Source organism: Schistocerca gregaria, chromosome 1, assembly GCF_023897955.1.
Source record: "Schistocerca gregaria isolate iqSchGreg1 chromosome 1, iqSchGreg1.2, whole genome shotgun sequence".
NCBI lineage: Eukaryota > Metazoa > Arthropoda > Insecta > Orthoptera > Acrididae > Schistocerca > Schistocerca gregaria.
In genome coordinates this window covers 1,093,899,276-1,094,043,454 of record NC_064920.1, presented here as the reverse complement: position 1 = coordinate 1,094,043,454, position 144,179 = coordinate 1,093,899,276, and the positions used below count along the sequence as shown (strand labels likewise).

The 144,179-nt window shown below is 43.4% G+C and overlaps 2 protein-coding genes and 1 pseudogene across 2 annotated transcripts; all 3 read left to right on the top strand.

The window, feature by feature from the left end:
• Positions 1-39,736: 39,736 nt before the first annotated feature.
• LOC126291419 (prostaglandin reductase 1-like) lies at positions 39,737-57,243 on the top strand (annotated as a pseudogene).
• Positions 57,244-68,415: 11,172 nt separating this feature from the next.
• On the top strand, positions 68,416-100,437 carry LOC126282154 (prostaglandin reductase 1-like). Its single transcript, XM_049981673.1, has 3 exons — positions 68,416-68,746; positions 91,267-91,614; positions 99,742-100,437. The coding sequence occupies exons 1-3, from the start codon at positions 68,546-68,548 to the stop codon at positions 100,192-100,194; spliced, it is 1,002 nt and encodes a 333-aa protein (XP_049837630.1). The 5' UTR covers positions 68,416-68,545; the 3' UTR covers positions 100,195-100,437.
• A 27,995-nt stretch (positions 100,438-128,432) lies between these two features.
• Positions 128,433-143,553, top strand: LOC126282141 (prostaglandin reductase 1-like). Its single transcript, XM_049981647.1, has 3 exons — positions 128,433-128,718; positions 129,136-129,483; positions 142,941-143,553. Exons 1-3 carry the CDS (start codon positions 128,518-128,520, stop codon positions 143,391-143,393), a joined length of 1,002 nt encoding a protein of 333 aa, XP_049837604.1. The 5' UTR covers positions 128,433-128,517; the 3' UTR covers positions 143,394-143,553.
• Positions 143,554-144,179: the final 626 nt, after the last annotated feature.

The window sequence follows — 144,179 nt, the reverse complement described above, 5'->3', positions numbered from 1 at the left end:
ACCACAACACAACCTCGACTGTTTCAGTTTCGGTACCAATGTGGCAGTAGACGCCAACTGCTTTAAATTGCTCTCCAATCGTCTGTAAGACGAAATGTGGAATTAAGGGAAAGGTTTTGCTTCAATTAATCAGAGGTTCACAAAAATTCTTTCTTTTCCAAATTTGTCCAGAGAAAAAGCGCTGTAAGGCAACAGACTCAAGAGGTAGTGTAGGCTGCAGAAGCAGATTGAGCCTACTCATCATCAATTGATAGCATGGGTTCGAATCCCACTCAAAAACAAGGGAGTGGGGGAGACAGCGTGTTGAATTACTAATCAAAATGTCCCGTGCTCGAACCCAACTACTACTTAATTTCTGAAGCAGATCGGGGGACAAGGAATGGCTCAGGACTCTATCTTGCCATTACAAAGGGTTCAAATGGTTCTGAGCACTATGGGACTTAACATCTGTGGTCATCAGTCCCCTAGAACTTAGAACTAGTTAAACCTAACTAACCTAAGGACATCACATACATCCATGCCTGAGGCAGGACTCGAACCTCCGACCATAGCAGTCACGCGGTTCCGGACTGAGCGCCTTAACCACGAGACCACCGCGGCCGGCATTACAAAGGGAAACCGTCCCTAAAGGCGCAAGAATCAGCAATTATCAACGGCATTAGGATACACAAGGTAATAGAAGGCACTGAATTCAAGACACATACCGTGTACCTACAGGACATGTGGTCTGTAAGTGCAAAAAGTTCGTAATGACCTCGGCATGGGAAAAAGATTATGGACTAGTTCTCCAATCGGACATCCTGGAGGGGACTACCAAGGAGGATGTGACCAAGGAAAAATCGTTCACTAACGAACGAAGGGTAACGGTCTACACGTCGCCTTGGAACTTCAGAATTTTCGACGTAGTGGGGAATCTAGAAAATGAGAAAAGTCAGATGCTGTGTCCTATTATAGATGTAGTAGTTGTCAGTGAAGTGAAATGAAAAGAAACGGATTTCTGGTCCAAAGAATGTAGGGCAGTGCCAACAGTAGGAGAAAATGGGATAACTGGAGTAGGGTACGTAGAGTAGAGAGAGAGTCACTGTGAACACTTCACTGGTAGAGTTGTCATCACATTCGACAGTAAACCAATACTGACAATGATAGTGCGGGTATACAGGTCAACGTCGCAAGCAGCAGATGAAGATACAGAGAAAGTACGTGAGGATCCTAAAATGGTAATTCAGTATGTAAGGGATCAGGGAAAACATTTATGTGGGATTACAAATGTGGGTGTAGGGGAAGGAATAGAAGAGTGTTTCATGAGAATATCGGTTTGCTAGTAGGAATGAGAGAGGACGAAGAGTTCTGCCACAATTTTCATATGGTATCAGAGAATATTTTGTTCAGGAATTACAAGACGAGGATGTATAATGGGGAAAGATCGGGAGAGACGAAAAGGTTCCATCTGGGTTACTTCACGGTCACACAGAGATTCCGCAAACAGATATTGAGCTGTAAGGCGTACCCAAGTGCACGTGGGACCTGTGGAAGGTAGGCTACATTAACTTATTTTTTTCTGTCATAAATATTTGTCATGTATTATTGTTTTCCTGACATGTTCTACATCCTGGAGGTCCTCCTCACTACGGAGCAATTGGAATGAAAGTAAATCTAATCTAATCTAATAGTTGCCTACAGTGATTGAATATGGCTGCATAGCAGTAGACACAGGTCTCAGCACCGCCATGGACCGTGTTACAGATAGTCATAGTATCCTGAGGCAGTACGAACACAACACTGGTTGAGCAATTGCTCTCTCAAGAAAACGAATTTGGTAGTCCTCTCTTCTTGGATATGCGGCGAAGGTCGTTATCAAACTAATTTTGTTCCCCAGTCGTGATCTCTATGTTTTTATCTCTCGATGATCGATTTTTGACAGCTCAGTAAATCATATACTTTTCGGGTCCCAGACGAGGAATGACAGTCTTCACTGAGTCGAATGTTAATGAATAGTGTTAGACCTGTTACATTATGCAATAACACAGCACTACGCTTGCGTAAACTGCCCGAGAGTGAGACGGCTACCGGGTGTGCTGCTGTTTCGAGGCGATTGCCTCCATTCTAGGCGGGACCGCATTTCATTGAAAGTACTTCATGATGATTATGAATAATAGCCAGATACACTGCTCCGTAAATTGTTTTTATTTTATTTTATATCACTCACCGGTCGGCATATTGCCATCATCGGGTGCTCTGTAAATACATAAGTAAGGGATGATCGTAATATATTGGTCTATAACTCTGATTAGAAAAGCTGTAATAGATCGTTAGGTATTTTTACCGTACATGTAACATCGTTGCTGTCAAGTCCTGTCTTTTTTACAATTATTACCTTCTCCTAGATGTACACCGGGGAAGTATATCCGATTTTAGTTGGTTTCCATGTATGCTACTTTTCTGACAGCTTGGATCACAGTCGGTCAGCGATACTACAAGTGTATACACTTATCGTCATAAATACGTGATGTGTGGAATTCAGTTGTTTTTTATTATTTTTATGGGTTTTGTTCTAATGAAGTTTTCGCCTGGAGCTTATTTTCGTTTTATTTCAAATTTTAATTTTTAATTTTTTTGTAATAGTTTCGTTATTGCCTATGATTTATGTTGCTCTTACGTTTCTGCTTTATATTCTTCGTGTTGTTATCGCTGTTACTTTGGGTATGTCTTCTTTAGCGTCTATGATTTATTACTTTGCCCGTTTTCCTGATTTATACTGTGAAGGTGTGCATTAGGTCGATTTGTTCGCTCATTATATTTGTGTGGTTGCTGTATGCATGCAATTATATCTCTGGCTTCTCAAGGATGTTCACGAATGTGCCCTTCTGCGTAATATGGAGGACTTCTAATTCTTCGTTTATAGGTTTTACGTCATGTTTTTCCGTTTGCAGATGTTGAAAAAATGTGGATGGGCTATCCTCACTTTCTTTGGTGTGCTCTTTATATCTACTTTTGAAGTTTTTCCTACGTAGAATTAGTCGCACTCGTTAAAGGAAATTTCAGTTTAATTAATTATTTAACTTTATACGATTAGGGGCATCGGACCCGGGTTTCAAACTTACAGTACCTCTCTTTAAATCGTAATTAACTAAGAAATATCCATTCTTATATGACAAATAGTATTAAAATGATTTGAGCATTTATAATGACAGTGTGAATACATAATACACCTGTGATCTACATCATTATGAACACCGCCTACTTAGACTGTTGAGGCCGCATGTTGCCTCAGGCATATTAACTGGGGACGTACGCGAAAGTGATCAAAATTGTGAAAAATTTTAAATTTTGACTTCGTTTACTACACAGTATTGAAATTTGCGTTCCGCAATATTAGGTTCCAATTCCATTCCTAAGTCTGATAAAAAATTATCATTAACAAAAGCTTGCACCGGGCCTGGTTGTTTTGTGTTTCCTCATATTCTTTTTTCTACGGTGTTTTCTTCCAGCTTTATGCAGCTTAAGGAGGGGAATAGTTGCGTATTTAGTTGGGTTTTGAAGTTCTTGCACGAAGAAACTGCAGGGTGGATCCCTGACTGAAAATAGAGGAAGAAACTTTCTGTAAACATGTGTCCAGAAATGGGTCATTGCCACTGTAGATGGCGGTGACGAGTGGCAGTACCTCTGACCACGCGCCGTGTCTTCCTTGTGCGTTGCTGGGTGTGATTGACGCAACGTACTGTAAGCAACTGGATGGTCCGGTATTGCTGTTCGGAACAAGCCGAGATATAATTCGTGTACGGCGAAGCACATGGATACAGTCGAAATGCAGTACGGCTCTACCAAAACAAGTACCCTCATAGACACCGACCACATCACACAAAATTTCAAGTCTCTTTTGGGTGTTTGTGTGATCATGCGTCCTTTCAGACAGACGAACGCGCAGGGAGGTGGCGCACTGGAGGACCCGTTTCTGTAGGATATACAAACAAATCCTACTACAATCCCCAGTGCAGGCCAAACTGCGATTGTGTCTATGACGACCGCTACTATCCCTATCACCTGCAATCGCGTGGGAGCCAATTTGATCATCATTTGTGAGATGAATGCGATGCAGCTCTGTACTAAATTCAAGGACAGTTTGTAGTCGTTGCACTCACACCGTCCAATTCTGGACACATATTCATAGGTCTTTTTTCTTCCATTTCCAGTCTGAAATCTGTCCCCACAGTTTTTCGGTTTCATTAATGTTGATCCTGTACAGTTTTTAGCTTTCCTAATCTTGGCAGACTACAGACCCTCCAGAGGCTAGGATTTAATCCAGGAGCTTTCACATGATCGATACTGAAGGAAATCGATAATAGAAGAATTGATGCAGCTGGCATTACTGTTCCTGAATTTGAAAATCAGGTTAACGTAAGAGGAATTCTAGGAAAAGACTGCTTGATTATGAAGGGGAGAACGCACATGATTAGCAGTAGTTCACCCACCTAATATAAGGCATAATATGAACACTGTCAAATCTTTCATTCACGCTTGCCGTAACTTACATTTTCACAACATTATGTACGTTTTTCTCATAAACCTCTGACTTTTTAGTACTAATGTTTCGCAGTACTACAGTGAAACATTCTGTGGAAGGAAGTTTCATTTACTACAATAGTAAGACATTTATATACCTGAAAATCCCTAAGATTTGGTACATTTTTTCACAGAAATTTGGAAGTCTGTAAAAACTCCAGCCATATGTTCCACAGATGTTTGTATTAATGGTATATCAAGAGTTTGTACAAAAATACATTAATTTCGTTCTGACAGATATTTCAAAAAACTGGCGTTAGTAATTACATTGAAAATATTTCAGTTGTTTATAATTAAAAACGTATGACTACAATAAGGTTGAAAACGTAAGTGTCGATCAACATAGCAGTCCTTAACAACTGTTCCAAATTTAGTTACATTACCTAGCAAACTTTAGACTTTATAAGGTTTATCTCAAAGTATTGGAACTTTGCATAAGCCTCTCCTTACTCTAAGCTAAGCTAAAGTGAATGGGGACTCATTTTAGCGATTTTTTAAGGGTGGTGTCCCTCTACGCCCGCAACGGCATGGTAACAATCTCAGAAGTTCTACAGTCATCTCTGCGTTTCTCAGTAATTCCATCGAGGAGTTCACAGGAAGAGGAACTGTGATGTCTGTACCTCTGGGTAGTATAGGCCTATCGGGCGGTAGGAGTGCCAGAAAGTTGTTTGAACAAGAAAAAGGGCCTTAGCGAGCGCCATGTGAGAGAGACGTCTGAGGCAGTGTGGGCACGAAGTAAGAACAGAAGCGGATTTCTTGCTGTCTGCGACGGATCATGCCACAGTATGCTTATGGTAGCAACGGGTATCGTACCATGCTTGGTGTGAATTTCATTCTCCACGTCCGTCATCATAAGATGCCAGTCTAGTCGATGAGAGGTACTGATGTCACGCCGATACCTCCGGCGTCAGCTTTAGCGTTTTGTACCTAAACAAGCCAAGTCGTTACCTGAGGGGTCAATCTTATTGCAAAATCAGTCTTTCTGTGTGAAAGTTTGACTTACGTGTTCGGCTCCCTGCTGTTGCCGGTTTATGGGCCGTATGTACTCAACTGGTAATGTCAGTTACATTTGATTATTGTAGGGGCGCGCCGATATTGCGTTGTTTGTGTGTGCTTAAACTGCCCTTACCATAGGTGATTAATTAACCCTAAGGAGGACTGACTGTCTTTGGACGATTAGGCTTCAACGTATCGCTGTAATGGTAGTTACACAGGTTAAGTGTCTTAAATTCCTGGATAGTCGTGTGGCAAGTTTTCTGAATACTGCCGAGAGGATTTCAAGGCGGTACTCAGTTCCTTGGAAATAAACAAAATGCAGTTGCGTCCAAAATGTAGATGGAATGGTATTGCATAAACAGAAAGGCATAGCAGGAAGGTGGGACCAATTCTTTGGAAAACGGTATGCGGGAAATGATGACGATCTGGAACTGGAGGACGCTGAAGAAATAGATCCGGTAGAAGAGGAATACTATATCTTGCATGGTGCGTTAGACCTGGCAGTCATGCAGCTAAAATTTGGGAAAACCAGTAGAACTCGCCAAGGGTGCTGGAGAACATCTACATGAAGAACTTTTCAATCTGATTCAAGTAATATATGAAACCAGGGAGCTCCAAACAGATTTTAGAAAAATGTAATACAGAGCCAGTAACAAGGAAATTATGTGCAAACACACGTGAACAATATGGGACCCTTAGTTTGATAAAACAATCCTCTATCATTCTAATCCCCAGAGAGGACTGGATGGATGCAATGATTACGAACGAGACGAGAAATTTGGCTTTAGAGAAGGTGTAGGCACACGAGAAGAAATGCTCTGCTTAAAGAAGGGCCAAAGAAGGGTCAAGATATAAATATTGCCTTCATACACTTCCAAAAAGCATTTGGGAGGGTAGACAGGTGACTGCTTCCAAAGATGCTGAGAGAAGAGAGACAGAGAGAGGCATGAAGAGTAATGCAGAGACTGTATAGAGAAGATGTGGCTGTGCTAAGGTGTGGAGATCATCAAGAAGTTACTATTCAGCAGGGTTTACGACGACGCTTTTCATTATCAACTATCTTGTTCAGTGGGTGCATTCAGAGGGCAATAGATGAATTTAGGGAGGAAGTAGGAGGTATAGGAGTAATGAACATTCCTGGTAAGAAAATCAATATGCTGAACTTAGCTGATGATGTCGAAATGATAAGTAAATGAGGGAAAAAATTAGAAACGATGGTAGCCTAGATATAAAGGACCCTCAGCTCTTCCTATAATGTGAAAATTTACAAAGGTAAATAAAAAATCTTAGTGGTGAGCAGACAAAATATTACCCAGTGCTCACTGAACAATGACCGAGTAGAGACTGTCGATTCCTTTAGCTACCGTAGGAGTAAATTACATTGTACGGAAGATCAGGAAATGGTATTGGAAACCGAATCCGCGAGACGAAAGCTGCTTTTAACAAGAGATGAAACCTTTTCACGTCCAGCGCCATAGGCGAGCGGCTCAGCAAAGAGCGAAACGTGGACACATGAAGAACACAAAAAATAAAATAACAGCCTTCGACATATGGTGCTACTACAGAATGCACAAGATACCAAATGAGTGAAAGAAAAGAAGCCTTGGGCCCTGAAGGTAATAGATTGCGGAGGAAAATATGAGTCGGCCGTCTGCTGAGACAGGATTGTATCGTCAAAGATGTCATTGGAGGGACAATAGAAGTGAAAAACAAAAGAGGCGGACCGAGAGTAGAATACATCAACCAGATCATGGAGGATATCAGCTGCGTCACCTAGGCAGCTCTCGAGAGGAAGGTAGAACACAGACAAGTTTGGCGAATCGCTGCGAACCACCCTGATGGTTGAAGACCGAAGAAGAACACACACTGTGCAAGATCGTGGTGCGTGTGTATCACTGGTCATTGTTTATCATATGTAGCACATTGTTCTGTATGACATGCGGGTTGCGCACATTTTAACGACGATACGTGTCACAAATGGGGAGATGTATTAACAGAAGATGCTTTGGCAAAGGGGCGGGGGGGGGGGGGGGGGGGGGGCTGGGGACTGGTATGGCTCGACGCCTGGGAACGAGCATCTCGGAAACACAGAAGCTGGCCGAATATTCGCGTGCGACTGCTTCGAGTGGCTGAAGGACAGTGATGTCACACCTAGCGATAAGGTTTAGAGGACCACATCTCACCATTGATCATGGATGTTCGAGCTTGCCTATGTTGTACAGCGCATGCTGGAGGTCCAGACCTCACCACTGATCGTGGAAGTTTGAGCCTGCCTGCTCTGTACAGTAGAATGTTCGAGGTCCATACCTCGGTCATGGAAGTTGGGGCTTGAATGGTATGTACAGTAGCTTGTTGGCGGTCATCACCTCACCGTTGATCGTGGAAGTCGGAGATTACCTGCCGTACACAGCAGCAATTTGAGGCAGATCTGACGACAGAGTACAATGCTGGTCCGGGCACAAGTATCTCGGAGCTCACTTAAGAGCACATTCCTGAGCGCGGGTCTCTACATCAGGCTACCTCTACCTCTAAGAGTACCTAGGTTCATCCTAAAACATCAATACCTATTTCAGCTGTGTTAGTGGATTACTGGATACGTGTTACTTGGTCGGATGAACCACATTTGTTGCTTCATCACTTCGATGGGCGTGTCAGGATACACCATCATTGGGGTGCGCGTCTGCTCTAAACGTGCACCGTGATAAGGTCGCAGGCCAGTAGGGCTGTGAAGCTATTGGGGACTTTCATTTATGCTTCTGTGGTTCTTCCGGTAGAAATCGAAGACAGTGTGAGAAATGCAAAAGACCTTAACGTTATTGCGGTCCATCTGCAAATAACGGTTGATGTCTTCCCAAATCAAGAGGGCATCTTCCAGCACGATAACTGCCTGTATCACAAGGCCAGAGTTGTGCCACAGTGATTCGAGGAGCATGATAGTAAACTCACATGGCGTGAACTGAAATATGAGACGATTGCTAGTATTGTCGAAATCGAAAAAAAAGCATGGAGAGCATGTAGTGGGTAGTCGGAGTGTTAAGTAAATATATCAACCGCTCCCTCACGCCTTCACGAAAATGCAGCTACAGGGACTCGAGCCCACTTCACATACACATTAATTCTCACCTACTGCCTATAAATGGAAAGTAGATTACTAACGTCTCCAAATCTATCAATTTACCCATGACTTTGGTGTGAGTCTAGTGTATACTATTCATATTTTTTTTCAAATATTCATGACATCCTGAATTTATTGTGAGGACAATTATAACTGTCACTTTATCCACTAGGAACAGGGAGACGTGTTACGAATACACCCTTTATTCAATTATACGTGTTACACACTGCCAATCCTCTTTCATAATAGTGTCTTAGTACTTTATAACAAATTTCTGTTAATCTTTCCACACTGTTTAATTTGCCAGCTGTACATAATTTTTTTCCAAATCTGATTCTTAGATAACTACGTGCATTTCTGGACACATGTGTATGTAACGATTCAGTATTTACTACCTACGTGGTGGACCGGGGAGAGCCAGGATTAGATAATAAACACATACATTTATTACAGATAAAATTTCCCACAGGATAAACAGGATCTTACAGGCTTCTTCGATTGATCACGTCTGGAATGGGTTTAAGGCAAAGAGTTCATAAAGTGACGAAATTTACTACCGACCAAAGTAAAATTGCGGGACAGTAATAAAATTAAAAACCACTTAAAATCTAACACAGCATTCTATTAAATGAATTATTTTTTGAGGCACTTAAGGAATTACATTTCAACATTAGTAGGGCTGCAAGGTTTAACAGTAACAGCAGACCTTGGCATCACGTTCAGACTCTGTTGGGTAGCTGCTGCCGTCAAATGACGGAATAATTATACGTGGCAGTAACGAGTAACCACCAAGCCATGATATGCATAATGCTCTCCAGCCATCAATACAAGCTCTAGAATTTCCAAGCACAATTATTAGTTCGTCGGAGTATGTTCCGCCTATGCAACTAATTCAAGGCAGTTTGTTTATTCCCATACGCGTTTCGTTTCCCTTGATTTTGAAGCATCTTCAGTGGCCTGTAACACACGTTTCTTTTCGTACATAATTAATTGTATTATATGGTAGTTAAAATATGTTACTGTGTTACATTTCGACATATTTTTATTTTGTTTCTTTTAAGTTAAAATCAACTTTTGTAGCACAAATTTCGTGATGTGAAATTATCGTTCGGTGTTACTTACAATTTCCAGTGCTGTTAGAACATGTGTGTGCTCTTGGAGAAGTCCATGCTGCAACTGACCGATTTCCGACGTTCTTTCAGCCACATTTGATTCAACACATCGTATGCATCACTTGCTCTTTACATTTTGTGTTCAACATGTTGTAACGTCTCCTGGCAAAACACATATTTTATGTGTTAAAAGAGGAGAAAAGAATAATTTAACTGGATGATTGTAATTGGGTGGACAATGATCGTGTGAACTTTATGTAATAAAACATTATGTGTCATGTTTTATACTTGTGTAGAATTATGTACTGATTGTTTTAAAGATAATATCTGTGTCGCCGAGTACTGAAACCGCCACATATTAAATATCAAACAAAGATGAGCATATGTCACAACGAGGATAAATTGAAGTGACTGAGCATTAATTTCTCTGTCGTCTTCTTGGAGTTAGGTGAGTAGTAATAGCCTGTGACGCTATATTGTTTGCTCGTGTAGCATTTTTTTGTCAAGATTGAGAGAAGGGCGCCATTAGGCACTGATTTGCAAAGGTGTGTAATAATTTAATCTGTCGAAATGTTTTGAATAGAGTTACTTAGTGAAAACTTGCATTATGATTTGTAATAAGCTTACCTGGTATTTTATCCCATCCCTTTAAGACATTTTCAGCTATTTAAACATTATTCGAGGTGCAGAGCTACGCTACGAACGAACGAGCCGCTGCCGCGCCGCATTCAAACTGCATTAAATGAAACCAATCATACCGCAAACAAGCGGACAGGTAATAGTGAACTAAAAATATTTCTTTCAGATTTTCGAAGTGCAGAACAGAGCAGCAGATTTTATGATGTGTTTTACTGGTGGACGCGTGCTGCGGATGATATATTATTAACAGTGCAAAAGGATAATTTACCTTCATAACATAAAAGAAATCTTGCTGTGCGTAGTTCTGATCTGGCAACATTATAGTAAAAACATCTTTTTCTCTGATAATAGTCTCATGTTCTCCCATTAGTCGTGAAACTTATTGGTGTTTTGCTGTTAACAAAAATCCACTGCAAAATCTTGATGTTGAACAAACATTTCGTACTGTAACATCAGTATTGATTACGAAATAATTTTCAGTAACCTTTTCAATAACTGTAAAGTAAGGAAGATATGTTGAACTTTGTAGCGAGTTACAGTAACGCAACAATGTTCCTGTAATAGAAAGCCAGATTCAGAATAATAAGAACATAATATATTTTGTTTTGTTGAAAATTAATTATCCAAAGGAAGTCACAGCACAGCATCCCTAAAAAGTATTTCAGTGCTGTATTCGATGCAACATGTTTTATCTCATATATTAATTGTTACACGAACAATAATAAACCAAAGAGAGCCAGCGAAAACGTGTTTTCCGTGTATAGTGTTGCCAACTGTTACTGTGTGTTATCACTAGTCTTTTGGTTGTGTTGTTTGATAATTTCATTTGTTCTGTGTGTGTGTGTGTGTGTGTGTGTGTGTGTGTGTGTGTGTGTGTGTGTGTGTGTGTGTGCGTGCGTGCTTGTGAATGTGAGACAGACAGGAAGAGAGAGAGAGAGAGAGACAGAGGGAATGGGGGCAGATGAAGATTCCTTAATTATTTATTCTGGTCATGTTTCAGATCTCTGTTTGTTATTGTTTTTGTGGCTAACATGATCAGAGAGTTATTGCTTATATGGATTTGGTCATTGAGTACCTTCACTTTCATTGCAGTGGGTCTTTGTTTGTGAAGGTTATCTTGCAATGTCAGGATCTTTTTGTCGTAATTATTGGTTCAAATAGCTCTGAGAACTTTGGGACTTACCATCTCAGGTCATCAGTCCCCTAGAACTTATAACTACTTAAACCTAACTAACCTAAGGGCATCACTTTGATTATGTTAGCCACAAAAGCAGTAGCCAACAGAGATATGAAACATAACCAGAATAAACATTTAATGAATCTGACAGATGGCAACACTACACACAGAAAACACACACATGTTGAACGTAAAATGTAAAATGCGAATGATGCATGCCATGTGTTGCATCAGATATGGCTGAAAGAGGCAACTGGACCATGGAGACTAATGATTACATCTCCAGAAGCACACACATGTTCTAATAGTGCTGGAAAGCGCAGATAACATGGAAACCGCATCATGAAATTTGTGCAACAAAAATGATTCTAACAAGAGAAAAACATGAGAAAATCTAACATACTAACGTATTATAACTACCACATAATATATTTATTATACGAATAGAAAGAAGCACGTACTTCAGGTCAGTGAAGATGCTTCACAAATAAAAGAAGCGAAACGCGTCTGGTAATAAAGTAACTGGCTTTATTTGGCTGCATAGACGGAACATACTTCCACGAATTTTGAAGCAACTAAACTAATGAACGACGGAATGACAATTATTAAGCTACCTCGAACACACGAAAGAAATAGAATCACAAGGGTCAGAACAAATGACCACAAACAGAGTAAAATGAAACCTTTCAGATTTTCAAAAACCAGCCAAATCTAACTACTTGGACTTCAGTAGCTATCTTGCTGATTAAGAAAACGACTCAAATAGCCGTTTAAATGTATAATTGGGTATGACCAGGGTCTTACACAATCAGGCAACCTGTGACAACCTCTGTCACCCAACTTACCTGCTCTCAGTACACTTTAATTACCTCACAAGTACCACGAAAACTTTTTTCACAGTCTGGATAACTGCGCACAAGTCGCTCCCGGACTATCTTCCTTTTTATAAAATAAATAAATACATATATAAAAAAGCCTCATTTTCGCAGACAACAAAAGTGTTATATGGCTGTGAGACTTCCCAACAAAAGTAATAATTTCGCTAGGAAATTGTAAGAGCCTCGCCATTACACAAAGGAAATCTTCGCAGCAAGTGGACAAATCAAGCCGGATCCATAGGCGGTTCACTGTCCGGGAGAGAGATCACCATCGCACTACCATATCACATCAGTCATGGCGCCTCCCAAACTGTGCAGCAGAAGTTTCCATCCGCTATGCCTCTGGCCAGGAAAACCTCTGTCCGCGACGCGCTTCAAAACACAACTGAGACACAGCCCCTCAAACCAGTAGCAAGAGAGCACCAGAGTTCACGCCATCTCAAGGAACGCCATGCGGTCTTGTTTTTGTCTGCTGGTCGCTGACGAAGCGAGCCGTCCTGAGTTTCCACTCTCCTCAAATGTACCCCTGATAGCAACCGAAGATATTGGCTGCTATTGATATATATGGTACGAACAGGATATTCGCGCGAAGGTAAATAGAACTGCCACGCCACAGTCCAATCCTCCTCCCCTTAAAGCAAACCAAAGCGCCTAAGAACTAACAGGAAATTGACCCTCCCATCACCCTGATTCCTGGACACGTTGAAATGGATCAAAGGGCTCGCATTTGCTTACTAGAAGTAGAGTCTTGGATCAAATAACTCACTGATGATAACTGTTTAATGACCAAATAGGGACCCAGGAACCGCTGTAAAGTTTTGTAATTTAGTTGCCCTTTATTTTAGCGCATTTTCGCTTTCTTAAAATGCACCTGATCACCTATTCTGAGCGTGAGCGGACACCAGGCTCCCTCTGGTGAGCCGTCAGAATGCTTTTCCCCTCATATTCCCAATTCCTTCGGATGTTAGCGATATTTTTATCCTCCAGTAGCAGGTAATTTATCGACCACAGCTTGGTTAGCAAAGAATTGACAGAATAGGTGAACGTCAATTTAGCAGTTGTGCTATGACGCACATGTACTGCCCCATTGAACGCTAAGTTAACCCAGTCAAGAGTCTCAATTCGTCTCATTTGCGAGTTACCATTATAAAGGGTGGAGAAAAATCGTGTCACGAAATTTTAACCCTGCTTAGCTGATGCCAGTAGGAACCAGAACTACTGATGTTGTGTAGGTCGACAACGCACCATTTTTAAACTACCGAGACTTAGCGCCACGCGCTCCGATTGGCCACGCGACTGCCCTGTTGCCAGATGCTCTCGACAACACATGACCGCGAATTCTTTGTCTGCCATAGATCGCGATGTATAAGGTGGCCCTCATGCTCGGTGGTAGAGTGGCAGCCATCCACTCTGGGGGCCTGGGGGTGAATCTGCTGTTTATCGCGATACACCCATTGTTGTTTCTTGATAAGACGTACCAGGAACAAACCCGTCAACAGCAGTTAGTTCGGGTACTGAATGTATGTCGGCCCATAAGAGGGTTTTTTTTCTTTGTAGCTAGGATATTGTTCACCTAAAGCAGGTGTTCCAACTGGCGACTCTCTGACGCGACACAAGCTTGGTAACGTGCTACGGTGTTTTTCCGAACTCTTTCTAAGACTCCTGGCATTGCCCTGACGTGATTGGCGGCATGTTGAATGGGATCCATTAATTCCTCTTCGTTTCTAGGTGGTTCGCATCCGGATGGGTGAACTAGAACCTAGAAGAAACCCCCCGGAAAAAGTCTGGTGGCGTGAGGTCTGGTGCTCGCGGGGTCCATGCCCTACGAGCACTTCTGCCAATTACCCAGCCGTCGGAGAGTTCATTTGAACCGACAACCATAGCACTGCCTGTCAGTCAACCAACGGCAACAGGGCAATCCCGCGGCCATTGGGAGCTCGTGGCGCCAAGTTTCCAATTTTAAAAATGGTGCATTGTCGACCTACGCCACATTCGTAATTTTGGTTCCTATGGATATCAGCTATCCATGATTGAAATTTCGTGACACAATTATTCTCCACCCTTACATAATCAAGGCTGACTTCAGGTTCCGATTCAGTTTTTAGCAAACGAAATCTTTTAAACTCCATGGATACAAAAGCTGACGGGTTATCACTAACAACAGTTAAGAGCAACGAAAGTAACAAATATCTTACTTAGATATACTCCTGGAAATTGAAATAAGAACACCGTGAATTCATTGTCCCAGGAAGGGGAAACTTTATTGACACATTCCTGGGGTCAGATACATCACATGATCACACTGACAGAACCACAGGCACATAGACATAGGCAACAGAGCATGCACAATGTCGGCACTAGTACAGTGTATATCCACCTTTCGCAGCAATGCAGGCTGCTATTCTCCCATGGAGACGATCGTAGAGATGCTGGATGTAGTCCTGTGGAACGGCTTGCTATGCCATTTCCACCTGGCGCCTCAGTTGGACCAGCGTTCGTGCTGGACGTGCAGATCGCGTGAGACGACGCTTCATCCAGTCCCAAACATGCTCAATGGGGGACAGATCCGGATATCTTGCTGGCCAGGGTAGTTGACTTACACCTTCTAGAGCACGTTGGGTGGCACGGGATACATGCGGACGTGCATTGTCCTGTTGGAACAGCAAGTTCCCTTGCCGGTCTAGGAATGGTAGAATGATGGGTTCGATGACGGTTTGGATGTACCGTGCACTATTCAGTGTCCCCTCGACGATCACCAGAGGTGTACGGCCAGTGTAGGAGATCGCTCCCCACACCATGATGCCGGGTGTTGGCCCTGTGTGCCTCGGTCGTATGCAGTCCTGATTGTGGCGCTCACCTGCACGGCGCCAAACACGCATAGGACCATCATTGGCACCAAGGCAGAAGCGACTCTCATCGCTGAAGACGACACGTCTCCTTCCGCCGACCACTGGCGACAACATCGATGTACTGTGGAGACCTCACGCCCCACGTGTTGAGCAATTCGGTGGTACGTCCACCCGGCCTCCCGCATGCCCACTATACGCCCTCGCTCAAAGTCCGTCAACTGCACGTACGGTTCACGTCCACGCTGTCGCGGCATGCTACCAGTGTTAAAGACTGCGATGGAGCTCCGTATGCCACGGCAAACTGGCTGACACTGACGGCGGCGGTGCACAAATGCTGCGCAGCTAGCGTCATTCGACGGCCAACACCGCGGTTCCTGGTGTGTCCGCTGTGCCGTGCGTGTGATCATTGCTTGTACAGCCCTCTCGCAGTGCCCGGAGCAAGTATGGTGGGTCTCACACAACGGTGTCAATGTGTTCTTTTTTCCATTTCCAGGAGTGTATTTCATGGTTACAGCACCCTTAGTACGCCTCATCGCAGTAGGCGAAGTTAACCTTGTGAAGGCATCAACGACAACCATCTTGTAGAGAGTTCCTTGTATGGAACGAGTCAGAGGACCAGAATAGTCAATTAAAATTTTATCTTGTGGATGTTAGGCCCTATTCCACCTATGCTCTCTGCTACGAGAATTTTCATTTGGCTTCGCAAACTTGTTCGAAACCTTTTGATCAACTTTATGGCATCACGATACAAGGTGGAGCAAATCATATGTCCTTTCATTTTGCTTAAGGTCTCATGTAACACCAAATGTCCCCCACATTTGGAACTACGAATGTACTTAAACACTGACCGTATAAGCCACAAGGGCAAACATATCTTTATTATCGATATAAAACACAGACCCCTTCCTAATTGAATATCCGGCTACCTCCTTACCTTGTTTAGTCTGTCACTTCGTTTCACCCAGAATACCATCATTTTCCTACTTTTCTTGCAAATTCTAAAGAGCTCTGGAATTTCTCACAGTCATCAAGACATGTATTTCGTCTTCTAGCACCTGCGTGTTACTCAACATCTCAGGTTCTTATTTTTCCACTTGCTCTTGGAACATACGGCTAGGTGCATCAGCGATAGTATTTTTCGTGCCTTTAACATGCTCGACCTGAAATCTAACGCCGAAATTCCCACGGCCCATCGGGCCATCCTCCCAGTTGTTCTGGGACACGCTAATAGCCACGATGCGCCTGATTATCGGTTTCTAATTTAAAATAATTACATTCTAATTAAAACCTGAACTTTGCAATTCCAAACAGAACGACAAGCACCTCGAGTTCATATACAGACCATTTTATCTCGACTGCAGACAGTGATCTCGAGGCGTAAGCTAAAGATCACCTACTTCCTCCTTTTGCTGCGTCACTACGGCCGCTATCCCTGCATTCGAGGCAATGGTCAGCGGGAACTTACGCACTCGCTAGGGCGTTTTCCAGCGATACAAACACTGCCTGTTGACTCCGTCCATTAAAATAATGCTCCCTTTCATCTTTGCTGATTCAATGGCTAAGCTACACGGACGAACTAAGGTATGAATTTCCTAAAAAATTGCCATATCATCGTTAGGTGGTGGGGAGGAAAGGATTGCCCGGGTACAGTCAGGATATATCCTGATACCTATAGCTGTCATAGTGTGTCCCAGGAAAGAGATCTCCTTGAGAGCAAAATTCTCTATGCCTGCATCACGAAAGTGCCTCCAGACTTGTTGAACAAGGTCCAGGAGTTCATCGAAGGAACGACTGTAAATTAAAACGTCGTCCAAATAATTATAAACACAGTTAAATTTCAGATCACCCAGGACAGAATCCAACAATCTAGACAGCACTACGGCACTTGTTGAAAATGCGAAAGGGAGTCGATTATACTCGAACAGGTTTCAGCTCGTACTGAAAGCTGTTACCGCTTTCGATCCAGCCGCCAAGATTCAAAAATGGCTCTGAGCACAATGCGACTTAACTTCTGGGGTCATCAGTCACCTACAACTTAGAGCTAATTAAACCTAACTAACCTAAGGACATCACACATATCCATGCCCGAGGCAGGATTCGAGCCTGCGACCGTAGCGGTCGCTCGGTTCTAGACTGTAGCGCCCAGAACCTCACGGCCACTCCGGCCAGCCAGCCGCCAAGGTCACCTGATGATATTCCTGATTTATGTCCAGGAAGGTAAAATATTTCGCTCCGGCGAATCGACAGAAAAAATTACTTGTATCAGGTAAAGGAACTAATTTCATTATGACCTTTTTATTTACTGAACGGTAATCTAAAACAGGTTGATAACCCCTTCTCCCAGGCTATTTAGCCAAGAAAAATCGAGTATTTATATGGGGAAGCATACGGTCTTATGACTCCTTCGGACAATTGCTGATTGGTTGTTTTTCTTAACTCAGGCATTTTGAGTGGGGATAACCTGCACGGCGACTCCCTTACTGGAACCTCATTAGTAAGCTGGATCTTATATTATTGTTTGTTACTCCCAACCTATCTGTCAGAACCTCAGGAAAGTTCAACAAATTCAACGACGCCTCACTTTGATGCTTGTCAAGATGCCTAGTGTTGAACAATAATTATTCTCTCTTCATACTGTTTATTTGTTCAGTTGAACCATGCTTACAAAAATTAAACCTTTTTCTGGGATGAAACCTAAATGAGAAACTCTTCTCCCTGTAAATAAGAATGCATCTTGTCTTTTGAAGCAGATGACATGATAACAAACCTGGAGTGGAAAATCCCTTCACAACCATAAAATTCGTAGGTTACGTAAACTCCTGGATGCCAAGCCTAATTCTGAGTTTCCCAGCAGCGGACAGCCTTGCAGCATGAATAGATCTGCAAATCACAGATAACGTAACCTCTTATACCATTTAAAATCTAACAGTGGCACATTACTCTCAGAATCAATTAACAAACTGGTTCATGGTTAAGGCAACCACACATAAAGGGTAGAAACACATTGTGTACTTCTTTAACCTTCTTGGCTTGCCTGAATAGCCTACCCACATTGTTTGCCTGAGATCCATACTTCGGTCATCAGCTTTTTCAACTCCTTTGTCTTAGGTTCCTGAAATATTGCACCAAGTTACCAGACCTGTTACACCTACTGCTGTAGTCTTTGCTCATTGCCTCCCCTCCTTGCCATCCTTGGTTGTGAAACTTCAACAGCATTCAGTGACTCGCCAACCTCGGTACGTTTCTCATCACTGAATCAAATGGTTTCAATACTCGACACCATTTTATCTAAATCTTGATAACTTTCATGTTTGGTGACAAACAAAATACGAAACCGATCTTCCAGGCACGTTCCTTCTAGAACATCACTGAGTACCTGACTCCGCATATTCTAATCGCAATGCCCTAATCTCTATTATAATATCTTCTATATACCGAAAAGCATTTCATTCGCCCCTAGCACTCTATAAAAATACTGATTAACCGGCTCATTTCTTACCCTACCTGACAAAATTTTCCAACACCATTTTGTGGAATTCACCCAAAGATGCTTGTTTCTGTAAAACTTCACTAATTAATGTTCGTAATTTCCGGTGAGCTAAGGGATACATGACTGGAAACGCTATTCTGTCGGCGATTCACAAGGCCCTAGCCTGTTTTTCTAATCACACACAGAACCACAAAACGTTGTACATGATTTGGTCATTGGTATCAATGGTTAAATTTTCAATTTTTTGCACCATAGAATTTATGGATTTTGTAGTTTCTCGTACATTTTCCACATCTAATCGCTATTCATTTCCAAAGCAATCCTCCCTTCACACGAACAAACCTGCATAGGAAGTGAACCCACTACGAATTCTGTACTACCTACCCAACTAAATAATCTGTCTACAACTGAAACTGAGTACTATCCTTTCACAATTTTTCCACTCGTGATTTTAAATTGGAATCGGAATTAAGATTTTATTAGTCAGTTACTGGGTAAACTACACTCATGTTCGTAACTTAAGGATAAATGCAGAATGTGGTGCCACACAACGTGGCACTACACAAAACTGGCACTAACAGCATAGGCACGTAGGGAACACAAACGACATAGATCTGTAAGTTACCGGTATTTGTGGTAAGTTGAGAAAACCGTCCCGAAACACATATGCTACAAAACGCCACTGTTTCCTGCTCATGTACCCTGACATCAATATGGGATATGATCACCATGCACGCGTGCACGGGCTGCACAATGAGTTGGTATACTCTGTATCAGGTGGTCGTACAGCTGCTGGGGTATAGCCTCCAACTCTTGCTCCAGTGCCTGTCGGAGCTCATGAAGTGTCCTAGGGGTTTGAAGACGTGCAGCGATACGTAGACTGAGAGCATCCCAGACGTGCTCGGTGTTGTTTAGATGTGGACTAGAGGCAGGCCTCTCCATTCAACTGATATCTTCTGTTTCAAGGTACTCTTCCACGATGACAGCTTGGTGGGGCCGTGCGTTATCACCCATTAGGAGGAAGGTGAGATTCACTGCATCCCTGGAAAGGCGGATATACTGGTGCAAAATGACGTCCCGGTACACCTGACCTGTTACAGTTCCTCTGTCAAAGACATGCTGGGGAGTACGTGAACCAATCATAATCCCACCCCACACCATCAAACCAAGACCTCCATACAGGTCCCTTTCAAGGACATTAAGGGGATGGTATCTGGTTTCTGGTTCACGCCAGATGAAAACCCGGATAGAATCACCGTTCAGACTATACCAGGACACGTTCGTGAACATAATCTTGGACCACTGTACCAACGACCACGTTCTGTGTTCTTGAGACCAGGCTTTACAGGCTCCCCTCTGACAAGTGGTAAGTGGAATGCGCTCTGCAGGTCTCCAGACGAATAGACCATGTCTGTTCAGTTGTCTGTAGACTGTGAGTCTGGAGACAACTGTTCCAGAGGCTACGATAAGGACCCGAACAAGGCTACCTGCTCTACTCCGTGGCCGTCTGCAGGCACTGATGGTGAGATATCGGTCTTCTTGTGGTGTTGTTCACTGTGGACGTCCCATACTGTAGGGCCTGGACACGTTTCCTGTCTGCTAGAATCGTTGCCATAATCTTGAGATGACACTTTGTGGCACACAGAGGGCCCGTGCTACGACCTGCTGAGTTTGACGAACCTCCAGTCTCCCTAATATTCTACCCCTCAAACGTCTCCAATATGGGTTCTCTGAGCCATTTTCAACACGCAGTCACGATTAGCACGTCTGGAGACGTCTGAACACTTACGCGCTGCACCACACTCTGACATGCACCATCACGCCCCTACGTATGTGGACTGCTGCCAGCTCACCGTGCGCCGACCGCAGGGCAAATGCACCGCATGGTCATACCCGAGGTGATTTAAAGCCGCAAATCGCCCACCACAGCGTTGTTTCACCATGTGTTAGCATTATCCTTAGTTTATGAGCATGAGTGTAGATCAGACACTTAGGCCTGGATACTATAACCTTTAGCGTGAGGGGAAGCGCCATCTAACAATAATTTCACATTCGCACGCGCACCGGAGAGCAAAATGTTGGCAACGAGGTGTGACTCTCCTGGCCAATAGTACAGGGTGTCAATTATTGAACTATATGAAAAAAAGCGTAAATTAGTTACGAACTACTGTTTGCACACACTTTATTCAACTTGTGAAGGTCACTACAGATAACAGGATGTAGGTTATGACACGTTCGGTATTCCTGCAATCATTGCAGTGATGTGGCGCAGTCGAATAGCGAAATTCTGCACGACCCGCTGAAGTATCGATGACATGCTGAATGGCTGTTTTCAGCTCAGCAATGGTTATGGGGTTATTGTTTTATGCCTTGTCTTTAATACAGTCCCACAAGAAGGAATCGCATGTGTTCAGATCAGGAGAATATGGCGGCCAATCGAGGCTCATGCCAGTGCCATCTGGGTACCCCAGAAATAGAATGCGGCCCCCAAAGTGCTATTCCGGGAGATCAAACACTCTCCTGCTTCGATGGGATTGAGCTCCGTCTTGCATGAACCACATCTTGTCGAAATCAGAGACATTTTGGATAAAGGGTTCAAATGGTTCAAATGGCTCTGAGCAATATGGGACTTAATATCTTAGGTCATCAGTCCCCTAGAACTTAGAACTACTTAAACCAAACTAACCTGATGATATCACACACATCCATGACCGAGGCAGGATTCGAACCTGCGACCGTAGCAGTCGCACGGCTCCGGATTGAGCGCCTAGAACCGCGAGACCACCGCGGCCGGCTGGATAAAGGGTATGAAATCGGCTTCCTAAACCATCAGTCGGTAGTCACCGTGCCATCAAGGAATATCGTACCGATTTTTCTGTGAGTGGACACTGCACACCATACAGTCACACGTTGGGGGTGAAGAGACATCTCCGTCGCGAAATGCGGATTCTCAGTGTCCCAAATACGTCAATTTCGCTCATTGACCAACCTATCCAGATGGAAGAGGGCAAACAAGAATGCGGATACTAATTCGGATCATTCCCAGCAGCCAACCGCGCAGTTTGAACGTCCTATCACAAACCGTTCAGAAGCATCATAATCTTATTTCACGCAATTCAATAATTTTCAATCTGTAGCTGTTGTTGTCAAGGGCTGAATCACTGCACCACGCAGTCTTCGGCCCAGTTCAGCTTCGCTTCCATCTGTAGGCATCGTTCTAGTTGCTAATGTGTAATTCATTAGCGACGTACTTGAACGACAAACCCCAACACTCGCCTCTGATCTGTTGCCGCCTCCACTTACGATCTTAAAAATCACAAGCAAAACAGTATCCACAGTCTGAATACTTTCCCCCATCTAAGCCCAATGTAGTACCTCACCACTCGCACACTCAAAACCACGCTAACTGCAACCACAAGAGCAACTTAGTAGAGTGGTTGGGGGCTGTATGAGTCAATAAATACATAATAATTTAAAACACATTTATTGCAGACGGAATTATCTAAGTATGAATAAGATCTTAATGACACTTTTAATTGATGCCGTTCACAATAGACTTAAACAATCAAGCATTACAGTGCAAAACTTAATCGGAACTTCTCAATTAACCTTGAACTGCTCAATTAAGTTTAAACGCCAGAAAAGTATTGCGGCTACAGGCCAAAGAGTTCTTACAGTGACATAATTTACTATTGACCAAATTAAAATTACAAGACACTCTCAAAGTTAAAAAACAGTTAAAAGCTTACACAGCATTCTATTAAAAGAATTATTTTCTGAGCCACTTAAGGAATCAAAATTTCGCAAATGTGTAAGGCTGCAAAGTTTAACAGACTTAGGCATCGCCTTTACATTGGCCTCAGGAGAGCCTCAGTAACAATGGAGTGATGCCTTAAATTGGCGTTTCACATCAGCTCAGCTTTCTGAGTGAGAGAAAACTGTTTATTTGACCACTTTCCGTTCCATTCCTTGACAATGGCGAAACGATTGCATTGGGGGATCGTTTTGGTTCTTCTATTCGAGAAAGTGGACTCTGACAGTGACTTCAGTGAATTCAAGGTGAACACTAGGGAAGCTGATGCAAATTTAGACCCAGTTAGGTGCGGGTAATATAATTTGGTGGACCCTAGCGCCTCGGCTCTCAGTATTCAGCGGTGAGGTGTTTTAAATGTAGAAAACCGGGGTGTTGTGTCAGAAGATGCAAGGAATGTCGTCTGGTTAATGCTTAGAGGTGCAGTCTAGGACTGTCTGCAGTCGAGTGTGTGATGGTGATCTCGGGCTCAGAAGAGTCGGACAGTGGCTGGCCCACAGAGTATGACAGTGTCGATCCCTGATACTGGTACCACTACCCAAATGTCTCCCTTTTCTGGTGAATCAATGGAGAGGATGTGTTAGTGTTTGAGGACAATGTATTGAGAGCCGCAAAGCTGGATGATTCGTCGGAAGGACAGTTGTTGCATAATGTGAAATTCCTCTTGGTAGAACATGCAGAAATGTATGTAGGTTACTGTGAGCGTTTAAGAAACTTTCAGTCGCTGTACGTTCTAGGAAAAGGCTTGTTACGGTCATAGGAGGAAGAAAAGTCGTGGCATTACAGGGAGCAGTTAAACAGTGTTTCACAAGCATATATAGTGGCCATCGAGAGTACCTCTTCTTCTTCTCTTCAGGTGGCAACCAAAATTGCCTGTTATTGTACTCATCGTTGCCGGCATATTCCTCGATCTCTTCATCCTAGGCACTTACATAATTTCAAGCTTTTAAGAGTCAATCAATCTCCATTATTTCCAGATGTTTGTTTTAGTTTCACTGTAACCTATAATTTCACCATTTAGACTTAAAATATTTGGTTCTTCTCTAATATCTTGAATCCTTAGTCACTTTCAGCAATGTCATTTCTTGAGCCTGAGTACGGCTTTCTTGCTTTTTGCTAATTACCCAGGTCTTGCTTCCATAGAAAGTGTCAGGAATGAATCTATTTTGTAGAATTCAATTTGAGTGTTTTACTTAGCTTACTTTTTAAGTTCCGTATACCCGGCTAAACTGACTAAGTTTAACTTCTATATCATTGCTATAGCCATACCTCTCCTCACATCCTATGTAACTGAAGTGGTTTACTTGTTCTGAAATAATTGACCTACCACTCTTGCAGCTCTAATTTGCTCATTCCTCATGCAGGCCATTGTCTTAGTTTTTGCTGTTGAGGTCGCCATGCCAAATTTCGCACTTATTTGTTCCAGCTGGTAAACTAGTTTCTCAGTTCTTTTCATTGTCTGCTAGGATCACTGCATCGTCAACATATGTATACGGCTGCTACACTCTTAAACGAACAACGCAAAGACTGGAAGATTACTAGAGTGACATCAGTTTTTGCGAAAGAGAGATAAAACCCTATGTAACAAACGCAGACGAATTAATTTACTAGACCCAGCATACAAGACATATGCTAAGATCTTCAGCACAAGACTTAAAAACATGACGTAATTAGTAAATCATGAAAAGCAAATGGGTTTTAGGAAAGGCACTCTATGATAGATACAGTGTAGTTTTTAAAACAGGTAATACAAAAACGCCGAGAAGAGGTTGAAAAACATCAGCCAACCAGTTGCAAGACAAACGTTTATTAGCCCTTGACCTAGGTTTCGATATTTCTAAAAATATATTCTTCAGAATAAGTGGCCCTTGTTGAATCACATGATTATCTTTAGCCGAGAGTCTCTGGTCATATATAAAATTGGCAAAACGAGAATTATCCCAAGTCATTGCTTTACATAGCAGCCAGATTACATTTAGCTTACTTCGGAATATAATCTGGCTGATTTCTAAAACCATGACTTGGGGTAATTCTCGTTTTGCCAATTTTATATATGACCAGAGACTCTCGACTTCAGCTAATCTAATGTACCATCATGTGATTCAACAAGGCCCACTCCTTCTGAAGACGATATGTTTAGAAATAGTGAAACCTAGGTCAAGGGCTAATAAACCCCTGTTTTTCATCTGGTGGGCTCATGCGTCTGCAGATTTACACAGTTGCTGCTTCGCAGCCATATTTAAGATTTTAAAACGCAGATAATAAAGAAACAAGCGTGCCTTAATTAATTTTTAAAATAGCTATTTTGATTCAGCAGCCATTCAGCCATTATGTCTCCATTGTGTCTTAATCATACAGAAAGTTGTTTAAACGAGTACTTCTGTCTCCGTAAAAACGTTTTAGAAATTCTGTTTTCCACGCATGCATTATTTGAGGTATGTAAGTTGGGGATACACAGCAGCCTTGTTGTACTCCATTGTTAGTTGATATGTCTTCTCCGTTGACGTCAAGGTTGGTAGTCGTGTTCTGATACAAACTTTTTATCACATTTCAATGGTTCAAATGGCTCTGAGCACTATGGGACTTAACTTCTATGGTCATCAGTCCCCTAGAACTTAGAACTGCTTAAACCTAATCAACCTAAGGACAACACACAACATCCAGCCATCACGAGGCACAGAAAATCCCTGACCCTGCCGGGAATCGAACCCGGGAACCCGGGCACGGGAAGCGAGAACGCTACCGCACGACCACGAGATGTGGGCTTATCACATTTATTAAAGGTTTCAAATATCAGCGTTTCGTCATTAAAGTCCAAAGTTTGTGTCATAGTTAAAAGCTTTTTTAATAGTTAATGAAGGCAATGTATGTTTCACTAGTATATTCTCTGCGTTTCTTTATAACATATTGTAAAATATAAACTGCTTCTATTGTCATTCGTAAAACCCATTTGTTACTCATGCGTTAGTACTGATGTGGTGTTTTGTGATTAAAATCTTAGCATGTATCTTGTTTGTTGAGTGTAGTAAACTTCATACTCTGCATACTACGTAAGGGTTTATCTCCTCTTTTAAAAACCTGGTACCAATGTTGTCATCTTGCAGTCTTTCGGGACAGTCTTGCTCTTCTGACATACTTTTAAGTGTGTAGCAGTCGTAAATATACGATCATTCCTCCATATTTTAGCAGTTCAGCATTAATACCATCTCTTCCTGTCGCTTTTCTGTTCTTAATTGATGTTAGGGCAGATTTTATTTCGTCAGACTATATTTCGCCTAATCCCTTGTCATCTGTTTTTTCAAGTTCAGTTTCTTGTGGTGTATCATCATACCATACTCCTTTGAAATAAATCACTCATTTCCTTCTTCAATGAAGCTTATTTGCATCGTCTCTTTTTCCCTTGTGTTCAAAGTTTCTTAAACCTTACAGGCCATTCTCTGTCTCCTGTAAACATCGTTCTGGGTATTAGAAATAAATCTGTCCCATTGTTTTTGGTGTGTCTGTTTTACTATGTATTTATCAATATTTCTTCAGTCCTTACAGGATTTCATCTTTTTAGCTCTGTGGTTGCTTAAGTATTTTACATATGCATCCAGCTTTTCTATAATAGCTTTCCTTACACCCATAGTCTAAAGTTTTAGGTCCTTTCTTTTCCTTGGTTTTTCTTTTTACTGAGAGCTTATCCTGCTACTCTATAAATCATATTCTTTAGGTATTGCCACTATTTTCCATATCATCTATAGTTTGCAATTTTGTTAACTAGTTATTTAATCTGCTTTGGTAAAAATCTTTGATGTTCTAGTCTCCAAGAAAGTGTACTTTACAAAACGATTTCTCCTTGTTAGTTACTTATGTGTTTTGTCATTTTATTCCATTTCGCAAAAATTTGTATTCTGGAGATTAGTGCAAAATAATGTGATCCTACGTCTTGTCCCCTGTCAGCTCAGGTATCTCTTGCTTGACACATTGTCTTATCATTTACTAAAATGTAGTCAGTGATCTAACACCACTATTGGCCCAAGTATACTTATGTATATCTCACAAGTTTGGTACGTAGGGCATCCGTAACTGAGTGGAATGAAATTTAATTTAGACCGATACGCTTCAGTTGTGCTAATATTTATTCAAACCACGACCAGTTTCGTGATTTTCAAATCCCATCATCAGGCGTGCGAAAGTATTGTATTTGGTAACACGCAACGTGCGGTCGGACCAGTAAGCTCAAGAGCTCCAATCACTTTGTATTGGCGGTAACCGTTGGCCGCCTGGCATCCGCACGGTAGGAACGCCAACCACGCTCAGACTGGCCCAACCACATGTTATGTGTTACAAAGTACAATAATTTCATACACCTGATGATGGGATTTTAAAATCGCGAAATCGGGCCCCATTTGAATAAATGCTAGTACATGAAACGAATCTCTCTAAATTAATTATTTTGTATGTCTCTTTTCTCAAAAAGAGAGGTTGTTATTTTTAGATTATTGTAAGTGAAAAATCCTCTTAGAATTTTTCCTTTTTCATTACATACCGGTTCTTCAAAAGGCTCACTAACATTCGTTACTGGGATATTTCGTATTCTGGTATCTAAATCACCAATCATAATAATGTCATCAGTGGCACTGTATTTATTCAGAGTTTACAGTCGCTCTTCGTAGAAGTTTCTAAACTCTTTTTTTTCTTCTTTTCGTTCGTATACGCTTATTGTCTCTTCTCAGTTTCAGTCTAGCTGTGAGTATTCTTCCATTTATGTAAGTGCAATTTTTATCTCTCTTTCCCATTTCATATGCAGGAATGATGTCCCACCTTTGCTTGCTCTTTCATTTTGTTCGACTCCTTTTCAGAACATAATGTTGAAAGGTGGCCACACTGAGTCACAGCGCCAGGGATTGCGCCAAGGATTGTTATTCCGCTGCCTCCACTGATGCAGCAGTAGTTCAGAGGATGTCGAGGGCAGTTGTAGTTCTGTTGGGTGAAAGAGTAGATGATGTTGGGTTGATGTAATGTATAGATGGAAGAAGTACAATTGTCAGAGTGTATCTGAGAAAGGAGATGGGCTTTCGATTTATGATGCTAGTGTAATGGAGAATTTTCGTCAATATATAATAAGGTAAAAAGGAACTACAGTTTTCTTTAATGACAATCGCTCTTGCTCACAGGTACAGTCAACAAAGCATCTGGCTCGTGTTCTTTTATTAGACTTCTGGTTTCTATGTGGAATTATAGTATTTCTGGTTTTTCAATTAGTTCATTTTAAATAGCGTTTAAAATATTTTGCCGTATTGAGAAAGAACCGAGTCACACTACCACACACAGAACAATTAAACTTGTGCTTTGTTGTTTCGTAGCTTTTATATTAGCAGGGGAATTAATTAATCAATTATGTTAATGTAAATTCCTTGTCATTCTTTACTTTTATTTTATGCAGTCAGGTTGCGTGCTAATACTTGTCAGGGCCAACCGGTTACAATACTTCATAACCGGTGACACAGGTACTAAAATTATTGCATTTATTCTTTAATTAAGCCCCCGTGCAACCTATTCGCATACGTATTTATTACCTCTCACTTTTATTTTCGTTCCTGTGGTTGCCACAGCATAAATATCCATGTTTTCATATATAGATGCTAATTCTATCTCTTTCTGGGAAATTCCCTGTAGTTCTAGGTGACTACTTTGACATATGATCCATCTCTGTTTTTCTTTTTTATAGTTTTGTCACTGACCTTTGAGACCGTACTGTTTCCGAGGTTCCTTGGGGTACTAGGATTACTGTGTGTTCTCCGAGAGCTGGTTACATCCATCTGGTCAGCCCCCTTTCTCGGAGGTCCCACATATGCACAATAAAGTTCAGGTCTGGGGAGTTTGGTGGACATCGGAAGTGTGTTCTTGCAGCCATTCTGGACTTGTGTGGCGTCACATTTTCCTGCTGGAATTGTCCAAATTCGTCGAAATGCACAGTGGACATGAATGAATGCAGGTGATCAGACAGGACGCTTACGTACGTGTCACCTGACAGACTCGTATCTAGACATACCGGAGTTCCAATATCACTCCAACAGCACATGCCCCACATCATTATGGAGCCTCCACCAGCTTGAACAGTCTGCTGCCGATATCGAGGGTCCACGGTGTCACTGCGTTGTGTCAATACCCGCACAAGTCCTTCCACTCGATACAATTTGCAACGAGACTCGTCCGATGAAGGAACATGTTTCCACTTATCAACAGTCCACTGTCGGAGTTTGCAGGTCCAGGTGAAACTTAAAGGTTTGTGTGATGCAGTCATCAAGGGTACACGAGTGGCCTTTGGCTTCGAAAACAGATATCGACGCTGCCTCGTTGAATGGTTCGCAGGCTGACATTTGTTTACGGCCCAGCATTGAAATCTGCAGCAATTTGCTGAAGGGTTGCATTTCTTTCCCGCTGAACGATTCTCTTCAGTCGTCGTTGGTCCTGTTCTTGCAAGATCTTGTTCCACCCGCAGCGACGTAGGATATTTGATGTTTTACCGCATTCCTGATATTCACGTTACGCTCGTGAAATGGTCATACGGGAAAATTCCCACTTCACCCCTTACCTCTGAGACGGTGTGTCCAACACTTGCGTGCCGACTATAACACCACGCTCAAACCCACTTATACCTTCATAACCTGCCATTGTAGCAGCAGTATCCGATCTAGCAACAGCACCAGACGCTTGTTGTCTTACACAGGCGTTGCCGACCGCATCACAGTTTACTGGCTGATTACATATCTCTTTATGTGAATACGCACTCCTGTACCAGTTTCTTTGGCGTTTCGGTGTGTATGTCTGGGGACACAAGCTACCACTGTTCTGAAGGTAATCTCCCAAGACACAATCCGGTCAACAGTAGTGAAATAACACAATATTTGCGGTCATGACCTATTATTTTTATTAGAGTAATATATAGATGGCTGCTGTTCCTGACTTCACATAAGGTTTATTTACGTGATTAAGTACTGCAAGACACGGGGAAGTGAAGTAACTGGTTTGCCCGTAAAAGTGTTATGTGTGACTGAGCCATTGAAGGTGAATGCTGAATTGGACAAAGCACAGTCCTTGGTACGCAGGAGTATGCTACACCTACGGAAGAAAGACAGCGTGTAGGTAATGGTCGTCAGAATGGACAAGTTCGAGAGGAAGACATGAACTTATCTAAAGGTTTGTAGGATGCGAATTTTGACGTTATGAATGAGGATAATTTAGTTACAATAAATTCGGATCCTGTGACAGAGCAGGCTGACCTCCACCATCTTTCTTCCTTTGTATTCCTGTTTCATGTTTTAAGGTCAAAATGAAATTTTCGCCAATTTTATTCTCAAAATTCCGATGCTAAGATACATACATTAAGAACATATAATACAAATTATGAAATTGTTAGAAACAAATTCCACCCCCCCCTTTCTCAAACCTTCATTATTCAGATCATACAGTTTCTTTTCCTGGTTGCAATGAGCTAGTTAGTTACAGCAAAATGATGGCCATCAAAAGTTAATGCAATTGTAAATTTTAGCACATCTAGCAGTAGGGAAGATCTTATGACCTATTAAGTAAATTCAGAGGGGAAGGCTACTACCAAATCAAAGAGTTGCTTTTCCTCTTTTTCACTAAAGTGTTAACATCATGTCAAACATAATTAGGTTAATAGATATTGTTAGTTAAAGATTTCAACTAGTTCAAACTTTCTGTGCCAACTGTATCCAAACTACTGTAAATTTGAGAGATTTATTGACATACTTTAGATCGCTTGATTTTCCTGAATCTGTTGACACGAACAAAGTTCTTAATTAAAAATATGAAAATTTTCAATAGCTAAATTTCAACATACAAGATGTATCCAATGATCATAAACGCGGGAGTCCCTGTGCGTATGCATAACTTAGTACTGCTTATTTTAATAAATGTTGCTCGTAATAAATAATACGCCAACGAAATACGACGACAAAATCAATAGCCAATGAAATGTGAACTTTCTGACCTACAGAATTTGTAAGCTATTACGGAATGAATTTAAAAATATCTTAGGCCATCTCTTTTTATGACCAATGCTCGCCCATTTCAGTCAGGTCAGTCAGTAAGCTGTTAGGTTTCTGTCATTCTGCCCTTAGTCTTCGTGTCGTATACGTTCGGATTAGCTAATCTGTATTTTAGACCAACCCCGGAAACCGCTTCTGTTGTCTCTCTTTTAGTTTAATTACAGCTGGGAAAATAGTCCTATCATCAGGAGCAATAGATATTAAAATGTGTTTTGTGGTTCAATGGAATAGGATACGTAACAACCCTAAGCATTAACAAATCCCCATTTTAACTGCGTTATAGGAAAAATTAAAAGACAAGAAACAGAAAAATTTGAAATGGCGGAATTATTGTTAGAGTTTGACAACCTCTTTACCCCTCTTGGACCTTTTCCAATGGCTTCAGAAAACAGCACAAATTTCCAACTGGGAATGAGCCACCTGTGCACCATAAAGCGTATCACATGTGTGTGTGTGTGTGTGTGCGTGTGTGTGTGTGTGTGTGTGTGTGTGTGTCTGTGTGTGTGTGTGTGTGTGTGTGTATGTGTGTGTGCGACGGTGAGTACCCACGCCGGTCATGTGAGACTGAACAATTTTCTTGGAAATACTGTTGCATTTACAGTTCTATCTTTTTCAGACATGAAGCCAGTGTATGTGTGTGCTCTAGATTGGTGCGAACTCATTAAATTTAGATGGTGCTTAAGTATACACACAGCAAAAGATGTTTTGCATCAGCCCGGTTCACAGAACTCTTGAAGATAGACGTTGACTGTGGATATTGTATCACAGACACAGTCCCATTGACTGTTCAGAGATGTCACTAAGATGTAAACAATCATGCATCAGCACCGAATATTAGACGGAGGAGATCAGACAGCCCATCAGTTCCAGTCATTCCATCAGGAAGGAGGTACACGTCTCATGTTGTCTTTAGTACAACCATGTCTACACGGTCAATACCGCGGTTCCATTGCGTCCGCATTGTTACTTTGTGCCAGGAAGGCTCTCAACAAGGGAAGTGTCCAGGCGTCTCGGAGTTAACCAAAGCGATGTTTTTCGGACATGGAGGAGACACAGGAAGACAGGAACAGTCGATGACATGCCTCGCTCAGGCCGCCCAGGGGCTACTACTGCAGTGAACCAAATGTTCAAATGTGTGTGAAATCTTATGGGTCTTAACTGCTTAGGTCGTCAGTCCCTAAGCTTACACACTACTTAACCTAAATTATCCTAAGGACAAACACACACACCCTTGCCCGAGGGAGGAGTCGAACCTCCTCCGGGCTCAGCCGCAGAGTCCATGACTGCAGCGCCTTAGACCGCTCGGCTAATCCCATGTGCCTGCAGTGAATCACCGCTACCTACTGATTATGGCTCAGAGAAACCCTGACAGCAACGCCACAGGACGTCGTGTTACGACTGAAACTGAGCGCAACAGGCTGCATGATGCGCAACTTCAATCCCGACGTCCATGGCGAGGTCCATCTCTGCAACCACGACACCATGTATCTCTGTACAGATGGGCCCAACAACATGCCGATTGCACCGCTCAGGATTGGCATCACGTTCTGTTCACCAATGAATGTCGCATATGCCTTCAACCAGACAATTGTCGGAGACATGTTTGGAGCTACCACTCAGGCTGAATGCCTTAGACACACTGTCCTGCGAGTGCAGCAAGGTGGAGGTTCCCTGCGATTTTGAGGTGGCATTATGTGGGGCCAACGTACGCCGCTGGTAGTCATGGAAGGCTCCGTAACGGCTGTACAATACGTGAATGCCATCCTCCGACAGACTGTGCAACCATATCGGCAGCATATTGGTGAGGCAGTTGTCTTTATGGACGACAATTCGCGCTCCCATAGTGCTCTTCTTGTGAATGACTTCCTTCAGAACAACGACATCGCGCGACTAAAATTTCCAGCATGTTTTCCAGACATGAACCCTATCGAACGTGCTTGGGATGGATTGAAAAGGGCTGTTTATGGACGGCATGACCCACCAATTACTCTGAGGGGTGTACACCGAATCGCCGTTGAGGAGTGGGACAATCTGGACCAACAGTGCTTTGATGAACTTTTGCTTAGTATGTCACGACGAATACAGGCATGCATCAATGCATGAGGACGAGCTTCTGAGTATAAGAGGTACAGCAATCTGGACCAACACTTCTGAGGGTCTCTCTGTACGATGTACAACATACAATGAGTGTTTTTCATGAGCAATAAAAAGGGCGGAAATGATATTTATGTTGATCTCTATTCCAATTTTATGTGCAGGTTACGGAACACTCGGATGCGAGGTGATGAAAAACTTTTTGACGAGTCCATTTTTGATGTGAAAATACTGTGGTATTGGCAATACCATTCTATCAAATCGCGCCAGTTTACACAGTTGAAGTGAAATTTGCACATTATTTACTTGGAAACTCTGTAGTATCACAAAGTGAATTTCATTGCATTTGTTCTCTGAGGCCGGAGGTCCACTCTTTCAAGATACGGATGTTGATCCTCAATTGCAAAAAATGTGCCTACTACATTCGAAGGATGACTGCTTTCCGCTAACTTTGTGGTCATGAGTTCGCGTCTTCGGAATCGGCACGTTTGTGGTTTCTACTCCTTCGATTAGTGGATTCGCAGTTGTCAGTATTTCGCAGACAGCCAACAACCGGCATAGTAGGTAAACGATGAGAACCTTGAGTTACATGTGACTGAAGTACTGTTTGTGATTCCGAAATTCCTGTTCTCTGGGCGAAGCCTTGTTGTAGAAACTAAGTTGGGCTCTCGCACGTAACAGTTACATTTGTCTCAGCCGTCAATAAGGATCGGCTTTCGGAGTTACCAGAGGATACCCGAGTAACTCGGAAGACCACTTCTAAAAAAAGAATACCTTGCCAAACTGACAGTCTTTCATTATTGCACGCAATTACGGTTTGGTATAGAAAGAAATAACGAATTTTAAATTGTGTCCTTCCTTTGCGGAGGCCTATGTGTGACGTCATGAAAAATTAATCGATTCATTTGTTCCGTCATGTGTTAAATTCCCAATATTACCTTTTGTAAATCACGATGATTTGGCTGAAATGTTGAAAACGCAGAATGTTCACAGCTAATGCCTGAAAGGGCCTTATGAGATCTTTCGACCTACGATCTGTAATTCATTTCGTTTGTTCTTGCAGCTAAGTGGCTTCAATTTTTAGCCTCTGTAGATTTTCGAACACCTAATCTGAGCTGAATAAAGGGACAGGGAGATGTGTGGCTTAAGATCCAACTGGTTCCCTAATGCGAAAGCCGGATTATTAACCAAACGTGTTTGTTATCAGTTCTTTAAATAATAATTTAATACTCTTAACGCTTTCATTGTTTATATGTCAATTGAACATTTTGTTGACTCATCTGCAGAATAACGGAAAATTGTTGAACAATTTGTAAATTCTATAAATATTCATTTTTCCCAGTGTTTATGGGACTTGAAACCCAGACCTCAAAATTATAAAATTCTGCTTAAATCATTTAACTTGATTATCAATTTGATTCAAGGCTTAATTATTAACTTTTTTGCTGGTCTTCTATCGTCTGCTATAGAAAAATACAAAATAATTCTCAAAATACCATTTTCCTCAGGAATGCAGGTGTCCATTTTTGTCAATATTGTCTGAATGCCGCTGAGGCACATACATGTTTCAAAAATATTTTTTTTTTTATTCTGGATGTGTCGAGTTCTGTAGTTTACCACTCCCAACTCCATGTGACCAGCCTTATCACAACCACAGCTGAATGGAAAATTAGTATGAAAATGATCTGTTCGCTCCGAAAGAGTGTGGCTGATGTCTTCATTATCCTATGATATGAGCACAGAAAGATTCATATGAATTCTCAGTCGCTAACGACAGTGCTTCATATGCAACTCAAAAAGTATTGATGTGCACTTAACTGTTCCTTTGAATGTAATTAAATGATCGTTACTAAGTTCTGTATTACCGGTACCTAAAACGCCGTCCTCCAGAAATCGACTGGCTCTTTTGATGTGTACGCTTAGGAAGGGGAAGACAACCACAATAAAGTATCCTGCGTGATTAGTCAGCATGAGGCCCCCTCCTCAGAGATAACTCACCAGGCAGCGGGAAATCCATCTACGAGACTAAGACTCTTGTAGAAGGATGCGTTGCTCTACATGAAGTCAACGTGAAGCAGCAGTTCTTACCCGTACCTTGGCAACTCCGTCAAGATATTCGTTGCTACTGAAATGCCCGGGAAGCGTCATTCGCTCGATATCTACCGGCCTTGCCACAGGCGATACACGAGAGTTGCTGTCTGATATACGTGTCGCTTCCATCAGACCATGGCTGAATATATAACCGAAGTACTACTAAAAATGTGAGATAGTGTGTGCAAAAGCAAACTGTCAAGAAGAAAAATCGCTGCCACTTATACTGATTTTCCGCGGAACGATTTCAGCCAAAGGCATCCCGTGATGAAGCTCGTCATTACACATCTCACACAGTGCTAATATAAACACAGATACGAAACCAAGGTATTTGCGAAAGCCTGCACAAAAAGGTAACACAATATTTCGGATCTAAAACTTCGTGCTGAACTCTTGTTCACATAAATGAGTGTACTAGAAGGAAGAATTCCTACTTCAAATGGTTTTTAGAGGAGGGAATACAAGTCAACTGGCAAGAACGAACGGCAATCCTCTCTGGTGTGAACGACAGGCGAGCGGCAAGAATGAGCAATCGATCGTGCTGGGTTTGCATTCGTCGGTGTGTGCTCGTGTATCGGTGGTTGTTGCTGTTTTCAGAGAAAATTCTCGTCGTCTAGGCTTTGGCGCTAATGTACTTCTACCCCATGTACTTCTGCTGCGGAGAAAGACCATAAATTCATGGGGGCTTGCATCTGTGGGAAGTGGAATATTTACAAACTTCGTATTTATTTTTATTAAAAACGTGAAGCACAATACATTTTCTTGTTGTTGTTGTTGTGGTCTTCAGTCCTAAGACTGGTTTGATGCAGCTCTCCATGCTACTCTATCCTGTGAAAGCTCCTTCATCTCCCAGTACCTACTGCAACCTACATCCTTCTGAATCTGCTTAATGTATTCATCTCTTGGTCTCCCTTTACGATTCTTACCCTCCACGCTGCCCTCCAATGCTAAATTTGTGATCCCTTGATGCCTCAGAATATTCCTACCTACAGATCTCCCCATCTAGTCAAGTTGTGCCACAAATTTTTCTTCTCCCCAATCCTATTCAATACCTCCTCATTACTTACGTGATCTCCCCAACTAATCTTCAACATTCTTCTGTAGCACCTTATTTCTAAGGCTTCTATTCTCTTCTTGTCTAAACTATTTATTGTCCATGTTTCACTTCCATACATGGCTACACTCCATACAAATACTTTCAGAAACGACTTCTGTCACTTAAATCCATACTCAATGTTAACAAATTTCTCTTCTTCAGAAATGCTTTCCTTGCCATTGCCAGTCTACATTTTATATCCTCTCTACTTCTACCATCATCAGTTACTTTGCTCCCCAAATAGAAAACTCCTTTACTACGTTAAGTGTCTCATTTCCTAATCTAATTCCCTCAGCATCACCCGACTTAATTCGACTTCATTCCATTATACTCATTTTGCTTTTGTTGATGTTCATCTTATATCCTCTTTTCAAGACACTGTCCACTCCGATCAACTGCTCTTCCAAGTCCTTTGCAGTCTCTGACAGAATTACAATGTCATCAGCGAACCTCAAAGTTTTTATTTCTTCTCCCTGGATTTTAATACCTACTCCAAATTTTTCTTTTGTTTCCTTCACTGCTTTCTCAATATACAGATTTAATAACACCGGGGAGAGGCTACAACCCTGTCTCACTCCTTTTCCAACTACTGCTTCACTTTCGTATCCCTTGACTTTCATAACTGCCATCTGGTTTCTGTACAAATTGTAAATAGCCTTTCACTCCCTGTATTGAACCCCTGCCACCTTCAGAATTTGAAAGATAGTGTTCCAATCAACATTGTCAAAAGCTCTCTCTAAGTCTACAAATCCTAGAAACATAGGTTTGCCTATCCTTAATCTTTCTTCCAAGATGAGTCGTAGGGTCAGTATTGCCTCACGTGTTCCAACATTTCTAAGGAATCCAAACTGATCTTGCCCGAGGTCGGCTTCCACCAGTTTTTCCATTCGTCTGTAAATAATTCGCGTTACCATATTGCAGCTGTGGCTTATTAAACTGATAGTTCGGTAATTTTCACATCTGTCAAAACCTGCTTTCTTTGGGATTGGAATTATTATATTCTTCTTGAAGTCTGAGGGTATTTCGCCTGTCTCATACATCTTGCTTACCAGCTGGTAGAGTTTTGTCATGACTGGCTCTCCCATGCCTGTCAGTAATTCTAATGGAATGTGGTCTACTCCTGGGGCCCTGTTTCGACTCAGGTCTTTCAGTGCTCTGTCAAACTCTTCACACAGTATCTTATCTCCCATTTCATCTTCATCTACATCCTCTTCCATTTCCATATTATTGTCCTCAAGTACATCGCCCTTGTATAGACCCTCTATATACTCCTTCCACCTTTCTGCTTTCCCTTCTTCGCTTAGAACTGGGTTTCCATCTGAGCTCTTGATATTCATACAAGTGGTTCTTTTTTCTCCAAAGGTCTCTTTAATTTTCCTGTAGGCAGTATCTATCTTACCCTTAGTGAGATAAGCCCCTACATCCTTACATTTGTCCTCTAGCCATCCGTGCTTAGCCATTTTGCACTTCCTGCCGATCTCATTTTTGAGACGTTTGTATTCATTTTGGCTGCTTCATTTACTGCATTTTTATATTTTCTCCTTTCATCAATTAAATTCAATATTTTTCCTGTTACCCAAGGATTTCTACTAGCCTTCGTCTTTTTACCTACATGATCCTCTGCTGCCTTCACTACTTCATCCCTCAGAGCTACCTATTCTTCTTCTATTGTATTTCTTTCCCCCATGCTCTTTCCCCCTTATGCTCTCCGTGAAACTCTGTACAAACTCTGGTTTGGTCAGTTTATCCAGGTCCCATCTCTTTTTCCCAGTTTTAATCCACAGTTCATAACCAATAGATTGTGGTCAGAGTCCACATTTGCCCCTGGAAATGTTTTACAATTTAAAACCTGGCTCCTAAATCTCTGTCTTACCATTATATATTTTATCTGATACCTTTCAGTATCTCCAGGATTCTTCCATGTATAAAACCTTCTTTTATGATTCTTGAACCAAGTGTTAGCTATGGTTAAATTATGCTCTGCGCAAAATTCTACCAGGCGGCTTCCTCTTTCATTTCTTAGCCCCCATCCATATTTACCTACTATGTTTCCTTCTCTCCCTTTTCATACTCTCGAATTCCCGTCACCCATGACTACTAAATTTTCGTCTCCCTTCACTACTGAATAATTACTTATATCTCATCATACATTTCTTCAATTTCTTCGTCATCTGCAGAGCTAGTTGGCATATAAACTTGTACTACTGTACTAGGCTTGGGCTTCGTGTCTATCTTGGCCACAATAACGCGTTCACTATTTCATTTGTAGTAGCTTACCCCCATTCCTATTTTCCTATTCATTATTAAACCTACTCCTGCATTACCCCTATTTGATTTTGTATTTATAACCCTGTATTTACGTGACCAGAAGTCTTGGTCCTCCTGCCACCGAACTACACTAATTCCCACAATATCTAACTTTAACCTATCCAATTTTCTTTTTCAATTTCCTAACTTACCTGCCCGATTAAGGGATCTCATATTTCACGCTCCGATCCGTAGAATGCAAGTTTTCTTTCTCCTGATAACGACGTCCTTTTGAGTAGTCCCCGCCCGGAGTTCCGAATGGGGGACTATTTTGCCTCCGGAACATCTTATCCAAGAGGACGCCATCATCATTTAACCATACAGTAAAGCTGAATGCCCTCGGGAAAAATTACGGCTGTAGTTTCCCCTTGCTTTCAGCCGTTCGCAGAACCAGCACAGCAAGGCCGTTTTGGTTAGTGTTACAAGGCCAGATCAGTCAATCATCCAGACTGTTGCCCCTGCAACTACTGAAAAGGCTGCTGCCCCTTTTCAGGAACCACACGTTTGTCTGGCCTCACAACAGATACCCCTCCGTTGTGGTTGCACCTACGGTACGGCTATCTGTATCGTTGAGGCACGCAAGCCTCCCCACCAACGGAAAGGTCCATGGTTCATGGGGGGAAAGAAAAGAATTGACTATATACAGGGTTTTTCAAAATTACACTGACACACTTCGCTCGAGGGCATTTAGGAGGTGTCATGAGGAACAAAATAAGGATGGGGACCCCTTTTCTCATTTATTCAAAAAGTATTTGTAAGGTTTGCTGATTTGTATCTCGAGTTTCGTGGTACGCCTTTTAGTTGGAATAATACGTGAATGATAGCATAGTATGGGATAAATGAACGAAATTTAACCGATAGTTGAGTAGGAGGAATAAGTTGTCCTCAGAGATAACTTGTTGTGCACCGCTCCCTCACTGATTGGTATTACATTTTCCATGGGGAACGACAGTCTTGCCAAATTTTATTTTTTGTTAGGCACACCGGAAAGCGGTCAAACATATTTTCTCCAAACCCGGTTATGTAAAGGGGGGCATAACAAGTGATGATAAAAGATCGTAGACTAAACAAGAAGTCAGCTATGCGAGAAAATGTGGTTACTCGAAACGACACAAAGCTGCGAAAGACGCCGTCGCATGGCGCTTTGTCACCGTGTTGAGACAAAGTAGAAGGTCTGCTATCGTTTCAATAAAAGTAGTACTGATTCATGCTTAAATAAAGCCGCTAGCAGATATGCTTGAATGACGCACCGGTCCCTTCATCGCCGGTCCTTACCCAGGGGGCAGGCGCAGCGTCCTTGATTGAGGCATTATCTGCCATTACATATAATACGAGACCAGACTCGCCGTATATCATCGCAGAATACGTCGCATCGGGAGCAGCTACGTGCGCTTGTCGGCTGAGACAGCACCCTGTTGATCCCATCTTAGGGCAGCTGCACGAGGACTGACCTAGCTAGTTATGTCGAAGGCACGCAAGTTCGTCCTTGCAAATCTCTTCAAAGGAGATCCGAAAGTGGATGACTTCAGAATCGAGGAAGAAGAACTGCTACCGTTGCAGGATGGGCAAATACTGTGCGAGACGGAGTACATCAGCCTCGACGCCTACCAGAGGGGGTTCACACATAGGCACAAGGATCACAGGTATGCAAAGTTTACGGTAGGCAGTGAAGTATAGTTAAATTACAGTTCTGTTGAAACGTCTGCTTGAGTTCAATAAATGTGAAGGCTGAATCTCATTAAAAATAGCACAAGTATTCCACAAATCCTACTTGTCCCTTTCGTCATCTTAAGCTAATGAATCTCATGGCTTGTCTTTGGTACTGAAGTTCACTGGCACTATCAGGTTTTGCGATGTGCTTTGTAAATATTGGTAGAACAAAACTTATCTTTACATTTCAGTAATTCTTTTGTCAGTAACTCTTAAAAGTCACTCATGACTCGGTCTAGACATGTTTTGACTTATTCACCAACCAGCATTTCCTTGAATTTCACCAAAAATTAAGTGTAGATCACTCTGACACACTACAACATCAGCTCAATCTCAAGTGGCGCTTGACGTCTGTAAAAAAATTATTGAAAAATTCTTTCTCCCTACTAATTTTAAGAAGTTTTCTCACAAAACGAATTATAAACATTAAATGTATTTGCAACTGCGAATATGGGCATTCATCAGCTGAGGAAGATATGGAAATGATCCTATGGCATTGTTGGTCGGGTGGCCCCATGAGGGGGAGTTCGGCGGCCGTATCGCAAGTCCTCTTTAGTTCACGCCACTTCTACAACTTGCGGGTCAATGATAATGACACACCACACCCAGTCCCCTGCCAGGAAGCGACCCCAGGGCCCCCTTGTGTGGTAGTCGGAAACGTTACCGCTACGCGACGGAGGCGGACACCAGCAGCTGTATAATGGAATGACGACAGTGAAAATTGTCGCCGGACCGGGACTGGAATCCAGATTTTTCGGCTTATTGCGAGCGGTCGCCTCACAGTTTGGCACGGCTCTCTTCCTGATTCAGACTTCCATACTCTGGATGTCCATCTTTTCAGAAATGGTTGCGGGTCTCGGCTGCTCGATACAGGAAGTCATATCAAGTACCTCTCAGGCGTTTGGATTCCAAACTTATTTTATTTGGCTGCTAGTTCCGGCGATTTACTACGCCATCTTCAGGCCCCTGAGAGACGTGTATGAAGATTCCACCTCGGTTCTGGTGAAAATATGGGGCGGCAATACAGGTATTAGCAGATTTCTGCTCACTATAGCCCCTGTTTTGACCAGAAACGAGGTGGAATCTTCGTATACGTCGGTCAGAGGACTGAAGATGACGTAGTAAATCGCCGAAACTAGTAGCCAAATAAATTAAGTTTGGGAAATAGATGGCTGAATGATGTTTGACTAGACATCCAAACTTCCACTGTCGTCAACCTTATGTCTATAGCCAATTCTCATACAATCAGTATGTATATTCCCGTACCTACATCCTACTTGGCATTCATTAGTTTATTCCGTTCCCCATTGGTTTCTATGACTATCTTTGTACGATTATACAGATTTTTGAGAACGTTACATAACTGCTTTGGGCAGCACCTTTTATCCAGATCCCAAATAAATCCTTCCTCCTCATACATATGAAGATTTTTTCGTAGTCTACATACGCGAAATGAGCATCTGCATTTAATTGTCTATGTTTCACAATATTTTGGTCCAGTACGAATATATCATCCTGCATCGGTGCACTATTCGCATCATTTTCAACGGATTTGGTATGGTTAGTTTAACGTGGGGAGGTTACTCCCCTGTCGCCTCCCCGTCACGTCACGGGACGGAATGTACACTACTGGCCACTAAAATTGCTACACCACGAAGATGACGTGCTACAGACGCGAAATTTGAAAGACAGAAAGAAAATGCTGTGATATGCAAATGATTATCTTTTCAGAGGAATCACACTAGGTTGGAGCCGGTGGCGACATCCACAACGTGCTGACATGAGGAAAATTTCCTACCGATTTCTCAGACAAAAACAGCAGTTGACCGGCATTGCCTGGTGAAACGTTGTTTTGATGCCTTGTGTAAGGAGGAGAAACGGATACCATGACGTTTCCGACTTTGATAAAGGTCGCATTGTAGCCTATCGCGATTGCGGTTTATCGAATCGCGACATTGCTACTCGCGGTGGTCGAGATGGAATGACTGTTAGCAGAATATGGAATTGGTGGGTTCAGGAGGGTAATACGGAACGCCGTGCTGGATCCCAACGGCCTCGTATCACTAGCGCTCGAGACGGCAGGCATCTTATCCGCATGGCTGTAACGGTTAGTGAAGCCACGTCTCAATCCATGAGTCAATAGGTAGCGGCGTTTGCAAGACAACCACCATCAGCACGAACAGTTCGACGACGTTTGCAGCAGCATGGACTATCAGCTCAGAGACCATGGCTGCGGCTACCCTTGACGTTGCATCACAGACAGCAGCGCCTGCGATGGTGTACGCAACGACGAACCTGGGTGCACGAAAGGCAAAACGTCATTTTTCCGGATCAATCCAGGTTCTGTTCACAGCATCATGATGGTCGCATCCGTGTTTGGCGACATCGCTGTGAACGCACATTGGAAGCGTGTATTCGTCATCGCCATACTGGCGTATCACCCGGCGTGATGGTACGGGTTGCCATTGGTTACACGTCTCGGTCATCTCTTGTTCGCATTGACTGCACTTTGAACTGTGGACGTTACGTTTCAGATGTGTTACGACCAGTGGCTCTACCCTTCATTCGATACCAGCGAAACCCTACATTACAGCAGGATAATGCGCGACCGCATGTTGCAGGTCGTGTACGGGCCTTTCTAGATACAGAAAATGTTCGACTGCTGCCCTGGCCAGCACATTCTGCAGATCTCTCACCAACTGAAAATATTTGGTCAATGGTGACCGAGCAACTGGCTCGTCACAATCCGCCAGTCACTACTCTTGATGAACTGTGGTATCGTGTTGAAGCTGCACGGGCAGCTGTACCTGTACACGCCATCCAAGCTCTGTTTGACGCAATGCCCAGGCGTATCAAGGCCCTTATTTCGGCCAGAGGTTGTTGTTCTGTGTACTGATTTCTCCGGATCTATGCACCCAAACTGCGTGAGAATGTAATCACATGTCAGTTCTAGTATAATATATTTGTCCAATGAATACCCGTTTACCATCTGCATTTCTTCTTTGTGTAGCAATTTTATTGGCCAGAAGTGTATGTACAACTGTCTGCGACCTTGTGACGGTAGCGAGATTTTCCTAAATGTTTACGAATCGTGTAATTGAGGTAAGACTTGGGTACAAGTCCAACGTTCACCCAGGGTATGAGATACCACCTAAAAACCTCATCCACGTTGGCCAGCACACCCTGCTCGTCGTTAGTGAACTGTATCGATTTCAAAGCGTATATTAAACTAAAATCTGCCACTGTTCTATAAAGCGTATAATTAAGCCTGTTCATGGACGATAAAGTTCTTCTTATTGTTAGACAAATCACTGATGTCTCTTCATGAACTTTAATGTTCTTCTTCTTGCTCAAAATGGTTCAAATGGCTTAGAGCGCTATGGGACTTCACATCTGAGGCCATCAGTTCCCTGGACAGAGCTACTTAAGCGTAACTAACCTAAGGACATCACACACATCCACGGCAGAGGTAGGATTCGAACCTGCGACCGTAGCAGCAGCGCGTTTCCGGACTGAATCCTCTAGAGCCGCTTGGGCACAACGGCCGGCTTCTTATTGCTCGACTCATTACTCTGTACTTGCTCAGCTTTACCGTAACTTCAAGGTTTGTATCATATGAAATATCACAAAGTAGTTAGATGACTTATTTGCTGTATTATTTTTGCAAGTATGATAATCATAGATTTTGTGAAATGTTTTCCTCGTAAAGCGATTATTCCGCTCTTGGTTGTGAGGGTCGTCAAATTGTGTTTATTGGCAATTTGTGCAAATCTGTGTACCAGGATCTGCAGTTCATGTTCTGTATCCGCAAAGATTGTTTGGCCATCCGCAAAATAAGTGTGCTTATACTTGTCCTATTTATAAACAATAATTGTCATAGATCCATCCTCCTAGGATGGTAGGATGTTGTCAATATAAACATTACACAATAAAGATGACAGGTTGAAGCCCTGACATAGGCACTTGTTCAAATTTATTGGAAGATTTTAAACATGGCTGGAACAGCAACTGTTGAAATTCTTCATGATAAAGGATGACAGCCAAAATAGTTGAAGGATAAAAATTTATTAAATTAATAAATTTTTATCCTGCATCTGTTTTGGCTGTTATCCTTTACCGTGAACAAATTTATTGGTTTACTCAGCTCCTCATCGATTTCTATGACTACCTTTGTACGATTATACAGACGTTTAAGAACGATAATGCACTGTCTGGGATAGCTTCACCTATCCAGAATCCCGTACTGACATCTCCTTCTCAAATGAACGATCACCTTTTCACAATCTATAAACGCTAGATGTGTTTCTGTGTTGGATTTCCTACGATTATCAATACTTTAGTTCGCTGCGAATACATTTCATCAGCCGCACGGCCTAAGCGACATAATTGTTCAAGCAGCAAGGTCTCCGAAATAACTTTCATTCTTCGATTTATTCAGTTTACATACATTTTAAGCCGAGTGTCATAACACTGATTTACGTGTAAACTGTTCTGTCGCTTTCCTTAAAATTTAAAATCACTTTCATTATTTTATGAAGTGTATTCACAAATTATCAATACTGTACCACAACAGCAATACAGTCTACCGGCAAATATGAAAATTTGTGGCGGACTATGACTCTAACCCGGATTGCCCACTTGTCCTCAGCGGTCACCACAAATGCTTCGGCTATCCGAACACACTTCCACGACCGACCCAAATTTGCAAATGTCGTACTGCCTGCGTCCCATAGTGCTGCTTCCCTTGAATTTTTCGTTATATTGCCTTATCTATGGCATGAAATGCGAGAGGATCTCAATAAGTAACGCTAGATACTTTTTTCCTGAAGGCAGGTTGGTTTTATTCAGGATTCCAGTACACTAAATTATTCTCCATTCTTTTGACTACAAAAGCTGCAATTAGAGTACAATGCGATCGCCTTATGCCGCCCTACTGCGAGGACTGTATGCCCTCACGATACCACTCTACTGATCGATGTCAGAGTGATGTCTCGCTGCATCAATAACCATCCCAACATCCACCGACTGCTCCCCTCGGCGTGCGTCCTTCATTGGGCCAAATAGATGGAGAATAGAAAGTCAGAGATGCGGGCTGTATGGTGGACGAGGAAGAACAGTCCGATGAAGTTCTCTGACCTCCTCTCTGGCGCGCTGACTTTCGTGAAGCCCTGCGTCACCATGGAGAAGGAGAAGTTGGTTTGGATTTTTGTGGCGATAAACAAACTGAAATAGCTGCTGAGAATTCTTGAGGGTTGTATGACCGTGGTCCATGGAACTCTTGTATCCCTGACGTTTCGTCCAAGGCTACGTTGGATATCATCAGAGTTGCTCCTGGCCGTGCTGAGTCTTACAAAACTAGGAGCACCTCTGAAGATGTCCAACGTAGCCTTGGACGAAACATCAGGGACAGAAGAGTTCTATAGTTCCATGGACCACGGCTATAAAACCCGGAAGAATTCTCAGAAGCTGAAACATCCGGTCGTGAAAGCCTTCATTGTATGACAAGCTGAAATAGTTTCTTCAGTTTCCTGAGAGTATCACATTGCATTTGATCTTTGCACTGTGAGGTAACATTTCCAATTGTGGTGCAAGGAGTTTCACTGTGATCCATCAGTAATCTCGGATGAGAGTGTCCGCATGTTTCAGCATTACAGAAGGCACAGCTGTGTGTATGGCTGATCTGCTTGTGGAAGATCGGACAGGTTTGCACAACATTGTAGCGATGATGACAGTCGCCTCACCCAGTAACTCACAGAACTTTTGTTCAGTGATAGGTCTCCGTAGACATTCTGCAAGCGCCTATGAATATATGTGAAGCTCTGGTTTTCCGCCACATGAAAATCAATGGCAGCTCTCCGTTTGTGACGCACCTCTGTTACAGACGCCATTTTAAAGGCTAGTGGAGCACCGTCAAGTTTAGAAACTTCATGAAACCATATGAGCTGAAGCGTGTTCCACAACATATTCCGCTTTGTTCAAACGTAATTGGCTGAGAAAAAAAAGTGTAGTTTTACTTATTGCACTTATGGTACATTAGTGCGGTATCTGTATTTGATGGTGTATAGTTCCATGCATTGCTCCTTCGGACACTATGTAAGGGATATTCCACCATTCTGCAGAAGTTCTATGTTACTTTTATCAATCGTGGCAGCTGTCCTGCTTCTCCTGGTTTTGAGAGCTTCTTATATTTATTCCCTTGACATTGAGTTAACACTTAAATTGTGGTTCTTCAATTTCTGTGGCGTACTTCATGAAGAAGGGGTTCACAGGTGAACTGCCGGGTGTTTGCGTCCAATGGGGACAATGTTTCGGCAAGCGACCCCGTCGCCGTCATCAGGTCCGGTGACGAACTAACCGCCGAGGCACCGGAATCAGGTTTTATCCACTCCCCCCGCCCCCTCTCCTACCGTCGAGGTGTTCCGAATGCGATCCGCGCCCAGTTCTCGAAGTGTTTTGTAGTGGCATCCCTTCATTCTCGAATCTCATTAAAATGAGAAAGAAGAAATACTACCACGATCTGACTTCGAGCACAGGCAGAGATACTAATAAGTCGCCGCCAGCACGCTCCCCTGAACACTGAACGCGAACTGAGTTTAAGCTGGACGGCCCACGCCTGATAGTGGAGCACATTCGTAACACCTGGAAGGCAAAGCACTCCGTCTTCAGGCCACAAGTGGTCCATCGGGACCATCCGACCGCCGTGTCACCCTCAGGTGAGGATGCGGATAGGAGTCGCGTGTGGTCAGTACACCGCTCTCCCGGTCGTTAGGATGGTTTTCTTTGACCGGAGGGGCTACTATTGTGTCGAGTAGCTCCTCAATTAGTATCACGAGGCTGAGTGCACCCCGAAAAATGGGAACAGCGCATGGTGGCTTGGATGGTCACCCATCCAAGTGCCGGCCACGAGCGACAGCGCTTAACTTCGGTGATCTCACGGGAACCGAACACCTGGAAGGGGGAGGAGATAAAAGCTCGGTCCCGGCGCCTCCACGGTCAGTTCGTCAGCGCACCTGATGATGGCGGTGTAGTCGCAACCCGAAATATTGTTCCCGTCAGACACAGCTGTTCACCTGTGCACTCTTTCGTCAACACTTAAAAACTTTGCGCAAATAAAATTTTCTCAATTTCTAAGGTTCCCTCTTGCAACGTTTGCATGTTTAATCATCTCATTTGCAGGCTGCTGATGTCAGTGGAAACCTTCATGGTATGGCTAAACAAGTCAGAAAACTCTCCTCGTCACTAAATTGAGGCCATTACCAAGCCTACACACCATGTTATGCTACATAGGAATGAGATCTCTGGGGGCGAAAATGTTCTCCTCGTGGTGCTTACGATGAGTGAACGTTTCCACTCCTGACTGATTGCTGACAATTCCGCGGTCTGGTTACAGGTGGCACCTATAGTTGAGAGCCGATCGCCACAGCACCCGCTAGGACGGCACGTTGTCGCTCCCTGGGGCTGGCGCGACCGCACAGTGGTGGACCCGACGCCGGTGCCTGACGACCTCCTGCCACCAATGCTGGTGCCGGACTACGGGTACCTGTCGCCGTCGCTGGCGCTGGGGGTGCGGGGAATGCCAGGAGCCTCCGACTACTTCGGACTGTTCGACGTCTGCCACCCCAAGCCGAGGGAGGTGGTGGTCGTCAGTGGCGGGGCGGGCGCCGTGGGCTCCATAGCGGGACAGATAGCGCGCATCAAGGGCTGCAACGTCATCGGCATCGCTGGCTCTGACCTAAAGGTAAACTTTATGAGTGTTCTCCGCATTACGTAACTGCCTCTTTCGCTCAACGTCTTCCGAAGACTAAACACTTCCTCATCGACGGACATGGACTCTGAAGATCGTGCATCGACGTTACTACTTTCCTCCATAGATGATTTTGTGCACTTTGGGTTTGGTTCTCGTGGACACCCAACTGCTGAAGGTCCTCTTCCAGTTCATCCTCCCATGGCTTCCTTGGTAATCCAGTTGGACGAGTTGTCATATTTTCTCACAACTACAGCTTCAACCTGGCGTGTATCTGCCTCATGGCTATGTGCCCTGATAGCATATTCTCTTGCACTTCAATTTTCTGCACGAGGTTCGGTAGTTTCATTAGGTATTAGTTACTGATTCTTTCTATGTCACCACATATCCTCTTCACATTCTGGTCCAAAAATCCATGTCATTATTTTCCTTTACAAAATCGGTATTTTCTCGTGCTTTTTGTGGTTCTTAACGCGTCTGTTCCACATAACAACACCAGTACTATCTGTATTATCATTGCCACAGGTACTACTACAACGCCGCGCCAACACAAGGTTGGCAGCCCGTCGTCTGCCTAGCACAGTGCACTCTAGTGGGCTGTGCAGCTTGACGGAACTGGAGTGTGCCTCGTTCACTTCTTAGCTAGATTTCAACCTAGGCAGACGCACTTTCCTAATCGGCCCTAAGCCACTTCTGTTTGCATTGATTCTCTGAGGAGGGCCCATCAGGATTAGTCCCTTAGAATATGTTGTGTAAGTTATAGCCGTAGCTGCAGTCCTACAAAGCACTGAAGATAAGTAATTTTCATTGTACTATGTGTTTCTTGAATAATAATCCTTCTCTCTAACAGTGTGTCATACCTCATATTATTGCAACCTGGACTCCTTCAGCTCCTAGCAACTCGGCCTTCTACTTATTTCCATTTAGTAACGAGCTGAAAACACCCATGCGTTTTGTGCCTCTAAACAGTGTGACACAATACTATCACTTCATTACGGGCCTAACGTATGGTGTTAGCTGATACAATTTTTTGATTGTATTATCAGCTACAAACTGAACTAAGTTTCAGATACATTGAAAATACGTTGATTAATTTCTTGTTTTAGGTCATTATGACGATTGATCTAGGTGCCAAAGTAATTCAAATTTCCCACCCCGCTTATATTCCATATTTCAACCTGTAATGATCCATTATTGGGGTCTCCGCTGGAAACGTCCATCATTAGGGGCTTCTCTGGATGCTTCTATCAATTCAGTCTTTTCCATGTTAATCTTCAGTCCAACATTACTGGCATTCTTTCATACGTACTCTATGGTTAATCCTCAGTCCAATATTGTTGGCATTCTTTCGTAAGTACTACTTGGCATCCGCCATCTCTTCCTCTGATTCCGTCTGCATATCCCAATAAATACGGTCTTAGACTCCACTTCACCCCTTCACCGTCTTTTTTCATTTCTCAATTTACTTTCTCCAGGACCAAATTAGAAATAAGCAGAAGGCAGTGGTGAAATGGCATCCCTTTGTCTGACACCTCTCCTGATGCTGAATTCCTTGAAAAGCTCACCTGGTATGGCTTTTGCCTTTGCTGACTACACCTACATCAAGTTAATTAACTTCCTTGGTTTGCGAAGCTCGCTCAGGACGTTGTGCATACTTCCCTGTGCACGTCATAATTCGCCCTCTAAAAATTTACATACCTTACCAGGAACCGCTGGCTGATTTCCAAGCACTTGTACCAGATTTGTCCCATAGTGAAAATGTGAACCACGGTTGATCTTGCTACCGAGAGACCACCGTGGAACTCTCCAACAATATCTTCAGCATAATGCTTTAGCTATTCAAGAAGTACTAATGATAACACTTTACATGGCACACATAACCGAGAAATACTTCTATAATTACTACAATTCTTTTTACTGTAATTTTTGTGCAGCGAGATAATGGTAGCTGAATTGCATTCTTCAGGGATCTCTTCCTTTCTCCATAATTATGATATCATATATCCCTTTCTGATGTATTCCACCTCCTGCCTGCAACAGCTCTCCCGTTGCCCTATCTTCTCCAGGTGCCCTATTATTCATCAGTTTCTTAACTACCACGAGACTGCTACGGTCGCAGGTTCGAATCCTGCCTCGGGCATGGATGTGTGTGATGTCCTTAGGTTAGTTAGGTTTAAGTAGTTCTAAGTTCTAGGGGACTGATGACCAGAGTAGTTAAGTCCCATAGTGCTCAGAGCCATTTGAACCATTTGAAGTTTCTTAACTTCTCTATCTACATCATGTTGATTTACCTCAATTTCTTCTTCCTTTTGGGAAGATATTTTCAGGATCCCAGCATTCGGAAAGTGCTCAAAATATTGTCTTCATCTGTCCACCTGTCCAGAATTCTTTTCCTGCCCTTTAGCATGCCTCGTTAAAGGGCCCAAAAGATCCCAAGCCTGGCGATGGAAGACGTAGTTCAAAACTGTACGTGTACCTCACCCCTCATGGTAATATACATGTGCCTCAGTGAAAAAGACCAATAAAAAGGTGTTGGCATGTGGACGTAATGTGCTGTTACAGTCTCTTCTGTACCTAAGGTCCATCACCGTTCCCTTTGGATCCCTACGTAATTCGGTGCTCTCCGATACACTCGATCGAACAGCGGAGGAGTGGTACTCAAGCGCCAACTTTAGGTTACAATATCTCCGGATGTAATTAACATTTGACAATGCAACAAAACGGCACTGATTACGTATTTGTTTATACGTTCAGATGTGCTAACAAAACTAACGGGTTACATTTAAAAAACTTAGGTTTGTGTTAAAAAACATACTACCGTGCATTTTTTATGGTTTGTATTAACCAATTACATTAGCCCCTCTCCTCACGTTCGGTCTGTGGAATCGATTCGTCAGTATTTGATGTGGTTTACGAAATATATCCAGCGGTATTGTTAGGTGACTCACCCTGTATATGAAACTACCGACGTTTCGATTCCTGTTCCAAGCGACCTTCTTCACAGTATTCTTACCTTCTTCAGAGTGTTTTTGTTTACAGTAAACAAAAACACTTGAAGAAGGTAGCTTTCAAGAGGGACCGAAACGTCAGTAGTTTTATATATACTGACTATGCGGTCACAACCCCAGAATTTTTTTATCGAAGAATGAAGTTCCCAATTTACTGTCAATCGGCAGATACACACTTACTGCCAAATCGTAATACATTTTGAATTTGTAATGTCAACATTCACACATAATCACAGTGACTCTTAAAAGTAAACTGATTGTACGGGCCTTAAAAAATCACCGGAAAATTAAGATTGCTTATGAGATAGAAAGGTCGTTCAGTATTACACAAAGTCAGTTCTCCTTCAAGACCTGTACAACCCGCTACGCCGATTTCAGTTGTACAGAAAGTGACGGTTCACATAAAATATCCAAAATTTCCTCATCCGACTTCATTTGTAGCCGGTAAGCACTTTTCGAAATTCGGCGATCGATTTCAACCATTATTCCGCAAAATTAAAATATCGTTTCCGAGCTCCATGTAAATGCGTCCGATCGTGCTCCGAATGTGATCAAGACTATCCAAAGCAGCTGTCTATAACAGACAATGTGCGCAAATGCTATTACTTCTGATTGGCTAAGATACATTAAAGGCAGCCACTAACCTGCCTCTTTTACTTTGAACCACTCACAATATTAATATCTTTTAAACCCATTTATTAAATGAACTATTTTAGAAAACCCACACCTATCAAAACAATTGCCTCCTTCCCTAACTGAATTGTTGTCTGAGTATGCTTCTCGTTTCAACACCTCCGTAAGCTGCCGAATTACCCATAGCAAATTTCTCAGGAGCGTAGGACTCTCACATCATCGAGTCATAAGTTCTCGCGATATCATTCACTCATTTCATAGAAAAATAAAATATACACATATTACGTTACATCACACTTATGGCCACTGTCATTCTAATAATCAAGTGCAATAGATGAGCAATAATTAACAGGACACATAATATTAGGAGTACATAAAAATGATTTACAGAAACACTTTGTTTTGACCTTTTACGATTTTATTGCCTGTATGATAGTGACATCTGTTAGCTAGTGCCATAACTGCTAGAATATAGCAGGGACGTAAAAGCATATATCTGTCACGAGATAGCCTTAAACTCGTCGTCTGTATGATGCTACTTCATGTCGACCGACTTCTGTAGGAGTGATGTATGGCGCTCCACTACGGACTTTAATATATTTTACTATTTCTTTCTGAAATTATAACATTCACTTTAAGTGCGCTGCAGTACAAGGTGTTTATAAATGAATATTGGGGTTTTAATACTTTATAGTATTAATTAAATTAAACTTACAGTTATAAATTATATGTCAAATGAAAGAGAAACTCAAACAGTTGAGTTTGGCAACAGCGCACATGCGCAGCGAGCAATGTTTCCGCCGCAATCCGCTAGACAGCGGTAGTAGTGAAGATGGTGAGTAGTGAACAGAAAGCGTTTTGTGTTTTGCAGTTTGCAAAAACCGAATCTGTAGTTATTGTGCAACGTGCGTTCCTGCTGAGGTTCGGTTGTGGTCCTCCACGTGATGATAACATATGTAGGTGGTATCATCAATTTGAAGATAACGGCTGCCTTTGTAAAGGGACAAGCTCAGGACGACCGAGAGTTACTGAAGAGACTGCTAAGCGAGTGAGAGAGTCGTTCACTCGTAGCTCAAAGGAATCACTCCGGAAGGCTAGTCGTGAATTACAAGTTCCCGTGTCGACTGTTTGGAAAGTTTTAAGGAAACGCGTACAACTACGTTCTTACCGCTTACAGTTATTACAAGCTCTAAAGCCGGCAGACCATGGATTACGTGCCAACTTCGCAAACGAAACGTTGTTTCATGACGCTGGAGATTTTCTGGATCATGCTGTCTTCAGTGATGAATCGATCATTCATCTTGGCGGACATGTTAACACTCACAATGTGCGCCGGCCGGTGTGGCCGAGCGGTTCTAGGTGCTACAGTCCGGAACCGCGCGACCGCTACGATCGCAGGTTCAAATCCTGCCTCGGCATGGATGTGTGTGATGTCCTTAGGTTAGTTAGGTTTAAGTAGTTCTAAGTTCTAGAAACTGATGACCTCGGCAGTTAAGTCCCATAGTACTCAGAACCATTTGTACCATTTCACAATGTGCCCATCTAGGGCTCAGAAAATTCTCACAAGGTGGTACAAATGCAACGAGATTCCTCTAAAGTGACTGTTTCTTGTGCCGTATCCCGGTGGAAAGTTTATGGGCGTTTCTTTTTTGGTGAACCTACTGTAACTGGCACTTCTTACCTTGATACACAAGAGCAATCGATCTTCCCTCAGATGGAAGAAGATGAGCCAGAGAACTTCATTTTCCAGCAAGATGGTGGTGATTGGTTGAACTTCACTGTACCCATCCGCTGGATAGTCCACAAGGGGCCCAATGACAGGGCTTGCTTTACATGGCATCCACGTTCATCCGACCTAATGCCATGCGACTGTTTCAGTTGAGGCTTCATCAAGGGTTGTGTGTACGTGCCTCTGCTACCAGCAGACTTCCCTCAATTAAGAAACAGGATTGAAGCAGCTGTTGTTACAATTACTGAAGGCACACTTATCAACTTTTGGGGAGAACTCGGCTATATAATTCATGTGTGCTGTGTGACAAATGGTACTCACATTGAACATTTGCACTACTGGCCATTAAAATTGCTACATCACGAAGGTGACGTGCTACAGACGCGAAATTGAACCGACAGAACGAAGATGCTGTGATTTGCAAATGATTGGCTTTTCAGAGCATTCACACAAGATTGGCGCCGGTGGCGACACCTACAACGTGCTGACATGAGGAAAGTTTCCAACCGATTTCTCATACACAAACAGTAATTGATCGGCGTTGCCTGGTGAAATGTTGTTGTGATGCCTCGTGTAAGGAGGAGAAATGCGTTTTACCACGTCTCCGACTTTGATAAAGGTCGGATTGCAGCCTATCACGATTGCGGTTTATCGTATCGCGACATTGCTGCTCGCGTTAGTCGAGATCCAATGACTGATAGCAGAATATGGAATCTGTGGGTTCAGGAGGGTAATATGAAACGCCCTGCTGGATCCCAACGGCCTCGCAACACTAGCAGTCGACATGACAGGCATCTTATCCGCATGGTTGTAACAGATCGTGCAGCCACGTCTCCACGTCTCGATCTCTGAGCCAACAGATGGAGACGTTTGCAAGACAACAACCATCTGCACGAATAGTTCGACGACGTTTGCAGCAGCACAGACTATCAGCTCGAAGACCATGGCTGCGGTTACCCTTGACGTTGCATCACAGACACCAGCGCCTGCGATGCTGTGCTCAACGGCGAACCTGGGTGCACGAATGGCGAAACGTCATTTTTCGGATGAATAGAGGTTCTGTTTACAGCATCATGATGGTCGCATCCGTGTTTGGCGACATCGCGGTAAACGCACATTGGAAGCGTGTATTCGTCATCGCCATACTGGGGTATCACTCGGCGTGATGGTATGGGGTGTCATTGGTTACACGTCTCGGTCACCTCTTGTTCGCATTGACGGCACTTTGAATAGTGGACGTTACATTTCAGATGTGTTACGACCCGTTTCTCTACCCTTCATTCGATACCTGTGAAACCCTACATTTCAGCAGGATAATGCACAACATCATGTTGCAGGTCCTGTGCGGGCCTTTCTGGATACAGAAAATGTTCGACTGCTGCCCTGGCCAGCACATTCTTCGGATCTCTCACCAATTGAAGACGTCTGGTCAATGGTGGCCGAGCAAGTGGTTCATCACAATACGCTAGTCACTACTCTTGATGAAGTGTGGTATCGTGTTGAAGCTGCATGGGCAGCTGTACCTGTACACGCCATCCAAGCTCTGTTTGACTCAATGCCCAGGTGTATCAAGGCCATTATTACGGCCAGAGGTGGTTGTTCTGTGTACTGATTTCTCAGGATCAATGCAACCAAATTGCGTGACAATGTAATTACGAGTCAGTTCTAGTATATAGTATATTTGTCCCATGAATACCCGTTAAACATCTGGATTTCTTCTTGGTGTAACAATTTTAATGGCCAGTAGTGTATCATGGGATGGACCTGATCCGCCAAAGCCGGCCGCGGTGGTCTAGCGGTTCTAGGCGCTCAGTCCGGAACCGCGGGACCGCTACGGTCGCAGGTTCGAATCCTGCCTCGGGCATGGATGTGTGTGATGTCTTTAGGTTAGTTAGGTTTAAGTAGTTCTAAGTTCTAGGGGACTGATGACCACAGATGTTAAGTCCCAAAGTGCTCAGAGCCATTTTTTTTTGATCCGCCAAAAACGGTAGATAATCCTCGGCAGTAATGAGACCCTGTAAAGTAACCAAGGTTCCCGTGGAATACCAGGCTATGGCAGACCCAATCTTCACCAAACTACCGCCGTGTTTCAGTTTTAGGACGTAGACTCGCTAAGAAATTGGAAACAGCTTTGGGAGGAAAACTGATCCTAAAACTTCCTGGCATATTAAAACTACGTGCCGGAGCGAGGCTTGCGCTCAGGACCTTGTCTTTCAAGGGCAAGTGCTCTACCATCTGAGCTACCCAAGCACAAATAAGGCCCCGTTCTCACAGCTTAATGTCTGCCAGTACCTCGTCTCCTACCTTACAAACTTCACAGGAACTTTCACGCGGACCTTGCAGAACTAGCACACTTCGAAGCAAGAATGTTACGGAGACATGGCTTAGCCACAGCCTGGGAAATGTACGAGTTAGTCTGGCATACACTTTTAGTCTGTAGGAAGTTTCATATCAGATCACACTTCGCTGCAGAGGGAAAATTTCATTCTGAAAACTAATCCTATCAAGTGGCTTACTTCCATTGCACCATTTTTCAGGTTATACGGTCTCGGTAATACGTTTTCCTTTTATGGACTTCCTGTTTTTTGCTTACATTTTTCACTATGATTATGAAATGCAGTTCTGCAGTGACATTTTCAGCCGTCATTCTCTTACCTTTCGTCACAATCCTCTTCCATGACCGTCTGTTACGGTCAATCGACACACACTTTCATCCGCATTTACTTAGCGGATGACCTTTTGCCGCTTTCCCTATATGCATTATAAATCTTCTACATCTACATCTACATCCATACTCCGCAAGCCACCTGACGGTGTGTAGCGGAGGGTATCTTGAGTATCTCTTGAGTATCGGTTATCCCTTCTATTCCAGTCTCGTATTGTTCATGGAAAGAAAAATTGTCGGTATGCCTCTGTGTGGACTCCAATCTCTCTGATTTTATCCTCATGGTCTCTTCACGAGATATACGTAGGAGGGAGCAGTATACTGCTTGACTCCTCAGTGAAGGTATGTCCTCGAAACTTCCACAAAAGCCCGTACCGAGCTACTGAGCGGCTCTCTTGCAGAGTCTTCCACTGAAGTTTATTTATCATCTCCGTCCACGCTTTCGCGATTTCTAATTGATCCTGTAACGAAGCGTGCTGCTCTCCGTTGGATCTTCTTTATCTCTACTATCAACCACATCTGGTACGGATCTCACACCAGTGAGCACTATTCAAGCAGTGGGCGAACAAGTGTACAGTAACCCACTTCCTTTGTTTTCGGATTGCATTTCCTTAGGATTCTCCAGTGAATCTCAGTCTGGCGCCTGCTTTACCGACGAAGACTCTTCAAACATCAAATATTTGATCTACCTTATTTACAGAAGCATCCACCATACGAGGACCAACAAATATCCCTCGTTGTAATTCACTTATCTCCGACATAATGCACTCGAAAATACACTGAACACCTTTGTAATCACGACTGACAACTGCAGCGTACTGGACAGACTTCACATGTTCCATTCGTGGTCAAACACAACAGTGCAACGTGCAGGCTTGGTTAGCATCCGAATTTATGATCAAGGACTCATTACTCTAGTGTTTTTCCCCCCTCGTACGTTCTTCCTGCTTCTAAGCATCAACGTACCATCTTTTCACATTTATTGCAGTTAAATAATTTTCTCCCTGTGTTTTATCCCATTTGCAGGTGAAGTGGCTGAAGGAGGAGCTAGGTTTCCACCACGCCTTCAACTACAAGACGGCGAATTTGGACCAGGCGCTGAAGGAGGCCGCCCCAGGTGGCGTCGACGTCTACTTCGACAACGTGGGAGGAGAGCAGAGCAGTGCGGTGATCAGCAACATGCGTCAGCGTGGCCGTATCTCCCTGTGTGGCTTCATCTCCGTCTACAACGTCACGAAGATGGCCATGGCGCCCGTCGTCCAGATGAACATGGTCGGGAAGGAACTCGTAATGGAGGGTTTCATGGTGACCCGATGGCGGGACCAGTGGGATATGGCCTTCCTCTAGATGGCACAGTGGATCAAGGAGGGAAAGCTCAAATACAGGGAGACCGTCACGGAGGGCTTCGAAAACACGCCGGAAGCTTTCATCGGTATGCTCAGGGGTGAAGATCTGGGGAAAGCTGTCGTCAAGGTGTGACGTCATTCGTATGTTTGGCTAGAATTCGAGGATTAGAGCACTGATTTAAGGAAACTCGGAGGAAATACTTGTGGAAAATTAGGCACTTTCTACAAATGGAAAGACAGTTGCCAGCTAATATTACAGTAGGTTTCCTTTGGTTGGATGTAAATTTGTTATTTCTCTCTTAGAATAAAGAATAACTTTGTAATGACAAGTGAGGCATTTCCAATTCACTCCACACATTATTTTGTCCTTCCGTTCTCCCTATCCTAAAATTATTTACGACTATCCTCCCCATTTATGTGCTCTTATTTTAGAACGACGTGTCTAGTCAAAGTGAAGAGTTTTTATTTTTAAAATGAATCATTGCTTACACTTGGTTTAAGAATCGTGAAAGAAGATTTTATGCTTAGAAGAGACCTGGTGACAATGGAAAGTTTCAGTTTGATCACATAAAGGTACGTCCGAGATTTCGAAGTCACAGTTTTAACTCCAAGATATTTCCAGGGGCCAATGCCGACTCTCACCATAATTTATCGCTCATGAACTGCATACCTGAACTGTGGAAATTGCAGAAATATGGGAACGTATGCAGATGAGACCTGGATAATGTGAGCGAAAAGTTGTTGAGAGTTTCAGAGGGAGCATCAGGACAGGATGGGCTGAAACGGGAAAAGGAATACAAAAGAAGACGAAGGGTTAGTTATCAGAAATAAAATACGAAAGTCAGCAGAGGACAGATGGAGAGCTCCATCAAATCAATTTTTGGGTTGAAGACCACGACAACAATTACAACATCTACAGTGCAGATCTATAGTATATGGATTTAAAATTTGTGTACAAATACTTACAGATTTAGCAAACAAAAGTAAGACGAAAAAAGCCGCTACGGCATTGCGCTAGTACCTGTTGTGACTCCCACGTGGTTATTCACATATGTTTAGGGATATATTGCTCGCAAAAGGTATATCGAAAACAGAAAAATCAAGCAAAATAACGCTACTCTATCCTCCTCATAGTATAACGTTTCCCCATTTTAACCACTCGATGTAAATAACTAACACTAGCAACAGTGCAAAAATGTCCTATGTCACGCAGGCACTATGAAGTTACCAATAGCTCTGGACGAGAATGATGGTATACCCCTTCCATCCAAGCGATACGAAGTTCTCTGTTCGGCTCATTTCCAAAAAGGGTGCTTGGCCTAAGAAGTTGAAAAAATGTGACTGGATGAGCTGTGGTTGGGATTTGTCTGAGGTAAACATTTGTCTATGACAGGGGGGGGGGGGGGAGACCCAATTGATACCGTGATGAAAGAAGATACAGGGGTCGATAGTAAAGAGGGAGGGACCCCAGTATTATAATCGGAATTTAAAAGAGCTTTGGACGACATAAGATCAAATAAGACAGACGAGATAGATAACATTCCATTGGAATATCAAAAACCATTGGTGGGCATAGCAACCAAACGACTATTAATGATGATGCGTAGAATGTTTGAGACTGGCGATATAAAATGAGGTTTCCGAAAAGACATCATCCACACAATTGCGAATATAGCAAGGGTCGGCCAGTGCGGAAAGTATCGCAGTCAGTGTAACACCTCATACATCCAAGGTGCTGACAAGAATAATACACAGAAGATTGGAAAAAAAAATTGAGACTCCGTTAAACGCGCAAGGGTTTAGCTTAGCTGCAGAAAAAACCACCGGTAGCAGACAGTCAGTCCTGTCACTGTTCGTGATTGTGGTAAGGTAGGCGAATGATCGACTTCGGATTACTAGGAAAATTGTAAGAAAGTTTGATGTTCGGTAAAGGATCCAGTTTATAGGACACTAGTGCGATCCGTTATTAAGTATTACTCGACGGTTTGGGACCGGCACCACGTCAGATTAAAGAAAGAAATAAAAGAAACACACAGGCAGGCTGCAAGATTTGTACGGTACGTTCGGACAATACGAAAGTACACTCCTGGAAATGGAAAAAAGAACACATTGACACCAGTGTGTCAGACCCACCATACTTGCTCCGGACACTGCGAGAGGGCTGTACAAGCAATAATCGCACGCTCGGCACAGCGGACACACCAGGAACCGCGGTGTTGGCCGTCGAATGGCGCTAGCTGCGCAGCATTTGTGCACCGCCGCCGTCAGTGTCAGCCAGTTTGCCGTGGCATACGGAGCTCCATCGCAGTCTTTGGTAGCATGCCGCGACAGCGTGGACGTGAACCGTATGTGCAGTTAACGGACTTTGAGCGAGGGCGTATAGTGGGCATGCGGGAGGCCGGGTGGACGTACCGCCGAATTGCTCAACACGTGGGGCGTGAGGTCTCCACAGTACATCGATGTTGTCACCAGTGGTCGGCGGAAGGTGCACGTGCCTGTCGACCTGGGACCGGACCGCAGCGACGCACGGATGCACGCCAAGACCGTAGGATCCTACGCAGTGCCGTAGGGGACCGCACCGCCACTTCCCAGCAAATTAGGGACACTGTTGCTCCTGGGGTATCGGCGAGGACCATTCGCAACCGTCTCTATGAAGCTGGGCTACGGTCCCGCACACTGTTAGGCCGTCTTCCGCTCACGCCCCAACATCGTGCAGCCCGCCTCCAGTGGTGTCGCGACAGGCGTGAATGGAGGGACGAATGGTGACGTGTTGTCTTCAGCGATGAGAGTCGCTTCTGCCTTGGTGCCAATAATGGTCGTATGCGTGTTTGGCGCCGTGCAGGTGAGCGCCACAATCAGGACTGCATACGACCGAGGCACACAGGGCCAACACCCGGCATCATGGTGTGGGGAGCGATCTCCTACACTGGCCGTACATCTCTGGTGATCGTCGAGGGGACACTGAATAGTGCACGGTACATCCAAACCGTCATGCTGTTCCAACAGGACAATGCACGTCCGCATGTATCCCGTGCCACCCAACGTGGTGGAAATGGCATGGCAAGCCGTTCCACAGGACTACATCCAGCATCTCTACGATCGTCTCCATGGGAGAATAGCAGCCTGCATTGCTGCGAAAGGTGGATATACACTGTACTAGTGCCGACATTGTGCATGCTCTGTTGCCTGTGTCTATGTGCCTGTGGTTCTGTCAGTGTGATCATGTGATGTATCTGACCCCAGGAATGTGTCAATAAAGTTTCCCCTTCCTGGGACAATGAATTCACGGTGTTCTTATTTCAATTTCCAGGAGTGTATTACGGAGAACCTTCGGGAGCTCAAACTGAAATGCTTGGAGGAAAGCGATGTTCTTCTCGACGACCACTATTGAGAAGATGCAGATAACTGACGTTTGAATCTAACTGCAGACTGATACTACTGCCGCCAACATACATTTTACGTAAGGACCACGAATATAAGAGAAATTAGAACTTGTACGGAGGCGTAAAGGATGTTGGAACATATGTTATTTTCGAACGTTATGAATTACCTCGAAGTGAACGTTCTATTCACCCACAGTCCACACGAATTTGTAAAACATATTTCTTGTAAAACACGACTAGCCCTTTACACACACAAAGTGTTGAGTGCTATTGACAAGGGATTTCAAATTGATTCCCTTTTTATAGATTTCAGAAAGGCTTTTGAAACTCTACCGCACAAGCTACTTGTAGTGAAATTGCGTGCTTAGGGGAATATCATCTCATTTTCCCCCCTGCGGGTTTGGGGGTAAGAATAGGCCCGCGGTATTCCTGCCTCTCGTAAGAGGCGACTGAAAGGAGTCTCAAACGTTTCGGCCTTAATGTGGCGGTCCTCTAAGGGGTCTGACCACTACCTTTCAAGATTTTCTGTTAGTGTGTACCATTTGGGGAAGGACAGCTTACGTGGTGTATTATACATCCATCTTGCCCTAAGATCTGGCACACCCGATATTGTAATGGAGTTGGACTTACATCGAGCTTCCGGCCACATCTGCTGCAATGTGTTCAGGGTAGCGTACATTCCCTCCATAGTGCACTACCATCTTTGCCCTCATGATGTACATGGATATTTTGACACCCAGCATCCAGCACGGTAGCCAGTCCATTGTGTGGGGTTGTCATGTACCCTCTTGGTGGTAGCCCCCTGACTACACAGGGATCGCACTGCTGATGCCTGAGCTGCTACCTCCCCACATATGCCGAGGTGTAGATGCCTATCCCTCTGGTGCATCAGGACTCCTGGCAAAGGCCATCCTGCCAGGTGGCCTTCTCAGCGGCTGGGTGGCGCCCGTGGGGAGAGCCCCTGGTTGGAGTGGGTGGCATCAGGGCGGATGACCCGCAATGAAGCGTGGTACATCATCTCTCGCTGGTGGGCCTCCACCAGCAGTCTCTAAGCGATCGAGGTCTAACCTCAACGGGAAGAAATTAGATCCGAGATCGTTTCCCTCCCTGGCCACTCCATGGGAGGAACGTATGGCTAAAGAAGGCAGTGGAGATTATTCACCTCGGTACCTCGTGTGTACGCGAGTTGATGGGGAATCATTTATGTCGACCAAGCCCCAGTTTTTTGTGGAGCATTTAGAGGACAAGTTCTGGGAGGTGGAGGGCTTGTCCAATATGCGCTCTGGGTCGGTTCTCATCAAAATAGCATCCTCTACCCAGTCACAGAGGTTGCTCACTTGCGACAAGTTGGAGGATGTTTCCGTCACCATAACTCCCCATAAAAGTTTACACATGGTCCAGGGTATTATATTCCACAGGGATCTTTTACTGCAGTCCGACGATGAACTACGCGCCAATCTAGAACGACAGGGTGTTCACTTCGTCCGGCGCGCCCATCGGGGTCTGAGGGTCATCAGGTAGCCACTGGTGCCTTCATCTTGGCCTTCGAAGGTGATGTTTTATCCGAAAAGGTCAAGGTGATGGTTTACCGCTGTGATGTGAAGCTATATATCCCTCCTACGATTCGGTGTTTTAAATGCTGGAAGTTTGGGCACATGTCATCCCGCTGTGCTTCCGGCGTCACATGTCGAGATTGTGGACGTCCATCGAATCTCAATACTCCATGTGCTCCGCCTCCCATCTGTGTTAACTGCGGCGAACACCATTCCCCCTGCTCGCCGGACTGTAGGATCTTCCAGAAAGATCGGAAGATAATGGAATATAAAACCCTGGACCGCCTGACCTACTTTGAGGCTAGGTGGAAATATGACAGGCTCCATCCTGTGCCAATGATGTCAACGTACGCTGCTGCTGCAACGACGGTTCTTCCATCTCCTGTGTCGTCCCGTACGGTTGGTTCTCTTATTGGTCAGAATCCAAAAGCTCCCTTGGTTGTGGGGGGGGGGGGGGCACTTCACACCCTGTTGCTCCTGCTCCATCTTCTTCAGGAGCAACACCGTCCCAATCATCGGGGATATCAGCTCCCCCTTCCCAGCCGGAGAAGTGTAAGACTTCTCCGGCTACTCTCGCCAGGAAGGGGTCCGTTGGGGACCTCCCTTCGCAAGTTCCGACCAGTGGAAAACCGGACACCCACAAGTGGCTGAAACAACCACCAGTCCCTGGTCGTTGGGCCTCACGGTCGTCGTCTGTCCCTGAGACTGACACAGTGAAGCCCGTGAAGCCTGAAGCATCAAAGGCACAGAGAGAAAAACAGAAGAAGAAGAAAGTCCCCAAGGCTAACGACATTGCGGTGGCACCAATCACACCGCTTCCTACAAGCTCTGCGTCTGAGGACGAGGTGGAGATTCTGGCGTCCACTGAGGACCTCGATCTCGCCCGTCCCTCAGACGCCATGGATAGCGCTAGCACCGGTGCTCAATTGGAGGCAGCAGATGACCCAGCGGCGTAATCTGCCTTCCATGTCCCCTTTCTCAGACATGTACAATACCATTCCCTAGTGGAACTGCAGCGGTTTCTTCCACCATCTAGCTGAGCTCCGACAACTTATCAGCCTTCACCCTTTCTTCTTCATTGCTATTCAGGAAACTTGGTTTCCAGCAATGCGAACCCCCGCCCTCCGTGGTTATCGGGGTTATTATAAGAACTGGGCAGCTTATGAAAGGGTGTCTGGTGGCGTCTGCATATATGTCCTTACCTCTCTTCACAGCGCGTCTGTACCTCTACAAACAGCTTTAGAGGCTGTCGCTGTTCGGGTGTGGACGCCACAGGCTGTTACCGTCTGCAGTCTTTACCTTCCACCGGGTGGTGATGTCCCACAGCGTGTCCTGGCTGCTCTGATAGCCCAATTGCCACCACCTTTCTTCTTACTGGGCGACTTCAGCGCGCATAACCCTCAATGGGGTGGGTCAGTGGCGACAGGTCGAGGCGCCACTATTGAGCATTTATTGGCACAGCTCGATCTTTCGCTTTTAAATGATGGTTCCTTCACACACTTCAGCTTGGGGCATGGCACGTACTCCGCCATCGACCTTTCCATCTGCAGCCCTAGCCTCTTACCGTCTGTCCAATGGAGAGTGCATGACGACCTGTGTGGTAGTGACCACTTTCCAATCTTTCTGTCACTGCCACAGCGTCAGTCTTCTCTGCGCCCTTGCTGGTGGGCTATGAATAAGACTGACTGGGACTTGTTTTCCTCCACTGCCGCTATTGAGCATCTCTCTAGTGATGACATTGATGCGGTGGTACAATCGGTCACCATCGGCATCATTACTGCCGCCGAATCTGCCATTCCCCATTCTTCTGGGTCCCCTCGGCGGCCGACTGTGCCTTGGTGGCCGCCTGAGATCGCTGAAGCGCTTAAAGATCGCCGGCGGGCGCTCCAGCGTCACAAGCGACATCACTGCATTGAACACCTCATCACCTTCAAACAGCTGCGTGCACGAGCCCGCCGCCTTATCCGCCAAAGCAGACAGGAGTGCTGGGAGCGGTATGTGTCCACCATTGGCCCCCATATCTCTCCATCGCAGGTCTGGGTCAAGATCCGACGCCTTTAGGGCTATCGGACCCCAGTCAGCGTCCCTGTGCTCTCACTGAATGGAGAGTTTGTACAGACTCCGGCGAAATTGCCGACAGCTTGACAGAGCATTTTGCTATGAGTTCCGCTTCTGCTAATTACCCCCTGGCCTTCCACTCCATTAAAGGGCGGATGGAACGTCGGAGCCTTTCGTTTCGCACCCACCATCCTGAATCGTACAATGTTCCATTCACCAAGTGGGAATTTCGAAGTGCCCTAGCCGCTTGCACTGATATCGATCCTGGGCCAAATCGCATCCACTGTCAGATGCTGAAACGCCTTTCAGTGGACTGCCAGCGACGGCTCCTCGACCTTTACAACCGTATTTGGGTCGAGGGTGAGTTTCCGTCGCAATGGCGGGAAAGTATTGTTATCCCAATTCTGAAACCGGGCAAGAACCCTTTGGATGTGGACAGCTACCGTCCCATTATCCTCACCAACGTTTTTTGGAAGTTGCTTGAACGGATGGTGAGCCGGCGGATGAACTGGGTACTGGAGTCTCGGGGCTTTCTGGCTCCGTCTCAGAGTGGGTTCCGGAAAGGCCGCTCCGCCGCCGGCAATTTGGTGAGCCTGGAGTGGGCCATTCGTACTGCCTTTGCCCGCCGTCAGCACCTGGTCGCTGTCTTTTTCGACATGCTGAAGGCGTATGATACGACATGGCGTCATCTCATCCTTTCTACGCTTCATGAATGGGGTCTTCGGGGCCCTCTGCCGATCTTCATACGAAATTTTCTGTCGTATCGTACCTTCCGCGTGCAAGTGGCAGCCTTCCATAGTTCCTTCCGACTAAAGGGGAACAGGGTACCACAGGGATCTGTCCTCAGTGTCTGCCTGTTTTTAATAGCCATTAACGACCTCACTGCGGGCGTGGGAAATTATGTCTCTGCTTCCCTGTATGCTGACGACTTCTGCATTTACTACAGTTCTATTGGCATTGCAGCTGCTGAACGTCAGGTACAGGGCGCAATCCGCAAGGCGCAGTCTTGGGCTGTAGCGCATTTCTCAGTTTTCGGTTGCCAAGACCTGCGTTATGCATTTCTGCCGGCGCCGAACGGTCCATCCTGAGCCGCGGCTTTATCTTGACAACGACCTTCTTGCTGTGGTGGAGACACACAGGTTTTTGGGTGTACTTTTTGATGCTCGGTTGACTTGGCTGCCTCATATTCGGCAGCTTAAACAGGCGTGTTGGCGGCATCTAAATGCTCTGAGATGCTTGAGCCACACCCCCTGGGGCGCTGACCGATCTACCCTGTTATGGCTGTACCAGGCGTTAATCCAGTCTCGTCTGGACTATGGGAGCCTGGCTTATGGCTCAGCATCCCCATCTGCGTTGCGGGTGCTGGACCCAATCCTCCACAGCTGGATACGCCTTGCCACTGGTGCCTTCTGGACCAGCCCTGTGGACAGCATACTTGTGGAGGCAGGTGTATCTCCACTGCGGTTACGACGCCAACAATTACTGGCTGCTTATGCTGCCCATGTTTTTAGCTTGCCCGGGCACCCAAATTATCGTGCCCTGTTCCCGCAGTCAGTCGTCTGTCTACCAGACCGTCGGCCCCAGTCGGGTTGTCCGATCACTGTAGGCGTCAAAGGGCTTCTCTCAGGGCTTCGGGTTTTCCCTGTTCCACCTCCTTTCCGGCCTCACCCTTGCCTTCTGCTCGAATTGGCACAGGGCCCGAAGGACTCAGTCCCTCCGGAGCCCTTCCGACGCCGCTTTTATTCTATCCTGGCCACGTATCAGGGCTCTGGCTTTGTTTTCACTGACGACTCGATGGTTGCTGGTCTTGTCGGTAATGCTCTGACTTTAGGAGACCACTATGAACAACAATCATTGCCAGCTGGCTGCGGCGTTTTTGCTGCTAAGCTGTCGCCATCTTTCGGGCCCTAGACTATATCCGCTCCTGCTCAGGTGAGTCCTTCGTTATCTGTTGCGATTCCCTGAGCGGTTTGCAAGCTCTCTACCAGTGTTTCCTTCGTTCTGGTCTGGTGATGGCTATCCATGAGTCCCTACATACTCTTGCCCGTTACGGCCGCTCTGTGGTCTTTGTGTGGACCCCCGTTCATGTCGGTATCCGGGGCAATGAACATGTTGACCGCCTGGCCAAACAGGCCACCAGTGAACCAACTCTAGACATTGGCCTCCCGGAGACTGACTTGAAGGCAGTCTTATGCCGCAAAGTTATCTCGCTTTGGGACGCTGAAAGGCGCGGTCTGGCCATTCCTAACAAACTCCGTGCCGTCAAGGAGACGACGACTGTGTGGCACTCCTCCTTGCTCGTCTCTCTCAAGGAGTCTGTCGTCCTCTGCCGACTCCGCATTGGGCACACACGGATGACCCACGGCCACTTATTGCGCCGTAAGGACCCCCCCCCCCCCCCCCCCTCTATGTCGCTGTGGCTCGGCATTGACAGTGGTCCACATCTTGTTGGACTGTCCACTTTTATCTGTGCTCAGGCAGACGTTTGCGCCACCTGACACGCTCTCTGCCCTTTTAATAAATGACTCTGACATGGTGGACTTAGTTTTGCGTTTTATTCGGGCAGGGGGTTTTTATCATTTAATTTGAGTGTTTATGTTTTTTAGTGTTGATTCTGGCTTTTAGCCTCTGATTTTAAACTGATTTTTTAATGTGTTATTGGTGGTTGGCTTTTCCTCTTTTTTTTCTCTATGGTCGACCAACCACCGTCACACCCTGTGTGTTTTAATTTGTTTTGTCTGGTCTCTGACGGAGTATTTCTCGTCCTGTTTCGTCTGCTGTCTTTCCTGTTGTTCGTTTTTTATTCACTTTGGGTAGTTTTAAATTTTTTTTGAAAAATGGGACCGATTACCGTCGCAGTCTGGTCGCTTTAATCCCACAAACCAACCAATCTATCATATCATTTTGTGTCTGGATATATCATTTCTTGTCAGAGAGGTTACAGTTCGTAGTAATTGACGGAAAGTCATCGAATAAAACAGAAGTGACTTCTGGCGTTCCCCAACCTATGTAACAGCCCTCTGCTGTTTCGTATCTATATAAACGATTTATCAGGTAATCTGAACAGCTGTCAGTTTATCTGCAGATAATAATGTCGTTTTTCGTCTTGTAAAGTCATTAGAAGATCAAAACAAACTGCAAAACGATTTAGAAAGAATATCTGAATCGTGCGAATACTGGCAAATGGCCCTAAATAATTAAAAGTGTGTGGTTATCTACATGAGTAACTTTGGTTACACGATAAATCAGTCTAACCATAAAGCCGAAAATTCAACTGGACACCTAGGTATTACAGTTACGAACAGTTTAAATTAGAAAAAACACATCGAAAATGTTGCGGGGTAGGCGAACCAAAGACTGCATTTTATCGGCAGGATAAACCTAATAAACAGACTACCTACACTACCCTTGTACGTCCTCTTTTGGAGTACTGCTGCACGGTCTGGGACCCTTACCACATATGATTGACGGAGTACATCGAAAAAGTCCTAATAAAAGAAACACCTTTTGCATTATGACGAAATAAGGGAGAGTGTGTCAAGGACATGGTTCAGGATTTGGGATGTACACTATCAAAATAAGGCAATTTTCGTTGCGGCAAAATTCCCCACGAACTTCCAATAACCAAGTTTCCCCTCTGAATGCGACAAAATTTGGTTGCCACCGACCTACACAGAGACAAACGTTCATCATAATAAAATATGGAAAAACAGAGCTCGATGGAAAGATATAGGTGCTCGTTTTTCGAGCGCCCTGTTCGAGAGTGTTGTGATAGAGAATTATTGCGGAGGTGGTTCGATGAATCCTCTGCCAAGCACTTCAATATGATAATAGCAGAGGAAATGACTATCTCAAAACACATGACATCTTAATCATTGAGAAGCGTGAAAAACTAACTTGTATTAAATCGAAGGGTACATTACGAAGACTACACTCATCCAGTGTTTACTAATGAGGGCGCTCAATGACTTACAACAAAAGTTAAAAATGCTGTTTTCTATGTGAGAGATGGATTCTTTAAAGAGTCGGCGGTGGTGTGGTGCTGCTGCTAATAATACATCGGGCAATAAATAAGATATCATCATTGCGGTACAAGGAAGTTATTCGAAATGTAACGACGCTCAATACGGCACGTCGCAATGGGACTTCGGAATACGTGGAGGACTTGGCTCGCTGATATGCTTGGATGACGCAGCGGTTCCTTCTCTGCCGGTCCGTACAAAGATGGCGGTTGCCTCGCAGCTACCCTAGTGTCCTTGACTATTGCGTCACCAAGCCACCTGATATAAGAGACCTGGCTCGGCGTATAACCTTGCAAAAGACTTCGCGTCGGCAGCAGGTACGTGAGCGCTTCAGCTACGACAACATCCGACTTATTCCATCTGAAGGCAGCTAAACAGGTCGCGAACACTACCGTACGTAACTGGCGCAGCAGTCATCTATGTCGAAGGCACGCAAGTTCGTCATTGCAAGTCTCTTCAAAGGAGAGCCGAAAGTCGACGACTTCAGTATCGAGAAAGAAGAACTACCATCATTGAAGCATGGCCAGATACTGTGCGAGGCGGAGTACATCAGCGTCGACCCCTACCAGAGGGCGTACACGCAGAGGCACAAGGTTGGGGCTACCATGATCGGATCACAGGTTCGTAGTATTCATACTTGTCTGTGAAACTTAGCTAACAGTTGCACTAAATTCCTATTCATTCTTCCGCCCCATCTGACACTACCTATAGAAACACAGCTATTTCAAAACCCCACCCTAAGAATTTCCTCGATCGTAATGTGATTAATTCGATGGCAGCACTCGATTTCAGGTCTGTAATCCGGAAGTTCACTTGTGCTGTGGCTGTTGTAAGTGTTATCATAAGTAGCTCATTCCTAATACTGGACGTGCTTTCTTGAATTTTCCAAATTACTTTTGCTTGGTTTTCACAAGAGTTTGACGAACTGACGATATGCGCGGAAAAACGGGCTAAACCTCGAACGTGGAAACTTAAGAGATAAGGGTTGCCATCTGTTCCTGGGTACGGGAACTATCAAAATATCCTATTATCCAAATATCCTGATGTGATACTTAGGGGTGAGACCAATGTCAGTTTTGATAGTTCCCGCAGCCAGAAACAGATGGCATCACTTATCTCTAAGTTTTTACATTTGAGGGTTAGCCCGTTTACCCGGGCATGGCTTAAATTGTACATCAGCCTGACCTACCGCAAAATTAACTCACTTTCAACTGAAGCTTGGCGTCTACAAAAAAGTTTTTAAAGACGTGTCCCTCTCCACCAGTTTAAGGAAAGTTCTGTCACAAAATAATGTAAAAATAGATATTAAATCATATAATTAACGTAGTTGAAGGCTTTTTTTGTTAATATTTACTTCAGTCTTTCGTTGTACATTCAATTCGGTTTCATATATAATAATATGTTAACAAAATATTTGAAGTGAATATCTCCAGAAATTGAAAGGGACTCCCAATTTACGGGTGAAGGGCCTCATCTTAACGAATTTTGGTACTGATTACAAAACTTATCTTGTAGTTTGAGAGTCTAAGCTATATTAATTCATCTAATGTATTTGGATTACTGACGAATGTGCATTGCATGATCTTTCTGTCTTCCAGCATTTGCTGAATAAATTTTAGTTGTGAAATCAGGCTTTTAATTCCATTTGAAATTATGAAACAGTTTCTGTTATGGTTGTATGTTACATAATTTACAAATGAGCCAAATGGGTTGGTCTGACATGGAAATCATTATCCTACTAAGGTCTTAGTTTGCAGTCGATACTCAATTCACGGTAACAAGATATGGGGTGATGAATTAAACTCGTTTCCACTTTTGACATATGAACACTAATCATAATTTCATAATAAATTCGTATAAATCCAGGAAAGCTCGTAATGACTGCTTTACCGAACGACAAACTCTTCTGCTACGTCAGTGTTACTAAAATCAAAACACATAAAACGCTTGCGAACACACTCAGAAGTTTGTAACAGTCAATTAAATGTTAAGATCACCAGCAATTTTAAATTTCTATTCTTTTGCTCACCTTTACATAGCCCTGGAGGGCCCAGTATGAGCACTACAATGCACAATGCGCTTTGGTTAGTTAGTACTGCATCTAGCTTTATGAACTGACTGAATTTAAGTGTGTGAAGAAAATCACTCAGTAGTGTAATCAAATTTAGCTTTAACATGCTGTATTCCTCAGTCCGAGCCATATCTAAAGAAAATGGTTCTCAGGCATATACTTTGCATGATTCTGACAGTGAATTTCGATAATTTAAACTAACAAAAAATCGTTTTCGTTTCAAATTTAACGAAAGTAGCTACGCCAAATTTTGGCAACGAACACCGGAAGCCCGTAAAACACGAAAATTCTCTCGAATAAATTCGTATTAAATAAGGAAATGCCTATAATTTTGTACAGTTATAACTATAGCAGCCAAATAAATCCGCACTTGCTTATGAGTAAGTCCTAAAATAACGTCTTATTGAACGTAAACAGCGGTCAGCTGTCAGATTGGGATGTCCCACCAGTAGCGTGCCTTGCAACAATGGCAGACGAGCCGCCTAACTGGGACTGGTCAACCGGCCGTTGTGGCCGAGCGGTTCTAGGCGCTTCAGTCGTGAACCGCGCTGCTGCTACGGTCGCAGGTTCCAATCCTGCCTCTGGCATGGATGTGTGTAATGTCCTTAGGTTAGTTAGGTTTAAGTAGTTCTAAGTCTAGGGGAATGATGACCTCAAATGTTAAGTACCATAGTGCTCAGGGCCACTTGAACCATTTTTTTTTTGGGGGGGGGGGGGCTCAAAATTTAATGGTAGTGTCCACCAGAACATAGGCGGGATGGGACATTCCGCAACAAAACACGAAACTGCGCCAGGTATGCTCGATAAAATGGTTACACACATATATGAGAACAAAGCCCACGAAAATAATACATGATACACCTGCAGTAACAAATACAATAAAATGAACAAATAAGGTGTTGGTAATAAGTGGCAACAGCTAATATTAATGGTGGAGCAACAAGGTCAGCATAGATAGTAAACACACATCACTGAAATTACACTGATTTCTAAGGAAAACAAATATTGCGAAAAGTTTATCGCAATAAAGACATTACATTTTTAACTACACGAAATTCTTTGAGTCTTTATAGGGACCGAGAGCTTAGCATTGCAGCTTACCTTTCTGTAGACAATGCACTGTGACGTCAGCAGCCACTCTGTGATGCTGGCAGCCTAATTAGTGTAGCCCCATCAGCCATGAAATTAAAATGGATAAATCCTCTTCCTCAGTGTATGATTATATTATCTTGCGCTGCAGCTGTTTTGTCATAAACCAGTTAGACGTAGTTGTTGTTCTATAAAATGACATTAATATGTGTACGATTACAACATTCTTTACACTCGTGTATCTGTTTCTAATTTCCCGTACACAGTTTCAAAACAGTGTAGAAAGCACATTTACTTTCCGATCGCGAAGTTACAGTCCGTCCGATTTTAGCAGTCACAATCACAATTTCAACGTCCTGACGGAAACAGAAACATACGTTATAAACACTTCAAAAGTCCCCTCGACAAGCAGCCATGTTTTAACCCACGAGGCAGCTCATTAAGTTCCACACAAGATAACAAGTTCAAGGTACATTAACTCGTGCAAATCAGTTACGTGCAAAACGGTACTGTTGTAACAGCGGTATCTACAGTCCATTCGCTTGAGCATTATCACTGCTGTTTGTAGTACTCAATGACGCTCACTGTATTCACTGTCCACCATTTCGTTTTGTAGCGTCCACGTCGAAATTTAGTTTATATGTGATCGAATGAATAAGAGCGCCGCCATAGATTTTCAACTGCTTCTTTCTAGAACAATTGTGCAACCCAGGCGCGCCCACAACGACGGTGCACTTAATGTCACTCTTCCATTGCCATCTGTCCACATTGCTCCTGTAACTCACTGCACATAGCTGTGCTGCGTATTACATACGTTTTCACACACAGCGCATTTCACAAAAGCATTACAAAGAAGATCAAATATATGTTGACACTTTTGCATACTCAGGTAAAAGAGACTGTGGTAGCAATATTAAATAAAAAAATCAGTTTTTGGTTTCATATTATCGAAAAAACAACAAATATTAAAAAACGAAGTAGAAGGAAAGAAAGAAGAAAAAGAAAAAAAAATATTTCTCGTAATTATCAATATAAAATAAAAATGTTGTCTTGGGTGCAGACATTTTTATTTTCAAACTTCAATTAGTCGTCTCGCGGATGGTAGACATCTACCACACCCATGGCCTAGGGGTAGCGTCTTTGATTAGTCCTCGCTTACGGATTCAGAACCCGCCCACGGTTAAATTTTGATTAATAACAAGCATTGGCGGCCAAAAACATTCGGCATAAGAAGTCAGCCTCATCCTGCCAACGCCCTTGTCAAAGAGGACGGTGAAGCGGACAAAGGTTCAGGGTACTCTCCTGGCCTAGGGGTGGGAAACTGCCCCTAAAGATCAGGAATGATCAACGCGAAAAGGATGCAAAAGGGAATGGGAACCACTGCATTGAAGACCCACAATGTGTATCCACAGGATATTTGACCTGTAATTGGAAAAGTATCATGTTGATCTCTCCATTGGCAAAGCTTACCGGAATGTTCCCCCATTCGGATCTTCGGGAGGGGCTTTCCAGGGGTGAGGGGAACATGAGAATGTCAGAAGCTTCAAGGTGGTGTGGAAGCTAGAAAACCTGAAATGGGTACTGCAAATGCTGAATCTAGATATAGTAGGGGTCAGTGAAATGAAATGTAAAGAAGACAAGGATTTCGTCACATGAGATAGAATAACAGCAACAGTGGCAGAAAATAGTATAACGGGAGTAGGATTCGTTATCAATGGGGAGTTAGGCCAGAGAGTATGTTACTATCAACAGGTCAGTCACAGCGTTGTTCTTATAAGAATCGACAGCAAACCAACACCGACAACGACAGTTAAGGTAGAGATGCCGTCGTCGCCAGCTGAAGACGAAGATAGAGAAAAGGTATATGAGGATTTTGAAAGCGTAATACAGTACCTAAAAGGAAATGAAAATCTAAGAGTCACGGGGGACTTGTGTAGGGTAAGAAGTAGAACAAAAGGTTACTGAAGATTATTGGCTTGGGACAAGGAATAAGATGAGAGAAAGACTCATTGAGTTATGTACGAATGGACATCTCTAAAAAGGGGAATCACAGAAGTTAAAAAGTAAAACATAGATACAAAGAAGGTAACTGCCAAGGAACAATGGGCAACAAAAGAAATATTTCAGTTGAAATACAAATGAAAGAAGTACGAAAACGTCCAGGAAAATTATGGAATACAGAAATACGAGTCACTGAGGAATGAAATAAATAGGAGGTGTAGGAAACTAAGACGAAGGGGCTGCACGAGAAATGTGAAGAAATCAAACAGATATGATTGTCGGAAGGACTGACTCAACCTATAGGAAAGCCAAAACAACCTTCCGTGAATTTACATTAAAAAAAAGGTGTGCCATTAAAAGTGCAACGGGAATTCCATAGTTAAATGCACAGGAGAGAGTGGATAGGTGGAAAAATGACATTGAAGGACTCTATGGGGGGAAGAATTGTCTGATGTGATAGAAGAATCTGAGTCGCTTTGGAAAAGATGGAGGGTTCAGTATTAGATTTTAAAAGAGCTTTGGAGTACTTAAGATCAAATAAGGCAGAAGGGATGATAACATTCCACCAGAATTTCTAAAGTTATTGGGGAAGTGGCAAAAAAGCCACTATTCACGTTTGGGTGTAGAATGAGCCTGGGGACGTGCCATCCGACGTTCGGAAAAATATCAAGCACACAATTCCTAATACTGCAAGAGTTGACAACAGCTCATGCATCCAAGTTGCTAACAAGAATACCATATATAAGAATGGAAAAGAAACTGAAGATGTGTTAGATGACGATCGGTTTGGATTTAGGAAAGGAATTCTGAGGTTGCGGTAGATAATGGAAGCAAGGCTAAAGAGAAACCAAGAAGTTTCATAGGATTTGTCGACCTATAAAAGGCGTTCGACAATGTGAAATGGTGCAAGATGTTCGGATTTCTGGGAACAATAGAGGTAAGCTATAAGGAGAGACGGGCAATAATATACAAAAGAGCCAACAGGGAATAATAAGAGTGGACGACCAAAAACGAAGTGCTCGGATTAGAAAGTGTGTAACACAGGGATGCAGTCATTCACCGCTACTGCTAAATCTGTATACCGAAGAAGCAATGATTGAAGTAAAAGAAAGATCCAGAGTGGTATTAAAATTCAAGGTGAAAGATATCAGTCGCTGATGAAATTCCTATCTTGAGTAACGTGAAGAAGAATTACATGATCTGCGAATGGAATGAACAGTCTAATGAGTACAGAATATGCACTGAAAGTAAATCGAAGAAAGACGAAACTAATGGGGAATAGCAGAAATGAGAGCAGCAGAAACTTAACATCAGATTGATGGTCGCTAAGAAAATTAAGTTAAGGAATTCAGCTACTTATGCGGCAAAATAACCAACGACGGACGGAGCAAGGAGGATATGAAAAGCAGACCAGCACTAGCAAAAAGGTCGTCACTGGCAAAGAGACCTACTAGTATTAAACATAAGCCTTAATTTGAGGAAGAAATGTCTGAGATTATACGTCTGGAGCACAGCATTTTATAGTAGTAAAGCGAGGACAGTGGGAAAACTGGAACAGAAGAGAATAAAGTCATTAGAGATCTGGAGCTACAGACGAGTGTTGAAAATCAGGTTTATTAATAACGTAAGGATTGAGGATGTTCGGCGCAGAATCGTAGAGGAAAGGAATATGTGGACGACACTGAGAAGAAGAAGGGACAGGGTGATAGGACATTTGTTAAGAGATCAGGGAATGACTTCCATGGTACTAGAGGGAGCTGTAGAGGGCAAAAACTGTAGAGGAAGACAGAGATTGTAGTAAGTGCAGCAAATAAATGACGTAGGTTGCAAGTGCTACTCTGAGATGAAGAAGCTGACACAGGAGAGGAGCTCGTGGCAAGCTGCTCAAACCAGTCAGAAGATTGATGACCCAACATACAAAAAAGGCACCTTCACACTATAGAGACTGGTCACTGAGCACGCAGTCCAAAAAACCATGTAAATAATTCGGCAAAATTTGATTACAATATAAAAGAAACCCTTGATTCAAGTATCATGAAAGAAGGTTGCATACATGGAAGAAGCTAGGAGATACTAAAATGTATCAGAGAGATTATATAATGGTAAGACAGAGATTCAGGAACCAGGTTTTAAATTCTAAGACATTTCCAGGGTCAGATGTGGACTCTGACCACAATCTATTGGTTGTGAACTGTAGTTTATTGAAGAAACTGCAAAATGGTGGGAATTTAAGGATATGAGATCTGGATAAACTGAAAGAACCAGAAGTTGTAGAGAGCTTCAGGGAGAGCATTAGGGAACGATTGACAAGACTGGGGGAATACAGTAGAAGAAGAATGAGTAGCTTTGAGAGACGAAATAGCGAAGGTAGCACAGGATCAAGCAGGTAAAAAGACGAGGGGTAGTTGAAATTCTTGGGTAGCAGAAGAGATATAGAATTTAATTGATGAAAGAAAAAAATATAAAAATGCAGTAAATGAAGCAGGCCAAAAGGAACACAAACGTCTCAAAAATGAGAAAAGAGATCTACAGGAAGTACAAAATAGCTAAGCAGGGATGGCTAGAGGACAAATGTTACGATGTAGAGACACTTCTCACTAGGGATAAGACAGATACTGCCTACAGGAATATTAAAGAGACCTTTGGAGGAAAGAGAACGACTTGGATGAATATCAAGAACTCAGATGAAAACCCAATTCTAGGCAAAGAAGGAAAGCAGAAAGGAAATGGAGTATATAGATGGTCTATACAAGGGCGATGTTCTTGAGGACAATATTATAGAAATAGAAGAGAATGCAGATAAAGATGAAATAGGAGATATGATACTGGGTGAAGAGTTTGACAGAGCACTGAAAGACCTAATTCGAAACAAGGCCCCGGGAGTAGACAACATCCAGTTACAACTACTGACACCCTTTGGAGAGCTGGGCCCAACAAAACTCTACCAGCTGGTGAGCAAGATGTATGTATACCCTCAGACTTCAAGAAGAATATAATAATTCCAATCCCAAAGAAAGCAGCTGTTGATAGATATGAAAATTATCGAACTATCAGTTTAATAAGTCACAGCTGCAAAATACTAACACAAATTCTTTACAGACGAATGGAAAAACTGGTAGAAACCGACCTTCGCTTCCATTCATGGCTAAACTCCATACAAATACTTTTAGAAACGATTTCCTGACACTTAAATCTATACTCGATGTTAGCAAAATTCTCTTCTTCCGAAACGCATTCCTTGACATTGCCAGTCTACATTTTGTATCCTCCTGCTTCGACCATCATCAGTTATTTTGATCCGCAAATAGCAAAACTCATTTACTACTTTAAGTGTCTCATTTCCTAATCTAATTCCCTCAGCATCACCTGATTTAATTTGATTGCATTCCATTATCCTCGTTTTGCTTTTGTTGATGTCCATCTTATATACTCCTTTCAAGACACTGTCCATTCCGTTCAGCTGCTCTTCCAGGCCCTTTGCTGTCTCTGACACAATTACAATGTCATCGGCGAACCTCAAAGTTTTTATTTATTCTCCATGGATTTTAATTCCTACTCCAAATTTTCCTTTTGTTTCCTTTAGTACTGCTCAATATGCAGATTGAATAACATAGGCTGTCTCACTCCCTTCCCAACCACTGCTTTCTTTCATGTCCCTCGACTCTTGTAACTGCCACTTGGTTTCTGTACAAATTGTAAATATCCTTTCGCTCCCTATATTTTACCCCTGACTTCTTCAGGATTTGAAAGAGAGTATTCCAGTCAAACGCTTTCTCTAAGTCTACAAATGTTAGAAACATAGATTTGCCTTTCCTTACTCTATTTTCTAAGATAAGTCCTAGAATCATTATTGCCTCACGTGTTCCAACATTTCTACGGAATCCAAACTGATCTTCCCCGAGGTCGGCTTCTACCAGTTTTTCGATTCGTCTGTAAAGAATTCGTGTTAGTATTTTGCAGCTGTGGTTTATTAAACTGATATTTCGGTGATTTTCACATCTATCAACACCTGTTTTCTTTGGGATTGGAATTATTATATTCTTCTTGAAGTCTGAAGGTATTTCGCCTGTCTCATACATCTTGCTCAGCAGATGCTACAGTTTTGTTAGGCATGGCTGTCTCAAGGCTGTCAGTAGTTCTAATAGAATGTTCTCTACTCGTGGGGCCTTGTTTCGTCATAGGTCATTCAGTGCTCTGTCAAACTCTTCACCCAGTATCATATCTCCTATTTCATCTTCGTCTACATTCTCTTCCATTTCTATAATATTGTCCTCAAGAACATTGCCCTCTATATATTCCTTCCACCTTTCTGCTTTCCCTTCTTTGCTTATAACTGACTTTCCATCTGAGCTCTTGATATTCATGGTTGTGGTTCCCTTTTCTCCACAGCTTCACTCCTGGAAATTGAAATAAGAACACCGTGAATTCATTGTCCCAGGAAGGGGAAACTTTATTGACACATTCCTGGGGTCAGATACATCGCATGATCACACTGACAGAACCACAGGCACATAGACACAGGCAACGGAGCATGCACAATGTCGGCACTACTACAGTGTATATCCACCTTTCACAGCAATGCAGGCTGCTATTCTCCCATGGAGACGATCGTAGAGATGCTGGATGTAGTCCTGTGGAACGGCTTGCCATGCCATTTCCACCTGGCGCCTCAGTTGGACCAGCGTTCGTGCTGGACGTGCAGACCGCGTGAGACGACGCTTCATCCAGTCCCAAACATGCTCAATGGGGGACAGATCCGGAGATCTTGCTGGCCAGGGTAGTTGACTTACACCTTCTAGAGCACGTTGGGTGGCACGGGATACATGCGGACGTGCATTGTCCTGTTGGAACAGCAAGTTCCCTTGCCGGTCTAGGAATGGTAGAGCGATGGGTTCGATGACGGTTTGGATGTACCGTGCACTATTCAGTGTCCCCTCGACGATCACCAGAGGTGTACGGCCAGTGTAGGAGATCGCTCCCCACACCATGATGCCGGGTGTTGGCCCTGTGTGCTTCGGTCGTATGCAGTCCTGATTGTGGCGCTCACCTGCAGGGCGCCAAACACGCATACGACCATCATTGGCACCAAGGCAGAAGCGACTCTCATCGCTGAAGACGACACGTCTCCATTCGTCCCTCCATTCACGCCTGTCGCGACACCACTGGAGGCGGGCTGCACGATGTTGGGGCGTGAGCGGAAGCCCAGCTTCATGGAGACGGTTGCGAATGGTCCTCGCCGATATCCCAGGAGCAACAGTGTCCCTAATTTGCCGGGAAGTGGCGGTGCGGTCCCCTACGGCACTGCGTAGGATCCTACGGTCTTGGCGTGCATCCGTGCGTCGCTGAGATCCGGTCCCAGGTCGACGGGCACGTGCACCTTCCGCCGACCACTGGCGACAACATCGATGTACTGTGGAGACCTCACGCCCCACGTGTTGAGCAATTCGGCGGTACGTCGACCCGGCCTCCCGCATGCCCACTATACGCCCTCGCTCAAAGTCCGTCAACTGCACATACGGTTCACGTCCACGCTGTCGCGCCATGCTACCAGTGTTAAAGACTGCGATGGAGCTCCGTCTGCCACGGCAAACTGGCTGACATTGACGGCGGCGGTGCACAAATGCTGCGCAGCTAGCGCCATTCGACGGTTAACACCACGGTTCCTGGTGTGTCCGCTGTGCCGTGCGTGTGATCATTGCTTGTAAGCCCTCTCGCAGTGTCCGGAGCAAGTATGGTGGGTCTGACACACCGGTGTCAATGTGTTCTTTTTTTCCATTTCCAGGAGTGTATTTGTAATGCAATTAAATATCAGAGGTTAAGGTAAATTTTTATGTATTATTACCATTGCTACTTTTTCTAGCATCACAGAAGTTTGAAACCCTCCCCACCCTGCCGCCCCCGCCACCGTCGGGATTAATGGTGCTTGGTGGAGATAAGTGTTTGACGTCCCGTCGACAACGAGGTCATCGGAGTTGGAGCACGGACTCTGATTAAAAGAGGATGGGCAAAGAATGCGGCCGTGCCCTTTCGGAGGAAAGATCCCTGAATTTGCCTTAAGGGAATTCAGGAAATCAGGCAAACCTTTAACCAAGAGGGCCGATCACGGGCTTTAAACGTCGTCCTCCCGAACGGCAGTCCAATAGTCCAACGTGCTAACCACTGCGCTACCCTGCTCGGTCGTCGAGTTTATTACTGCTCTTCGCAGAAGAAAACAGAAGCATTCATCGCTGCAAGCAGAACGCAGCACCTGGTACGTGGTTGTCCAACGTGCGGCTTCGTGGTAAACTGTCGGGAAAGAATGATTGGTTCAGTAAAACGATGCCGTCGTAAAGTACTCAGGCGAAGCAGTCTGGAGGAGGAGTGGTTTCAAATATTTGTTGTAAGTCCTGAAGTCGAAATCTGCTCGACAGCCGCCTCCGAGACTGATGACGAAGTGTGCACGCCAGCGCACTTGTTAGTACACGAGAGAGTTAATACTTTAGCAAGAGGGATCGAGCCCTCAAACTCAGCTGCTCTGGTGAAAGAATTAAAGCACCAGCAGAAACCATCAGCAGACCTCTGGGATAGTTAGAGTAAAGAGTAATTCATTCTACATACGAACTTTCATCACAGTCTGAACGTCTGTGGAAGCAAGAAGATTAGAATCGTCCTCATCGTCCAAGAAACCTTGCCCCAACATACTCAGAAAAGGAGGAGGGTAAAGGACTAACGAATTGCCCGGCAAGGAGTTTAACGGACTGTTATTGTCACTTATTTGGACGGAAGAGAGTTTGTGAGGTTAATCCAATAGGTTATATTTTGCGGGCTGTCCAGTGTAATACGATAGCTTATTATGAAGAGGAGAGACACTTTATTCAATCACAAACATGGGACCGCGGACGCGTAGGAGGCAGTTAAGATCGGTTCGTACTCGTGTTGACAGCCGAAATCAGCTTGGCAAGAGCACGTGGAGGGCCAGTTTCACACTGTGCTCCACAGAAGAGGATATCTCTGGACGTCCACCGGCTGCTAAGGTGACCGCGTCACTGGGAAAACCCATCGGTTGGGCTGCACAACGGCTGCTCGTTTCTCACGACCGCTTTTCGAGTCCAGTGCAAAAATAAACCTTGCCCCAAAACATCGAACCATATATGTGTTTATAAGTTGTAAGTTAAATGTTATAAACCATTCCTGAACTGTAGAAGTGAATACTTCGGTAACGCATTATGGGAATGAAACTTAGGAGGTGTCTACGGGTACATCTGGTACAACTGTATCGGACTGTGATAGTAGATTCCCTGAATTTATTCACATATTTAGATGAGAGGCTGAAAAGTGGATTTCACGCAGTTGAAAACAGCTTTTCTTACTGAATAAGCGGAGAAACATTAAAAGTAGCGGCAGTACTCTAAATTTTAGATATATGGGAAATTATTTAAAGTATAATTTAAATTGCTTGTTAATACTTACACTTATAAACCCGAAAACGGAGGAAAATCATGGAAAATATTGTTTATAAGCAAACTAAGGCAGACAAAAGATAACTGACAAGAGCATAATATTTATCGGGAAATTTCCGTGTGATCTGATGTGTCGTGTGTGTATAAAAGCAATTTTTATGTTCAGTAGTTGAACCGACTTCAGTAGTCCTTGACCGAGGTTTCCTGGGTGGACAGCGGCATTTTGTAGGGCAGTCTAGCTTCGGACGCCGTTGGACGTTGTCACGCTGCGTTACTGTCTGCTTCGAGGAAGTTTTATCTGATGAGCTATAAAATAGCCACTAGTTCGCGTTTGTGAATTATTCGGAGTTCCTGCTTTCGAACATAGAAACTTTTCAGCATCTAATGGACTTGTCATTTTTCGGACTGCATGTGATACAAGCTACACTTAGAATGTTTCAGTGTGCAGCCATTGTGGAATTTATAGTTTGAGATACTGCGGAACTTCAACGGTTTTCTAAAGAAAACTCACGCAATTAGACGTGTTTTATTGAACCACCTCGAAGATCTTGAGAAACACGGTGAGGCTCTGAAATTAATTTACTGTGAACTGTGACTTCCACTTTTCATATGTCCTTATTGGAAATAATCTCGAAACTGTGAAACTTTAAAAAATACGTGAATTTTGCATAGCAAATTCCTCCTGCTTTCACATTAAATACTTTTGTGGAACATTGTGTACATTGCGACGAATGTGATTTGGCGCCCCATAGACGAAACGTAGCCAAACTTCTTAAGTCCAACAACATTTATGGTGGCTGATTGAAGTGTTCGCTCTGTGTAGTGAGTGGGTAAATATTTTCGTGCAATAGCACGTGGCGCTCCGAGCTGGTATAGCATCTGTGAACAGTTCAGAACTTTTTCAGTGCCTTGATGAGAGATATTATTCTTTATTTCGTCACCCACACCACTTTAAAATTCCTATACAACCCGTTTGGTCGCACCAGCGTGCGAAAGATGTCGAAGCACATTGAAGTTAAATATTATTTTCTGTTACCCAGTATTGCACGGGTATGTATTTATTCAAATCTTCTGTTAGGCCTTCTTCCTATTCTGTTCATATCCGCCTCTCAGCACTCTCCGTCCATTTTCTTCTACCCTTCGCCCTGTCTATCTCCTACCCCCCTCCACTCTCTCTCCATCACCTCGTTCCCACTTCTAAATTCATGTCCCCTCCAGCCCTCTTAAGTTCATCTCACATTTCTCTCACTAAGTTTCTCAACGTCAACCCCCTTGCATCACTTTTCCCCCCCTCCTCTTTCTCTCCCTCTCCTCCTCCCCCTCTTTCTGTCAACCTCCTCATCCCCACCTCTCTCTGTCCATCTCTTTCTGCCCTTGCTCTGTTCATTTTCACCTCCCCCCTATCACTGTCCGCTTCCTCTTTCTCCTCTCTCTATCCACAATCTCCTCATTCCTCTATGTCCATCTCATCCTTCCCTCTTCTCTACCTGCACAGTACATATTTCCAGAAGTAAGTAATATGTGTACGAAGTTTGGTTCAAATCGATTGAGAGCTTTAGGAGGAGCTTTCTTCCCATGCCTTGCCAAAGTGCACACATGACAAATATAGAGGGCGACAATTACTCAATTACTCGTATACGAAAAAAACGTAAATTTGTTACAAACTGCAGCGTTCACTCACTTTATTCAGTATGTAAACAACACTACATATATTCGGATTTGGGTTATGACAAGTTCTATAAGGTTGCCACCATTGGCGATGATGTGACGCAGTCGAAGAGCGAAATTCTGCATGGCTTACTGAAGTATCAGAACATCGATGCTTTCTATGACCTTCTGAATAGCTGTTTTCAGTTCAGCAGTAGTTTTGGGGTTATTGCTGTATACCATGTCTATAATGTGGTCCCACAAAAAGAAGTCACATGCGCTCGGATCTGGAGAATATGGTGGCCAATAGAGGTCCATGCCAGTGGCCTCCTGGTGCCCCAGAGCCAGAATGCGGTCCCCAGAGTGCTCCTACAGGACATCAAACACTCTCCTGCTTCATTGGGGTACAGCTTCATCCTGCGTGAACAAGGGTTACTTTGGATAATGGGGATAAAATCATCTCCCAAAATCTTCGCGTACCATTTGGTAGTCGCCGTGCCATCAAGGAATATCTCACCGATTACTCCGCGACTGAACATCGCCCACCACAAAGTCTCCTGTTGAAGGGAAGCGGCTTCTCGATCGCGAAATGCGCATTCTCAGTCACCCAAAAGCGTCAATTTTGTTGATTGATGAACCAATCTGAATGAAAGTGGACTTCGTCGCTAAACCCTACCATATTCACATCAAAATCCTGTTCGTCAATTATGTGGACAATAGTGGTTCCATGGCCCTTGGGCTTAATGGCTAATGGGTTTGAATTTGTGTAGGAAGAGTTGCAGGTCTTCAACAACAACTTGTCGCAGTGTCTAACAGTTGATTCCCACCTGTTGTGCAGTTCGTCTGATCGATTTCCTGGGGCTAGTTTCAAACACAGTGCTTGTTTTCTCGATGTTTTCAGGCGTATTCAACATTTCTGGATGACCGACATTGCCAACACTGTCATCACGAACACCACCTGTTGTCTCAACCTTGCGATGCAAATTCTTGATTGTTAGCACACTGGAACCGGTTTTCTTCAGCTTGAACTCGGTTGCAAACATACTTTGACCCACAGTTGGTCTGTTATTTCTCGCATGGTAGGCCTTCACAAGTTCTATACTCTATACTAGCAAACCGTTCAGAAGTTATGACGATTTTATTTCATATAGTTCAATACTTGTTACGCTATATACACTCCTGGAAATTGAAATAAGAACACCGTGAATTCATTGTCCCAGGAAGGGGAAACTTTATTGACACATTTCTGGGGTCACATACATCACATGATCACACTGACAGAACCACAGGCACATAGACACAGGCTACAGAGCATGCAAAATGTCGGCACTAGTACAGTGTATATCCACCTTTCGCAGCAATGCAGGCTGCTATTCTCCCATGGAGACGATCGTAGAGATGCTGGATGTAGTCCTGTGGAACGGCTTGCCATGCCATTTCCACCTGGCGCCTCAGTTGGACCAGCGTTCGTGCTGGACGTGCAGACCGCGTGAGACGACGCTTCATCCAGTCCCAAACATGCTCAATGGGGGACAGATCCGGAGATCTTGCTGGCCAGGGTAGTTGACTTACACCTTCTAGAGCACGTTGGGTGGCACGGGATACATGCGGACGTGCATTGTCCTGTTGGAACAGCAAGTTCCCTTGCCGGTCTAGGAATGGTAGAACGATGGGTTCGATGACGGTTTGGATGTACCGTGCACTATTCAGTGTCCCCTCGACGATCACCAGAGGTGTACGGCCAGTGTAGGAGATCGCTCCCCACACCATGATGCCGGGTGTTGGCCCTGTGTGCCTCGGTCGTATGCAGTCCTGATTGTGGCGCTCACCTGCACGGCGCCAAACACGCATACGACCATCATTGGCACCAAGGCAGAAGCGACTCTCATCGCTGAAGACGACACGTCTCCATTCGTCCCTCCATTCACGCCTGTCGCGACACCACTGGAGGCGGGCTGCACGATGTTGGGGCATGAGCGGAAGACGGCCTAACGGTGTGCGGGACCGTAGCCCAGCTTCATGGAGACGGTTGCGAATGGTCCTCGCCGATACCCCAGGAGCAACAGTGTCCCTAATTTGCTGGGAAGTGGCGGTGCGGTCGCCTACGGCACTGCGTAGGATCCTACGGTCTTGGCGTGCATCCGTGCGTCGCTGCGGTCCGGTCCGAGGTCGACGGGCACGTGCACCTTCCGCCGACCACTGGCGACAACATCGATGTACTGTGGAGACCTCACGCCCCACGTGTTGAGCAATTCGGCGGTACGTCCACCCGGCCTCCCGCATGCCCACTATACGCCCTCGCTCAAAGTCCGTCAACTGCACATACGGTTCACGTCCACGCTGTCGCGGCATGCTACCAGTGTTAAAGACTGCGATGGAGCTCCGTATGTCACGGCAAACTGGCTGACACTGACGGCGGCGGTGCACAAATGCTGCGCAGCTAGCGCCATTCGACGGCCAACACCGCGGTTCCTGGTGTGTCCGCTGTGCCGTGCGTGTGATCATTGCTTGTAAGCCCTCTCGCAGTGTCCGGAGCAAGTATGGTGGGTCTGACACACCGGTGTCAATGTGTTCTTTTTTCCATTTCCAGGAGTGTATAAGGGCTATTCGGAAAACAACGAACGATAAATCGCGAAATGGAAACCACAGTGAAAATAAAAACTGTTTCATTTGCAACAGTGAGCTACAACGTCCAGCTGCTTATCTCCATAGTCGTCGAACCGACTTAGAAGTTTGTCGTAGCGTTGTACCAACTTTCCAATGCCCTCGTTATAGAAGGCAGCCGCCAGTGCTTTCCGTCAATTCTCTACGCTAGCTTACAGCTGGTTTTCTGTGCTAAAATGTTGTCTACATAGCCAGCGGTTCATGTGAGCAGAAATGAAACTCAGAGGGAGACAATTACGGGCTCTATTGTGGGTAATCAAACATTTGCAACTGAAAACGATGCAGGAGTATCTTCATTGCCCCTGCGGAATGTGGCTTAGAATTGTCTTGGAGAAGAAAGCGCATGATAGTTATGTAATGTTGGCTGTATAGCTTCAGGCGAAATTTCTCAACAGTTCCTCGTACTTGTCGGGAGGCACTGTTGCCCTACGTGTCTACATGTGCTCCCTGTGTGCTCAGAACTAATAAAAGAACGACGTAACGCGATCGACAGGTATACTAGAGACACTGCCCAATACATCTGTGCAAAACGTCATCGGATTTTCACTGTGGTTCCCATTTCGAGACCGATCGTTCCTTACTTTCCGAAAAACCCTTCTACCTGATCTGTAGCGAATTTCACTGTGCTGTTTCGTCTTCATGAAGCTCAGCATTTATGACGTCCTATTTCCTGAACAATGTGTTTCACAATGATATGCCAAAAAGTCGTACTTTTGTGCAATTTCGCGCCCATTTCAATGTGTACGACGTCACATCCCCTTAAATAGGTGTCGTAAAATTATATAATATTGTTAGTACATCCAGTGGTATGTTTGGGTACCCTCTGAGAAATGTGTTGTGAATAGAGTTAATAGTAAACAAGTAATACATTAAAACGTCGTGCATGATGTCACGTTTGCCAAACACGTCTGTATTGGTGACGCCACATCTCCACTATTTGTCATACTATGATTAGTTTTGTAGGTACATTCAATGGTGGATGTGTATAGTGTCTGCGGAAAACGTTGTTTATAGAGTAAGTACCAATAAAGTAAGAAATTTAAATGTCTTGCGTGTGACCTCAGTTTACCACGCGACTCGTCGTTTATGATGTCACATCTCCTGAGATATCTGTTGTTTAACGATGTAGTTCTTCTGGTACATTTGGTGGTATATGTGAATACCCCCTGCAAAACGTGTCACGAATATAGACAGTGGTAAAGAACTCATAAATGAAAACGTCTTGTACATGCGGCAGTTTCGGTGCATGATCAGTGAAAATGTAGTAAGTGATACATGTTTCTCCTTTCATCATTTTGTAGAGGGTTTTCGGGGAGAAATAGTTTCCTAAACGTTTGAAATGTTGTACAAAGTTTATTGCAAATCAGTAAGTGCTCTCGTTCTGAAGTAATGGATGACGAAGTTATAGATATATCTGTGTCGTGGGCTATACCTGGTTTTCATCCATACTCCAGACCCTCTTAAACCGGCGCTGTTCCAACCCCCACAGAGGTTCTTTCCAGACAGTAAGTAATAACTGTACAAAGTTTGGTTGAAATCGGTTGAATGGTTAAGGGTATGTGGAACATACAAACATGCATATACACACATAGAAAGGACTTTCCTCAATTCTCTTTGTAGAGAGGACATAGTAGGGCAAGGTTTCCATACGAACCCATGTCCAGAAACTTCATCCAACGATCCTCCATAGCATCATCGTTATTGGCCCAGTCACCTGTAAATGTATGTATGTATGTACATGGTGATTCTGTGATGATTTTACAAACTTTCTAGGACGATGAAGAAGGACAAATGCATCACTTTGTGGTGATGGCCCCTGTAATAGAAACGAACGAGGTGAGAGATATAAGCGGAAACGTTCTGATACCTCTGACAGAGGGCAAAATAATATTAATATCTGTGCTTAGATATGAATGGTTCATTAACAAGCTGATGGACCTCTATTTGCCCATAGTACAGCTGCGATTGTTCTGGGAATACTGGCATATAGTGATTGTATAGTCTCCAGTGGAATGTTATGCTTCTCCTCGATCAGAACCTCCTCCAATATCCCCCACAATGGTTCGATAATGTTCACGTCCCGGTACAGTACTGGCCAGAGAAAACGCTACAGTTCAGTTACATGCTCCTCATAGCAAGATTATACCGTCCTGCCTGTGTGAATGGGAACATTATCGCCCTGAAATATGACATCATTTCTGGGGAACAACATTTGAATCAAGTGTGCACCTGATCACCTAAAATGTTCACGTAATCAGTGACTGCAAAACGGCCTTGAGAGTAAAAAGGGGGCCAGCTTAATACTGTGATATGGCTGCCCACAAAATCAAGCTTCCATCTCCACACTTCGCCGTTGGAATCAAGGAATCTGGATTGTAAGGATTTTTTGGCGTTTTTCAGATGTAAACCCGCCCAGATGTTGGAAATATCGAAAACGTTGACTCGTCGGACCCTGGAACGTGTTTCCACGAATCAGCCGTCCAGGATGCCTAACACCATGTTTTACGCTTCTTTGCGTCGCTAATGGTTTCGGTATAGCAGCTCGTCCATGGATACTCGTTTTAGGGGTTCTCGGCAGACAGTGTCAATAGGTACGGGGTCTCGAAAATGGCTATTGAGCTATGCAGTCACTTTAGACGCAGTAGTTTTGTGTTTTTTGACACAATTCGTGTTAGCGTACGATGATTTATGTCATTTAGTTTAGATTTGTGCCCACTGTTACGTTTACATGATGATGTCTTTCCATGTTTTGTGTAGGCTGTTATAACTGATGAAACTGGTGCCCTTGAAACATCCAATAAGTTGGCTTTCTTGGTTGCTGCTTCAGATAATCGGTCCCCCGCAATCTACTCTCATTGGAACACTTAGGCCTTTCACCGCAAGTCGACCTCGGCCTCTGAATGCAAATACTAAGTGTGCACTGTTCGTAAACAATCTGCACTGATGCCTAGTCCATACTGAACTTGCACAGTCCAGCCCAACACGTTCCTTACCTTCGTTGTTGACTGTCAAAAACAACCATCCTATTGCTACCACTGTTCGTATCGTTTTGCCTATCCCCTGTTGTTAATGTAAGGTATGCAACTTCCAGAGGTGGTAGTTTGGACCAAGCCAAGACAAAATATTCGGGAAACATGGGCTGTTTTCACTTGTTTAATAGATATGTTTCACACTAGCGAAGATGATCAAGTGTTCCTTAAGTATACTTTTTACAGCCATGTTTACTGGACATATTTTCTTGTTTTGGCCCATGTTAGCACTTCTGAAAGTTTCGTACCTTACATTCTTACGGACAACACTACCGGTACATTGTCGATGACCTCCTAAATGCCTGTTTTCAGTTCATCAGTGATTTTGGCTTTATTGCTGTACAACTTGTTTTTTAATACAGCCCCACAAAAATGGAGTAGTTATGTTCAAACCATCCTGCTGGACGAATATCCGCAACTGAACATTATACTAGCGGTTGAAAATACCACCTCAGTTGTAAATTACTTTGCCAGTGGTGGTGGCCGAGCGGTTCTAGGCGCTTCAGTCCGGAACCGCGCGACTGCTACGGTCGCAGGTTCGAATCCTACCTCTCGCATGGATGTGTGTGATGTCCTTAGGTTAGTTAGGTTTAAGTAGTTTTACGTTGTAGGGGACTGATGACCTCACATGTTAACTCCCATACTGCTCAGAGCCATTTGAACCATTTTTTGTAAATTTCTTTTATGAAACGACCTGTTTCGGGCTCCCATAAGCCCATCCTTAGGTGTCGCAACTGTTTTGTTGCCCCTGGGCGCCCCGGTGGACGTGTTATATGCGTGGTTTGCTACCTTGAGCGCAGAACAGGCAGTCACTGTTGCGACGCCATAGGATGGGCTTATGAGAGCCCGAAACCGGTTATGATAATAAAAGAAATTTACATCTGAAGCAGTATTTTCAACCTCTAGAGCTTATGTTCAGTTCCAGAGAATGTGGTGGCCCATCGAGTTCCATGCCAGTGGCGCCTGGGTACCCCACAACAAAAATGCGGTCCCAGAAGTGTCCTCCAGTACATCACTCTCATCCTTCGATGGAGTTGAGCTCCGTCCTGGATGAAACACATCTTGTCGAAATATGTGGCACTTTGATTAATGAGGATTAACTCATCTTCCAAAACCTTCACGCTATCAAGGAATAGCGCAGCGATTATTCCGTGACTGGACATTGCACACAACAGAGTCATTCGTTGATGGTGAAGAGACTTCTCGATGGCGAAATGCAGATTCTCAATCCCCCAAAAGCGCCAATTTGGCTTGCTTACGAACTCATCCAAATGAAAGTGGAATTCGTTTCTAAACCAAACCGTAGAGCACATACTAATTCCCATCATGTGCCACGGCCAACTGTGCAGTCATAACTCCCTAATGCAAACTGTTCAGAAGTTATGACGATTTTATTTCATATAGTTCAATAATTGTCACCCTGTAAATATCAGTGACGTTCCTGGACATGGGTTACTATGTAAAACTTGATGTACTATGTCCTCTCTTCAGCCTCCATGAGCGTCTAACGAGAATTGTGAAACAGCCTGTTATGAATTCATACGCACTTACCTCATTATTATTATTAGGGTATGCATCAATTACAGTAATACAAATTTAGCAAAACAAAGAAATATAAATGAACATGCGAATTTATATACAGTACACAAGTTTTATAACGGCTCAGACAACACTCGGATGTTGATGCACTCGATCCAGCGGAGTGCCTCGTGGGATGCTTGATGGAGCTTCTCAATGCGACCAGGGAAGCATCTGATTGGACATTCATTCACAATGTGGCTCATTGTGTGGGTGTCACCACAGTCACACACACTGTCATTTGAAAAGCCCCACTTGTGCGTGTTTTATTTGCACCTACCCTCTTCAGTCCGATATCTGTTTAACTGCTCTCACACCGCTTGGTGGAAGTCTGGAACTAGAACTGTTGGCTTGTCTACAAGTTCGTGGTTTTGGGTTCTTGTAGCTTTCCACTCACGTTTCTACTCTGCGTGCTAGTCGAATCCTGTAGATAGCATCTGGACTCTCATTTCACATGCTGGTCTTATAGACAGAGTGATAGCAAATTGTCATGACGAAGGATCGAGTTGTTTTCAGAAACTAGTTGACAGAGGTTGTAAAGAGCAGCCTCTCGACGGAAGTCTGGTGGACAGATGTTTGAAAGGACTGCTAGCTAGCAAGTAGGTGTAGACCGGACTGTACCACCAATTACTCTCATAAATGGGTTCAGTAGGAGGTCTACTTTCACTACATGGGCGCTTCGGAGCCAAACTGGTGCACAGTATTCTGTTGCAGAATATACCAGTGCAAGGAGTACTCCTCAGATGACTGATGTGCTTGCTCAACATGTACTGCCTGCCAGCCTTCCTACAAGGTTCACTCGTGTTTGTATCTTCTTCGCCAGGTTAAAAAAGTGTTTTTTGTATGTGAAAGTTCTGTCCAAAGTGCCTCCCGGGTATTTTGGGCTTTCGTTATATCTGACTGTGCCAAGAGGGCCGAACTGTGAACTGATCTTTGCTGATGATAGGTGCTTAGAGATGTGGAACAGGCTTACCTCGGTTTTAGAAACATTTGGTCCCAGTCACCAGGTCTCAGAATACTCATAAAGTTTAGTAAAGCTGTTCGTCAGGTGTTCTTCACATTCAGAAACGTCTTCACTCTGATATGAAATTGCCAGATCAGCTGTATATTGAAATTTTTAGAGAGGGTCAAATTCGGCGGGTCAGCTGTGTAAAGGTTGAATAACACTGGAGCAAGAACAGAGCCCTGAGGTAGTCCGTCACTGACTACATGCAATCTGCTTTTCTCTTCTCCTTGATGTACTTTAAACCGCCTATTGCTTAACATGTTACTTGAGAGGTTGCGTAGAGTTCTGAAAAGGTACTGATAATTTCAACAGCGATTACGAAATTAACAACAACTTGAAACTTACACAAATGGCACTGTTCAAAGCCAACCTGGAAACGTACTTCCTATATAACTGTTATAGTACATATTGGTAATATGATCTCAGTAAGCGAGAATGTTGTAAATGTAAGTGACGTGTCTTATTGACTTAACATGGAGCTATACCAAACAGACGCCATTTCAAAAGCCCAATACCGTGTTATACTGACGTGTGGTCTCCTGCAGCTGAATTTTTTTTCAGGATTGGTACCACTGCTGTCAGACTGGCAGCTAGTTTTCGCTCTGGTTGGTTCCAGGTGGCGCGTATCGTCGAGAGCCGTTCGCCGGAGTACCCAGTTGGGCGTCACGTGGTCGCGTCACTAGGATGGCGTGACCAAACAGTGATCAGCGTGGCGCCGACGGATGAGGACCCCCTGCCGCCGATGCTGGTGCCAGACTACGGAGACCTGCCGCTGTCGCTGTCGCTGGGGGTGCTGGGTATGCCGGGAGCCACCGCCTACTTCGGACTGCTCGACATCTGCGACCCCAAACCGGGGGAGGTGGTGGTCGTCAGCGGCGCGGCGGGTGCCGTGGGCTCCATAGTCGGGCAGATAGCGCGCATCAGTGGCTGCAAGGTCATCGGCATTGCGGGCTCCGACCTCAAGGTAGTCATTTAGTGTCAGTTCTCCCTATTACTTCTGTTCCCTTTTGTATTGGGCAATTTCCTAAGAGTGAAGACTAGTTCGTTAAGGGCCGAAAAAATGACAGCACCATCCATGGAAGATATATTTCTTGTATGAAATTTTCACTCTGCAGCGAAGTGCGCTGTCATATGAAACCGCCTGGCAGGTCTGACTGTGTTAGAGACTGAGACTCGAACTCGGGACCTTTGCCTTTTGCGGGAAAATACCCAACCAGAGGAGCGTCTGTGAAGATTGGAAGGTAGGAGTTGAGGTACTGGCAGAATTGAAGCTGTGAGGGAGGGTCGTCGATAGTGCTTCAGTAGCTCAGTCGGTGGAGCACTTGCTGCGCAGGGAAAAGGTCCCGAGTTCGATTCTCGGTTTCTCACACAGTTGTAAGTGACCAGGAATTTTCATATCAGTGTACATTCGCTGCAGAGTAAAAATTTTATTCTGGAAACGTCCCACAGGCTACGGCTAAGCCCTGTCTCCGCAGATCCTTTCTGCCAGGAGTGCTAGCTCTGCCAACATCGCAAACGAGTTACTGTGAAATTAGGAAGGTAGGAGACGAAGCAATGGCAAAAAAAGAAAAAAATGTGTGTGAAATGTTATGGGACTTAACTGCTAAGGTCATCAGTCCCTAAGCTTACACACTACTTAACCTAAATTATCCTAAGGACAAAAACACACACACCCACGTCCGAGGGAGGACTGGTTACACTTAGAGTTTTAGTGTTCCTGGCAATGTTGTTGTTGTGGTCTTCAGTCCTGAGACTGGGTTGATGCAGCTCTCCGTGCTACTCTATCCTGTGCAAGCTTCGTCATTTCCCAGTACTTACTGCAACCTACATCCTTCTGAATCTGCTTAGTGTATTCCTCTCTTGGTCTCCCTCTACGATTTTTACCATCCACTGGCCTCCAATGCTAAATTTGTGATCCCTTGATGCCTCAAAACATGTCCTACCAACCGGTCCCTTCTTTTTGTCAAGTTGTGCCACAAACTCCTCTTCTCCCCAATTCCATTCAACACCTCCACATTATTTATGTGATCTACCCATCTAATCTTCAGCATTCTTCTGTAGCACTGCATTTCGAAAGCTTCTATTCTCTTCTTGTCCACACTATTTACCGTCCATGTTTCACTTCCATACATGGCTACACTCCATACAAATACTTTCAGAAACGACTTCCTGACACTTAAATCCATACCCAATGCTAACAAATTTCTCTTCTTCACATATGCTTTCCTTGCCATTGCCAGTCTACATTTTATATCTGGGAGTGGCTACAACCCTGTCTCACTCCCTTCCCAACCACTGCTTCCTTTTCATGCCCCTCGACTCTTATAACTGCCATCTGGTTTCTGTACCAATTGTAAATAGCCTTACGCTCCTTGTATTTTACCCCTCCCACCTTCAGAATTTGAAACAGAGTATTCCAGTTAACATTGTCAAAAGTTTTCTCTACGTTTACAAATGCTAGAAACTTAGGTTTGCCTTTTCTTAATCTTTCTTCTAAGATAAGTGGTAAGGTTAGTATTGTTCACGTGTGTCAACATTTATACAGAATCCAAACTGATCTTCCTCGATGTCAGCTTCTACCAGTTTTTCCATTCGTCTGTAAAGAATTCGCGTTAGTATTTTGCAGCTGTGACTTATTAAACTGATAGTTCGGTAATTTTCACATTTGTCATCACCTGCTTTCTTTGGGATTGGAATTATTACATTCTTCTTGAAGTCTGAGGGTATTTCGCCTGTCTCATACATCTTGCTCACGAGATGGTAGAGTTTTGTCATGACTGACTCTCCCAACGCTGTCAGTAGTTCTAATGGAATGTTGTCTATTCTCGGGGCCTTGTCTCGACTCAGGTCTTTCAGTGCTCTGCCAAACTCTTCACGCAGTATCTTCTCTCCCATTTCGTCTTCATCTACATCCTCTTCCTCTTTCTCTTCCTCTTCCTCTTCCTCTTCCTCTTCCTCTTCCTCTTCCTCTTCCTCTTCCTCTTCCTCTTCCTCTTCCTCTTCCTGGTAATAGATATCTATAAAACAGAAGTATTGCACTAATCTATATCGAATGGGGAAGTAAAATTCCTCTTTAAAAATAGTTCTTCTGTATAGGATAATACAGAAAATAAATAAAAATGTACATTAAAATCGCTATACATCCGAAACCATTTGAAATAAGGGTGTAAGTCCACATGAAGTATTATTTTCTCCAAGCCAACATCTCTGTCATATCCCAAAAATACTGACACTTCCTCTTGTTTCACCCTGTACTACGTATCTGTTATTAAGGGTTATTCACATGTATGGGAGAGTCCTGAACCTTGAAACACTAATAGACTTTAGCGACTAGTCAGTCTTCCTTGGGAATTACAAAAAGTACTCTGGAAAAGTACGAGTTCTTTGGAACAATTATAATGTTCGGATGTAAATGCGTTACGATCGACTACACACTAATAGGTAGTAAGTGGAGTCGAATTAAGAAGAAGTATTAAAAAAAGCCAGTTGTTGTTGCTGTTGTTTTTCTGTGGTCTTCAGTTGAAAGAGTGGTTTGATGCAGTTTTCCATGCTGCTCTATCCTGTGCAAACCTCTTCAATTCCGAGTAACTACTGCAACCTACATCCTTCTGAATCGGCTTAGTTTATTCATCTCTTGATCTCCCTCTACGACTTTTATCCTCCACATTTCCCTCCAATACTACATTCATGATCGCTTGATGCCTCGGACTGTATCCTACCAACCGATCCCTTCTATTAATCAAGCTGTGCTTCAAATTCCTTCTCCTCATTAATTGCATGACCTACCCAGCTAATCTTCAGTATTCTTTTGTAGCACCAAATTTCGAAAGTTTTTATTCTATTCTTGTTTAAACTGTTCATGTTTTGCTTCCATATATGCCTACACTTCTTACAAATACTTTCAGAAAAGACTTCCTGACACTCATGTGAAGTTATCAAATTTCTCTTCTACAGAAACGACTTTCTTGTCATTGATAGTCTGCATTTTATATCCTCCCTACACGACCATCATCAGTTATTTTCCTTCCCAAATAGAAAAACTCGTCTTCTACTCTATGTATCTCATTTCCTAATCTAATTCCCTCAACATCATTTGATTTTGATTCAACTACATTCCACTATTCTCGTTTTGCTTTTGTTCATGTTCACCTTGTATCCTCGTTTCAAGACACTGTCCATTCCGTTCAAATTGTCTTCCCTGTCCTTTGCTGTGTCTGACAGAATTATAATGTCATATCCACACACCATTTTTTCTTCTTCCTGGACAATAACTCCTACTCCAAATGTTTCCTTTGCTGCTTGTTCAGTATACAGATTGGATCACATTAGGGATGGACTACAACACTCCCTTGTCAACTACTGCTTTCCCTTCGTGCCCCTGAACTCTTACAACTGTCGCCTGGCTTCTATAAAAATTGTAAATAGCCTTCGCTCCCTGTATTTTTGCCCTGCACCGTCAGAATTTAAAACAGACTATTCCAGTCAACATCACCAATAGCTTCCTCTAAGTCTACAAATGCTAGAAACGGAGTTTTGTCTTGCCTTAACCTATCTTCGAAAATAAGTCATAGGGTCAGTATTGGGTCAAATGTTCTTACATTTCTACGGAATCCAAACTGGTCTTCTCGGAGGTCGGCTACTACCAGTTTCTCCATACGTCTGTAAACAATTGGTGTTAGTATTTCGCAACGGTGACTTATTAAACAGATTGTTCAGCAGTTTCCACACCTATCAGCACCTGCTTTTATTTGGAATGAAAATGCAAGTTATAATTTAAACTTATTTTGATGCAGTACCTACTCCCAGCTAAGATAAATTTCCATTTTCAGTACACGGAAAACTGGTTAGACATTGAAGAAACATAGTTCATTTCTAAGTATCATATGTTCCATGGTAAAAAGCCTACTGGCATTTCAACATAGAAGATGGTGCACTTCTGAGGAAGTATGACTTAACCACCCACAATATGGCTGCCCAAATCATAACCGAATCCCACCATGATCCACACCCGGGACGTAAACATGGCCAGCAGCTGGAAACGATGTGCAACCAGACTCATCAGTCCGAATATCATTTTTATCTTGCTCTTTTGACAGTGTTTTAAGGTTTCGGCTGCATATTTTCTGTTACGGTAATTTTACTGTGACTGATATCTTGTTTTGGAACTACGGCTCGCCCTACGATTCCCTGAATATGTGGTTTTGGTGCTGACAGGTATCGCGAGTGGGACATGCAATTCTGCAATCCATTTTCCGTCACAGTTTTCTTCAATATCACAAGCTGTGACATTTCGCGAGTAAGACAATGACCCGATTATATAATAAATTTCCTTTACTTTTGAACTTTTAACATTGCAGCGTGTCAGCAATCCTGAATAATTTAATGATTACAAAGAATCCGCCTCGACTACAAATTGAAACCGGATGTTGACCTAGGTTTCGGCGTTGATAAACACGGTTACATCGGAACACGCTAAAACTACAGACTGCCTATAGAGGCATGGTCCAACATGAATACAGAACGCCCAAAAGGCAAAAGACTCGCATAAGATGTAAAATAAACAGTACGTGTGCACCATGTCAACAGCTGTACTTACAAGGGAACCTCCCCATCGCACCCCCCTCAAATTTAGTTATAAGTTGAGACAGTGGATAGGCGTTGAAAAACTGAACACACATCACTCGAGAAAACAGGAAGAAGTTGTGTGGAACTATGAAAATAATAAGCAAAATATACAAATTGAGTAGTCCATGCGTAACATAGGCAACATCAAGAAGAGTAAGCGCTCAGGAGCGCCGTGGCCCCGTGGTTAGCGTGAGCAGCTGCGTAGCGAGAGGTCCTTGATTCAAGTCTAACCTCGAATTAAAAGTTTATTTTTCAGACAATTATTTTGCGGCGCTGCACAGGTAAACAAAGCAGCATTGTTTACGTGTTCGTGTGTCAATTATCAAAGTTCAGGCACTCACACATAATCAACTTCGCTCTCCAAAACTCCAGCACATGTTCAGATTTGCTTGGACATATGCAGCGTTTGACTGTCTACACACGGAAAAATTTGAAAACGTTAAAAACATTTGTTTTGACAGAGCACAGGGAAAACTGTGTGACTGTGAAACTGTTGCATTCATTTGTTGCAGTTTATGTGACATTCTCTTATGTTTTCATCACTTTTTTGGGAGTGATTATCACATCCACAAGCAAACCTAAAGTGGGCAAGGTGGGAGAATCTTTTACCCATTCGCCAAATGTACAAGTTTGGTGAGTCGACATCTGAAACATCCCCTTAGAAAAATTATACATTACTGTGCTTAAACTGACACACAACATTTTTTAGCGCAACGCAATCTGACTTTCAATAATCCCTACAAAAAAAAAAAAAAGATGGCCCTGACTAACATTAACCTATACGTTTCACAAATCACTTACCTCACAAAAATCTTCGTTACTCGAAGTACTGCAATACAGCGAGCGCCACTACTGCCAGCTAAATAAAAGATTCAAACTACGGAAGGCACTAACTACTGATAGGTATAGTTAGCAAATGAAAGATTTTAATAGAAAAGAAACAATGTATTTACCTTAATAGTCATAATATATATAGCAGTTCATGACATACATTCTTACAAATTTCAAAACTCCGCCATTTCTCTCCCTACATCCACCACTGCTGGCGGCACACCTCCAACTGCGCAACGCTACGCGCTGTTAACATCCACCTACCACCCAGCACTACAATGGCAGACAACAACAGACTGCACACAGCACAGACAGTGATTTTCATTCAGAGCGCTACGTGGCGTTACCATTAAAAAAACCTAAACAGCGTACTTACACAACATATTCCTGTCATGTGACGCACATGCCGTCACCATTGTCGTATAGAATATATCAGACGTGTTTTCCTGTGGAGGAATCGGTTGACCTAGGACCTTGCGATCAAATGTTTTCGGTTCCCATTGGAGAGGCACGTCCTTTCGTCTACTAATCACACGGTTTTGCGGTGCGGTCGCAAAACACAGACATTAAACTTATTACAGTGAAAAGAGACGTCAATGAACGAACGGACAGATCATAACTTTGCGAAAACGTAAATTTTTCACTCGAAGGTAGACTTGAACCAGGGACTTCTCGTTCCGCAGCTGCTCACGATAACCACGGGACCATGGCGCTCCATAGCTCAGGCTCTCCTTGTTTTGCGTATCTAGCGCATGGACTACTCAGTTTGTACATTTTGCTTATTTTTTTCATAGTTCCACACAACTTCTTCCTGTTTTCTCGATTGATCTGTGTTCCGTTTTTCAAGTCCTATCCAACGTATAGCTAAATATGAGGGGGGGGGGGGGGTGCGATGGGGAGGTTCTCTTGTTAGCTCAAACGTCAGAAGCGTGCTTCCTCGCTCGAGCAAACGTTCGGTGGGCCGCAGGCTCTCAGGTAAACTCTACCTGAGAGTTAGTACAGCTATTGACATGGCACACACGTATCCTTTATTTTACATTTTATGCGAGTCCTTTGCCCTTTTGGGCTTTCTGTATTAATGTTGGACCATGCCTCTTAGGCAGTTTGTAGTTTTAGTGTGTTCTGAAGAAGGCGTGGTTACCCGCACCGAAACCTACGTCAACATCCGGTTTCAATTTGCAATCGAGGCGGATTCTTTATAATCTTTTACTTTACATATATGGTCACAAACCTTTTGTCAACAGATTACCGGTTTCGGTTTATAATAACCATCTTCTGATCTCCAGAATGAGATTTTCACTCTGCAGCGGAGTGTGCGCTGATATGAAATTTCCTGGCAGATTAAAACTGTGTGCCCGACCGAGACTCGAACTCGGGACCTTTGCCTTTCGCGGGCAAGTGCTCTACCATCTGAGCTACCGAAGCACGGGTCACGCCCGCTACTCACAGCTTTACTTCTGCCAGTACCTCGTCTCCTACCTTCCAAACTTTATAGAAGCTCTTCTGCGAACCATGCAGAACTAGCACTCCTGAAAGAAAGGATATTGCTGAGACATGGCTTAGCCACAGCCTTGGGGATGTTTCCAGAATGAGATTTTCACTCTGCAGCGGAGTGTGCGCTGATATGAAACTTCCTGGCAGATTAAAACTGTGTGCCCGACCGAGACTCGACAAGTTCTCTACCATCTGAGCTACCGAAGCACGACTCACGCCCGGTACTCACTGCAGAGTGAAAATCTCATTCTGGAAACATCCCCAAGGCTGTGGCTAAGCCATGTCTCCGCAATATCCTTTCTTTCAGGAGCGCTAGTTCTGCATGGTTCGCAGAAGAGCTTCTGTAAAGTTTGGAAGGTAGGAGACGAGGTACTGGCAGAAGTAAAGCTGTGAGTACCGGTCGTGAGTCGTGCTTCGGTAGCTCAGATGGTAGGAGCACTTGCCCGTGAAAGGCAAAGGTCCCGAGTTCGAGTCTCGGTCGGGCACACAGTTTTATCTGCCAGGAAGTTTCATCTTCTGTTCTGTTTTAAAAAAACAATGTCCTCTGGCAGCAGTACATTAGGACATTGTTTTTATAAAAGAGATCTGAAGATGGTCATTATCGACCGAAACTGATAATCTGTTGACAAAAAAGTTTGTTACAAAAGACGTAAAGTAAGGAAATGTTTACTTCAACAACCATTTGTCACGATCAGTCACCATATACATTCGTCCGCGTTGTCACTTAGCAGATGATGTTTCTCCACTTTCCTTGTATGCGGTATAAATGCAGAATACGGTACCTCTTGAAACTCCAGCAACTTTAAGTATGGAAGCACCCATCATACAACCCACGTTCGATTCACCCATCTCAAGCAGAATCCACTGGCGACTACACAGACCACTGGTTCTGGTTACGACTGTCATTTGTAACGTTTTGAGGAGATTCACAGGTGCCGTTCGTGGCCAAATACAACCGCGCAACAAGTGGGTTTCGCTAGTACTTGCACTTAAGTTCAAGTATAAATTTCTCGCTGTGTTTCCAAAGTTTCGTCCAACCACTGTATTTTATAAGGTCTTCACACTAATCGTGCATGACGCATGAATTTCTCCTTTTATTACATGTAAATAATTTGCTTTCTATGTTGCATCCTATCTGCAGGTCAAGTGGCTGAAGGAGGAGCTAGGTTTCGACCACGCCTTCAACTATAAGACAGTGAACGTGGAGAAGGCGCTGAAGGAGGCTGCCCCAAATGGCGTCGACATCTACTTCGACAACGTGGGAGGAGAGCAGAGCAGTGCGGTGATTGCCAACATGCGGCACCGCGGCCGCATATCCGTGTGTGGCTGCATTTCCACCTACAACGCCACCAAGGTGGCCATGGCGCCCGTCGTCCAGATGCACATGGTCAGGAAGGAGCTCAAGATGGAGGGCTTCATTGTGACCCGGTGGCTCGGCCAGTGGGACAAGGCGTTCAAGGAGATGGCACAGTGGATCAAGGAGGGAAAACTCAAATACAGGGAGACGGTCACAGAGGGCTTTGAGAACACGCCAGAGGCTTTCATCGGTATGCTCAGGGGCGAGAACCTGGGTAAAGCTGTCGTTAAAGTGTGACATCACTTGTCCGTGCAACTGGAATTCAGCAATTGGAGCACTATTTTAAGGAAACTCAGAGCAAACACTTCGCCAAAAGTGGCACATACTACAAATGGAAAGACAGTCGCCAGCTTGTATTACAGTGGGTTTCCAGCCATATCACGATTTTTGTAAACAAGTAGGATTGCCGACTTCGTCAGACCTTTCTATCGGAATTAATTTGTTATTTCTGTGTGGAAATAAATAGTAACTTTGTAATAACACAGGAGTGGTTAATAATTTACCCCTCACACCACTTAAACCTTCATTCTACATATGCTAAAATTTATTTACATATTTCTTCATCATTTATGTACTCTTCCATTGGAATGACGTTTCCAAACAAAGCTAACGAGCATAGTAAATAGTGTTTAAGTGCTTTATTGACTGGCACAGTCACATGAGTTGAAAAACGAAGTACAGAACACTACAAGGCGTTATATTTGAACTTCGTGTTAATTCTTCACAAATGATATTATCAATGTCATTTATTAAGATGTTTGCTGGTATGAATGAGATTGGGCTTTTGCTCGGAGGCCTTCCTTTTTATGTGTATAAGTTGTTAAACTGAATTTAGTTTTGCTCAAGTGGTTACTTTCATAACTTGTATCAGTTTCTTGTACTGGTATTTGGTGAATTAGGGTTTCTTTCCAGTTGCTTTTATGTGGTGTTTATTGTGTTACTGTGTGCGATTAATGCGTATATATTTTGGGCATCAAAAGACATCAGTTTCTAACATGTTAGATCTATATATCTTAAATATTGTGCCTTAATTCGGAGGAATTTTATATACATCCGATCTTATCTATTTATTAATGTGCAGCTAAATGTTAGGAAGTGGACTTTGCAATGTGGTGTGTAGGAGGGCTACTGGAACTGATAACTAGGCTTATGGGGCTATTGCTATTACGGAATTTCGGAGTATTTGTGGTGTTGACTTTTTTTTGTGGCTGAGACATTTACATTTTCAGTGTTTTTTGTTTCATTTGGACTCTATTAACAGGATCAGAATTTATTTCTTTAACAATGTATTCTGAAACGTATCTTTGTTTTATTTATGTATTCTTTTATGTTTATGAACATTTCTGTGTCCTTTTTCCATATTCTGTAGCTGTTTACTCTCTTCCCTGTAGCTTACGTTTTCTTTATTAACACTATTATTAATGCTTCTTTGTTTATCTTCCTGATTTATTATATCAGTTTTCTTCCTTTTGATGAAGCCATTTACCTATGGAAGTGTTGACTATTTCCATGTACAGGTGTGAGGGTTATAAATGTTCAAATGTGTGTGAAATCTTATGGGACTTAACTGCTAAGGTCATCAGTCCGTAAGCTTACACACTTCCTAAATTATCCTAAGGACAAGCAAACACATCCATGCCCGAGGGAGGACTCGAACCTCTGCCGGGACCAGCCGAGGGTTATAAGTGCTGATATTTTTTATTCATTACTGAGGACTGTCTAATGAACAGCGTAACATTAGCATTTACTTCATTCACAGACTAATAATTATGGCTTTCAAGAGTTGTACGTTTTTAGGTTGGTTAGTACCTCCGAGTATATGTGTCAATATCAAGCCACCAGTTCTTATTTTCCCCTGGGCAGCAGGTAAACTCTTGAAGTGTGGTCACGTGCAAGCTGATATTGTGATTCTATACTGACAGGTGTCGTCCACTTAGTGGTGAAGTTATGTCGATGATGAAAACATCAGGAAGAAAATTATTTAACATATTTGCAAGAGGACTTTTAGACATAGAGAAAAAAGAACTAACAAACTGAACAAAATGGCTCTGAGCACTATGGGACTTAACTACTGTAGACATCAGTCCCCTATAACTTAGATCTACTTAAACCTAAGGACATCACACAACACCCAGCCATCACGAGGCAGAGAAAATCCCTGACCCTGCCGGGAATCGAACCCAGGAACCCAGGCGTGGGAAGCGAGAACGCAACCGCACGACCACGAGATGCGGGCTAACAAAGTGAAGTGGGTATGTATTAGAATACCAATGATCACAATATCTCGGCTTATACCCCAAACGCCTCGCACACATACACATACACATACACACACACACACACACACACACACACACACACACACACACACACACAGACACAGTGTGTGTGCACTTGTTCTCTCCTGAACATATTTAAATTTTTTGTGCTCTGTGCTGTACTATTGATATATTTTTAGTTATCTTATCTTCTTCCCCGATCATATGAAATAAGAAAGTAATGTTCTAATGGTAAGTTGCTACCTGTAAGTTCAAACCATATAGTTTTTATAGTTTCAACGTTTTTCCATGCTATTGGCTAATTTTAATATTTAATATACGGGGTGATTATAATGAAAGTTAAACTATCAAAACGCTGCAGGAAAACATCACTTGTCAGAACGACGGCAAATTTCAACGGAATATTATCGGAGAAGGGGGAAAACGTATGGCATAAGAAAAGCAAATAGTTCCAAAATTTAGCAGCAAATGCCACTGTAAGCATCATAATTTATTAGTGGTCGACTCCCACATGACAAATGAGTTATACAACAATGCTTAAGGTGTGATGTTAAACTTTACTACTCGGTGTACATTGATGTACAGGTGCAATACTCTTAGTTACGTAATCCAGTCTTACACGCAAGGTCATGTCACATCTGATGGGAAAAATCGGTTTTTGGTGGTCCAGAGGCCAAGAACCTCATCAAAGGCTTTACTCACATCGGTTTTTAATTGTCCTCACGCCGAAAACAGCACAAAAAGCTTGACTCAAAATTGAATCGGATTATTAAGTTCCGTGTGACTGGCGCAAAACATGTTCAATATGCTGTCCAACGTTTTCTGCAACAAGTTGAAACCGAGAAACAGCATGTTCCACAACTGATCGAAGTGTTTCCGTGGTCACTTTCAGAAAGGGTTGCGCAGTACGTGCCTTCAATGCAGCTAAGTGTGCAATCGAAACACTGAACACCACATTCTTCAGATAGCCCCACAGCCAGAAATCACACGGATTAAGGTCAGGTGATCGCGATGGCCAGGCTGTAGGGAAATGGCGGCTAATAATTCTAGCATTTACGAAATGGCGCTTAGTAGCTGCTTAACTGGATCTGCAATGTGCGTATGTCTGCCATCTTGCATATAAATGGTCCCATCCACATGTCCACGTTGTTGGAGAGCTGGAATGACGTCGTTACGCAAAAGACACCCCTAACGCTTACCAGTGACGGTACAGGTCACAGGACCGGAAGCAGCTGTCTCTTCGAAACAATACGGCCCCTTGATAAATCAAGCCGTAAACCCGCGGCACACAGTGACCTTTTCAGGATGAAGTGGTTCTGGTTGATTTGCTTGTGAATTTTCCGTTACCCATATTCGACAATTCAGTGTATTGACATATCGTGTCAGATGAGCGTGGGGTTCGTCTGTCCACCAAATCCTCCACGGCCGGTCATTGTCCACTTACATGTGAGCAATAAATCCTAAAGCAAAGGTCTCTCTTGTTGGCAGGTCAACAGGAAGCAAGTAGTACACGTGGGTAATTTAGAATGGATAGCAAAGACGAATGTTTCGTAGGATTTTACGCACCGTGCATGCGGGTGTGTCCAATTCTTCGTGCACTACACGTTTGCACACCGCCACTCGTCTACTTCTGCATTGCTGTGGCCACTGCTTCCATTGACGTCGGATCAATTCGTTTCCTCCCTCTACCAGATTGTACACCAAAGAACACGTCTTTTCGAATTTCCGAATCATTGTCTCCAGACCCACGACAGTCATCGGGAAAAAGCCTTTTTTTCAAACCCTTCAGTGTCCGGAACTTCTGCAGAGCGACGTGTGCGCAGTCATCATTCTTGTAATACAACTTTACCACCAGAGCGCTGTCCTGTATTGAGATAGTCATAGCGGACGCGAAAAGAGAAAATGCCCTGCACCCGGCGTGTTTATGCCAACTTCAACGGTTCGTGCTCATGACAGGTGTTTTCATTTACGTATTCTGATACATACAGCGCCATTTGTTGATCAATTTTCGCACATTTTTTTCCTCTGCCATATGTTTTCCACCTTCTCTTATAATACTCCGTTGAAATTTTTCATTGAGACCAGTGGTGTTATCTCTACAGCGTTTTGAAAGTTTAACCTTAATTATAATCGCCCAGTAGATCTATAGATCTCTATGCTCTTAACTTAGTTTTGTGGTGCAGGGAAACGCTAATTACTTTTACTTGAGTACAACGTGGAACAGAATGATTTTGATTACACATTTCGTTGTTTCTTGCCCTGTGGAGTCTGATGATGGTCACCTTGTAGGTGTTGTAGGGCGGCATTGGAAATGCTTGACAGGCAGTAATAACATTGTCAATTTCTGCAGATTCTCTTCCTTAGTAACTACTTTAATTACGTATGTTTCTCATGTAGATAAGAATAAGACGTTACCCATCCTGGTGTTCCGTAACTTCAGGTCGCACTAAAATCGATAGTAACGAAGTAACATTAACGTGACCATCTCTAAAAAGCCACTTTTGCAGCGGACATCACGGCAGGATGTTCAGAAGAGAGTCAGTTAGGTTCTGCAAGATACCAACTGGAATGTGAAGTCATGCTGATTCTAGTGCCGTGGTCAACTGCGCTCGATATATCGGCTGAGGACCCATGGCGTGAACAACCCAACCGAGGTGGTCTCACATATGCTATTTATATCTGGGGAGTGTAGTGGACAGTGTTGTACGCTACACTCACCCGAACCACGCCAATACACTGCCGAGGAGTGTGACGTGTCGCACTGGGGCGCTGGTAGATGCCATCGTGCTGCGGAAAACAGTCTGCATGTAGTGGTGGGTATAGTTGTGAAGGATAGGTGCATGGTTGTGTTGATCAACCGTGTCTTCAGAATTAAGGCATCACCGACTGAATGCGACGAAATTTATTCCCCAGGCCATAATTATACCTCTTCCGTCATGGACCCCTCCAAGTGGCAAGTTGTTTTCTTTTGCCGGCGCGGTGGTCTCGCCGATCTAGGCGCTCAGTCCGGACCCGCGCGACTGCTAAGGTCGCAGGTTCGAATCCTGCCTCTGGCATGGAAGTGTGTGATGTCCTTAGGTTAGTTAGGTTTAAGTAGTTCTAAGTTCTAGGGGACTGATGACCACAGATGTTAAGTCCCATAGTGCTCAGAGCCATTTTTTTGTTCTCTTTTTCCGACGGAGCGTAAAAAGTGAGTCATCTAAGAAAACCATCTGTCGCCACTTTGCGGTACTGGCTCGCAAATTCCAGTCTTCGTCGCCGATGAACATCAGTCAGCTTGGGAGTATGATCCAAGCGCTTTCTGTGAACGCCCATACGCAACAACGCTCACTGATATGTCGTTGAGCAGACATTGTTCGTATCTGTAGTTGCTTGACAGTTGCAGGTCTCTATGCGTGTACACATCTCCGCAGCCGTCATTCGCCCTTGCCATTTTTGGCCCTTAGTGAACCCCAGGTGCTTCGGTCTCAGTTTTGGACAGCGCCATTTCGCCATTTACGGTATACTTTCACCACGGCGGCACGCGAACAGTTTATAAACTTAATCGTTTTGAATGTGCTTCCACTCTTTTCCCGAAATCCAATGATCATGCCTTTTCGGGCTTCACATAAATCGCTCATTTTGCACAATGTGACAACGACAGCACTGCTTTCCGTGTCGTCCAGGCATGCTTTATATTATCCGTTGCTAGTGCAGCAACCTGCCTTCTCTCAGTGTATACTACGCGCTGACGTCAAACATAGGAGGGGGTTCATATTAACGCGCCGCGACCTTGCATGTTAACCAGTCAACAACGTCAGTTATATTTTTCTAATGTGGAACATAATGTATTAGATTTTCTTCCATAAAATGATGTTTGGTGAAGTTAAACTGTACTGGAAAACGTCTAAGAAAATCAGCATTTATGTTTCCTTGAATATTACGAAGGCTAATCGGAAAGTAAGATACGATCGGTCGCGAAAAGGAAATATGTTTTATTTCCAACAGTTAGTTACACCTTCAAATTACTTCTCCACACAGACATCTGTCGTAGCATTGTACCCACTTTCAAAGACCCTGGTTATAGAAGGCAGCCGCCAGTGCTTTCCGCCAATTTTCTATGCTCGCCTACAGCTCGTTCTCTGTGCCAGAATGTTGTCTCCGGTTCAATTACAGGCTGTATTGTGGGTGATCAAATTTCCCCATCATAAACGCTGCAACAACCTCTTCTGCACCTCCTAGATACTAGCTGAGAACTGACATGAAGAAGGGAACGCTTCATAGTCATGTGGGTTGCATAACATCAGGCCTAATTTCTCACCAGGCCCGCTTACAAGGTGGGAGACACTATTTTCTAGGCATGTTTACATGCTCACTGTGCGGTTAGAACTGAGAAGAGCCATGTGACGCTATGGACTGTTATACTAGACACACTACCCACCACATATGTGAAAAGGATCATAGGATTCTCACTGTGGTTACCATTTCTCGCCTGATCGGGCCTTATTTTCCGAATAGCCCTCGTATGTGAAAGAACAAACACTGCAAGCACATACCAGACGACATTTTAATAAAATTTCATCACATTTACTTGGAATACAGTGACTTAGCGACTTAACAGCGTAATGTATGTCGGAAGTGCTCAATATGTGTGTGTGTGTGCTCGTGTGAGTGAGTTCTCCTGCATTTGTCCTATCATGAGCCCATTTAAAATCTCTTGGTGGTTTTTGCTGTTTTTTTATTTTTCCTTGGCATTCTGTTGTGCTTCGTTTACCACGTATCATAAGAATAAAGAACTGTTCCATGAACCATCGAACATGCTGAGGTGGGGAGGCTCACATACCTCAAAGGCTCAGGCAGCCGTGCCACTGGTGCACTACGGTAGTAGGTTATTTGCAGAAAGCCCAGACACACCTGCGTTTCCCGAAGCAGCAGCGTTTTCATGGGTTGCATTGGTAACAGTCTGAATAGTTGACTCATCTTATCTTGTAACATCAGCCAACATGGCCTTGCTGTGTTGGTACTGCCAATAGTAGAAAGTAAGGGAAAACTGCACTCATTATTTTCCCCGAGAGCCCGAAACTCTATCATACAGGTTAATGATTACGGCATCCTCTAGACCAAAAAATTCTGGAGGTAAAATAGTCTCAAATTGAACTCTCCAGGCAGGGACTACTATAGAATTCGTCTTGATGAGGATAAAAAACTGATGTTGTGGGGATGAGGTATGGAATTTTAGATCCCAGTAGGTAGCTTAAAGAATTAAAAAGAAATTGATGAGTTGAAGTTAGATATATCGAGAGTAAGCGAAGTGTGGTTGGTGTAAGAATAAGACCTTAGGTCAAGTCAGAAAAGGGTAATGTACACAAAACCATACAGGTACAGAGCAGGAGTAGGCCTAAAACTGAATAAGAAAATGACTAATGTACGATGAACGGCATAGTAAATGCGTCATCATAGCCAAGATAGACATGTAGCAAACACCCACCCTTGTATCATAAGCTTTTCCACTAGTAAGCACCTCTACAAAAGATGATGAGATTGACAAAATGTATGATGAGATACAGAAAAGTATTCATATGGCTAATGGAGACGACAATTTAATTGTGATGGGTGACTGATATTCGATACTAGGGAAAGAAGGAGAAGGAAAAATAATAGGAGAACGTCGCTTGAACTAAAAGAATAACAGAGGTAGCAACATCGTAGAATTTTGCTCAGAGCATAAATTAGTCCTGTCTTAGAAGAAACATAACGACACTGGAATGTTTAAATTTGATTACATAACGTTTCAACAGAGATTTCGAAATCGCATTTTGAACTCCAAGACATTTCAGGGAGCAGATCTGCCTCTGACCATAATTTTTTGCTTATGAACTGTAGCTTGGAACTGAAGAAACTGCGTAAATAAACTAACGTAAGGACATGGGATCCGTTATCGCGCTTTTGTTGCTTTAGGTTGCTTCAGAGGCACAATCAAGATAGGATGAGCTGAAACAGGGGTAAGGAATGCAAAAGAAGTGAAAAAGGTATATTTGAGAGATCAAATAGAAAAGGCAGCAGAGGGACCACGGAAGTAAACAAGCAAGGCATTTTAAAGCAGGAGATATTGAATTTAATTGATAAAAACTGGTAATATAAAAATGCAGCAAATGAGCCAGATGAAAGAGAATACAGTCGCCTAAAAGTGCTATTGGCAAAAAGTGCAAAATGTTTAAGTGGGAATGTCCGAAGACAAATGCAAAACTGTAGGGAGATGCGTAAATAGGGGAAACATAGATTGTCCACTGACAGTAGTGTGACCGCCTGCCAAAAGCCTGAAAAGCCACCTTGCTCAGCGGAAAGCGCTGCGTGATGTGAAGGAAGGGTCAGTGAGGTTCTGGAACGTGCCGACAGGAATGTGGAGCCATGCTGACTCCAGGACCGCGGCCAGATGAGATATTTTACTCGGTTGATGATACGTGGCTCGAGTAGCCCGATCAAGGATCCCCCACAGATCACGAATCTGGTAGATTTTGTGATCAGGGAAGTACGGTAAACCCACCCTGGTGCAGCAGCTGTGACATGTTGCATTGTCCATCGTGCCGAGGAAAAAGAAGCTGCATGTTGGGGTGTCATAGTTCTCACGGATAGAAGCAGATTTGAGTTCATCCATTGTGCCATCTAGAATGATGTGGGCTCTCAGGAATACCACGAAAACATTCTCCAGACCATTGTGTCTCGTCCCCCGGCCTGGAACTTTACGACGGTGGTTTTGAGGTGTTTGCTTTCAGACTTTTCACGCCATGCCCGGCAACGGCCTTCTGTGCAATGGAGCATAAGACTTAACTCATCTGGAAATGCCCCATGTCACCACATAGTGGACTACCAATTGTGTTATTGGAGCGCCAATTCCAGCTTTCATCACCGATGAACAACATTCAGCATGAGTTCATCATCCATGCACCTGCTTCGGAGGCCCGTACGCAGCAACATTCGCTGATCGTTCGTTGGGGAGACACTGTTAGTAGTCCCTTGGTTCATTTGGGTGGTCAGTTGTTCAACAGCTGCACGTCGCCGTTGTTCATCCTTGTCATCTAAGGAGCGTGGTGCATCAGAATTGCTTTCCTCCGGTTTTGAATAGTGTTATTTGCCATTTACGGTATACTTCAAGTACAGTGGCATGCGAACAGTTTAGAAACTTGGCAGTTTCAGAAACGTTTCCACCCTAGACTCCAAAACCAATCATTATGCCCTCTAGGGCGTCAGATAAACAGCTTCGATTCCTAATTAAGACGACGGCTGTAGTGTTTTTCTGATTGCTCCGACATGCGTTATGCACCCTTCACTGCTAGTTCTGCAAGCTGCCGTCACTGAGTGATTGTTGTACGTCAGTGAGATATTATTGTACGTTAATGACTGGACTATGTAGATGTCAGGTCTCGAAAAATTAAAGAGACCTACAGAGAATAGAAAAGCAGCTGAATGAATATTTAGGGCGCAATCGACAAGCTACTACCAAGGAAAGGAGGGCAAGCTGCAAGGTGAAAGCAATATATGGAGTCAATATGAGGGAAACAAATTTGAAGACAGTGTTAAAGAAGAGGAAGTAGCTGACGATGAGATGGGAGACACCATCGTACAAGGAGACTTTGAGACAGACCGAAAGATCTAAGTTGAAACAGGGCCCATGAAACAGATAACATTGTCTCAGAATCATTGGGAGCGACGGCCGTAACAAAATTTATCCAAATGGAGTGCAAGATGTATGAGTCAAACAATACCCCCTCAGTCTTCAGGAAAAACGTAATAATAGCAATTACGCAGAAGATGGTGTTGAGAGGTGTTAATACAAGCAAACCATAAGTTTAGTAAGCCGTGGTAGCAAAATATTGTCAAGAATAATGTACAGAAGGATGGAAAAATCACGTAGAAGCAGAGCTCGGGGTGTATCAGTGTGGGGTCCGGAGAAACAATGGAACATGCATGACGATACTGACCCTACGACTTATCTTAGAAGACACGTTGAAGAAAAGCAGACTTAAGTTTACACCATTTCGGAGATTTAGAGAAAGCTGTTGACGGTGTTGACCAGAGTAAACTCTCCGCATTTGTGAAGACAGCAGGAATAGAATTGCTGGTAGCTAAAGATTATTTACAACTTGTACAGAAATCAGACTGAAATTATAATAGTCAAAAATCTTGCTAGTTAAGCGATAGCTCGAACGGAGTGGGACAGGCTTGTAGTCTACCAGGTTGCATAATCATAACAAACTGGAACTGTAGGAGAGGAAATCGTATTGTGACAGTAGCCACTACAGACGCTTTAGAATACATAGAAAGGCGTTTGGTTTCGATAGTACTCTTACTACAGTTGCAAAAGACTGAAATTAAGCTACACAACTTCAATAAAAAGGTTACTGTCCTTTTTCTGTGTGTCTTGTTTTCATTTGACTGGTCGTTTAAAATGCAGACTGTCAATAGCAAGAAACCACTCAAAAAATATTAGTTTAAATGTTAGCAAATTTTTTATGGTTGTATTTATCTGGTGTTTACGGAAGTGAAACATGGATGATCAGCAGTTCAGACAAGAACCGAATAGAAGCCTTTTAGATATGTTTTACAAGAGAAGACTGTAGATTGATGGGTAGATGAAACAACAGACTTGGAGGTATCGAATCGTACTGGAGAAGAAGAGATTTACAGTAATACTGGCAATAGTGCAAATATGTCCTACGACATTATGAAGCTATCAGCATCGCTCTACGAGAATGATGGTATAATTCTCCCATTTTTCCGATACGAAACTCTTTGACTGAATCATTTTTCAAATGTGTATGATTTACGAAAGAGTCGAGAAAATGTCACTTGATGAGCTGATACTCGGCTGCCTATTCATGTTAGCTTACAATATCTATGGATGGCTTATTTCCAAGACAGAGTGCGTAATCTCGAGCTGACAAACAAGAGATAACTGTGAAACATTGAGTTGCTATTGACAGACTAATGGACAACCTCTATAGCCTACGTTGAATGTCCGGTAGCGTCTTCGTCACGGCCTCTGCAGCCCGGATTTTACACCGGGCTTCTACTTGTTCGGAAACAGGAGTATAAGAAGTGTGGAATTTGCTATGTCTGAAGAATGACAAAGTGAATAACTATGCGTTTAGGGGGTGCTGTAACGGAAAATGTAAACATTTATTTAAGAAATCATTACGCCCATATTTATTAATGTACAAATATAACATTTTGCATGTATAAAGTAAACGATCTGTGTTTTACCGGGAAAAAATAATAAAATATGCAGGAGTAATATTTTGCCAGAAATTTGAATTTTTTATCTCTATTATCTTTTTTGTATAAAGCCATTACTCGAATTCTAATCATACAGTTACTCTGAAAATTTTATTGTAGTGTCCTGAGAAGATTATAAGACCGCTGAACTACAGTTATTAATTTATGGTACAAATTGTATCATTAGCAGAGTTTTCAATTTGGCCCATCCAAAATTAACTGTTTTTTTTCTACATACAATCATCTAGATAGGAGAACGTAATTGCAGGATCACGTATTTCTTAGCTCCAGGAAGACAGCAACACGTCGTGAATAGTTCCGGAAACTTTCATAGAATTACCGTACATACTTTTCGAGAAAAGGCTTCAAATGAGATTCAAAGATTTTCTTCTCATACTTCTACATGTAATAAGCTTACTTCAATTTTAAAACCCTTCATCCTGCTACTCCACATCCTCCAGCTTTCTCTTCTCTCCTCTTCGAATCTGTCTGGCCTGTATTTGCAAAAGACACTGATCTGTTAGCTTTCTTGACCCAGCTCTCGTCGATGGTGTACAATGCTTCTGATATCAACACACCAGGATCTGTACCAATTCTCTTCAGCACTTCAATTCTACCATTATTTCCGTTACTGTGACATAAAACTTCTGGTCCACGGAATGTCCTTTTTGAACATCTCATCCAAATTAAATTATTAAGGCTTTCATTTGTATTTTGTGCCTTTCCATGAAGACACTTTGTCAATAAATCGGAGTTTGCAGGAAACCTGAATGTGGTCGTAATTCCATTCATAACAGGTTCTGGCAATGAGTGTTTATGTGAATAGGTCTCATTTATGCTGTTGAACTTACACCAATCGTGTTCTGGAAACAGATTGTGCATTGGTGTTTGGTCAGTGTATAGTTTGTGTAAATAAATGCCTCTAAATTATGTATTTCTCCTGATAGCTCTCCCATAAAATATTGAAGACAATCAGTTCCTTTCAGAGTAATCCTTCCTTTTCCTTCTAGTTGTTTTCCGTCCTCAAATACTTCATCTTTCTCCTTTTTCGGCGAGTGACGAAGCCTATCATCAAGCCTCTTTTGGATGTGGGCAACAAATTCCAACTTATATCTTGTTGTACTGTACGGATATTTATCTGTTCCAACTTTGAACAAAAGGAGTCCCCGTCACCAACCTATTTAATATATCTAACACCAGAGTGGTCTTCAGATACGGAGAACATCCTCACAACTGTAGCAGCCTCCTTGCCCGCACTTGAACCACTATAATTTGTAGAGCACGCCACTGCATGCTTTTCTTGCCACAGCTTCTCACTGTTTTCATTGTTGGACATTTTCCTTGTTGCACACTGGTGGAAGTAGTTAGACATAATTCCTACATCTACAACTCTACCTGAGTCAATACCAATAACAGATGCAACTCCATACAGAGATGCGTTAGCCCTTTTCATCCAGGTCCCATCTACACACTCAGGCCAGTAACATTTGTAGGAGATTCACAGTCATGAATTTCTACCCCACGATCTATTTCTTTTCTGTTTATTTCCACCAATTCTCCCACTCCTTTTTTCATAGAAACCTTGGCAGTATCGCATACAGCATCAAACATTTCTGTATTTATTTTTTCAAACCTTTCTCAGGATGGAGGTATCTTCTCCGCCCTGCCCAAAGCATATCAGATCATATGCTAACCTACAATTGCTTTCGTAGCTAACAGTGTCAGTTTCTTTGAAGGAATAAAATGAAAATTCATAGCACACACATTAGAAATTAATTTTAAAAACGCTAGCTATTCCCACACTTCTTTCTTCAACAGCACTCGTGCATTCTGCATTTTTGCAGCTAACACATGAGCATTAAAACTTTGTTGCTTGGGAGAGAAGCTGTAAATCAATAAGTCTGAAGCTAGTGGAATCCATATCGACATCATTCGCACACCTGTTTAGTTCTCCTGTCCCAAGTTTCTATGCTGAAACTTTGAGCTTATGTTCTTCATTTCGAGCCGCTTCCTTTTTGTTGGTAAACCGATTTCCAAGGAACCTCAGATTCCTAAATACAGTTTTTCCATCATCCATTACGCATAAATCTTGACTTCCACGTAAAGTTTTGAGAATTCAACCTTCCACCTACTAATATCTATCAGTGTTGTCAAAACGTAAATAAACCACATCCAAGGAAGTTTTCCGACAAATATATGGATTTCAGGCAGAGATACAGATGTCAGCCAAAGATATCGAAATAAAACAGCCTACACACTGACAAAAATTCCGCTGAAGCAAGCAGTTTCCCAAATATCGGAAGAGGTGGGAGTGGCCGAAAGCGCATAGTTAATCAGTTTAACAATTTAAAGGCATTTCTAAAGCTGCTGTCACGATTAAATTCACACACAACGTATGCTAAACTGTGTAAATTAATAAAATAATAGTTTTGAAAAAATCCATTACTATATATGAAGATAGTAACTGCTCTCGAAAGAACAGATACCATTGATGACCGTGCAGCTTCTCTAGGATTAATGATAATTAACTAAAACCCTCAGCTGCCGACTTGTGTTGTTGATACACCTCGATGGAGACAGCTGAAAATGCGTGCCCCGATCGGGACTCGAACCCGGGATCTTCTACTTACATGACAGACGCTCTAACCATCTCAGCCACCGAGGACACAGATGAATCGAGCGACATCAGGGACTTATCCCTTGCACGCTTCCCGTGAGACCCACATTCAAAACTGTCCACAATCTACATACGTAATGTACCTAATACGCATTTTCAGCTGTCCCCATCGACGTATATCAACAACACCCTGTCGGCAGCTGAGGGTTTCAATTAATTATCATTTAATATCCATTACATCCCAGCTTAAAGCTATGAAAAATAAATCGTAGGAACTGGGCCGCTAACAAAGCAGGATTAACAGAAGATATAGAGAAGATCGAAAGAAAATCGACACGTTTCGTCTCTGGGCCGCTATCAAAGTTGGATTAACAGAAGATATAGAGAAGATCGAAAGAAAATCGACACTTTTCGTCACGGAATCGTTACTAAGTGCGAAATCATGTTCGAGATCCTCAACGAACTCCCATCCTTGTCGCTACAATAAAGGCATCTGTTATAGCGGGGGAAGCTGCTGATTAATTCCGATATGAGGATGAGTCAATAAATACTGGGATAGAGACGTCAGAACTGAGTGCACCAGCCTGAAATTTTTTGCTTCCTTTTCTGCATACTCCCCTTGTAAAGTTAAACATTTACTCATCATTCGATAAGGCGTTAAAAGCCTGCAGCATAGAATTTCTGTGTCTGCGTTCACATCTAACAAGTGATCTCTCAATATGTGTCAGCTGCATTTGGTGCCAAGTGATCTCTCAATATGTGTCAGCTGCATTTGGTGCCTCAATTTGCTGCAACATACAAGACCGATATTGCCTGGAGGTAAAGAAATATCTGTAGACGGGGAAGCGATGTGCCTTCACTGGATAACCATGAAGACCAGGACGGTCCTTGGTTTTGACTTTTTCTTGTCCTTTGCTGAATTCTTTTATACAATTGACCACAGATTTCCGTGAAAATTCTGACCAGACACGGGAGAAATTTCACTATAAGCGTGCTCTGCTGACACTCCCTCGGCTCACAAAACTAGCGTTGTTCTAGACGGGTGAACACACACAGCACACCTGTTCTGTTGGTATGGCTGCAGGACATCAACCATTGGCCGTGGAATTCTGTGTAGCAACTACGTTCCATGTGACGTTTGCTGCCACCTTCCATAAATGTATAGGCACGAAATTTAACACGATATGTTATTACTGTGAAATTGCGACTTATTTATTTACTCACTCTCGTCCTTTGGAAGAAGAATTGGCTAACGTATTAACTCCTCCTGCATACCTCTTGCGAAATGACCACGACGAAAAAAAAAAAATCACTGGAGTTAGAGCTCATACAGATATTTGTGTACAGTGTTTCTTTTCAAACTCCATTCTCGAAATGGCAGAGAGTGGGCGAAATTACAGTGGTGCACAGTCAGCCTCTTCCGACCATCGCTAGGTATCTTGCGGAATATCGATGTACATCCAAAGAAATATGGAATCCTACGTTGCCAACTACAACAGCACTTTCTGTTAGTCAGCAGCGACAGAGCGATTATGAAAGCTGGACCATTGTCTTTCTCATGCAGTGACTACACTGATTCTGAGCTATATGTATCTCATCAGTGTCGCCCGGCAGGAAATGTCAAATGCTCGATAAACCCCAATAGCGACAACAAAAAAGTCCATTCAGATACGTCGCTCAGGAAGCTCCACATTGTAACACAAACCCATTACGCTATATCAGAGTTTTGGAACTTGACCTCGGGATATCTCTCTCCGCTGTGAGCGCGTGTATACCTTACGGAGCAGTTTTTGTGCTGGAGAGGGACATCCGCTTGCGCCACTATACGTAATCCGTGTCCATATTTGATGCTTACTGTTTGTTTGTACTGCAACGATATGACGAACTACGAACATATTGATTACGTAGTCGAGGCAAATATCAGACTGAAAGCAATACGCCATTTCAATATAGTAAGGTTTCGTCGCACCAACAATAGGTGCGATAATACCGTTCTTCGAAGGCATGAAGTCTAGAAACGTTCGAACATCTTAACCTGGATTATGTAACCTGAAATAGAGTTACACTGTCATACTGTGTAGATGCCTGATACCTGGCTTCAGGGTAGGGTTTATTGTAACATTCCTAGAGTTAACGAGTCTCCAGCGAAATCTTCAAGTTGATTTCTATTTTGGTTTCAGTATAGAAACAATACGCTGCTAATACTTACCTCAATTCTATCGCTTGCGCCTTGTCCCGCGGGGCTGGCCATGGTTCCTGCGGCCACCCCGTACCAATACCTCCCCCACTCCCCCTCCAGGACGTAATTAGTGTACCCCAGCTGTCTGTGTCTAGTGGAAATCGTGAAATAGTGTGAATGTGTTTCAAATATCTGTGAGTCGTGTAACTCAGGCGGGACGAGGGACCAGCCCAGTATTCACTTAGCAGGATGTGAAAAACCACCTAAAAATCACATCCAGGCTGGCCGGCACACCGGCCGTCGTCGTTAATCCGCAGGGCGGATTCGATCCGGGGCCAGCGCGTCTACCCGAGTCCAGGAAGCAGCGCGTTAGCGCTCTGGGCTATACTGGCGGATCACTTACCTGAATTTGAATACACACACGTAAACAAAAGTTTTGCATCAACCCCATATATCGTAATTCATGCTACAGAAAAGAAAACTTGGCTTTGTGGCAATCTTAGCAATGTAACCAGAGCATCAGATCGTAACAAAGCAAACATTTGTGTCAAGACAAAAACATCAGTTTCCCACTGGAGGCTTTTTAGAACACTCCTGAGCAACGCCAATACGTGGTGGAACGTCCTCTTGCTCCGATGGGACTTTGAATCCGTCGTGACATACCATTAATGAAATTAGTGGTTGTCTAATTTTTCAATGGTGATTCTACACAAGTTGCCCAGAGTGCGTCGTCGTTGTCTGCATCCAAAAACAGCTTGTTTCAATCGATTCCACAGACGTTCCATTGGGCTTATGTCTGAGGAATTGGCAGATCAGTCAAGTCTGGTGATCCTAGCATGCTGAAGGGACGTGTTTGAGAAAACATCACGATGAGAACTCGAGTTGTCATCTGCCAATATGAAATTATCACCAAAATATTGGAGATATTGTCCCACTATTTGTTCAGAATCTCATCCCTGCCCCGAAGAGCAGTGAGGTTTCCATCAAAAATTAGACGCCTTCAATCGCCTCACATAATGATAATGCCACACAGGAATGTCATTCGACTATACCCCCACCACCACCTTGTTCCACATATATTAGATAGAGGATTACTACATTACGACGTTGTCTCCTAACAAGTTATTTGCCCTTATCGTGGTACAGTCAGATCCGAGTGTCGTCTGCAAACAATACCCGGCACCAATCCTCGTGCGTCCATTCTGCATAATTTCCCGTCCATCTGTAACGGGGTCAATGATGTTGTGGTGTACAATGTAACGACGTGGGGCTCGTCTTGGTCGCCGGGAACAGAGATTCGCGGCATTCAGTCCTCTTCTAACGGTTCGATGCGATGACGCCTTGTAGTATCTTCGAAAGTCCATTTCAGTTCTTGAGCATTCAACTCACAGTTGCTATCGCTAAAATGTCGTAGATATCGATCATCCTGTACACTTCTCGAACGTGGATGACCTGTGCGATTTAAATTCTACATTGCCTGCCAAATGCAACCGATTCCATGATCGCAACACATCACTTTGACTCCGGAGCAAATGTAGAGAAAATTCCATGGTTGACAAGCCTTGTGTGAGGAACCTGACGATGTGGGTAACGGCCACAGGTCGACATTGTTTCTCGTGGCGTGATGGGTGTTCATTCTACTGTTCCGTAGTGTCTGTAATGTGTCCCTAATGCGATAATTCTTTCGAGAGCGGCGTTCTATGCTTAGGAAGTGCCCATGTTAACTGTATGCATATTTGCAAAGAATCACAGCAGCAACATACTTTCAAGACAAATCGCAGTAGTGAAAAACTCTTGTGTAGCGTCAGTCGCATTTTGGATTACACAGCTATTATTAAGAATTTTGTCTTTTATTTGTTGTGTAAATAACTAAAAGCGGGAAATTCATAGATGTACTCACCTGTTTCGGGAGAAGACTCCACTAACGAAGTATAACTGCACGTGTTGGTTACGGGTGGCTAATGTACATAACTAGACCTTAACCCGCGAGGTGACTTTTCTGTAACGTATACCACGATGTGGGGTCTCTGCGACCCCTATATTTAAACAGAGATTCAAGGTAAAAATCATACGAAATTTTTAATTTACGCTATATAACATTTATTTTTACAATTATTTAAGTGTTGTTTAAATGCTACTAGTTTATTTTATTGCAATAAACAATCCTGCAGCATGTTACTAATTATCACACAAAAGCACATAATTTTGTGTGGTTCTCTTGAACAGTACACGTAAATGGACTGTTAGAGTACTGAATTTTACAGTTTGAAAAATTATGTAATCTCTGTAGAAAATAAATTTCCAAATAAATGTAAATTGCAAGGCTTAAATTTCCGCATAAAAATTCCACCCGATGGGTACAAAAAGAAAGTTTGTCAAACTGACATTCATTGCTGGGAAATATATTTTTCTTGCCACAACACAGAACATATTCGATTTTAACAGACACTTAAAGTATTTCTTTGAAAAAAACAGACAGAACCCCATCACAACTTTCCTGAAGTTTGCACGGCAGGCATTCCTGACCAACACCATCAGTTGCTGGAATGGCAGACTGTGCGAATATGTCGCGAAAGAGAGTCTGCAGGCGGCTTGCAGAAGCAGCAGCAGCTGGTGACAGAAGCGATAGCTTCCTCGCACCGAATCCTGGTGAACGATAACCGGATGGTAGTGCCTGGTGCTACTAAACGACTAGGGATTGAAGACCAGAAGGGCTCTAGTTGCACCTTCTGCCAGTAGGAGCCGATGCTAGTGCGTATACAGCAGGTGGTCCCGTAGGATGACAGACGATGATGACAGCTCCAGTGGACGGCGGTAGAGCGACAGTGAATCTCCATGCCACGTAGTTGTAGCATGGTCCGCAGCGGTAGCCAATTTGGTGCCTCTTGCTGGCAAAGTGCAGAGTCTTCTTCAGGAATAATCGCTTGCATACTCTCGTAAGTAATTTATTTGACGACCGGGCTCGTAGCTTGGGAGCCACAGCATCATATTAAATCTGTCGAATTACAATAAGCACTTTGCACAGTTGCCATCGTATTACAGTTACAATCAACAGTGAGAGAGAAAGTTACTTACATGACGAATACTGACATTGATGTTGCAGAATGGACAGGACTGAACATTTCTTGCTATAAATAAATAACGCAGTTAGCTGATCGTCAACCTCTAAAAACCGTCAAGAAATACCCTTCCAACCCATCGCAATAAAAAACCAATAATTGGCTAGAAAACCAAGCCAAAAATTAAAAATTAGAACCACGTACCAAGAATCCTATCCGAAGAGAATTGGACGATTATAACCGGTTAACTATTGGATGTACAAGCACAAACCATCCAGAGTGCATAAGAATTAATAAAATGTGGGAAGTATGAACAAGAGCCCACATAGTAAGAATAACGGTGTTGTTGTTGTTGTTGTTGTCGTCTTCAGTCCTGAGACTGGTTTGATGCAGCTCTCCATGCTACTCTATCCTGTGCAAGCTACTTCATCTCCCAGTACCTATTGCAACTACATCCTTCTGAATCTGCTTAGTGTATTCATCTCTTGGTCTCCCTCTACGATTTTTACCCTCCACGCTGCCCTCCAATGCTAAAATTGTGATCCCTTGATGCCTCAAAACATGTCCTACCAACCGATCTCTTCTTCTAGTCAAGTTGTGCCACAAACTTCTCTTCTCCCCAATCCTATTCAATACCTCCTCACTAGTCACGTGATCTACCCACCTAATCTTCAGCATTCTTCTGTAGCACCACATTTCGAAAGCTTCAATTCTCTTCTTCTCCAAACTAGTTATCGTCCATGTTTCACTTCCATACATGGCTACACTCCAAACAAATACTTTCAGAAACGACTTCCTGATACATAAATCTATATTCGATGTTAACAAATTTCTCTTCTTCAGAAACGCTTTCCTTGCCATTGCCAGTCTACATTTTACATCCTCTCTACTTCGACCATCATCACTTATTTTACTTCCTAAATAGCAAAACTCCTTTACTACTTTAAGTGTCTCATTTCCTAATCTAATTCCCTCAGCATCACCCGATTTAATTTGACTACATTCCATTATCATCGTTTTGCTTTTGTTGATGTTCATCTTATATCCTCTTTTCAAGACACTGTCCATTCCGTTCAACGGCTCTTCAAAGTCCTTTGCCGTCTCTGACAGAATTACAATGTCATCGGGGAACCTCAAAGTTTTTACTTCTTCTCCATGAATTTTAATACCTACTCCAAATTTTTCTTTTGTTTCCTTTACTGCTCAATATACAGATTGAATAACATCGGGGAGAGGCTACAACCCTGTCTCACTACTTTCCCAACCACTGCTTCCCTTTCATGCCCCTCGACTCTTATAACTGCCATCTATCTTCTGTACAAATTGTAAATAGCCTTTCGCTCCCTGTATTTTACCCCTGCCACCTTCAGAATTTGAAAGAGAGTATTCCAGTCAACATTGTCAAAAGCTTTCTCTAAGTCTACAAATGCTAGAAACGTAGGTTTGCCTTTTATTAATCTTTCTTCTAAGATAAGTCGTAAGGTCAGTATTGCCTCACGTGTTCCAACATTTCTACGGAATCCAAACTGATCCTCCCCGAGATCCGCATCTACCAGTTTTTCCATTCGTCTGTAAAGAATTCGCGTTAGTATTTTGCAGCTGTGATTTATTAAACTGATAGTTCGGTAATTTTCACATCTGTCAGCACCTACTTTCTTTGGGATTGAAGTTACTATATTCTTCTTGAAGTCTGAGGGTATTTCACCTGTCTCATACATCTTGCTCACCAGCTGGTAGAGTTTTGTCATGACTGGCTCTCCCAAGGCCGTCAGTAGTTCTAATGGAATGTTGTCTACTCCGGGGGCCTTGTTTCGACTCAGGTCTTTCAGTGCTCTGTCAAACTCTTCACGCAGTATCTTACCTCCCATTTCGTCTTCATCTACATCCTCTTCCAGTTCCATATTATTGTCCTCAAGTATATCGCCCTTGTATAAACCTTCTATATACTCCTTCCACCTTTCTGCCTTCCCTTCTTTGCTTAGAACTGGGTTGCCATCTGAGCTCTTGATATTCATACACGTGGTTCTCTTCTCTCCAAAGGTCTCTTTAATTTTCCCGTAGGCAGTATCTATCTTACCCCTATTGAGATAAGCTTCTACATCCTTACATTTGTCCTCTAGCCATCCCTGTTTAGCCATTTTGCATTTCTTGTCGATCTTATTTTTGAGAGGTTTGTGTAACTTTTTGCCTGCTTCATTTACTGCATTTTTATACTTTCTCCTTTCATCAATTAAATTCAATATTTCTTCTGTTACCCAAGGATTTCTAGCAGTCCTCGTCTTTTTACCTACTTTATCCTCTGCTGCCTTCACTACTTCATCCCTCAGAGCTACCCATTCTTCTTTTACTGTGTTTCTTTCCCCCACTGCTGTCAATTGTTCCCTTATGCTCTCCTTGAAACTCTGTAGAACCTCTGGTTCTTTCAGCTTATCCAGATCCCATGTCCTTAAATTCCCACCTTTTTGCAGTTTCTTTAGTTTTAACCTACAGGTCATAGCCAATAGATTATGGTCAGAGTCCACATCTGCCCCTGGAAATGTCCTACAATTTAAAACCTGATTCCTAAATCTCTGTCTTACCATTATATAATCTATCTGATACCTTTTACTATCTCCAGGATTCTTCCATGTATACAACCTTCTTTTATGATTCTTGAGCCAAGTGTTAGCTATGATTAAGTTATGCTCTGTGCAAAATTCTACCAGACGGCTTCCTCTTTCATTTCTTAGCCCCAATCCATAATCACCTACTATGTTTCCTTCTCTCCCTTTTCCTACTGAAGAATTCCAGTCACCCATTACTATTAAATTTTCGTCTCCCTTCACTACCTGAATAATTTCTTTTATCTCATCATACATTTCATCAATTTCCTCATCATCTGCAGAGCTAGTTGGCATATAAACTTGTACTACTGTAGTAGGCATGGGCTTTGTGTCTATCTGGGCCACAATAATGCGTTCACTATGCTGTTTGTAGTAGCTTATCCGCACTCCTATTTTTTATTCATTATTAAACCTACTCCTGAATTACCTCTAGTTGATTTTGTATTTATAACCCTGTATTCACCAGATCAAAAGTCTTGTTCCTCCTGCCACCGAACTTCACTAATTCCCACTATATCTAACTTTAACCTATCCATTTCCCTTCTTTAAATTTTCTAACCTACCTGCCCGATTAAGGGATCTGACATTCCACGCTCCGATCCGTAGAACGCCAGTTTTCTTTCTCCTGATAACGACGTCCTCCTGAGTAGTCCCCGCCCGGAGATCCGAATGGGGGACTATTTTACCTCCGGAATATTTTACCCAAGAGGACGTCATCATCATTTAATCATACAGTAAAGCTGCATGTCCTCGGGAAACATTACGGCTTTAGTTTCCCCTTGCTTTCAGCCGTTCGCAGTACCAGCACAGCAAGGCCGTTTTGGTTAATGTTGCAAGGCCAGATAAGTCAATCATCCAGACTGTTGCCCCTGCAACTACATGTTTGTCTGGCCTCTCAACAGATACCCCTCCTTTGTGGTTGCACCTACGGTACGGCCATCTGTATCGCTGAGGCACGCAAGCCTCCCCAAAAACGGCAAGGTCCATGGTTCATGGGGGGACAATAGCGGTATGAAATTAAAATTATATTAATCCCTTCAGCAGCTGACGGGCATTGATATATTATCCACGGGGACAGATGAACATGTGTTCCCCGACCGAGACTCGAACCCGAAATCTCCTGCTTACATGGCAGACGCTCTATCCATTTTTTTTTAACAGTTTGTTCCTCATTATTCGTTCTGTTTGATCGTAGCGGACGTCACATGACATCCATTGAAGTTCGTTGTTGATCCCTTCACTGAGTTTGTTAATACAGAGACCTGCCTGCTATCTGACCAAACACGCTGAGCTACCGTGCCGGCTTCTATGTGAGCCACCGAGGGCACAGAAGATAGCGCGACTGCAGGGACTCTCTCGCTCCCGCCTCCCGCGAGACCCACATTCTCACCTTGTATGTCCACACACTACATTCGTAGTGTCCCACCCCAACACACTCAATACTCGTGGAAGACATTCTTACCAAGTCCCGTAAGAGTTCGGGGAATATGTGTGCATCGCGAAGAAGAAGATCATGGCAGGTTTTGCCAGAACTATATACTTATATGGGCATAAGATAAGTAAATAACAGCATGATGACGAATCTATTGGTGAAATTTGTGTGATAATGACGTACCATAAATAGAGCAGACCGCAGTGCATGGACATGCAGACGGGAAAGCGGCCAGTTATGGACTGAGCGATAAGCCATGTCTGTGGCGGAAAACGGGTCTACGCAAGCGAAGTGGGCAATTTGCCAATAGAAAATTCGTGTTCCATGGTCCCATTCACTGTCAAAAAATGTTAGGTTCCTACCTCAAATAACATAATACGATTACGGACGACAAAGAACCATGAACAGAAAATAGACTGACAGACAAAAAAATTGCTGCACCAAGAAGGAGTTGTGCGATAGAAACGAAAGTTTGTAGCGTGTCTGTGCACCTGAAACACGATGTAATTTCCGATTTTGCTTCAGTCGCGTAAGAGGGACTCTAGTACGGCCTCTACGAGGATGCAAATCATGTTTACTTTAAATCAATGTTTCAACGGTTGCGCGAGTCACTTACCTTCGAGCCGGCCCCGGTGGTCTCGCGGTTCTAGGCGCGCAGTCCGGAACCGTGCGACTGCTACGGTCGCAGGCTCGAATCCTGCCTCGGGCATGGATGTGTGTGATGTCCTTAGGTTAGTTAGGTTAAAGTAGTTCTAAGTTCTAGGGGACTGATGACCACAGCAGTTGAGTCCCATAGTGTTCAGAGCCATTTGAACCAACTTACCTTCGACTCTGAACGTGGTCGATGTTAGCCAAGAATGTCTTTAAGCCACTATTATCATCACCCCACTGAGTTTTAACGAGGCCTTCAAGGAGCTGGCAGTTCCTTTTGCGATATTTTAAAAAGACGTTGTAGGAAGTCCGGCTTCTGGATGGCCACGTGGCACTACCGAGAAGGAAGCCGTCCTGTTCGTCGTACTGCATCTGCAGCACCAATTTGAGCAGTAGTTGGCATCAAAGACACAACCAACTGTTTCAAATCGTCTGAGAAAAAAGCCTTGTACTGACCCCAGACCACCGCCATTCCCGAATACAGTGCGGTCAAGTGAGAGTTCATTGGAGGGCAGGATGGACATATGTTGTGTTTTCTGATAAAAACTGATTCCGCCTCGGTGGTAGTAATGGCTGTGTGTTGTCTAGAAGGAAGCCCTGCAACCAGCCTGTCTGCTTTCTAGACACGCTGGACCTACAGCAGGAATTGTGGTCTGGTCTGCGATTTCTTATGACGTCAGGAACATTTTCGTGGCTATCCCACGCATCCTGAATTTGTACGACACTGTGGTGATTCGACCTCTTGTACTGCCATTCGTGAGCAATAATCCAGAGAGTGTTTTCCAACAGGATAACGGTCGCCCACACACCGCTGTGAAAGCGAAACATGCTGTGCAGAATTTATAGATGTCCTTCTTATTGCATGGACGAGGGATTTGAGCTGACGATATATATCAGAAGAAGTTCTACCACAGCTGTATCTTGAGAATGTCTTTATTATACAACACGACTAGTTTCTGCGGCACATTACCGCCATCCCCAGGTCCCACCACTACCAAAAGAGTGATTTCCTTCTAGCATTTACTGTGGGATCCTCGTTACTAGCACACGTGGGCTAGCTTTTATCAGGAGTCTACACCCGATACAGTGTCACATATAGAGTCCTAATGAGAGTTAACAAACGTGTGCTAGTAACGCGCATCCCACAGTAAGTGCGTCAAGGAAATCACTCTTTTGGTAGTGTTGGGACCTGTAGATGGCGGTAATGTGTGGCCGAAACTAGTCGTGTGGTAGAATAAAGACAGTCTCGAGATACAGCTGTGGTGGTACTTTTCCTCATACGCTCTGCAGAGTTTAAATCTAATGCCCTGGCCGGTACTATCACCAGATCTGTCTCCAATAAAGCAAATATGCGACATTATCGTACGGCAACTCCAGCGCCATCCACAAACAGCGTTAACCGTCACTGTACTGACAGACCAAGTGCGGCAGGCTTGGAACTCCACCGCACAAGCTGACATCCGGCACCTGTACAATACAATGCATGCATATTTACATGCTTGCATTCAACATTCTGGCTGTTACAGTGGTTATTAATGCACCATCATTTCGCTTTTGCAATGGCTTGTCTCGCGCTTACACTAACTTCTGTTCTTGCAACGTTAATTACTGAAATTGTTACCTGGGAAGATGTATTTCATAAACTTCGTTACTCTACATTAACTACTTTTCGGTACGAACTTCCAGCATGCTTTGGTGTTTCGTTTCTTCCGTCACTGTAATTCAATTTGTCATACGTCCATTAAGCATCTACTGAGAATAATACTGGCAAAATTTTTTATCAGAATGTACACGTTAAAATTATTTGACATTCGTTACTTGAGCATAACGTAAAACAATAAGCAAGAAGTAATCAAAGCTATTACAGACTATTTTAGTGAGCAACGGTAATATGTTGCTTAAACAGTGTAAACCTATCTAAAAGTACTTCATGTTACAAAAGCTGTGTTTACAGGAAACCAAACTATAAGCGAAAATGCAAGTGTAGTGAAGCTATACTACAGGACCAGTGATTGAGTCATTTTTATTTATTAACAGATTTAAACTGATGAGTAAACAGCATTACATTAGAACTGCTGGAGTAGAGAGCATTCCATTGTAACTACTGATAGCCTTTGGAGAGCCAGCCCTGACAAAACTCTACAATCTGCCACGATAGGCGAAATGCCCTCAGACTTCAAAAAGAATATAATAATTCCAATCCCGAAGAAAGCAGGGGTCGATAGATGTGAAAATTACCGAACTATCAGTTTAATAAGCTACGGCTGGAAAACACTAACACGAATTATTTTCAGACGAATGGAAAAACTGGTAGAAGCCGACCTCGGGGAATATCAGTTTGGATCTCGTAGAAATGTTGGAACACGTGAGGCAATACTGACCCTACGACTTATCTTAGAAAATAGATCAAGGAAAGGCAAACCTACGTTTCTAGCATTTATAGACTTAGAGAAAGCTTTCGACACTGTTGACTGGAATACTCTCTTTAAAATTCTAAAGATGGCAGGGGTAAAATACAGGGAGCGAAAGGCTATTTAAAATTTGCACAGAAACCAGATGGCAGTTATAAAGGTCGAGGGGCATGAAAGAGAAGCAGTGGTTGGGAGGAGAGTGAGACAGGGTTTGTAGCCTCTCCCCCGATGTTATTCAATCTGTATATTGAGCAAGCAGTAAAGGAAACAAAAGAAAAATTTGGAGTAGGTATTAAAATCCATGGAGAAGAGTCCGCAGCTCGTGCTCGTGAGGTAGCGTCCTCGCTTCCCACGTCCTGGTTCCCGGGTTCGATTCCCGGTTGGGTCAGGGATTTTCTCTGCCTCGTAATGAATGGGTGTTCTAGGGGACTGATGACCTTAGATGTTACGTCCCATAGTGCTCAGAGCCATGGAGAAGAAATATAAACGTTGAGGTTCCCCGATGACATTGTAATACTGTCGAAGACAGCAAATGACTTGGAAGAGCAGTTTAACGGAATGGACAGTGTCTTGAAAGGAGGATATAAGATGAACCTCAACAAAATCAAAACGAGGATAATGGAATTTAGTCGAATTCAATGGGGTGATGCTACGGAAATTAGATTGGGAAATGAGACGCTTAAAGTAGTAAATGAGTTTTGCTATTTGAGGAGCAGACAGGATATGAAATGTAGACTGGCAATGGCAAGGAAAGCGTTTCTGAAGAAGAGAAATTTGTTAACGTCGAGTATAGATTTAAGTGTCAGGAAGTCGTTTCTGAAAGTATTTGTATGGATTGTAGCCATGTATGGAAGTGAAACGTGGACGATAAATAGTTTAGACAGAAAGAGAATAGAAGCTTTCGAAATATGTTGCTACAGAACAATGCTGAAGGTTAGATGACATAACTAATGAGGAGGTATTGAATAGAATTGGAGAGAATAGAAATTTGTGGCACAACTCGACTAGAAGAAGGATCGGTTGGTAGGGCATATTCTGATTCATCAAGGGATCACCAATTTAGTATTGGATGAAAGCGCAGAGGGTAAAAATCGCAGAGGGAGACCAAGAGATGAATGCACTAAACAGATTCAGAAGGATGTAGGTTGCAGTAGGTACTGGGAGAAGAAGAAGCTTGCAAAGGATAGAGTAGCATGGAGAGCTGCATCAAACCAGTCTCTTAACTGAAGACCACAACAACAACAACAAACTGATGAATTGGCTCCTAGGCAAGGAAATCGATAGTTAAATAAATTATTTGCAAAGGACAGTCAAGCGGTCGTTATGCAACATGATTACTTCTGGCTGCGGTTGATCCTCATTACAAGATAGGTTCCAGAGCACTTACGTATGTCAGGGTCAGGTGAGATGACATGCAAATGCCCATGGTTTCACGCACCTTACCTATTGTAGTGCTGCAGAAGTTCCCTGGAATTTTGATAACACCGCTCATTGTCGATCGATTGATCGTACAAACTTACAGAGGCTGACAATGATGGTCTAATGTTGTGTCAGCCGGCCACCGTCTCTACAGATAGTAATCAACTCATGGAGGTAACTCACTTGCTCCCAAACCGACACTGGAGCCTTTACTAGTTAATAATAAACAGACAAATGAATGAATGTGTTTCTTTATTTGCAAGCTAATCATTAATCCGTGAATTTAATGAGCAGAACATAATGGTGAATCGTAAGTACGTGGGCCTCATCAATTATCTAAAGGAAAGCTGTGACCTTCATTCACGTGGTGGAATCTTACAACAGAAACATTCTCGACTATACGTTTCCAGAAGCTACACAGGCCGCCGTGCTGTTGATGCGCATACAGAGATAAGCGGACTCACACAGACAAGCAGTGTGTGCGTCACTACCGACTTATCTGCACTCACGTGCAGGACTTTATCGTCTTATCGCAGCAGACGCGGGAATAAATAACTGGGCAGCAGCTGGCTAGCGAGTACTTCACGCAACACGACACCGCACTGTTAGTCAGTTGAGAGCTGCTCATTCCTACTGCACGCGCCAGAAGCCGTCAATCATGGTGAATGGTCGGAAAATCGTCATCACGAGCCCCTTCAAGGGAGAGCCTAAAATTACTGATTTCAAAATCGAGACCGAAGAACTCCCGGCGTTGCAGGAGGGCCAAATACTGTGTGAGGCAGAATACATCAGCGTGGACCCGTACCAGAGGGCGTACTCCCAGAGGCTTAAGGTCGGCGCCACCATGTTAGGATCGCAGGTATGAGTCTTCAAGAAGATTATACCAAGCGATGCACATTTTATTTCATCCTCACCACAGGATGTGACTTGTATATCTTATGTTACTTGTGTACTTCCTGTTGCGTCATTCACGCTGTAAGCTTTCAGCAAATAAAAGAAAAGTCACCATCAGTGTACGTCCAGTATTCTTCAATTTGTGCCACACGGAAGCTGAGCTGATATCTCCAACCCTTCAGGACGATGTGGGAAAGGGATCAGGGAATGAGTATCGGGAAGCCAACTCTGGCCTAAGACTGTCATTTCTTCCTCTGACTTGTCTCGACCCACTAACTGATGCAATCCAATCTGATGACATTGCACTGAGGTGTCGTTTACGTCTATCTACAAGTGTTTCGGAGGGCAAGGTTTGCAATACTGTTTCTTTACCATATTACAGGTGTCGCGGATAGTGGAAAGCCGGTCACCGGACTATCCAGTAGGACGCCATATCGTCGGTTACTGGGGCTGGTGCGATCGCACGGTGGTGAACCCAGCAGCGAAGGGTGGTGAAATACTGCCACCGATGCTGGTGCAGAACTACGGAGACCTGCCGTTGTCTCTTTCGCTGGGAGTGTTGGGCATGCCTGGAGCTACAGCCTACTTCGGACTGCTCGACATCTGCGACCCTAAGCCTGGAGAGACCGTGGTCGTCAGTGGCGCGGCAGGCGCTGTTGGGTCCATTGTCGGGCAGATAGCTCGCATCAAGGGCTGCAAGGTCATCGGCATAGCAGGCTCTGACGTAAAGGTAATTACCAGACGTCCCCATTGTCTGTCGTCCCCTTGCCTTGAATTAACCTTTTGGTCTTACCACAGCCACCTCCCATACCTCACTAACCTTTTATACATTCCATCCATCAGTCACTCTCTCTGTCACTCATTTTCTGTTTCGCTCCATCGCACTCCAACCCCCCCCCCCCCCCCCCCCAACTCCTTTATAGAATATTGTCAACCACAACTGAATGATTGTAAGAAAATGAAACACCCACAGCTATCCTTATGATCTTATTTATTGTGTAGCTATCAATTTCGAAGCTCAGTGCGCCATCTTAAGGTCTTAATTAATGCTAAAGGGGTTATCACTATCCGTATGTCCGATTCATCAGTGGCCAACATAAGTTTACGCAGACTATCTCTAACTGTGATGTCGTCTCTCTAACCATCAGCTGTAGTGTTGAACAGACAGACTGTGTAAACCAGTTATATCGGCCAGTGATGCGTCGTACACTATTTGATCATAAGTACTCGGACACCTGGCTGAAAATGAATTACAAGTACGTGGGGCCGTCCATCAGTGATGCTGGATTTCAGTATGGTGTTGACCCACCCTTTCTAAACATTCATGGTGGTGTCTGTTTTTTATTTTATTTTTGTGTAGTGTCATGGTGTATGGCATTTTAGAATTTCATGCTGTTAGACTATCTACACTCTATCCCTTCACCTTAATCTCTGGTACTATTGGTCTTATTATTGAAACTACTTTCTTTTTCCCACCTTCCTCTCTCTTCATTCTTCATTCTCCTGACGATCGTATCTGTAACATAATCTTGAAATATTGTGCTGATTATTTACCAGTAATAAAATTAATCTTCAAACTTGTACTGAAAGTGTTTAATACTGCCAGCCTTAGGTAAAAATACCTCTGCTTTATCTCGTAAAATACCCTCTAATTCTATTTTACTGTGTTCCGAAGTACCTTGAACTTCTTGCAATTTTTGGTCAATTTCTTTATGGACTTGTAACATGAGTTGAGGCGATTCCTTCTTTTGTGCATACCATTCTAATTCTTCATCCTCTTTATCTCGCATCATTCTTAAATGTTTGTTTATAACTTGTATCTCTTCTAATTTTAGCTTTTCTCAAACAGAAGTGACATTCCCGAATGTTAGGCTACCTTTCCCCATATCTATTATCGCTCGTCTCTCATTTAAAAAATCTGCACCTATAATCAAATCTACAGTTATTTTAAGTATAATCACGAAGTTGGCTTCGATCTTTTGACCTTGGCACGAAAGAGTTAACCTTGTTTGTCTCGTAACTTCCGCGGCATTGTTTCTAATAGGACCTCTTACTTTAATCTTACGTGTTTTCAGAACTGGCAATTCCTCATTGGCATTACACTGCATGAATAAATTTTCTGAGATCGCAGTCAGTTCACTTCCGCTATCAATTACAATATTGATTGGGATATGCTTTACCATAGCCTTCACAATTGGTTGAATTTGAAAGGGTTGGTTCTGTTCTTCTTCTTCTTGCATCAACGAATCCTCCACTGAATCACACATGAGTCTTTTTAGGAATTTCCCTTGTGAATTCGAACTTTCTGTAGGATAAGCTTCGACTGCTACTTCTCTCTCTTTTATTTCCTCATCTCTGTTTCTTACTTCATTTACGCTTTCTTCTACATCCTCTACTTTTTCCTCATCCTCGTCTATCTTCACCTTCTTCGTCGCTACTTTCACATAATCGCATCTAAATGCACTAATTATCGCTTCATAACTTCCTTCATTATATACGTTGGGTTGTGTGCCCACTTGTAACATATTTTCAAATTCTGTCGACAGCGCATTATCCTCATTGAATTCGCTTTCCCTGGTTTCCATCTCAAATAGCTCTGCAATACTCATTACTTCGTCCTTTCCTCCTACATTCGTTGTGCATGCCTCTGGTAATTCATCTTCCACGTCAGTATTCTCCCAATTAATTTTGTCCCAAGACGATATTGTTATTTTCTCTTCTTCGTTTTAATCTGGTCCCTGCGGATTTGTTTCTTCCTTCTTCTCTTCTCGTGATAAGATTTTGATTTCTTTGTTCAAGGTGCTGCAATTGCCCTGGGTCGGTGCGTCATTCTGTTTGGCATGGGCGCTTAGCTGTCAACTCGAACTTTTATCGAGTTTTGGTGGTCTTACCTCAACCTCTTCTATCTGTATTCGTTTTCCTTGTTCAGCTTGTTGATAGTGGTTTCTTTGTTGATAATTTGTCGGTCTATTGGTTCTCCAGTACCCGTTCCGGTTGTCGTTATTCCCTCTGTAATAGTTGTTGCCGTTCCTGGGTGAATTATAGTTATTGCCATATTCTCTTCTAAATCCATAACCGGTTCTTTGTTGAAATCTATTGTTCGCTATGTCTTTACTTTGCCTTGTCATGGTTTCCGTAATTTGTTGTAATAATTCTGCCTGATTGGTGGGTCCTATTGCGTTTTCTTCCGACGTCCTACGTTCTGTGCTTTCGCTCAAGTGTTGGTTCGCTACCGATTGCATTGACCTCTGCTGTGACACGTTTCTGCTCGCATTCCTTGTACTCTGTTATGAGGGAGCTCTGATTACTTGTACTATGGGTTCTACGTATTCAAAACGCAAGTTAGAATCCTCATAGACTGTCTCACTACTTTCCTGCTCTGTCGTATGCTGGCCTAGGTTTTCTATGCCTTGGCGTACATTATCCTCGTTATGGTGCGTTATCTGTCCTATTTCCCGCGATACAGCATCGTCTGTTGTACTGTCCTCTATTCTCTGTCCATTTGCATGCTGGGTCTCTACCTCAATTCGGTAAAGGTCACGATCTGCCATTGCTAATCTTTCCGAATCCCTTATTTTCTGTTTTAAAAGCAATTCACGCACCCTATGTAGCGTCAACATGCGCTCACACGATCTCACGCGTTTCATAAACTTTTTGTTCACACGACTTGACACTACCAAGACTGACAATCCATTCACTTACGTGTTGGGTCAGAACCAACTTGTCAACGATGTATACGCCACCTGCGCGCTTGCATTGGAGAGAAAACTTAATTCTAACAATTTTCCATATTCATAACTTAATTATGCTATTGTCACAGGTAGACTAATTTCTGTTTAATACTTTTACTATCTATCGATGCAGCTACTGTTTTTGACTATGTATAACTTTAGGAATTTTTTTTTTTTACTACGAAAATTTTTTTAGCAGGATATTTTTCTGACCTAGTTCGGCATATAGTCGATCTTCAATCATGGTATTTTACCATCCTGGCAGGGTCGCCATTTTCTAAACATTCATGGTCGTGTCTGTTTGTTCTATATCGTGTCTCCCTACCACTTTCGCGCAACGACCCTCTGAGCGTGTTTAGGGAATTAACTAGTTTGAACCTGGGACCTGTTGCTGGTAAGGAGACGCCAGACCACACATGATATGTAGAATTCAGAAGAGTTCAGTGAGACTAGCGATGATATAGCCAAATACTAAATGATCTCAGCGTCAGCTCCACTGCACCCCCTGTAAAAGAATCTTAATACTAACTAAATTTAGTGGAAAGGGTTCAAGGCTTTCCTATTTTTAGTTAGCTGGTAAAATAACGTCGAAAAAGCAGTTAAGTTTACCACTGGAAATTTTATTCTACTCACAAAACATCGTTTATAAATGTTTTAATACAGGATGGTAAAAACCAACTCCGTTCAACAAAAATGTGAACGAATATTCCCTAAATGGGTTTCCAAGTTCTACAATCGATCGAAGAATGACCTATGCCATATCACATCTATAATCTAGGTTTAAATTAAGTTTCACAAAAGAGAAAACTATCAAAATGCTCTACAGTGACCCTCAATTATCTTTAATTACTTATCTAACCTGTTGTAAATTACAGTGGCTGGTGTGGCTTCTCAATAAGTATATAAAAGAAAAATCATCGCGTTTCAGATCTTTTCTTCAAGTGGCAAATGTGAACACCATGAGTTTTAATTAACGATCGACACTAGTATTACGCAAAGAAGGGGTGTAACAGATGAGTCTTCTGCAGTTCTGAGTGAAGCCTTATGCGCTCAAAATGCGGCATCGCATGCGTTCATTACCTTGTCGGTGTTTAGGCAGCAGCCACCCAGCTCGTCGTCTCGGAACTAACTCTCCTCTAACTTCTCCTTACTACAATTTACCGAAGTTAGTTTTAAAAAAACTATCTGGCTGTGTTTTCATCTGACCAATCAGGGTCTCAATGTTAACCTTAAGAGCCGCCTACAAAAATTCTGTCTATCCAATGAGAAACGTTATACTTTTCGTGGTGGGGCAATGTTTTAAAGTTTGCAACGTAACAGGGACGCTAAAAAGTCTCACGCTAAAACCTGCAGCTGGTGTGGTCCTTTTAGCGTTATCTTAAGATCTATACTGTTCTTCTGGAGGGCTCTATCTCTTAACATGGGCTGGAGGATTGTCCTAATGTAACAGACACGCGAAAAAGTCTCACGCTAAAACTTGCTTGTGGTAGTGGCCCTTTTTGTGTTATCGTAAGATCTATACTGCTTTTCTGGAGGGCTCTAGCTTTTAACATGGGCTGGGGGTGGTCCTTGGCGTACCTGAGACGCGAAAAAGTCTCACGCTAAAACGTGCTTGTGGTAGTCGTACAGGTAGGCTGGCTCGTCCGTCCCTTATCATAGGGCCTTCTAGCTTAACACGGTTCTGCTCTCGGCTTCTGTCCTCGTTTCTCCCCTCGGAACTGCGTCTGCCTCACGGTGGGGAGGTACGACATGCATTTAGGTATTCTTGTGTTAGTCTGTGTTATTCCACTTGCTCACTCGTTACTCTTATTACTTTGGTTAATTTAATGTCATGATTTATTCGGAGCTATGTGACATACTAGTAGAGTTGCTTATTATGTCAGGGTTTTCATGGAAGGTGTTGGATTTGCCTGTTACCTTACACCTTAGCCTTAATGACAGCTTCCACTCTCACAGGCATACGTTCAATCAGGTGCTGGAAGGTTTCTTGGGGAATGGCAGATCATTCTTCACGGAGTGCTGCACTGACGAGCGGTATCAATATTGTTCGGTGAGGCCTGGCACGAGAAGGCGTTGCAAAACCTCCCAGATGTGTTTTATAGGACTCAGGTCAAGGTATTGTGCGGGCCAGTCCGTTACGTGTAACCACTCCGCCACAGGCGGTGCGTTATGAACAGGTGTTCGGTCGCGTTGAAAGATGCAATCGCAATCCCCACATTGATCTTCGACAATTGGAAACAAGATGGTGCTTAAAACATCAATGTAGGCCTGTGCTGTGATAGCACCACCATAAACAACATGGAGCGCAAGCCAGCTCCTTGGGAAACAGGACCACATTATAACACAACCGCCTCTGAATTTTACTGTTGGCACTACACGTGCTGGCAGAAGACGGTTACCGGGCATTCGCCATACCCACACTCTGCTGTCATGTCGCCACATTGTGCACCGTAATTCTTCACTCCCCGCAACGGTTCTTCACTGTACAATCGTCCAATATTTACGATCCTTACACCAAGCGAGGCGTCGTTTTTCATTTACCGGTGTGATGTGTGGCTTATGAGCAGCCGCTTGACCACGAATCCCAAGTTTTCTCACCTCTCGCCTAACTGGCATAGTAATTGAAATGGATCCTGATGCAGTCTGGAATTCCTAGATGATGATCTGGATAGATGTCTGTCTATTACACATTTCGACCTTCTTCAACTGTCGACGGTCTATGTCGGGAAACAGACGAGGTCAGCCTGTACTCTTTTGTGCTGTACGTTTCCCTTCACGTTTCCACTTCACTATTAGATCGGAAACAGTGGACCTAGGGATGTTTAGGATTGTGGAAATCTCTCGTGCAGACATATGACTCAAATGACACCCAATCACCTGACCACTTTCGAAGTCCGTGAGTTCCGCGGAAAGCCCCATTCTGCTCTCTCACGATGCCTAATGACTACTGAGGTTGCTGATACGGAATACCTGGCATGAGGTGGCAGCACAATGCACCTAATATGAAAAAGTATGTTTCGGGGGGTGTCCAGATACTTTTGATCACATAGTGTATATATTTATCGTGATAATCCCTTTAGCATCAAATAAGACTGGCAAATGGTGCACTGAAGCGCCGAAATTAGTAGCTGCACAACAAATAAGATCACAAGGACGGATTTTGGCGTTTCAATTTTTTACTATAGTGAACCGTCGTGGTCTCCAAGATGTCCTGCGAAAAGGATGGACATACAAAAACAGCTCCATGGTATTCTCAGGTTCCTGCTTTTCTCAGTTTTCTGCTTCTGAAATCAAGGTTACAGTGACGTTAATTTTGCTGATGAGTAGGAAATTCTGTGTCTGTGAATGTCATCGCACAAACGCACAATTCCCTTTATACCCCTTGGATGGTTAAATACTTTGAACAGTGATAACCATTTAGAAAGATCTTAAGCCGGCCAATGTGGCCGAGCGATTCTAGGCGCTTCAGTCTGGAACCGCGCGACTGCTACGGTCGCAAGTTCGAATCCTACCTCGGTCATGGATGTGTGTGATGTCCTTAGGTTAGTTAGGTTTAAGTAGTTCTAAGTCTATCGGACAGATGTTAAGTCCCATAGAGCTCAGAGCCATTTTTTTAGAAAGATGTTACCAAAATAAATTGCTTTTCTGCGTTTCCCTATAGGTATGGATTTCAGACTATTACCAGTCTCTTACTGGTAACTATCGTAAACCGCACTAACTAGTCATCAGATTGAGATAAATATGATATCAAGAAAAAATCTGTGACCGTTTCTGGCCAATACCATGAACACTCCGGAGACCTTTGATGTCTATATGGGTGGAGATACAGGATGTTTATAATTAGTAATCTAATAAAAACAGTGTAGACCGCATAAAATATTCCATTTAAAAAAATGTTGACCAGTTTCGATCAATCGCTGATAAACACGAGACCTATACATACTCCTTGCTGACTGCTGGAGCTAGTAGCATTGAGTTCTGACTGCTCTAGGTTAGTATGAATTGAACTTTCGCTACTTGAGGCAGTGTAGACGGAATTATGTTGAGACTGCGCTGCCCGATTTGCGTCGTTATCAAGTTTAGTACCATAATCTGCCGCTAGGCGCCGGTACTTGTACGATCACGCGGGGTTGGAACACAGGCAACAGTGTGCGTGACAGTTCCAGACAGTCAACGCGGATCTGGACGAGGTGAACATGACTTTACTCGTAAAATTCAAATCAGAAACAATCTCGATAGCGTTTTCAGATATTTTTGTTTGTTAGCAACCGGCTTCGGTCCTTTCCTCAGACCATTTTTAGGCTTTTAACAGTCATTATGGCTGCTGGGGGTAGCAGACAAAGCGAGATCCTTAGAAGTAAGGTTGTCACCGCTTTACTCGTAAAGCTGTTATATCAAAACAACAGCAACGGAGCTGCCGCTCTTCGGCAGCACCGGCACAAAAAACCCACGCATAAAAGGAATACGGAGAGGTCCTCTTTCTGCACCGGAGCTGAAGAACATGATTCGGAAGTTCGAATTAACTGGCGATTGCGCCACTGCTTTCGGGAGAGGCCGGTGGCCAATTGCTCCTCAAGTTGTTAAAGAATGTACTGTTACCACACGCCGGCCATAGTGGCCAAGCGGTTCTAGGCGCTTCAGTCTGGAACCGCGCTGCTACTACGGTCGCAGGCTCGAATCCTGCCTCGGGCATGGATGTGTGTGATACAGTTACGTTAATTAGATTTAAGTAGTTCTAAGTCTAGGGGCCTGATGACCTCAGATGTTAAGTCCCATAGTGCTTAGAGCCATTTGAACCATTTTTGTTACCACACCTTCAAGCAGTGCACCAGCTGTGTCACGAAACTTGAACATTCCATAGTCCACCGTTCGAGAAAGTTTTGCAAGCAATTGTGAAATGGTATCTGTACGAACTTCACAATACTCCCCAACTTATACCACGTAACGCAGACATTCGAGTAGACTTTGCTCTTACGTTTATTGCGTTGGTTGAAGTTATCGACACATCGCCTTGAAATGTTTTTGACCTGATGAAGCACAATTCACGCTCACTGTGGCAATGAACGCTCACAGTTGTTGCATCTGGTGTTCACAACCGCCAACGAACGTTCAGGAAGTTGTTAAAAACCATTAAAAAGCCAAGATCGCACAGAATATTTTTTATTAAAGACAACCGTTTTCAACAGTCTTAGCTGACATCTTCAGGTCTTAAACATACTTCTTGTAGTAAAATACGCTCATTTTACGCTCACCTCATGCACAAGACCTCAAGTGGATAGACCTCAGCACATTATAAACGTTTGTCATCCCTAAAATATTTGAAAACACACAGAAATTGGTCCAAAGTGCCATGTCCACATAGATAGGGTTCACAGATGCTTGTTACAGAGCAATATGTGTGTAGACATAGCCATTTCAACAATATGTTGTGTGTATTTAAATATTTTAGCGATGACAAATTTTTATAATGTGCTAACTTTTATCTATTTGAAATCTTGCGCAAGAGGTCCGCCCAAAATGAACACGTTTTATTCCAAAAAGAAGTTTAAGACCTGAAGATGACAGCAAAAACTGTTGAAACCGGTTGTCTTTAATAAAAAAAACATTTAGTGTGATCCTGGCTTTTCAGTGATTTTAACAAACAAAGAAGATCGCCCTTCAGTAGTCTTATAATGCGAAGCTACAGTTCCTTAGCGGAAGCGTCGTTGTTTACTGTGGCATCACGGCACCGTTCGTGATTGGTCCACTCCTCTTTGAGGAACTCAGACCCCAAGGACATGCAAAGTGAACGGCACACGTTACTGTTATCTGTCTCGCCAACATATGATCTCAGCGCTAATTGTTTTGATGTACGATGGAGTTCCATCTCATATTGCTCGTGAAGACACTCGGTCACTTCGTAAAGCATTTGGAGTAAACCAAATTTTAGGCTTACTGTTTCAAACTGCGTGGCCAACAAGATTCGAAGTTATTCACTGTCGTCTACATCAATTATAGATGTTATAACAGAACCATTGTCATTAAACGGTAAATTGAACTTCTATTTAGTAGTTCTGTGTATTTTATTAACTCGCGGTTCTAGCCAATATACTGACCAATTGACTATAGGATCATCGCTACAGGTTACGAGCCTTTCTTCTAAACAGAGGGGTGTGTAGTCCAAGTACGAACAAACACAGGTAAACAACCAACTAGTTTGGTCATATGGACGATGTTTGGAAGACCAACCACAGTAGCAGTAACCCCTTAGTGGCGTCACAGGTAGCAAAAAATTAATTACAACCACTTTCAATAATACAGAACCAACTGAATTTTCTCTTTGCAGGCGCGTCAGTGCCATTGTTTCGAAACTTGGTGGCGCATTAAAATTATGTGACTGACCATGACTTGACTATAAAATTGTTCTGCGGCAAAATTTCTTACAGACTGAACAATCCAGACTTAACTTGTGGTTGTTGTGGTCTTCAGTCCTGAGACTGGTTTCATGCCGCTCTCCATGCTACTCTATCCTGTGCTCTATCAAAACTATCTTCATCTTCCAGTACTTACTGTAACCTACATTTTTCTGAATGTGCTTACTGAATTCATCTCTTTGTCTCCCTCTACAATTTTTACCCTCCACGCTGCCCTCCAATGCTAAATTTGTGATCCCTTGATGCCTCAGGACATGCCCTACCAACCGGTCACTCCTCCTTGTCAAGTTGTGCCATAAACTCCTCTTCTCCCCAGTTCTATTCAATACCTCCTCGTTAGTTATGTGATCTACCCATCTAATGTTCAGCATTCTTCTGTAGCACCATATTTCAAAAGCTTCTATTCTCTTAATGTCCATGTTTCACTTCCATATGTGGCTACAAACCATATAAATACTTTCAGAAACGACTTCCTGACTCTTAAATCTATACTCGATGTTAACAAATTTCTCTTCTTAAGAAACGATTTCCTTGCCATTGCCAGTCTACATTTTATATCCTCTCTACTTCGACCATCATCATTTAATTTGCTCCCCAAATAGCCAAACTCCTTTAATACTTTAAGTGTCTCATTTCCTGATCTAATTCCCTCTGCATTACCCGAGTTAATTCGACTACATTCCATTATCCTGGTTTTGCTTTTGTTGATGTTAATCTTATATCCTCCTTTCAAGACACCGTCCATTCCGCTGACCTGTTCTTGCAACTCCTTTACTGTCGCTCACAGAATTACAACGTCGTCGGCGAACCTCAAAGTTTTTATTTCTTCTCCATGGATTTTAATACCTACTCCGAATTTGTCTTTTGTCTCCTTTACTGCTTGCTCAATATACAGATTGAATAAAATCGGGGAGAGCCTACAACCCTGTCTCTCTCCCTTCCCAGCCAATGCTTTCCCTTCATGCCCCTCGACTCTTATAACTGCCATCTGGTTTCTGTACAGATTGTAAATAGCCTTTCGCTCCCTGTATTTGACCCCCTTCAGAATTTGAAAGAGAGTATTCCATTGTCAAAAGCTTTCTCAAATGCTAGAAATGTGGTTCTCTTTCCTCCAAAAGTCTCTTTAATTTTCTTGTAGGCAGTATCTATCTTACCCCAAGTGAGAAGCTTCTTCAGCCTTACATTTGTCCTCTAACCATCCCTGCTCAGATATTTTTCACTTCTTTTCGATCTCATTTTTTAGACGTTAGTACTCCTTTTTGCCTGCTTCCTTTACTACATTTTTGTATTTTCTGCTTTCATCAACTAAATTCAAAATTTATTCTGTTACCCTGTTATTTCTACCAGCCCTCGACTTTTTACCAACTTGATCCTCTGCTGCCTTCACTACTTCATCCCTCAGAGCTACCCATTCTTCTTCTGCTGTATTTCTTTCCCCCATTTGTGACAATTGTTCCCTTATGCTCTCTTTGAAACTCTGTACAACCTCCGGTTTAGTCAGTTTATCCAGGTCTCATCTCCTTAAATTCCCACCTTTTTGCAGTTTCTTCAGTTTTAATGTACAGTTAATAACCAATAGATTGTGGTTAGAGTCCACATCTGCCCCTGGATATGTCTTACAATTTAAAACCTGTTTCCTAAGTCTGTATCTTACCATTATATAATCCATCTGATACCTCCTAGGGAATGACCTGTAATCACAGCTTCAATTCTCGCAGCATCACCGTCTCTCTTTCGAAGCTTCACCGTAGCTCCGATGCACAAAATGGAAGTTTTCTACTGCTCAAACAAAGGGTATCATACAAAAATGGCATGAGACAGGCGGTTTTTGAGAATGGACCATTCATTCTGAACAGTTAAAATTTCTTCTTTTCTATTTCTCTTCTGTTTTTATGCTTCGTGATATGTATCCCCTTTCCTTTCAATGAGAAGAGTTAGGCATTGAAGTGTACAGCCAAACTTCTAAGTAGCTAGGAATGTAGGACAGATATACTGGTAGAATGTAAGCTGTAGGCGGATAGTTCCTTCAGTACAAACATTGCTTCTGAAGGGCAAGGTTGATGGTTAGTAAAGTGTCTGCTACACATTTGTGTGTAAGACTAAATGTTCGTATGGCATTGATGACCGAGAGATTTCACCCAGGGTAGTTCGACCACCGAGTTCAGGTCTTTACGATATGACGCCACATCAGGCAACTTGCCTGTCGATTTTGATGAAATAATGAGGTCACCCAGTCCAAGACTGGAAGAAATCTTCGACACGATCGGGAATCGAACTCGAGCCCACTGCAGGGCAGTCAGGCTAGCTGACCACTCAGCTAAACAGGCAGACGTTTGGTGTAGGAGTCATACATGAAACGAGTGGAACCTACTGGACCTTCATGAAGATAATGAGCAAATGTAGAAGAGATCTGCTGAAGTGCAATTTCAGAGCAGTACATGTTCTATTGTTCGTAGTTCGGGTCCTGGAAGATAAACTCATATATAAATTGAGATCTAGGCATCATATATGCTGATAGCATTGACTTCCTCGGTCCTTGACGCCTTCAGTAAAGCTTTATTTCACCGCATCATGATGTTAGTAAAACTAAACGAAACTCCTCCCGTACAGGCCATGAAGGCCCAAAGGTACCGACTGGACGCTGTGTCATCCTCGGCTCACAGGCGTCACTGGATGCGGATGTGGAGGGGCATGTGGTCAGCACACCGCTCTCCCGATGGTCACCCATGCAAGTGCTAGCCGATCGCGACAGCGCTTAACTTTGGTGATATAACGGGAACCGGTGTTACCACTACGGCAAGGCTCTTGGATCATGCAGGTTGTACGTACATAAAATTTTCTACTATTGTTTGGAGTGGCCTTCTAAGGAGTGCTGTATTTAGATATAATTTTCAAAGGAGATAAATTGTTTTTATGAAAATAACAGGAGACAAAGTGCACTTCTACATCTATCTCTATATCTGCGTAGATGTTCCGCAAGCCACCGTAAAGTGCGTGTTGGCGGCAACCCTGTACCATTGCTAGTTCTACCCTTTCGTGTTCCACTCGCAAATAGGACGAGAGAAAAAAGATTGTCTATACGCCTCCGTACGAGCCCTAATTTCCCTTATCTTATGTTCATGGTTTTCTCGCGCAGTGTATGTTGGCGGCAGTAGAATAGATTTGCAGTCAGCTTCAAACGACGGTACTCTAAATTTTCTCAATAGTGTTTCTCGAAAAGAACGTCGCCCTCGCGCCAGGGATTCTCACTTGAGTTCCCAAAGTATCTCCTAACACTTACGTGTTGTTCTAACCTACTGGTAACAAATCAAGCTGCCCGCCTCTGAATTGCAGCGTCTTCCTTCAATTACACCTGTCACAGATCCCAAAGCGTCGAACAGTAAAAGAGAATAGGTGGCACCAGCGTCTTATAAGTGGTCTCCTTTACATGTGAACCACTCGTTCCTAAAATTCTCCCAATAAACCCAGGTCGACGAATCGCCTTCTCTACCACATTTCTGACACGCTCGTTCCATTTCATATCGCCTTGCGACTTTACACCTGGATATTTACACGATTTGACTGTGTCAAGCATGACACTACCGATACTGTATCCCAACATTACAGGTCTGTTCTTCCTACTCATCCAAATCAACTTGCATTTTTCTACACCTAGTGCTAGCTGTCTTTCGTCACACCAACTGGGAATTTTGACTGAGTCGTCTTGTAACTTCCTTCTGCCTCTCAACTTCGATACCTACCTTTCAACACAGCATCATCTGCAAACAAGGGTAGATTGCTGCCCAACGAGTCCGCCAAATCATTTGTGTACACAGTGAACACCAGCAGTCCTATTACACATCCTTCACGTATATTGAACTATCAGTAATAACACATGACATTATTCCACCTTTTTCTATTACATCTTCGTTCTTTCTACTCTGTCACTGTCGTTACCAATAAAAACTGTTTTTAATGTCACACATTTAGTTCTTTCCAGGTGGCGTCAGTGTGCCACATGAGCGTGGGACAAGAATAAGTAATTTTTCTCTGTGCATTCACAGGTCAAGTGGCTGAAGGAGGAGTTAGGTTTCGACCACGCCTTCAATTACAAGACGGTGAACGTGGAGAACGCGCTGAAGAAGGCTGCCCCAAATGGCATAGACGTCTACTTCGACAACGTGGGAGGGGAACAGAGTAGTGCGGTGATCGCCAACATGAAACACCGTGGACGCATCTCCGTGTGCGGCTGCATCTCCACCTACAACGAGTCGGAGGTGCAACTGGCACCGGTCATACAGATGTACATGGTGGGGAAGGAGCTCAAGATGGAGGGGTTCTTCGTGGGGCGCTGGTTGGACAGCTGGGACCAGGCGTTCAAAGAAATGGCGCAGTGGATCAAAGAGGGCAAACTCAAGTACAAGGAGACCGTCACGGACGGCTTCCAGAACACGCCGAAAGCTTTCATTGGCATGCTCAGGGGAGAAAACTTGGGCAAAGCGGTTGTCAAAGTGTGAGTTGATTTTCACCCGTGATAAATGCTCGTCGCTCCAATGAAGATATGAAGGACTCTGGTGATTCAATGAAGTGAAATAGTGCCTGTTAAATCATCGGTGCAAACAATAGCATTTGCCAGACATGTTTTGTTGCGTTAGCAATAAAATGTTATTACTGTGACATGATTGTGTAGACCTTCACTCCATTAACAACAATAATTTCTACGTTTATTATCCTCCTGTGAGCTTGGCAACTACACTGGTGACACTGGTGCCTATTATTTCATCAAATTCGTCAAGTAGCCATAGATTCACCGATCATCTATTCCTGATATTTTACTTTTGCACCATATTAACGAAAAGTGTGAGGTCAACCACATAAGTGCTAAAAGAAACTCGATAAACTTCGGTTACACGATAAATCAGTCTAATCTAAATGCCGTAAGTTCAACTAAATACAGAGGTATTACAATTCTGAACAACTTAAATTGGAAAGAACACATAGAAAATATTGTGGGGAAGGCTAACGAAAGGCTGCGTTTTATTGGCAGGGCACTTAGAAAATGTAACAGACCTTCTAAGGTCTGTCCTTTTTTCGGATGTTGCTTTTTTGGATCCTTACCAGATAGGACTGACGGAGTACATTGAAAAAGTTAAAAGAGCGGCAGCACGTTTTGTATTATCACGAAATATGGGAGAGAGCGTCACAGAAATGATACAGGATTTGGGCTGGAAATCATTAAAAGAAAGGCGTTTTCCGTTGCTACGGAATCTTCTCACGTAATTCCAATCACCAACTTTCTCCCA

Coding starts and splice junctions, on each gene's coding strand:
- LOC126282154 (XM_049981673.1), top strand. CDS start 68,546: ATGTCGAAGGCACGCAAGTTCGTCATTGCAAGTCTCTTCAAAGGAGAG. Junction 68,747..91,266: donor CTACCATGATCGGATCACAG/GTTCGTAGTATT, acceptor GGTTGGTTCCAG/GTGGCGCGTATCGTCGAGAG. Junction 91,615..99,741: donor TTGCGGGCTCCGACCTCAAG/GTAGTCATTTAG, acceptor TCCTATCTGCAG/GTCAAGTGGCTGAAGGAGGA.
- LOC126282141 (XM_049981647.1), top strand. CDS start 128,518: ATGGTGAATGGTCGGAAAATCGTCATCACGAGCCCCTTCAAGGGAGAG. Junction 128,719..129,135: donor CCACCATGTTAGGATCGCAG/GTATGAGTCTTC, acceptor ACCATATTACAG/GTGTCGCGGATAGTGGAAAG. Junction 129,484..142,940: donor TAGCAGGCTCTGACGTAAAG/GTAATTACCAGA, acceptor GTGCATTCACAG/GTCAAGTGGCTGAAGGAGGA.